Source organism: Musa acuminata, chromosome BXJ2-4 (assembly GCF_036884655.1).
Source record: "Musa acuminata AAA Group cultivar baxijiao chromosome BXJ2-4, Cavendish_Baxijiao_AAA, whole genome shotgun sequence".
Taxonomy (NCBI): Eukaryota; Viridiplantae; Streptophyta; class Magnoliopsida; order Zingiberales; family Musaceae; genus Musa; species Musa acuminata.
Genome location: NC_088341.1, coordinates 33806486 through 33945556, shown reverse-complemented (window position 1 = coordinate 33945556; position 139071 = coordinate 33806486). Strand labels below are relative to the sequence as shown.

Below are 139071 nucleotides of genomic sequence, written 5' to 3'. Positions count from 1 at the left end.
CCCTAAGAATGTTGAACTTCTAGTGGGTTGATAATTTCCTTTAAAGAAAGTTGTATATTTCTTTAAATAATCCTGGGTAATTAGATATATATATGTTAAAAGCTGCAGATTATGATATGCAGCTTGTCGTTAGATATATATTTTATGTTTCTTCTCCATTTGTCATTTTGTAAATAGAAGTCCTGTGAGTCTTTGCCTTACATTAGAGTTTTCTCTTGAGAGTCAGCGCAGGTGTACAACTCATACAATTGGATAGTGGTAATAGAACACGAATTTTCTTTAGGTTGTTGGCTCCTATTATTCTTTTTCTCCTTCATATTGGGTTCCTCCTGATCTTTTTTTTCCATCCACATTCTTCTCTCTGCAACGATTCGTCACTCTCTTTTTTATTGATGTGCTTCTCTTTATTTTTGAAACATAAAATATCATGGAATAAGATTGTGATACAGTGAGGTGATGCTGTGATAAAATCTTAGGATGATGACTCAACAGCTTGAGTTGGATCCTAGTCCCTATGGGGGTATGGAGTTGTTCACTTGCTTCATATTCTTGAAGATACTCAAATTTGTCAGGTAGTCTACATGAAATTTCATATGATCCAACTTTTCAGGGGACAAAAGTACTGGACGAGTACTGGACGAGTCTTCACATAGTTGGCTATGTTTAGGCCTTGGTTGGCTGTAGGGACTGGTGTAGATCCCAAGGTGTGGGCTTGGGCTGGCAGAAGGGGACCCATTTCACCACATCAGCTCCTAAAGTGAGTTAGATCCTGCCATAGACAAGTCTTCCAGCCTGTGTAAGAGTTTGACAAAGGTTGGGCATGGTTTGACTAGTGAACTGATTGTATTCCTACTTTTCTTAGGACTTAGGAGTAAATAAAGAATGGTCAACCCAGCAAGAGAATTCTGACTGTAATTATTTTGTTGAAGCAGCCTTAGATACAATAGGAGAAGGTTTGCATCTCTAAATAACTTAAAAGAACGAGAAGGCCATAGAGGAAGAGGGCTCACAATCTGCATGTCAAATTGGAAATCTTTTAGGAATATATCTTGTACTTGATAACCAAAACTATAATGTTTCGAAGTGACATATGAGGTGGTGGGATTAGCTTCTCTCCACAAATCCTCCAAATATATTGTACATCATTAAAGTGATGTGGACTTTCTTTTTCCTCCTCTTTATTTACACACACCTCCCTTCCCCCCTTCTCTTTCTGGCCTTCCAAGTTACCTTTTGCAGGTTACATCTTTCTTCAAAGTAAGAGTAAGATAGCACTTGATAAGATGTAACTCATGTTATCATTGACTTCTTGATTTGGTTATTATTTTATACAAGCTATACTTAATTCATTACCTAGGTAACTGAGATTAGTAAAATGGAGGTATCCTTAACTTAGCAGAAATTCTTTTAGTTTACGTCATTGTGCTGCAATTTATTGTGTGTATATTCTATACTTGTGAATTGCACAATGTGCCATTAGGAAAGATCTTCTCACTAATTATTAGTTTGAATGACTTTTTTGTTTCTTGTGCCAGTAAATCTAGAGCCATTATACTGTATATCATGTGAACTGCTAGAAGTTGTCCTTTATGAGCATAAAGTTTTTGTCAATGCATGTTCAAATTTGGTCTTTGTTGTAAAGTATTGGCTTTTATATATAGAAGCTTTGTTTTCTGAGGGATTGTTTCTGTTTTTGGATGGATTATGAAGAGGACGAGGAGGAAAAGAAAACTGTTCGCACATTGTCCATTTTGTTGGTTTGAATCTATATTATCTTTTGCAAGATACTTCAATTTTTATTTGGCTCATTATATATATGTTGAATATGTTTTAGGACGTGTCACACTTCTTGCTGAAGGATGTCGAGGGTCACTGTCAGAGGTTTGCTTAACTTATCTGGTGATCCTTTCACAGTTTCAGTTTTTTATTTTTTGGATTATGTAGTTCATTTTTTTGCATGTCAAAATTTTTTTCTTAGAAAATGATAAGGGCTCACAAACTACGCGAAAAAGTACAAGGACAGCATCAAACTTATGCCTTGGGCATCAAGGAGGTAATGGATTTTTTTTTATTTAATCATTATATACATTTATGTTTTAACTTTTAATCCTTACCATGTCTCTGTTATTCTCTTAACAGACAAAACATGTTGTTTGCATATCAGTTTTTCAGCCCCTCTGTAAATTTGGGCATGAGTGCCCAAGGTTCGCCGTACCGTACCATACCGGCGTTTCGACCCGGGCTCGGTACGGTACGGTACCGGTGTATTAAGCGGTATATCAGGACGTATCGAGCGGTACACCCTGGTGTACCGAACAATTATATATTTTTTTCATACTATAGCAGTGCTACAGTATAATACTGTAGCACTATAGCGGTATCGGGCGGTCCACATACCAGTAACCTATCGGACCGGTACGTACCGCCCATACCGGGCGGTATACTTCGGTATGGCAGACCTTGTGAGTGCCCAAACATGTAGGTTCCAACATGAAGTACTTGATAAAATAGTGCAAATATTGGCTAATGGATCCTCTAAATCTTTATTTGTTAGTTTCACAGTTACTAGGAAGTAGGAAAACATTTTCCCACTCAACTTTGCATTCTACTGGAAACCAGCTTAGGAAACTAAATTATTTTTCCTCAAAGCTTGTGAGAAACTTGACAATATTCCAAATCAACTCTGTTAGGAGAAAACAAATCGATACCAGATTCAAAGAAAAAAAAAAGCAAACATAGACAAAGACACATGAATTTACACGGTTCACTCAAACTGGCCTATGTCCACGGAGCCACTGCACTGCAGATCTTCACTACAAGGGGAAAATTACAAGTGTGTAAAAACATTTAGTCCTCACCAACCTCTCAAACTCTCAGCAACTTCTATCAATACTCCACACATCCACACCTAACAAGAGAACTCCTCTCTATTTATAGTGTGTACACACCAAGAAAAAAGAGATCACCTGTAACCCATTAATCTAAAGATTCTAAACAATCTCTAATTTGTAGCCACAAATTACTTATCCTTATTTCTGAACTCTCTTCTATATGTTTTGCATGAATAATGTCGAATTGTATGACACGAGAGTACATGTCATGTTCAGGTTTGGGAAATTGAGGAAGGAAAGCATAAACCAGGATCTGTGCTACATACAGTGGGATGGCCATTGGATATGAAGACATATGGAGGTTCTTTTTTGTACCACATGAGTAATAGGCAGGTGATTTAGTACTTTGCCTTTTCCTAGGTAGAATTACTTTTCAATATTTTTAAAAGCTAGATCTAAGTTGCATTTTTTATTTACAATTTCACTGTCTCGCTTTCTAGGATTAAAAGATCTACTTCCAGGGACTTCACAGTTGAAGCATTTCAATGCGAATTTTCTCTTCCTAAACTACCTCTTGATAAATAAATCAGAAAAATATTTTTTAGTGGGTTTTAAGATTCTATCAAGTTTTTTCCATAATAATGACAAACAGTTTTACAGTTTGTTGTTGTATTTATTGAATGATATATATATATATATATATATAAACATTTGCCAATTATTGACTGGTGCTAATATTACGATAAAATTCTGAAGTTCACGTGATTACAACATGTGACCCTGCAGTCAATTTCTTTAAAGAATAAATTAATGCTATAATTATTCATTATTAAGACAATTATATATTTGAATATACAAGAGATATGCAGTTATGCACATTATAACTTGTTGAAGTTAGTGTATTGGATATAATGCTTCCACTTGACATAAACATTAAAATTAATTATTATAGAAAACATGGCTAATATCTTGTTTAGCATACCTCCAGTGGGTAACATGTAATCTCCCAAAATGTTCATTACAAAAGTGCCCAGTTCCTTTAAGAGAGATACAACAATAATTTGTCTGATCCCCACCGAATATATATGATACAATACGTTGAGTTGAGAACAAAGTTTTGTCATCGAAGTCATACATAAAGACTTTTACCTGTGCCTGGCCTTTGAAGTCTATCTTTTTGCACTTCTATTTTTCTGAAAGGTTAAGTTTATGTTTTCAAGATGAAGCCACATAATCGAGTAAATGCCAATAAACTTAGTTCTCCCTTGTGTTTTAAGAAGCACAAAACAAGGATTGCATGCCAGTCAGCTCTGGGTTGGCAGGTTGGGATGTTCTGTGTGAAGTCGATATCAGAACACTACCATAACATAAAATGGCAATCCTTGGAACAAGTTTTGACTCATCTGGCTGCTATATGGTTGAGCTGTTTGTTAGCAGATCATCTTAATATCCAAATTTGGCATTATAAAGCTCAGTAAATTAGTAAATAACCAATCTGGATATTTTCCAGGCTTATCTTTTGTACTCACAATTTATCTAATTCGCAATTGCATATTATGTGTAGATCGCTATCGGACTTGTCATTGCCTTAAATTATCACAACCCTTATTTGAACCCTTATGACGAATTCCAGGTATCTCCTCTGTACTAAGGTTGATTTATGCATTTTATCCTTTTAACAGTTATTTAAATCTGTTGTTGGTTGTCATTGTTTGAGTAGAATCTGGCATTTCGTTTATGCATATTGGTAGTCATCTGGTCTCTCTAACTAACAGTTCATCCTGGGTAGTGGAGAAGACCATTGCAGAATGTTATCAGCATTCCCTTGTCGAGCCAGTTAGTGAAATGACTGTTTCCATAGATGCTGGGTGTTTATTTCTTTTCACATGTTTTGCCCTCATGATCTGACATATCTACTTTCATTCTACCTGTGGAACCAAGTTGGTCTATTATTATACCCATTTTTGATAATTCATCTTCAGCTACTATGTAGAATTAAATAGTCATTTTGACATTCAAACACCCAATCCTTTATTACTGTATGAACCAGCTTTGTTATCTTTAATCACCAGATGGTGATTCGACATCAACCGGTTTTAATTAAAATTATTAACCAATATGCACTTAGTGCTAGAGATGTTTTCTACCTTGTATGTTAAAATAAGATTATGCACCTAAAGAAGTGCTTTCTAGTGCTTGATTATCAGTTTGAACAACTTGACTAGTTGAAAATGTAGCTTTTATTATCCTTTGGGTGCCTTCTAATCACCAATTCATCTGACTCTTCTTCGATTCGGAGGCATATCTGATGGCTTCATTGTATAATTTTGAAACTTTATTTGGAAAGCTATACTTGTTATGGTTTGAGAGCAAAACCATACATGTAACGGCTGATTGTTTGCAAGTGAATGCATATTCAGAATATTTTATTAGTGCTCTGACAGTTATAATATTCATCTACTTCAACAAAGATTCCCTATTTTGAGACCCTCTGTTACAGAGTCAATCACTTATTATTTGTGGTAACACCATATCTTACCATGACTTTCACGTAGTGATAACTTTATTTAGTCCAGTTACCAACATTATCTTTGTGTTGACCCCATTGGATCAGCGAGACCATTTTTAACCCAGGCCCATATAAATTTTGTGACCAGATGGGTCTGGGTCCTGGTCAGTTCTATTGTCGAAGGTGCATTGGTTATGCAGGTCAGTTTCATGAATTTGACAGTTTGAGTCATTAAATATATAATTGAATATCACTTAATTATACAGAATCAAAAACAATAAATACCTATACTATGAGTACGTGAACATTAACATATTGATTTTCAGAAAATGGTTAACATTTCTGTTTCTATAAATTAACGGACATAAGGAAATCAAGATCAAAATAAGGGGCAAAAAGAATATAAGCTAACTTTTAAACCATGAAAGCCCCTTTTAGGAATTACTAGTAGATTTAGTATTTTTAATTTATTATAATATCAAAATGTTGAGCTCAGGAAATTGATTGTGATTGGTTACAGCCAGGTATTTTTCACTGAACCCAAACATGGTGAATAATTCTAGTTACTCTCATAATAAGATTGATGGGCTCTAGGTTCTTGATTAGGTCTCAGTTGTGACCAAGTCATGGCTGGATTGTCATATTCCATTCTCTAGCTTATTTCTCTACTTTTGCTTCCTAATTTCATGGTGGTCATGTTGATATTCTCGTTTTTCTTGGGAAGAAAACAATGCCTCATTTGTTGTTGTGTTGTCTTGCTTCTGTGACAACCCAATGAAGTGGGAGAATGAATATACTTGTATATAGGGCTAGACGATTTTACTACTATTAAATTAAAGATTTTTGGACCAAGTTAATGGATTAATTCTTTTGTCAGATGGGGTCATGGTAATTGGTACGACAGCAGACTAGTATTATACATGGTTGGGGACAATTTTGTTAGACATCTGCATATGTTTATCACTTTAGAAGTGGTTCACTGCAACTCTACTAACTGGTATGATTTGGGATTGCATAAATATTTATATCACTTTAGAAGTAGTTCACTACAACCCTACTAATGGATCTGTGATTTAGTGATTTCAATTTTGTAAAGCCACTCATTTTTAAAAAATCTCTCTTGCAATAGGTGCCCTAGTGCTTCCTAGGGATTGAAAACCAAGTAGTTACAGCTAATTGGACTGGTAATCCACATTCTTACTGGAGGAAAAAAAGTAAAATGAAAGAAATTCAATTTTAAAGTGCATCGGTACATGTTAGATATCCTTGCACATTGTAAAGAACGTTTATACAGTTAATTGAAACTGAAATTTATATCCATTTGGCGACTAAGCTTTTAGAACTCTGGTGTGTAGTTTGAGTTTCTCAGAGCGCAATTGCTTATACCTCCTTTAGATAGAAGGGGTAAGAAAGGTCAGGTTCATCTAGAATAGTAATGTGTGTATAAAATTAGGGAGCATATTGTAATTTAGAAGATTCTATCTTCTATTGAAAATTTCTATTGATCTTGTTACTGATCTAGTATGTTTAATTTAACTTGCACATAATATTGGTTCTGTTAATTTTTGTTCTATACAAAAAATCCATGATTTCAATCTGATAGAGATTGGGTTTTGATGTTATACGCATCTGAACATGTTATACTGAAAGTTAAAAGAATTTATATCCTTTTAGGCTTGTGTTGATCCTAAAAACCATCTTTTCATCTTATATTGTATCCATGACTCTAAATGCACAAACCTATAGTTTTCTTATCTGTCAGTGTTTGATGTTTAAATATATAGAAATTGTTAATTTTCTTTACAAGTAATATGTCCTGTGTTTTCTAAATGAAGTTGCATTCAGCTCTTAGTTTCTGTTCTTTTATTCTCCTTGTTTCCAGTGCCTTCCAGTTCCAGATTATATTATGCTAATTAGGTAGTCTGCCTGCTTTTATGGGATTCTCATATGTTACCTGCATCTGATATATGGAAGCTAATGACTACTCTCTGGCCACTTCTTATTCGTAATTATTTCTTTCTAAATCTTAGAAATTCAAGCACCACCCTGCCATCAAACCACTTTTGATGGGTGGAACAGTTCTCGAGTATGGTGCTCGCACATTGAATGAAGGTGGTTTCCAGGTGCATATGAGCAAACTAATCTTCTCTTTGACTCATTAAAGTGACTGATGATGTATATTTACCTACATTTGCAGTCCTATTTTAAAGTTATGTTACTCATAATCTGATACAACTATTATGTGTAATGTTTCAGTCAATACCTTATTCAGTAGTTCCTGGAGGAGCAATTATTGGATGTTCTGCTGGCTTTCTAGATGTGCCTAAGATAAAGGGCACACATACTGCCATGAAATCAGGTTTTGCTTTCAGTTGCAAAATGTTCTTTGGTGCACTGTTCCATTTTTCCTTGACTTTGTTAAGCTTTTTGTTTATATCCTTCTATGATGGTAATTATATAAACAACATATTTTACTGCTTTACTATGTATGCTAGAACATTGCATTACTTCACCTTCTGCATATGTTTATTAGTTGTTTTAAAGAGTTTCCCCTGGTAAAATTCTTCTGTGCCCTCTAGGTATGCTGGCAGGGGAAGCAGCTTTTAGAACACTAGTTGAAGGAGCAACAATGGAAACATACTGGGACAATTTGAAAAAGTCCTGGATTTGGGAAGATCTGAAAAGAGCTAGAAACTACCGACCAGTTAGTCATTAATTCCTTTTCCTGCCATCTTTGGCATCTTGCTAGATAAAATTTTGCAGTATTAACATTATGAGAAGCATATGGGTCAAACTTTGCAGTTGTGTCTGTTTTCTTATCTTCAATATGTGAAGACTTCATTTCTTTCAGGCCTTTAAATATGGGCTTATACCTGGATTGGCCTTCTCTGCACTGGAGCGGTAAGGTTGAACTGTGTGACAATCTTACCTTTTCTGCACTTAAGATGTCAAACTGCTTATATTATTTTGTTTTATGTATGTCAGCTATGTCTTCAGAGGAAGACTGCCTTTGACACTGAAGCATGGGAAACCTGATCATGAAGCTACAGATGTGAGGATATTTTGCTCCAATTTTTTATAAAATTATAGTATATATTAAGAATAGGGATATGCAACAGTTCTTTTTCAGTTACATATTTTCATTTGCTAGTAGTTCACCAACTAATTAAATTCTCCTGAATGCTTAGATCGCCAGTCTGCATGCTCCAATTCAATACCCAAAGCCGGATGGACAAATATCTTTCGACGTGCCAACTTCACTGTACAGGTTTGTAGTAGCAAAATTTACAACGAAATGGTTGCTGTTGTTCCGTGCTTCTATTATCTCTTGCATTAGCACAAGCTTTCTGATGAGAGGACCCATGATTGGTAGCCATGATGTCTATGGATTTTTCCAATGTTAAGGAGCTCTAGACCCTTGCTCTTGTGGCACATCAATTGTTGCCTCCATTTGTAGGTTTTTTATGTGTTAAATGCCTCCTTGATTGGCTTGGCAAGAAGAGATCAAGCATAGTTATCATTTATAAATGCATCCATGGAAGGGGACAAGAGACTTGCCATAACAGGGCTCGTATCCTGCGACGCCCTCAACATCCAACTAAAGGTTACTGTGGGACAAATGGCTCCCCTCCTCCGAATGCATGCATGGAGAGGCAGAAAGATATGATGTATAATCATCGATGCCTATGTGTAGGGCGCAATGTGAACATGGATTTGAGTTTCAATCTATATGCATTCATGCATCTATCACGAGCATCCCCTCATTGCATTACTGGTGTAGAGTCCATGCTACTATGTTACTGTCATCATGTATTGTGCTGACACATGATTGACATATGCCTATTGGTATTTTCCAAGCAGGGCAGGATTTCAAACACTGGTCGGGCCTGTATATACCTACTGTATATACAAGCCAACCAAACACTGATATCAGACCATATAGATTGTTACTGACGGGTACTTTTTTTTTTTTACCTTGAGACATCAAGCAGTATGGATCAGTACACCATCCAATATTTTCAAACTGAACTGGTCCAACCATTTGTCGAAACTGGTATTAGATAAAGTTCTTGATATAGGGCATGCTACTTCTGCTTAAACTTGTTGCAGCCTTCAACCCTATTCCATCTATTGGGCCCATCGATCTGCACAATCTTTACCTGTGGTCTATGTGCCATGGTTTAGGGGGGTGTGTGTGTGTGTTGGGGGGACTGGTCTATTTAATATTTAGAACCATGACCTTAATAACCACAAAGTTTCTGGAGTAGCTTATATCAGCAATTCAAATTATTAGCTTTTCATGTATTCTATCCTTTTCTCTACTTTTCCCTAATGATAAGTTTAAATGGATTGAATTTATACTGCAGGAGCAACACAAATCATGAACATGACCAACCAGCTCATCTTCATTTGAGGGATTCAACAGTACCTGAATTAGTAAATCTTCCACTATATGCTGGACCGGAGTCGAGATATTGCCCAGCTCGTGTTTATGAGTAAGGAATAGTGTTAGTACCCATTACTGTACCATTATTTTTACCGATTATTCTCCAATATACTAATTGTGATTGAAGTAATGACCAACAAACTAAATGATGAAATAGATATAAAAAGCTAAACAAAGTGCCTGTTTCTTATGTTTATGATTTTTTTCTTTTTGTACTTGACAAAGGTATACTCCAGATGAGAATCATCGTCTGAAGCTCCACATCAATGCCCAAAATTGTCTACACTGTAAGGTACTGATTGTTTATTCAGATTACTGTTCTTTGTGACTGTGACACAAAATGATTAGAAACAGCAATATAATTGTTTAACAAGGAAAGTTGTCTCCTAATAGTTTAAGAGGGTGTCTCATCCATTATGATCAGTGATTTCAATAGGCGCTCGGGCGCTCGCCTAGGTGCTTGGGTGAGGCGAGGCCCGAGCGCCTCGCTTCATTTCTAGGCGGCGCGCTTCAAAGAGGTGCCGCTTGCCTGAGCCTAGGTGACGGGCGCTTCGAGCGAGCGTCCGGGCTAAACCAGGTGACTGAACTAGCGTTTTAGGTCTGGTTCGGTCTCCGGTGCTTTAGTCGGTTCAATCGAACCAACTAAAGCACCGATATTAACCTTCCTCTCGCGACTTTTCAACCCTAACCCTGCTCATCGCTCCCGCTGCCGTTGCTCGCTGCTACCGCTGCCACTATCGCTGCTCTCTGCTTCCACTGCCACTGTTCGCTACTATCGATGCCGCTGCTCGCCACTACCGCTACCTCTGCCACCATCGTTGCTCGTCGCTCCCACTCCTACTGCTCGCTGCTGCCACTATCGTCGCTTGTCGCTCCCACTCCCGCTTCTCGCTGCTGCCGCTACCACTGTCGGTGCTCGCCTCTCCTGCTCCCGCTGCCGTTGCTCACTGCTACCGCTACCGTTGTCGCTGCTCTCAGTCAGCAGCCTCGGTCTTCCTCTTACTCTCACTCTTCTCAGTCTTACTCTTACACTGCGTCCCCGCTAGCATTGTCGTTGCTCGCTGCTATTGCTATTGCTGCCGCTGCCACTACCGCTGCTCGCCATTATCGTCGCTCCCGCTGTCGCTACTCGTCGTTACTGTTACTCTTATTCTCTCTTCTCACATCGACTCGATAGTATACTGTTAACAGTATATTAGCTATATACTGTTAACTGTATACTAGTAACAATATTTTTTAATCTATTAGATTAATAATATATTATTTTGATTTTAATACTGCTAATTTTTATTTATTTGGAATTATTGTTATTGTTTTGAATTTTGAGATTTTTTGTTAATGTGATATTGTGATTTTGTAAGATTTTTAAATTTAATATCATATTTTTTATTTAAATAATTATATTTATTAATTATATTATATATTTTTATATTTTAGTGTCTCGCTTCGCTCGGGTGTTTTTGGACCTTGGCGCCTTTTGGTGCCTAACGTTTTTTAAATCACTAATTATGATATTCAATTGAAAGAGTTAGTCCTGCTATATTTTCTGATCTTGATAGTGCAAAATTAGTTTTTTTTATGCAAAGGGGTCATGTTACTGTACATTTGTGAACCATTTTAGTCTTTTTGATGCTTATCAATCCAATATGTGAAATGCGATACCTGATACTCTTGATTGTCACTGCCAGTGGAGGTGAACTTTTTATCTTTACGTATTGATTTTGAAGTTCTTGATGAGCTTAAGTTAGCTTGATTCATTCTGGATGCTGCTTCATCATCATTATGGTAATTAATTCACAAGATTCTCCTTAGTTCATAGTTAAGCAGGCAGGGCAAATTCATGTACTAGAAACAGCACTTGGCTTTGGAGTTTGTTATGGTACAGTCCTAAACTGATAGATTAAGTTTTATAAATAATTCTTTTGAGGCAAAGGATAGACAAAAGCTTTCCAACTAATAGCATTAAGATAAATGAGTAAAAAATGAGAAAATGGAAAGAAATTTTGGGAGGCTTTGTGGAACAATAAGTCTCCAGGAATAAATTCACCATCAAGAGTCCTTGAGGCTCCATTTGGTATGAATACTAGAAAATCTTTTGATATCGTTAGAAGTTCCAAATAGGGACAAAGTTTCAAGTCACATTTTTGAAATCTCAACTTAAGATGTTCAAATAGCACCTAGGATTTCATTTTTCTGTGTTTGGTTCAAAGATATTATTATTGTTTTGTTTAGCCTAGGGTTTAATCCTTTGTTTTTCAAGTTTGAAGAGTATATTAGGATTCTAAAGTCCCATGCTTCAGATTAGGGTTTTTGAATAGTCCACTTCCACATGAGCATAAGGTGTTTGGTTTAAATTTTTGGATTTCAGAAGAAATTCCCATTGCATCTCCATAATAAACTAGGCCTACACAAGTTTTGGGATCTATATCAGGGTTCCTAGAATTATCAGAAGTAGTAGACTTGCACAACCTTCAATCAGACCAATATAGCAAATCCATCCCTGATTTTCCTCCATACCAAGATAAATGATTAAATTCCCTTATTACCCCACTAATCCTGCCAATTTGTGCAGCAAGGTTATGGAATCCTGGGAGAAGCAATGGGATGACTTGTTTGTGCCAATTCCTTATAAGATTATTCTACAGTGGATTTGATAACATGGTTAGAGCACTAATGTATCTTGAGCTTACACTAAATTCGGTTGTAAAAGATTAAAAAAGAAGAATCAGATTGTTCATGAATATGTAAGGAACTAGATTGATGTGGAAACCTAAGAATGGAAACTTGTTTATGCAAAATAGTAAATAGAACTAGTAGCATCAGAAATTTCTCTCTCTAGAATGTAACTAAGTAGTAGAGTAATCTCTACGAGAACCAATTGCATGAAGATTTTATCAGATTGGTTAATGCATAATGGACTTCCAAACACTCATCCAAATGCATCTTGCTTTGTTGATCTTTATGCATTGCTATAACCTTTGATGAAAGCATTGAAAAATATGAGGCTGAAGGTCCATATCACTTTTCTATATTGTGGTCTGCCTCAGGCTTTGCTCGTCAACAGAAACATCAAGTCATCATAAAGTTCGTGAATTTCAATTTGTTTGTTGAATGGTCTTAAATTTTTTGAGTGAAAAATAGGTCTTAAATTGGTATATTGTTATTAGTCTTCAATTGATTCATCATTAGAATCAAATGTTCTCCTGAATTGTCCTAACTCTGTTGTTATTAATGATGTCATAGGCTTGCGATATTAAAGATCCGAGGCAAAACATCAAGTGGACGGTACCGGAAGGTGGTGGTGGTCCTGGGTACACAATTATGTGATATCACATATAAAGGAGTCGCACTTTTGTTCATAATAATTAAGGCCGAAATGCTAGCTGGTCTTTCCCTCTTTGGTGATGTTTGCCAGATCTAATAGCTGGACACTCTGATCAGTAATATGATAGATTAAGAGAAGGGAGCAAATAGAGGAATGCATTTTTCCTAGTCTTTCCGTCTTAGTGTTTTTCTTATTAATAGAAGTGACCAGCCCACCATTTGGAAATGGCAAGCCATGCCATTTATAGCCTGCTGCGATGGGAATCATTTTTGAAGATCTTACAGATTATAGAACTAGGAGACACTTTTCCAAGTAGAGGAAGGATGGCTCCTGATATACCCCAGAAGTGTGACCTAGAAGAATGAGTTGAAATTTCTATGTTTGCAAATGATTATTTCTGTCGTATCTAGACTTGCAAATACTGATGATGCTGTGCCTCAGCAATTTACATGTGTCTGAGTAAAAGTCTGTCATTTTCTGACAACTATTAACATTTTAGACTGTAATCGTCTTAGTTCTTTGAATATGTGCAATTGCTTTATTAGAGCCAGTTGTAATATGAGAAATTTATTGTACTTTGAATTGTGTGATTTCTCAATTTACCAAAAATTTGAGTTTCTATCCATTCTGTCTGAGGTATTTTAATGATTTAATCCCTGACAGAATTTTCTATAATTTCGAATTAAACTTATCAACTGATATTGACTAAAGAGGGCATATAGAGAATAAATTATGGCCAAATTTCCAGGACTATAAATATGGTGATAATTGTTTTAAAATTCATAGTTCAAATGGAATCAGCTGCTAAGATTGTCTTTTTGTTTCTTCTTTTTTCTTTTTTGCTTCCTTGTTCTTTCCTTGTGATAATATTCATTGACAAGTAACCAGCTTCTAATATCCAGTATGTGCTTTTTAGAAGCTTAAGCGGCTGAATAGCTGTAATGTATCACCAGGTCACTCTAAGTGATTATATATCAAGTTTATTAGTGAATATTATTATTCCTTTTGCTCCAGCACAATATGGGTGACAATGTATCATGTTAAGTGTCTGATTAAGTATTTGGACATTTTGGTGTAAAACTCATTTTTTTGGAGAACTAACTGTATTCTTTCAAAAATATTAACTGTCAGAGTACTTTATTTTGGAAAGCATCTTATTCACAATCAATTCTTTCACATGCATCCTATCTTAATCTACCTTATGTTAATTGAACTAGATATGTCATACAAGTCTATGCTCTAGATTTGAATTACGCTTGAGAACTTGATGTATTTGAAATTAGGGATTCGACTACAAAGTTATTGTTGAAGATTTGGCAATCTTTGTGCAAACAAAACCTTGCTCATGGGAGGCAGATCAGTTTTTCATAATTAGGTCAAATATTTTCATAATTTCTTTGTAACTACATCTCATAGTCGAAATCTATGGATGATGTAGCTGTTTTTAAGGCCTTCCGTTATTTGGCTTTAATTGTTTTGATATGTAATCATATAATCATTGTAAAGAACATAGTGGAATCTTCATCTAGAGCAAATGCTGAAAGTAGCAGCTACAGGTGCAGTTGATTCTGATTCATGCATGTATAGTTGTTATTTGCAGCAACTAGAGGAGACCATGATCGATGCTTGGGAGGAGGTAGTGGTTGTATGGAATGAATTAGATGACTTACAACTTAACCTACAAGTACAACTTGTGGTATTTCTTGATGACTAATTACATAGGTATATCAACATGAGACCTTTCTTGGTATGCACAGTAGCAAAAATAACCTTTGACTGCACATTTATTGCTCACACTTACGATGGCATCTCCTGTGTTAATCTGCTATAAAATCTTGATGGAGTGTTGGTGAATATATATGAAAAAAGAGCCTTTAGTTGAATGTGTACATATTGCTGGTTTATGAGTGACATGTTCGTATGGTCATAGATGTTATTTTAATAATCCCTTTCTTGTCTTGCCATTATTCTAATCCCTTTCTTGTCTTGCCATTATTCTTATGATTGTTATGTATATATTGACATGAGCTTTTGTTGGTGTCCATCTATGTGCTTGACACAATTTTTTTGCTTCCCAGTTCCCAGTTTCTTAGTGAACCGGATTTTTCTTTTGTTTATTTTAGCTTTCACCATCTTGTCATTTTCTTTATGCTGCATTCATGTTTGACACCAAGTTACACATAGAATTAATCAATCGCATGTAACATCCTGGTTTTCTTGGTTTGATTTCTTTTCTTCTTTGCAGAACTTCTTTGATTCTTTGCAGAACTCCTCTGCCACTAAACCATAATTAAAACAGCCAGATAGCCGTAGAACCATAGGCAAGACCCTGATATGTATAGCTGAAAAATCTAAACACTTACGCTGTATTTCTGCAAGAATTTGATAGTAGTTGCCAGAACATGAAGCTTTATTTTACCTTAGAAACAAGGAGTGCCAATATAGTTTCTATTAGTTTGTTTGCTTGAAAGAAGCACTTCTGCGGTTGATTTTTCTGCATGGACAATTGTTCATCGCATCATGTTTTTTGCTTTTGTGTTTGTGGGAATGGCTTATTTAAAGGGATAAATCACTGGATCTGTAATTGATGTTCTAATGGTAAATCCTGGATACTGCACAGCAGATTTAGAATAATGAAAGCCCCTCTGTAGGCAAAATTTAAGAGATGACAATGAAGAAACCAACCAAATTAGGTGGAATATTGAGTGGTTAGACATGTTCTTGCCATCAGACTTTGTGACTGGATACCAGTCTTCATGTTGGTGAATATTAGGAGATTAAGGAAAAAAAATCAGTTCAGTGGATCTGCTTTCTTCTGCACATCACACATTGTAATTTAGATTGACTTCCTAATTGTAGATTATATGTGTACTGTCATTATATTTAACAGAAGAAATTAAAATCAAGGGAGAAGAAGTCAGCGAAAGTAGAATAGAAGATGAATGATAGATCTATGCATCAATGATGACAGATAAGGTTCTGAATGAGGTAGAAGACTAGGATAGAGATAGTAAACATATACTCCAGTGTCATGTGGTTTTAATATGCTTCAGATATAGATATAAACTAATTCAGTAAGCAACACAATGCACCGAGTTAATGGGATAAGATCATTATTTATCAAATATTACATTGTATATGTTAAGATCACCAGTGCAAGGTCACTCTCAATGTATCTGTGATGTTCTTTTCTTCAAGTGGAATAGATATGGACACTTGAACTTCTCATCAATAAAAAAAAATTGGCTTTGCAAGCATGATGATCAAATAAACTAGAGCACCCTTTTCTTCTTTACTGATTATTCTTATCACATGTGATTACTGCTACTATATTAAGTCTGAAAGATTCCCCTTGTTCAAAAGTTAGGATAATCACTGAGGCCTTTATCCATCCATCACTTTTGTACTAATAGATTAAGTCTTGAGTGGCAACTTTGTCATTAAATATCATAAAAGATGAAGATGAACTGGGGGGGTGTTACCTATGATAATGACCACATGAAGTGTCCCTCTCACTTTCAGAAAGTAAGGAATGCCATAAGGTGAAATGTTTTGTTGGGATAAGATTGTCTCCAAGGTCCCAACTCTTTTTACCATTACAACTCAGCTGTAAAAATGGGTGATGTCACAAGCTTTGAGTGGTACAGCCAACCTGAGTACCATCCTTTTCATGCATGCCACAAATATCATCATCTCTGCAAGCCAAGCTTTTAGGTCTTTGCAAAAGCTGAGATTTGTTTATTCTACTGATATTAAAGGAGGGAATGCATTGCATATCTGCATCTGGAAGGGAATATGTGAACAAGGAATAAGCAGTAAAATTCTCAAGTTAAGTTGGGTGTTGAGGGGTCCATGCTGGTGTCAATTGATGGGTGAATGAAGCCATGTGCAAGAGGTGCAACAAGTGGGGAACAAAGGATGAAGGGAGTAACATGGGGCATTATCCTCCTCTGGCACAGCAAGCTGGAAAAAACTCAACCCTCCCCCAGCTTTAGCTAGACCTTGCTTTTCCTTTAAGCCGACCACTCTTTCATTAACTGGCTCCTTTAATCTCAATAAATTGTCATCTAAATGCAGGGTTTATTCCCATAAGCTTTACAGTTGATTGCCTGCAGCACAGTTGTGTAGAGACTCACCACCCTTCATCAGCCATATCATCAGATCCACACACAAGGAACTTTGTAGGATTTCATATTGTGGTTGAAGATTCTGCTCGGTCTGTTATCAGTGGTGAGAAGAATATATTCAGGTAATCAAAGAAGGGCTTTTCTTCTCAAATAATAAGAATCATCTTTGCTCCGAAGCTGACATTGAAGACTGTGTTGTAAGAGGTGCTGATCACCAGAGGAAATAACATCCTGTGCTCATGTATGCTTATGATCTATTAGAGTCTGATTACTAGTAGCCTATTGTGGGATCCTGGTGAGATTCTGTCATCATGTAAACCTAACAGTGAAGTTGAAATGATCTGTGTGCTCCTCTGGAAACTGTGGAGACTGGAAATATACCTTCAATACTATATGCATAGTGAGTAATGGATGGAATCAGAATAATTTCTTCCTGATTTCCTCCTTGACAATTTGAAGTATAGTGAAAATTTTCAATTAGATCTTCAGATCAAGGCCAGCACCAAACTGGTGTTGATGGTGAGAGTCACAGCAAGTTTCTTCCAATATATATTCTCCTTGTACTCATCAAGGGAGACACACTCGTGCCACCTTCAGATCTACTCATGGAGTGGATGACAATGACCTACTAGTATAATAGAGATTGGTCGTTAATTTGCCTGTTGAGAGTTGAGTTTGGATCAGCATCCCTAAGTGGAAAAGGTGGACTGCTTCTCCTGCTTGTTCATATATTGATGATCACATCATGCTTTCTTATCAGGCAGCATGTTGCTCATTATACAAAGGCTTTATTCCCCTGTTTTGCTATCATCACTTGACTTTTCAATGCCTTTGTTGCCATCAATGCATGATTTGGATGTTGGCATTACAGCTAAACAATCTGCAGGTCCAGAAAGTGATGAGCTAACCCTAACCCTCTAATATATCAATTTGGTGCTGGTCTCTTGGCTGGCAAATATGCTTGCTGAATGTATTCATTAGATGCTCACAGGATTGCAAGATAATTGCCATCTTGTAGATCTTAGTTAACCACCAAAATTGTGGCGTGCACGAAAGCTGGAAACTCTTTATAGTAGAGATTCTCTTATGAACGATGTTATTCAAGGGAGATGAATCGGGGGATGATGTCACCTCTCATACACATTATATTGGTGAGAGGTGAGATTAGTTTTATGAGAGTTGATATCTCACTTGAAAATTGTTGGTCGATTCATCCTGTCATCCAAATGGCTTCTTTCTAATAAGAATAATTATTAGAAAGAAGAAGAATTATATTTTTCACATGCATTATTTTGTTTCTCAAATCAATGTTCATTTTATCTTCTTCTTCTTCTTCTATGTACCTAATGCGATAGAGAAAAATATACATAAGGCTTCATCTTGTGACAAAAATATTTTCAATGTGCTTTCCTTTCTGCTTGTACTGTTTTAATCTTATATAGAGTTCATTTTTTGTAATAAAATAAGCCAAAGCAAAGTCAAATAAGGTTAGTTTTGTTTGGAATTCAATGCTAAATGCGTGCAAATAAATGGTTTGGCTTTAGTTGATGTGCTCTTCTTCTCCACATACTAAATTAATGTTGTCATGCGAGTTGGCACTATCATCAGATAGTCACCACCGAAGCCTTTTGTTCGATCACGCATCTTTCGAGTGTGGCTTTTGATTTGATGTAGATTCCTTTGTTGAATGCTAAAACGACCGGCTGCAAGAAGCTTCAACTCATGTGATATGCCAAATATCTTTGGATTGAATATAAATATAAATAAATGCAGATTTCAAACTCATGACCTGAACTGATACCATCATAAGAATTTTGATTGGGTGATCAATAATCACACATGCTTAAATTTATAAGATTTAATGGGGAAATTTTGTATGATTGGCATTAGCTATTGTTACATCATATTCTTATCACCATTTGATTAATCTTTATCAATGTAAGTGTAGCTATGAACTTTGAATATTGATCTAATTTTAGGAACTCAATGAAAAATATAATTTACTTTTAGCTCATTCTTGGTTTTTATATTTTTCCATTAATTATCGGTGAGGGTTTCAAAACCGAAGATTCTGAAAACTGAATCATACAGATTAGTATCGGAATTGGACTCAAGAACTATTGATGGTTCTGTCAATTTTGGTTTCGATTTCAATCATTTATTATTATTATTATTATTATTATTATTATTATTATTATTATTATTATTATAGATTAAAAAATCAAAATAAAAAAGTCATAATAAAAAATAATAAAAAAATCATTAGCTTTAGCTTTGATTTTTAAAAATTGAGAATCTGATTCCAACCCAATTATGTTCTGATTTTATTTGATTCGATTATTATTTGAAGCCAAGTATAGTCAGGCTTACCTCATCCTATGGATATTATCCTCCTAGTTTAGTTTTTACTTGTTTAAGTAGGCGTGAATGATTCGTCCTGTTGGAAGATGATGTGCAATTATTTATTGTTAAAATCATGACTCAAAAGCTACACAGGACTTCACTTGCAATGGATTCATAATAGCAATAGCAATAGCAATAGCAATAGCATAGTGGGCAGAATATTATTGTACGTAGTGATGCTCGCATGATCATAATTAGAATTCGCCATCGTACAATGCCGAGAAAGAGGAGAGCTGCTGCTACTCCCCATGCGATGCATCATATGATCCAAACTGCACGAATAAACAAGGCAAAACCCCCCTTTTGGAGTCGGCGTACGTTTCAATGATGCCTCCCATCAGGTTTAAATACACACACTGCTTCCTCGTTCCAAGGTGGCGTTGGATCTGCGGAAATCGTAAAGAAAGACTTATTATAACACACTCACATAGAGAGAGAGAGAGAGAGAGAGTGTGTGTGTGTGTGTGTGTGCCTGTAACATGCTTCCTTCAAGTTTTCACCTTCCCTTACCTCTCTGTTCATCTCTCCCTCCGCAAACACTTGCCCTCACACCCACACTGTGGACCTCACGCAGGAGTTATCATTTGCCTGATGCCTGCAGCAGCTGCAATCCACAACCGGAGTCACATGCATGCACTGCTGCGAGCTTGATGATCCAAAAGGATCAGAAAGATAAGATATATTAAGTGTCGAGCATGTGGAGTTCAATGATCCCGCAACTGCATGTGAGAACGGCTGGGGACTGACTTCACTGTTTCCTCTTCTTTTAAGCTTCACAAGCAGCCATGTAGATACAGACAGCGAGAGTGAACGAGGAGGGCTCTCAGGGTTACGTGGCCGATGTTCTTTGCATGGATCGGTCATTTGAATGATGACACCCCTTCTCTCTGATCGACTGATCACTACACGATTCGATGGTAAGAGGTTGCTAACTTCAACTCGATAATTGCAATGATACATAGCATTTCTTAGTGACATTAAGATGTAGTCCGTTAGATGACACATCGTATTCATTTTTGAATGATGTGTTAATTCGGTCTCTGTCCCACGATGATGACGACGTAGATGATGACTCGCATACATGTATAACTCATTCAACTAGATACCAATCAGTGATCCTTCATGTCGAGACTAGCTGTTACCTTACAATCATAATGTTAACGGTTCGGTGTACAATCTCATGATCACAAGTCTAATCATAATTTTGGTTCGATGAACGTCGCAACAAAAAGCACTCTCGAAAAAGAAAAAATCCAACCCGTCAAAGTCCATTTCTAACTTAAGCATCGTAAGTAAACCTACTTTAATACAATTAGCGATATCTTTATTACTTTGATATGGTTTAATACGACTTGAAAATATGTAAATGATATATCATTTATGTCTATTAGAAATAAAAATAAAAAATCTTAGGAAAAGATACACTTTCTCATAAAAAATTATCTCAATAACTTCAAAATATAAAATATAGTAAATTATATTGAACTCGGTTGATTCACCCACATCTGATGATAAATTAAAATTCAACTGAAATTGTATCAAACTTTTTTTTCCTTTTGAGGACAAAAGATCAAATAAGATCTTACTTAATTCCAACAATCATTGAGAGAAGATATATTTGATAAGGTGAAGAGAATATAAAGCAAAAAAAGAAGGAAATAAAAAGATTGAGAAAATGAACTCAAACCTGTAGACTAAATTTAGGCAGCAAGGAAGCAAATAGTGAGTGAGGGGCTCATTTGGGCAATTCAGATCAACAACACATGTAACAAAAAGGAGGGCATTCTGGGAACACAAAGAACTGAGACTTCCTGCCAAGACTTGCTGTGTCTGCTACCATTTCTCCCTCTGCTGCTGCTGCTGCTGCCACAAAGCAGAGAGAGCTGAGGATAAAATAGATAATGTCATAAAGAAATGTTGACACAGATTGACTCCTTGCAATCTCCTCACAAAAGCCACCTCAACTCTCCTAATTTTCCCTCTCTCCATGCTCATCCATCTCCTCTTTTGTTGATACCTTACTGGATTCTCACTGTAGCTCACTCAAGTCCTTGGCAGATAAAAAGTACTCTTCAGCAACATCAAGAATCACTGTGACAGTGCACATCAAATCATCAACAGAGAGAGAAACAGTGTAGAAAAGCTGTTCTACTACTTTTTCTCTCACAGTACAGGAACTAAAATTGTAGTGTGAAGTAGATAAGAGAGATTTGAGATGTTGAGACAGTGAGATCTTTTGACAATTTTTGTTCTGATTTACCACATTTCCATGTATACTCCACAATACAGAATTCTCCTTATTTCTCTGTCTCTAAGACTCTCTTCTACCACTAGTAGTGAATGCTTGCTGTGTTATTACCTCCGCTGGTCAACGTCTGCCCTCGCCGTTGGCCCGGCGAGGATTCTTATTCCACAAACAAATCAATAAATTGCAAAGGACGGATTGATGAGATGACTATAAGACGCACAGAATTGGGATTATGTTGGTGGTGGTGGTAGTGGTGAGGATGCATGCACGGAGGAGAAAGCAGCATGTACGGTCATGGATGGTTGTCGGTAGAATCTATTGGACGATGGCCAAGAAGGAGCCTGCAGTCGCTGCGGCCGCCGATTCGTTCCCTCCGCCTCCGGCGCTCACGTTTTGCCTCTGGAACTGTATCTTGTACTGCATTTTTCTAGCCTCGTCATCGTCGTCGTCGTCTTCGTCGTCGTCTTGGTCGAGGTTGATGCTGTCAGCTTCGTCCAATTTTTCGTAGTCGTCCATCACAGATTGCTGTGGCGGTTCCCCCATCAACTCCTTCACAATGTCTTCTGGCTTCAATGCAATACCGGTCCATCACATTGTGATCCATCAGCGAAGAAGCATAAACCCTTAGGGAGCAATGGTTACCTTCTTCAATCCCACATCGAAGAAGCTCGGGGAGAGCTCTCCGTTGCTAGTCGGTACCTCTGAACCACCTGGACCCTCGCCACCCTCGGAGTTCCCACCGTTTTGATTGTTGTCGCTGCTGCTCTTCCCATTATTGCTTTCAACCTCTGTGGCAGGTTGCTGCTGCTGCGGTGACTGTGGCGGTGGTGGTGATGCCTTCTGTTGTGGCATGATCGTTAGCGCGTTACCTTGTTGCTGACTGGAAGGGGGATTGGTTTCGTGGCCCTGCTGCCCTTGAATTCCCGCAGTGCTGCCGCTGCCGCTGCCACTGCTGCTTCCAAGGAGCCTGTTGCGGTAGAGGGTATCCAGTTGGTGGAAGTAAGGGCAGGTCTTGGAGTCCTCGGGCCGAAGCTTGTTGCTCTCCTTCACCTTCTTGAAGTACTTGTTGATGTTCTCCCACTTCTCCTTGCACCGCTTGGCTCTCCGGTTGTAGCCGAGCTGCTGCATTCTGGCGGAGATCTCTTCCCATAGTGGCCCCTTCGGGCCAGCATCTTGGAATTTGGACTCCAGCGCGCTCCGGATCTTGATCAGTGCATGTACCTCCGCCTTTGGCCACCGGGAGGATGACGACATGGCCTCCTGCAGGTTCGCACGTCCGACCGCATCCTGAGGCTCCGAACCTGGGACAGACTCCGTTGCGGACGACGGCTGGTGGTGAGCGATCTCGCTGCTTTGGAGGTGTCGCTGAACCTCGTGCTTCTGAGGGAGTGGCTGTACCGGTTTCTGCTGCTGCAGCGGTGGGGGGTGTAGTTGTTGCTGGGGAGCCGCTGGTTGTGGCGGCGGAGCATGCGATGGCTGATGGGGGGGAAGCGGCACAATGGAGATGGGGGTGGCAGGCATGGCGGGCACCCGGAAGGTCTGGCCGCTTATTTTCTGCAGGTAGGAGATTATGGCGGTGTCCCGTGACGCCGCCATGGCGCGCTCCTGCGCTAAGACCTCCTGCTCGCGGTTCAGCCGCGCCATCTCCTGCCTCCGCCACGCCTCATCTCGTATCATCCTGTCCTGCTCTCTCTTCTCGATGGCCTCCAAGAACCGCCGCTGCATCACCTCCTGCCGCTCCATCACCTGCCTCATCAACCGATCGAAGAATGCCATCATCTTCCGGCTATTTCCCGACCCACGGCCGCTGTGCTTCCGCTTTCTCCCTTCCTGTCTCTCCGCGGCCTCTTCCGTCTCCTCGTCAGACTCGGACGACGACGAAGAGGACGAATTCGAGGAGAAGCTGATTCCCATGGCGGCGGCGGCGGCGGCGCCGCCTGTGGCCAGGCTCGAGATTCCTTGGAGGCCACCGAGGGGAGGGGTCATCTCGGGCATAACCGCCCTGGTTGGCATCGCCATGGTCGGTGGGGCCACGGAAGAGATAGGCTGAGCTCTCCCGGGTGGTGGGCCCGCCATGGCGGCACTGAAGGCGGACGAAGCAGCGACGGCAGGAGGAGGAAAGGCGGCAGCGCTGCCGCTGTGGAGGGCTTCTAGCTGACTAAAGAAGCGGTAGCTCTTGCCGTCCTGCCGTCCGGCCCTGCCGTCTTTGGTGCGCTTGTAGTACTTGTGCACGTTCTCAAATTTCTCCTTGCACTTCTTGGCGCTTCTCTTGTAGCCCAACTCCGCCAGCTTCCTGTCGACAAGGTAACCACAATTATACGCAACAGCCGCAGCAGACGAGGCTAATAGAGTAAGGACCCATAAAAGAGAAACAAGCAGCACAACAATGAAAAGGCAAATGGCCGCAGGAAAAACGAGATGATCATGATTACATTATACCTCGACAGACGCACAAAGCATCTTAATCCGATTATATTACAATTATGAACTCCCCCCCACCTCGAATACAGTTGTGACGGAAAAGGGAGAAAGCAAGAAGCAGTCGTCATAATGAGTAGTGGCCTCGAGGGGAGGAGCGAGGGAATGCATGCTATGCTGCTTCTGCATCTGGGAATCTTAGACGCTTGGAAACCAAGGACTGGATCGGGATTGGTGCAGCGGATCTGAAGCAGCAGTCATCGAATTCGGAGACCGCTATAACTTGGGAAGGAGAGAGAGAAAGGAGTGGGTGGGATGTGAGGAGGTTTAGAAGAAGAGAGGAGGAGCTCTGAAGTCGCAGTAATGGAGCGCTGAAGTCGGTTGCAAGGAAACCGTTAAAGGGAGGTCGGAAGCCCATGTCTGCGTCTCGATCGAAGCATCAGAGATCCGTGAATTCTGTGAAGGGGAAGGCTCCACATTCTGGTGGCGGTGTCAAAGGGGAGCATGCAGTGGGAATCGTGAAGGACTTTAATTACCTGGTGACCTCCTCCCAGAGAGGGCCCTTGAGGGTGGCGTCCCGGAAGGCCGCGTCCATCTCGGAACGGATCTTGAGCAGGGCGACGGTCTCCTGCCGCGGCCATCGGTTGGCGGTGGCGCCGGTACCCCTCTCGGCGTCGTCGCCCGCCGCAAGGACCACGTCGTCGGGGAAGTTGCCGGCCACCGCGGGGACTAGCTCGTCAAAATCGGCAGAGGGCGCGCTTCCAGCTGGAGGTGGTCGGCTGCTGATGGGCGACGCGGTCTCGGCCAGCGGCTGCTGCTGCTGGAGGGGATCGGGGCCGGGAATTCCGAGCAGGTGCGCCCCGGGGCCGACCGCAGAGGTCGAGAATGGGGCCATTTCGGAGGGCGGCAACCCGTACGTGGCCCCTCCTTGCTGCTGCTGCTGCTGCTGCTGTTGCTGCATGTCCTTGGATTTATTATTATTTGCTCTCCTCTTCTACGCTTTTGAGCAATCCGCTACTCTCTATTACCACAGTGCGTGGCTTGATCGGTACACCGACTCCCTCCTCCTCCTCCTCTCTCTCTCTCACACCTCAGCGGGGAGACAGAGGGGAGGAAGTGGGGATTGGCGCAGTCGGAGAATTGGAAAAGGAACCCAGTACATGAAGGGGTGAAAAAGATGGGAGCACGAACAACTGGAAAGAGAGAGAGAGATAGAGAGAGAGAGAGAGAGAGAGAGAGAGATCCAATTCCAAACCCAGCTTAGACAGAAAACTAATACCTCTTCTCCTAACAAAACGCTGAGTAATTCAGCTCACCATGCAACAGACCCCCCGCGCGGGGGGAGGGTTGGGGGGTGGGGGGTGAAGGTTGAAGAACACGAAGGGGAGTGGGAGAGAAAGAAAGATCCAACAACGTGAAAGAGAGAAGAGATAATGGAATGCCAGGGAGTAGAAAGAAGGCGAGGGAGGGGGGCAGATGATGATGCTGATGATGATGTGAGAAAGAGGAGAGAGAAGAGATGGCAAATGATAAAACAAACGAGATGCTGCGTTGTCAGGGAGGCTTACTTTGTGCCTAAGAATAGTTAACACCCAAAGGACAGAGCAGAGAGAGAGAAAGATAGATCAGATATAAGCTCAGGTTTGTACCTGAAGCAAGAGGGGAAGAGAGAGAGAGAGAGAGAGAGAGAGAGAGTACTGTGCAAGAAAGAGAAGTAATCTTGCACCGTCGGCATGGAATATCTCGAGTAAATTTATCCCTCCCCCCACATGCTCTCCCACCTCAAGCCTGGTTGGTAACATCATTCATGCATGCAAGTCTCCCACAAGTAAATAACACCACCCACAGAAGTTGCTTCACCTTCTTGCTCACCCCTGCAGCTCACAGCCTTGCGATCCCATGATGGTCGCCCTTCTGCCGTGTGGTGGCCCAGCCTTTAGACCCGGTTGATAGTAGCCGGAGGTGCAGGAAATATATCTATATATCTCTGAGACTGTGAACAGGGAAAGCGAGGGGGAGGGAGACAAGCATACGTTGCAACAGCTGTAGCATGGGCCTCCTCCTCCCTCCTCCCTCCTCCTCCACGGAAGGGTAACAACGTGCAAGGCGATTAAAGCGGATCCCACGCACAAATAAACCCACGGCATGGCATGTTAACGCCTCCGTAAGCCAGGTAATGACCCCATTCTTTTGTTGCCCTTAAAGCTCGATGGAAAGGTCGACAAAGACGATCCAGCAGGCCCTACTGCCGTTGTAGAGGAAAGCGAAGGAGGGAGAAGAGTACATGACGGTCAAATGGCTGATGATGATGGTGCCTCCTCAACCGTAGCTCCTCCATGTAATCACCCCAAAACATTACTTAGAGATGAGGGGTTGAGTTATTACCGTGGGCCCGCCTGATCTGGTCAAGTAATAATAGACCCCATCCTTCCCACTTGTCTCTCCTGTTGTTGTTGTTGTTGCTTTCCATTTCTTTTTCTTTTTCTATATAATTAATATTTTTAACCTCACAATATATTTTTTAAATATTTTTAGGTGAATTCTCGAAAAAAACATTTTCTATTTAATTTTTTTCGTTTTTCCCTAATACATTAAATACCCCCAATGATCCTTTTTTTTTTTCTTTTCTATGAACTAGTCTAGTTATAATATTTTTTATATTTAATATTAAAATAATATGTTATAGTATTTTTATACTATATTATATTTTATAATATTATTAAAAAATAAAAAAATATATTATATTATCATGGTATAATGTTTTCCTAATATTACTGAAAACGCTATAACATGTATAAAAATATTATACTAAATATTTTTATATTATGTTATAACGAGACCGATTTATCGTATAGACAGATCCATAAGAAAAGAGAAAAAAAAATATTGTAAATATTTTTTTTTTTGTAAAAAATGATGCTTCTCAAAAAAGCCACAAAGATCCAATAATTATTAATATGAATTAGAGTTTCAATTACCTGTACAATATAATATAAAATAGCCAATAATGAGGGATTGGTGGCTCCAATCAATCTCAGATCACCGAAAGCCATAATTGTAGCAATTGGCTACGGCAAGAATTCATGGCAAGTCGGCATCAACAACGAACCCGACCGGGTCCGATTTATTGGGTTCGGGTCAATCGGTAATAGAATTAACGGAAACGTGAAATGACTGAAACGCCCTCGAGTGCTGACGGACTCCGCTACCACGTGGTCGTTTTCGTCCCGACGCCGACAGCGTTGGCGTCGCTCCGCCTCCCCGAGGAGACTTCTTCCGGCGGCGGGGCCCCCGCGGTCCCCCTTCGATGATTTAATGAGCGGGCCGGGAGATGAGACGCTCGCCGTGGGATCTCGATCGGACGGCTGCGGTTGGGTCTTGGTGCCCCTCCCGGGTGGCTTTCTTGGGTCGTGCGCAGGTGATGGCTACATCGCGATCATGTGGCCACCGCTCTCTTCGGCTTCGCCATTAAGTCGTTTCTAATGCCAATATGACTCCGATTTGGATGGGTGGGTCCATATTGCTTTGGACCACTGTATTGCTTTGGATTTTGCTACCATAAAGAAGAAAATAAATCTAAATTAAAATTAAAATCAGTGTAAAGACCCTTATTTCGGATTTACACTAACTTAAAATATAATTTTGACCGAATAAATGATAATATCCCGATTATTTAGTACAAAAATTAATTCTGACTGTAGTGAAGGGTATATATTTTATGCATGCAAGAAATTGGATTTGAAACACATACAAAGATTAAGTCGGAGCCTAATGACATTTTGATAGGGGTTTTTAGATTAATATTTGTATTGTTAATGAATAGTGAGAGTATATAAATGGGGATGAGGAATCAAAGAAAAAGCCAATTGAAAGTGACATTTTCCCTACTAAACCACCTCAATAATACATTGAACCTAACTTGTTCTTGGTCGGGCCATAGAAAGAACACCAACAAAAAGTTCATTTTGGATTTACCTTTTCTATTACAAAATAAAAATATTTTTTTATGTGTCTAAAAAATTTAAGTTAAATTAGCTTTAGTATTTTTAGCATCATATTGAGTTTCTAAGGTGCGTCGAATAATGATCGAAAAACACAGACTTTACATTTAAAATTATAGAGATGGATATAAAAAATCATTAATTTTGGAGGAATATATATGCATGTGAAGTTTTCTCCAACAAGGCAAAAAAAGAAAAAAGTGGATGCTTATCAACCCTTTCATTCCATAAATTGGAGACTCATGGATCCTCCAAAGGCAATGGCCCTCATGCAATGGGGATACCACTTTTATTAAGGCATCAACACATCCATCACATGATACCTAGCTTACTTACTAGGTTGGGCATCCAACTATTTGTCCTCCTCTCTCTCTCTCTCTCTCTCTCTCTCTCTTCCATTTTTCATTGGCCTCACCATGTGAAAAGTTGTTTCACAATTATGGACACATAATTAAGCATCCAAAGATGACATTACTTGGGGATATATTCTTCATTGCAGTAAAGGAATCCAAAGCATGTGCTCAACAAGTGATCATGACACTCAAAATGTTATTCCATGCTAACATGAACAGTTTCATAAGAAATATCATATGAATCCTTAAAATGTATCTTTTCTTAACTTAGTGGTGTGATGTGGTTATAACTATACGATGAAGACGATTAAGTTAGACTAAACCGAATCGAGTCGAAGCAAGTAAAACATAAACTTAAAAATAGTGAACACAAGATTTATATAGAGCAAAATTTTCACTAAGTGTTAATAATACAAGAAAGAAAAATCTCTCTTGAATTAAATCAAACATGAGCCTAAGGTTTTTTTTTGAATATTTTCTCATATAAATTGAGAAATATTTTCATATAAATTCTATATATCCATTGGAGAAAATTTTAGGTCTTATTTTTTTTTTCTTCTGCAACACATTCTAAAAAACTTATACATGAGATATTTATTATATACCTAATATTTAATTTCTAAGGATTTTTTCATTAAATGAGAAATATTTTAAATTTAATTTTTTTTATCAATCAAGTAGATTTATTTTCCAAGTCTTTAAATATTAGACATATTTATAATTAAGATTTTTTTTAAAAAATACTTGTCATCTTTAGCATGCACAAAGCTATATTATATTGGCTAATTAAGACAAGGAGCTTCACAATATTGGAGAATTTTAAGAGAGAGAGAGAGAGAGTTTGAAAAGCTTTGAAAAGAAGAAATCTTGAGAGAGAGAGAGAGAGAGAGAGAGAGAGAGAGAGAGAGAGAGAGAGACAAAGATCCAAAAAACCGTTGGCAAGAGGAATCTCACTCTTTTGCTTCAATCGTTTCATGGACATCAGTGGGGGAAATGGTCACATGAATTCACAGGAGGAGAAATGTTTGCTTTGGATGCAAATGGATGCCAAATATCAGGTCAAAAAACATTTCATATAATTTCTCTCTACTGCTACATTATTTTCTTATCATAATAAGAAACTTTTATTCAGCCAAAAAACTGATTTTTTTGAAAGATGAAGGCATTGTTTGAGTGGATAAGAAGATGAAGGCATCCATCCAATCGCAGTCCAATCACAGAGAAACTTATCTTAAAAGTCCAGAAACAAGTCCCACACTGACTGACTCTCCCTCCCACCTGACCTCACCATTGGTGGTGGATGTGGGCTTACAACATCATCTCTGCAACTGGCAAGGTAGGAGGAGAAAGTTATTGAGTGTAAATCCTTGGGGCACAGTTCACCATCCTTATCTTGAGGCCCTACCTCCATGGCTGGACCATTGCATGAATTATCCACATTCTTATCTTCAATTATGAAAGGGAATAATGGCTCAGCTACTAGCGAGAATGGTACCAGCAAGAGTTGGATCCAGTCATGTATGTTTGTTCACTGTCTCAGGCCTTTTCTTGGTTGTAGTTTCATGTGTCCTTCACATATCTGCTGTCTTGCCATGGAAGCTTGCAAGAGAAAGTGATGATCAGCTGTGCATTTTATCTCCTCTGATTCTATGGAACTTTATATAATATACAGTAAAAAATTGTCAATAACAATCTTGAGATGTGAAATTGCTCAAAATCTTGATTCCATGCAAAGGTTTTTGTTTTTGTTTTTCTTCTATGTTTCCCTCATCTGCAAATTCCACTTCAGTCAATTTAATTATTAGGTAAAACAAAAAATGATTGGTTTCATGATTTCAGATCACAGCATTTTCTTGACAAATCCTAGCAAAAGTCTTGCTCTTTATTATTCCTTTAGGATATAATTTGTTTCTGTCATCCAACTTAGTGACATTAATGAGTGCATGAATCATGTAAATAGTGGTGCATGAATCTTAGTGACATTAATGAGAAAGAATTATGAGGTTTAGAAAGTAAAGGAATCATTCATAAGAAGTGTGAATTCTGAACATGTAAGTCTGATACATTAGCCGGAAGGCACAACTCACTGTCCTCTTGTGGAGAGAGAGACTGGATTGCATGGATGCAAGCATCTCATTTTCAGATTGGAGCTACTGATGATGAAGAATACTTCACTATATTTGACATGCATCAGAAATTACCATGTTCTGAAATCTTGTTTTCTCACTGAAGAGCCAATCACTGGCAGCTCCTTTGCAGATCATTGCATGGTGAACCCTAAGGAATGTATGAGGAGCATGTCGATTTGTGGACGCACAAGGCACACCCCACAGGTTGGTTGAGACCGTCAACCACCCTCCGCATAAAGCTTGATGTTATCTGCCGCTGGCTGCTGCTCACCTCTGCGCCATTAATGTCGACCACAACCACTGGCTGTGATGAAACAGTGCGGAAGCCGAGGAGGAGAAGTTGGTGCAGAATTGATGCACCACCACATCAATCTGCTTCAACGAGATCGACTAAGAACACAACCGTGACATGCATGAAACATGGACATGGATCAATGGCCGCACAGGAGTTGGGCTGCATTAATGAAAGCAGCAACTTACAGGTCAAGCAGCGAAGGACATGGGTGGCCTACTCCATTCTGTGAGATGAATGAGTCGGTGATGCAGCACATGAAGTAGAATGAATGCATCATGGACAAGGAGAATTGTGATCCATGACAATTTGGTTGAAGCCTTCCGAAACCTTCAAGTGGGACTGCCTTGGTGGTTGGTACTTTGCCCCTGGCAGGCACCAGTCTCCTGCTCTCCTACTTCATCAACCGAAACAATCACCATCTCAGCTCATTAGGCCTTCGCAGATTCAAGAACAGGAGGAGATGGGTGACCAACCGAGCTGACATATAACTGCACTGGGCACCATCTGAAAGTGAAGCACAAAGGCAAGTTGGAGAACACAGAGTCCTTTGATTCAGAAGCTAAGCAACCAAAGACAAAACAATCCATCTCACAGGAGAGTTCACCACCAGATCAGGCAAGTCACAGTCTCCTAAATCAAAATCCAAGAACATGAAAGACACATGATGTACAACAATCATCACAAACAAAGACTTGTAGATAAGATGTGATGAAAGGAATCGAAGATTATTTAAGGAAAGAAAGGCATTGAAGAGTAGTGTCACTGTGGTGTTCTCCAAATAACTTTGACAAGCATCTAATTGTCCCTATCAAACTTGGAGTATCTAAATATCATGGCATATGAATCTTCTGAACTGACAAGGGGAAAGAAATATGCCAACCCCACTTATCAAAGCTATCAAAATTGTTGCAAATGATGTGGCCAAACACTAAGCAAAAGTGATAAAGAACAGACTTACCTACTGATATCAATGGATTGAATTTGATGACCTGATCATCCAAGCATTCAACTTGATGGGCCTTTAGATTTGGGTTTAATTTGCAATTTAACTTGCAACAGGTTTTATGGGCCAACACTAATATGATCATTTTATGAAATAACTTGTCAAATTCTACAGTTAAGCATGCAATTCAAATCCTATTACTCTTCACCAACTTTTCACTGTTCATCCAAGTTACACATAAGTTTCCATTGAAAAGAAATAAGCCATCTGGTAGATAACTCTCACAAAAAATTTAGGGAGTATTATTTCATATTAAATGACTGCCCAAAAAATGGCTTTATTTAATGTTTGTATAATCATGCAAGAAAACTATTAGCTTCTATATGGAAGTTGAAAGGATTAATCTAACCTCATCAACACATACATGGAGCATGATTTTGGATCAACTCTTATGTTGATTATGTTGATGAAGATGACAATTAGATGATTAAGAGCTGTAAGATTTATTTAAGGGTTCGAAATCTTATTTAATATTCTTAATACCTTAAATATTAATTTGATAGTGGTAATATCAAATTTATGAAATATTAAGGGTTTAAAATTTTATCTAATATATTTTACATATTTAAACATTGATATAACAATGGTGTGTCGTTCTCACTTCCATATAATTTTACATCATAAATATTTATCTGATGATAATATATCAGATCGAGAGTTTAACATCTCATCTGATATATTTTATATCTTAAAAATTAATTAATAATATAATTTAATGTCTTAAATATTGATTTAATAGTGATGTATGACTTACTTTTCGAAAATTGAAAGTTCGAAATCTCATTAAAAGTATTTTACTCATTAGTATGGTAGCTGTATAACATACACATATACCAAATGTTAGGATTCAATATATTTTATACCTTAAATATTGCTTGATGGTAATATATTAAACTCACATATTTGAAACCTTATTTCACATGTTTTTATTATTTTTACTAGATTTACTTATCATATTTAGAAAGGTATTAATTAGTTTAGTTGATAAATTTTTTTAATAAATTATCATAATATTTTTAACTTAAATCTTATTTTATCCACTTATCCTTTATAAAAAGAATATTTAGTTACTAACAATAGATCACCAAAGGTAAGTATTAAAACAAAAAACTCAAAAATTGCTCTTCAGAGGTGAGAGAGAGAAATTATGTGCCAACTATACCACTATTTCATTTAATTCAAGGAAAAAAAGAAGAAAAATAAATAAATATTAATTTAATTGTCCGAATCACCCAATACATGTCTCCGTGTCTTGGTTCGGTCAACCTGGGTGTCATTGGATGACAGAGTGGCTCCCACTGAAGTGCCCTCGGCCGTCGAGCAGTCGACGTCACATATGACCCGACCGTTCCATCGCCATCACCAAATTTATCCCACATTCCCAGGTTCTACCGTCCGTTCAGAACCTTTTAATCTATCCCGTACCCGCGGACCCCGACGGCCCATCCAAGCCGAGGCCCCACCCTTCTCTCCGAAACACATTTGCACTGCTGCGACTCCGCCGGATCATTGTACCATTAGTTTTAATCACTGACAGCTGGCGGAACAGTAAATGGCGTGCGCTCCAACAGCGGGCGCAGAGAGGCACTTTTCTTTTACTATTTCTGTCTCGCTGACCGATCCACCCGTGTGATGATTGGTGAGGTAAATCTTGCGGGCCCACGTGGGGCCGCCGGAGCAATCCGCTGACTACGAGGGTGGGGAAGCGGGCTCAGTCTCAGGCGGGATTAGGTGACCGTACCCCTGGGATATAATCCTCTGCCCGGTAAGCTTCTCCCCCGTCACCAGCCACCCAACATAACATAGTATAATCCGAGGAGAGAGAAAAGGAAAGCGAGACCTGTTCGGATCCTCTCCAAGTAATAGTTTTTGCCAACGGAGCTCAAACTAAAATCTGCACCTCTCTGACGGATATGAGCGGTTGAAAGAAGAAGAGGAAGATATTATTTAAAATATATTTTAGAGTGGATCCTCCTGCAGGAAACAAAAAGGCGGGCGAGCGGTGACGCCACCGATACCTTCGCCACCTTCCAAGATAGAGAAAAAAAAAAGAATTAAATAAATAAATTAAGAACACTAAGAGGCTGATAAATAGAGAAAATGAAAGATATCGGCATCCGCAACGCCGCTTCGTGTCGGAAACGCGACTTATTAGACGGCTTCTCGCAAGACGCTTTCTCCCCATTATTATTCTCTCCTTCAGTCTCATCGCCTTCCTGGTTCCGGCCGCTTGTTCTTAGGGTTCTTCTTCGGGCTCCGACCAGAGTAGACGCCGCGGGATCTGGGATCTTCGTTGTTTGTGTTCTACCTCGTTCTGATTCGGCATCGGCGGCGGTGGAGGCTTTCTTGAATTCAGTGTCGAGTATCGGGCGATCTACTCCGCGGATCGGAGCTTCGTGACGGGTGCGACTCGTTCTATTAGCGTTCCCTCCTGCGTTTGATGAGAATTGCATGTTATCGCGTCAATGCTTCGTTTATTCGGATTTGATTTGGTTCCGTCTCGTTGATCTTTTAGTTATGTGGACTCGCGGCGATCCGAGCTTTCGGACGCCCAGGTTTCGTTAAGAGGAGGATGGATTAAGCAAAAAGAAAAAATAAGGTTATTTTAGAAAACTTTGTGTTATTATCTTGATTCTTGAAATTAATTTGGATGAAAAGACCGAAATTTGAATCTATAAATTGAAGCTGACAAGGGTATTGGTGCTGCTTTCTTGGGTGCGATTTAGCCACTAATTGATATGGTGATTTTTCAGATGATTATGGATAATTTAGTTTAAAAGTATGCTGTTAGGACATCATAAAGAAAGTAATTTTTCTGATAGATGAAGGTTTTTGAGGCAGAGAGAACTGTTTCTGTTGGAGGTCTGGAACTTCTGGATTTGGGAATCTTAGAAACACCAGAGCAATAACAAAATTGATCAAATAAATTTGTTTACAGGTTCGTGTTTCGGTTTGTCTTTGAAGTTATACGTCAAGATGAAATTCATTGGGTTAGGTATATGTTTCTGTACCTTGGTAGAATCAACATTGGTAAATCACCCGGAATCATCTGATGTTTGCACAAGTAAAATAGTTGGAGAAGCCCATCTTTGGCAGACAGTTGATTCCATGTATGAAATTAATGGTCTTTCAAAGCACTATGTGATGTTCGAAAATTCTTGGTTTTCTTGTTTGCTTCAGATTAGAGTAGTTGTCCTTTTTTATGCAACTAATGTGCTGAATTCCTCTTATCTGTAAGACCACATTGATGGCTTAGAATAAAGGCATTTTGCAATTTAAGAACATAATCTATAGGACACCGTTTATACCAAGATGCACTAAAGGTACATATTTTAAAAGGGAACTTTGATATGCCTACATTTCAGAAATTTCAATACATGGTAGATAAAATTTCCACTTCTGTTCCATGCTTTTTATAATGCCTAATAGATATTTGTAATATGCAGAATTCGTTATTATGCTGACAACATCTGATGGGCCCTGTTGAGTGATGTTCCTTGTCACTTGTAAGATATTGCTCTCTTTGTTCAGTATTTGTGATCTGTACTCATGTCCTGAGGCACCAGTCGAAGAAGAGCTATGCAGAATTCTGCCAACAACCCTCAAGATATTACCTCACCAAGAGGATCACTGCAGCAATATGTTCGCCGTTTGAGCAGCAAAAAGTCTCAAACAACAAAAGGTCAGCATTCATCTCCGATTGTTTTCCCAGACAAAAGAGGCAAAGCAAAATCATTGAAGAAGAGTGATGCTGATGTTGCAAATGAAGACCTTGAGAAAGTAAAGCCCAATGAGCACAGGATTGATATCGGGGATGAAAAATCTGATTTGCTAGGGTATGAAGTTTTCTCTGGGAAGCTTGCTTTGGATAAAAAAGCTAAAAGTGTTAGTGTCAATGAGCAAACAGGATCAGGAACTGGAAACCCTGATAAACTTGAAGCAAAACTGACAAGCAAGGCCCTGATCTGGGGTTCTAGTATTCTAAATCTTGATGATATCATTTCTGTAAGTATCTTAATTGCTTTATTCTATTAAAGCTATTCCTACATTTTACATTGCTTAAGACCCATTTTGTTCTGTTTTAACTTTGGCAGGTGTCTTACTGTGCTGGTTTAAGGCATTTTACTGTCCATGCATATCCTACTAAAAGGAGGTCATGTGGACTTTCTTGTGTTCTGAAGCCACAAAGAGTTCAGAGGGACTTCCGTTTCTTAGCTTCGAATTCAGAAGAAGCCGTTCAGTGGATACAGGGCTTTGCAGATCAGCAATGTTTTGTAAATTGTTTACCTCATCCCATGATGTCCAATAAGAAGCAGGAATCTGATATTCTGTCCCATGAACCTCTGTATGATATACCATATATCAAATGCAGAAGTCCCCCAAGCCTACTTGTGATACTGAATCCTCGCTCTGGACATGGTCGATCGAGTAAAGTATTCCATGGAAAAGTTGAACCAATTTTTAAGGTGTGCAATATATAGTAAAATTGATTGTTATAAAGGATTTAAAGGAAATTGTTCTTTTCTGTGTGATTTCTGTATCTTTATCCTTGATAAATTCCACTTGTTTATGGCTATTATGGATTTTGTTATATTTCTATTGAACTAGTCTATTTTAAGCATGAAATAATGATTCTTTCTAGTTTTAGGAGGTCTGGATTTGGTTGGATTATAGGATTTATCTATGCTGAAGTAGAATTTTAGCATGTTGAGACATTAGGTTCCTTGAGGTTATTAATGCTCATAGCTGAGGAGAATTATTGAGCTCACTTTAATATTATATGTAATACTTTAATATTATATGAAGGTCTCATTTGATCATGAAGAAGTTCCTTTGAGGTTCATTACCCAAGAAGAACTGCAGCAATGGATACCCTATGGAGGACGTGTGATTAGTTAGCTAAAAAATATATGAATTCCCTCGTCATTCAGCCTCACATTCTCACATTGGAGTCCATAAGGTGTATGGTAGAAGTATAAAATGTAGTTATATTTACAATAATATATGTAAAATTCCCTGCAATTCTTTATGTAATTAATTAATTTTTGAATTTAGTCAATCTTTATTCTTCCCTAATATGGCCTAATTATGTACCACTAAGATACACCTTAAATATTGGATTTTTTTTTTACCAACTCACCTACATGGCTTTGTGGCTTCACTTGCCACCATGTAATTTAGAAATATGCCAGCTATTCAACTATTATTTCTGAAGAATAATAAGGATTCTTGAGTATACATGAAAATTTTCATATGTGACTAAACCAATTAATGCTTAATTGGACATCATGACAATTGCCTACAAGAAGTGAATAGCTTAGTTTTAATTTGATCGAATATATTTATAACTAGTTGCATCATAAACTTTTATGTAAATTTAACACAACTTGGTCTAAAGTAATTGTAGGATGCATCAAATTAAATGAACAAGATACAAAACTTTGGTGAAAGATATGAATTTCATTAACTTAGCTTTTTTATGCTGAATTATGAAGCAATATTCCTGATGCCAAAGCAACGTTCTCCTGGGCTGGGTACATGCAAAATTTAATGCAGCAACTTTAGTTGGAATATATATGACTATTTTATTGTCTTTACTGTCTTTATCTGGACAAGTAGCTTGTTTATTTGGCAGTGATTTCAATAGGCGCTCGGGCGCTCGCCTAGGCGCTCGGGCGAGGCGAGGCGAGGCCCGAGCGCCTCGCTTCATGTCCAGGCGCCTCACTTCAAAGAGGCGCCGCCTAGGCGCTCGCCCGAGCCCAGGCGTCGGGCGCTTCGGGCGAGCGCCTGGGTTAAACCAGGCGACCGAACCTGATTTTTAGGTCTGGTTCGGTCCTGGTTCGGTTGTTAGTTGGTTCAATCGAACCAACTAAACCGATATAACCCCAACCCTAACCTGCTGCCGCTGCCGCTGCCGCTGCCGATCCCGATCGCGATCGCGATCTCGCTGCTCGTCGCTCCTGCTCCCGCTGCCGCTGCTCGCGCCTCCCGCGAGCCTTCCCGTTGCTCGCGCCTCCCTCGAGCCCTCCCGCTGCTCGCACCTCCCGCGAGCCCTCCCGCTGCTCGCGCCTCCTACGAGCCCTCCCGCGAGCCTTCCCGCTGCTCGCGCCTCCCTCGAGCCCTCCCACTGCTCGCGCCTCCCGCGAGCCCTCCCGCTGCTCGTGCCTTCCGCTCCCTTTCCCTTTCCCGCTGCCGTCGCCGCCGCTGCTGCTGCCGTCGCTCGCCGCTGCTGTTGCCGCCGCTCACCGCTCGCCGCTGCTGTTGCCGCCGCTCGCCGCTGCTTCCTCGTTTCTCCATCAGGCTCAGTATACTCTTAATATTAAGTTTATTTGAATTTTGAAATGATTAATTTTCTGTTAATAGATTAATAATATATTATTTTGATTTTAATATTGTTAATTTTTATTTATTTGAAATTATTAATTATATTATATATTTTTATATTTTAGCGCCTCGCTTCGCTCGGGCGAGCGCCTAGCGCCTCGGGCGTTTGTGGACCTTGGCGCCTTTTGGCGCCTAGCGCTTTTTAAATCACTGTTATTTGGTGACAACTGCATTTGGCAACTGGTCTATTGTATCCATAATACTTTCAGATGTATTTGCATCTTTGGTTTGGGTTGTGATTCATGATAATTTATTAATATTACTTGTACCTGCTCGGAAGATCCATCTTATTTAGCATATTTTCTGTGGCTATCGAAATTGCCCTTTCTTACTTCCTGGTTTTGATGAATAACGATCATTATAATTCTTAGGTATGTTTTCTTAATGATAGAAAGCTGGTAACAGCTTGCAGGTTTTAAAATGGAAGTAGTTAAGACGACATATGCTGGTCATGCAAAAAACCTTGCTTCTACAGTTGATTTCAGCATGTGTCCTGATGGTATGTAGCTCAAGTTCACTTTTTTTAACGTTTCTCTTAACCATTTTGGTCCTCATTGTTGTGTCTAAAATGTTCTTTCAGGAATTGTATGTGTTGGCGGTGATGGAATTGTTAATGAGGTTAGTTATTTTTACCATGTTTTTGTTTATGCCCATATGCTTTGAGTTCCCTTTGCGCAAATTATCTGAGATAATGTGGTTAACCTTTTGAGAAATCAAGAATGTTAAAGAGAAAGCTTATTCAATGAATCTGCAAGGTTTAAGAGCAACTTGTGCCTTAATTTTCCTGGGAGAAATGCAAGCAAGTGCTCTCCTCTTTCTGAAAGAGGTCAATTGCTAGTTGAAGTACTAACAAACTAATCGACAAATAATAATACTTTGTTAAAAATATAATTTTATGATAACCTATTAATATAGTTATGCATAAAATACCTCTATATGTGAAGTGTGAATGATATCAACTTGTCTATGTACAAAAAACATTTAATTATCCACTTGGTTAAATTTATTTCATATAAAGAGAATGATATCTAACCATATGGATTCAAGACTTACATACTTACATATATATATATATATATATATATATATATATATGTATATATGTATATGTATGTATGTATACATATGTATACATATATACATATATATATACATACATATATACATACATATATACAAAAACATTTCACAGTCTGGTCTACTCCTATGGTAAGTGGCTCCATTCTGAGTTCGCCATTGATGTGGTACCTTGGACTCTTGTTTTCCATTATAGTTTGTTGCTCCCTGCTTCAACCTTAATGTAGTCCACCAGTCTAAACATTCATATTGCTGATCGGATTGCAATTTCCTTGTCTCTGAATTTTTCACTAGTTAAAGCAAAATCTTGACGGCGCTTCCTTGGTTTTATGATATTGAATATAACCATGGAAGTTGATCTTACACTACAGCGCTTCCTTGGTTTGATGATATTGAATATATGACCATGGTGGTTGATCTTACACTACGACTGATTTTTAAGTTCTTGGAAGGTCCTCAGTTGCGTTGGTTGCCTTTGCAAAGAATTATCATTCATTTTTACTAGTGAGACTTCAAGTTGAATCTGGTCACAAAAAATTTTCCTATTCTTCCAAGAAGCCTTCATATCTTGGAGTTTGCAGACCTAGTCGAAGGATAAAATGTGGAAGATGGTCAGTTATGTTAACATAATTGACATAGTCAATTTTCATAATCTAGTTAAGATTTTAATTCTTTGATCATAGTTAAAAACCTTTCCTTTTTGTTATTTTTTCGTTGACTTAATTGTCTCCATCTCCCTCTCCTCACCCCCTCACCCCTCTCTCTCATGTCTTTATGTTTTTATAGATTTCATCCTTCACTAGGTTATGATTTCCTCCTTTTTGTTCATCTGATTGCAGGGCATAGTATGTTCTCTTACATGTTTGCTGGCTTATATTTATTGTCCTTCTAGTGAATAATAAATCTCCCATCTTTCTAATTTTCCATGCATGTGGAGTACTCTTAGGATACAGTCAAATGAAAACGAAAAGAGAATAATTCCTTTTTCCTTTCTGATTCTTATTATTCTGGTATTGGCATTACATTTTTCCTTCATCTTGGTTGTGTACTCGACACGTAGCTCTCCTCATGATTCATGTAATAGATGATTTTCTACTAGACTTCTCCATGATCTGCGTAAAATGTTGTCTGCGTAAAATGTTGATCATATGTGTTTCAGCATCTTAACATAGATGGTCTTGTTGTTTCTTTGTTCTTGCCCCAACAATGTATATGCCTTTCAAGTATGCCAAGATGGGAGGCTATCTAGGAATAGATACGCATAGAAGTTCTTCATGCATTCAGCATTTTGTTTTGCTTCAAGTTTTAGTGTTTGTTATTGCTGTCAGCATTGATAATTCTAATTTCTAAGTATCAGATATCTAAACATTTTTAAACCTGAAAAATCCTTTAGCAGTTCACTCATGCTTTTTTAAGTCACATCAGAAGTCATTTGCTTAACATTTCTTTGAAATTATCATCTACCCCTCTATGATTATTTTATCTACAATGCATATGTAGAAATATAGTTGTGATGTTTATTTAAAAAACTTATTTAAATATGTAGTTTAAATGATGATGCAGGTGCTTAATGGTCTTCTAAGTAGAGAGAACCAAAAGGAATCGATTTCTATTCCGATTGGTGTCATTCCTGCTGGTTCTGATAATTCACTCATTTGGACTGTTTTGGGAATTAGAGATCCTATTTCTGCTGCAATGGCCATTGTAAAGGTACTGTATTGTTAGTACAGAAATACAACACATAAAAGCTTTATGTTGCCTTTTCGTTCTCCTCTTTTTACTAATATGCAATTCTCAAGTTTTTGAACCAATTATAATCACGTGTCAGACTAGAAAAAATTTTCTGATGTTGTTCTGTTGATATAATGATGTCTAAAACAAGATATGACCTAGTATGATCCTGATTATCTGTGTGTGTGTGTGTGTGTGTGTAAAGACATAGAAAGAGATATAGTTATGTGCTTTGGCCTAGGCAACCATTGCCATTAAAGGTGATGCCTTAACTGGGTCTGACATGTTAATATATTAGGAACATTCCATAATGCATATCTGAATTGCGTATATGTTTGAGAGAATTCTTTGTTATGTCTTGCATAAGGACAAGTCATGTTTTCCAACTTTCTCTTGGATTAATGATATTCCTTTTTGTTGGTGAACTAAAAGCAAACTTGTGTTTTGCTGCTTGCTTAACAAGGGCATCTATAAGGGGTTCTGTCAGGGACACCTGCAAAAATGATAAAAGGGGATGAATGGATCCTAGCTTTTGCACTATACATTCAGACATCTCCACGATATTGACACATGTTTTCTCCTCCAATTATTCAAATACATGTAAATGACCTGAACTATCTCAATGGAATTCAAAGCCAACATATCGTATGTGAAACCTTCATGGTTATTCAGTATTATCATCTTAAGGTGTTTGGATCACAAGAGGAACAAGACATTTATTTATTTTATTATATACTTTGATAAGGTAAATGTGCCATTTCAAGTTTATAGCCAGGTGTCTCACTAAAATCAGCAACAAATATGTGCCTTTCTTTGTCCAGATATTTTGTGTAGTATTATATTGTGTGCACTATACAATGCTTTTAATGTCTATTGCTGTAAAATTTTAAGTGAGTAGTTTATCTATCTAGGAAGGAAAGCTCTCTTTCAAGCCCAGTTCATCTTGAGTGCTTTACACAAGTTACATTTTTGTATCTTTGTTCAACAGAGTAGCACGTAGGATCCCATATCTTGGCACTTCTTTATTTGACTATATGATTAGGATATTAAGAAACTTGTATGGTACCTGTGTTGACAAGACACGGCAAGAACACTGGGTGTGGTAGATGCGCTAGACTTGGTTGGAATCTGTAACTGGGCAAGAGTAAACGAAAAATAGACCTGCCTGTTGGGACTGATTCTGGCCAATTAGCAGAAGATTATTGGGAGGAGAAAAAAAGAGAGGATATACCTTTATTGATCTGCTGTAGCGACTGTTGCAGTGCCACTATCCCGTGCTACTGCTAAGATGGTGTGCCACACCACTGTTAGCTGAAGACAAACAATTCTAGAAGATATAGAACGTTCTGTAACAGTAAGCGTTGCATGGTAGTATTGTGGAGATACAGAGACGGGGTCCCTGTGGTGACAGAAAAACAGAGGACTACCAAATTTATCTTTTAAGATCTTAATTTCCTTTAATTCTCGGAGACTGCTTGCAGCCATAGGCATGCTCTTCGTTTTAGGATTTATTCCCATTATTATTTTGGCACTGACTGCAACCACAAGCAGGCTTAATTCTGACTGACAGTCAGACCCACAGGCATGCTATTGGTCTTGGATCTTTGTTTAAATCAATTCCCTAGTATTGATCAGAGCCACCAGTGTGTTCTTAGTTATAAGAGTTTTGCTTCCATTAATTCCTTAAACTGATTGTGACCACAGGTAACCTCTCAGATCCCAGGTTTCCGTCATAGCTATGTTTAAAGCAACAAACAATTTTCATGTAAATGTGCATGGGTAAGGTGTGAATGCTGAGTCAATGGTTTAAATTAGAGAGGAAGAAGTTGAAGATGACTATAATTTTTGTAAGTTTCAGCTTTATATTGAAATAAAATAAGGTTGAGAGCATGACTATGTGAAACAAAATTAATTGAAGGATCCAGGTTTATGGTTGGAATTAGATGAGCAATTAGTGAAAGGCCAAGGGTTCGACTAGTGATATCGCTTTGCAAAATGATGCTGTGGAAACGTTCTCTGAATGGATCTGGCATGTTGATCAAGATCATGATTTGATGGTGTTGGATTGTTCAGTTCAGAGTTTAGTATACCATTGTTGAACATTTGTTTATGTCTCCTATAAATTTATGCCGTTATTTCTCATATTTGATGGTTTATTTTTTTCTGTAATACAGGGGGGACTCACTGCTACTGATGTTCTTACTGTTAAATGGATCCAGAATGGGATAACTCATTATGGGACAACAGTTTCATATTTTGGTTTTCTCAGTGATGGTAATTTCATTAATTTATCATGCTGGATATTTGTTGGCAATATAGTAGTTATCGTCAATTTTGCTGCATTACCCCTTATCTATTATGCTACCTATACCTATATTTTTTGCACAATAAACAAATTGCTATATGTTATGCGAACTTTGATTACAAAGTTGGTAATCACATTCTTAAAACCTCTACTCTTTCACTATGGTACCATATTGTTGATGAGTGATTCTGGCAAGCCAATCTGTGTTCCCCAGATTGGAACTAGTTAATTTTGTATTTTGTGAGTTAGATTTACCAAATCTTTATCTTTCTTTTATTGAGTGGCTATTCCTAGTACCTTGTTGAAGATACACACATTGCTTCTTCAGTCATGCCATTATAATATTCAGAAAAAATCAGTTATCTATGTTTATCACATTCTTATGTTTAATTAGGAGGAAAAAAGTATGAAGACATCATTTTAAATGGGAATATTTCGTGTTTAAATAATGACTACTTTAAATCTTTCTAGATAAGATAATTTGAATATGGTGATCATCTAGGGGTGAGTTTTCAAGTCATAATAAGGTTGCTTGTCTGCAACATAGGTAATCGAGGTTCAAGTCGCAGGAATAGTTTCTGTAATTACAAGAGTAAGGCTAGATACATTCACCTTCCCAAACCCCATTTGGCAGGAGCCTTGAGCACTGGGTTTGTTATTCTATCTAATTTTTGGATGTTGCAACTCCTTCGTTATGGGTTCAATATAGGTTAGGGAACATTCATATATAAACTGGGCAAGATGGTTATGAGCACAGTTAATCTGTTATACTTATTCTTTAGGTTGTGTCAGATTAGACCCAATGGTTGTGTCAATTAGCATGTGTCAGCACATATCTGGGATGTACTGGGCTAGAAAGGTTTCAACCTGTGCGATGTTTGTTCATGTCAATTGTGCCTACATATGGTTAAGGTCAGATTTGGATTTATATTGGACGGTAAAAGCACATGCTGATAAACATAAGGGCATATGTCAACTGTCATAACATAGAGCTACACCATGCCTGAATGGTATCTACTTGTTCTCATGCCAAAAACCAAGAATATTTGTTTAGATCTACTAGGAAAGCCACCCTGCAATGCTAGTGAGGATGTTCGTGGCAGCTATAGAAAACACTAAATTTATTTACTAAAGTACAAGGGATAACCAATTAGATGGCTTCTGTGATCTCTCTGAGATAGGATATGACCCTCCCTATCAGTTCCAGTTCAAGGAGAATTGGCCTCCCAAGGATTAAAGAGAGAGAGAAGACACAACACACTACTAAAAGACTTTTTTTCTATCACAGTAAAGAAATAAACAATACTAAACAATAATCTCTCAGACTTATACGTCATATTTGGCAAACTTAAATAAGTTTCAGGGAAAGAGTTTCTTTTTCTCGAGGTCTCAGGTTTCCACAATATCCTCTCTAAAGACACATCTAGAATTTGCTAAGCATAAATCTTAATAGCTTAAGCACTCCCCAACCTACCTGTCTATAACTAAAATAAGGCTCGAACACAACTTAAATTATGACCAAACTCGACCTAAATAGCAACTAAAAAACGTGTGTGTGTGTGTTTATATATACATATATATATATATATATATGTATATATGTATATATATATATGTGTGTGTGTATATATATATATATATATATATATATATATATATATATATATATATATATATATATAATGTCCGAAGATAACATGAATAGAAAATCAGACCAAAACCAGTGATTTAAAAAGCGCTAGGTGCCAAAAGGCGCCAAGGTCCAAAAACGCCCGAGGCGTTAGGCGCTCGCCCGAGCGAAATGAGACGCTAACATATAAAAATATATAATATAATTAATAAATATAATTATTTAAAATTTTAAATAAAAATATGCTATTAAATTAAGAAAATCTAAGATACAAAATCACAATGTCACATTAACAAAAAGTTTCAAAATTCAAAACAATAAAATTTTACATCAAAATAAAAATTAGCAACATTAAAATCAAAATAATATATTATTAATCTATTAACAGTATTGAAAATTAATCATTTCAAAATTCAAATAAACTTAATATTAAGAGTATACTGAATACTGAGCCTGACGGAGAAACGAGGAAGCAGCGGCGAACGGCAGCGGGAAAGGGAAAGGGAGCGGGAGGCGCGAGCAGTGGGAGGGCTCGCGGGAGTCGCGAGCAACGGGAGGGCTCGCGGGAGTCGCGAGCAGCGGGAAGGCTCGCGGGAGTCGCGAGCAGCGGGAGGGCTCGTGGGAGGCGTGAGCAGCTGGAGGGCTCGCGGGAGGCGCGAGCAGCAACAGCGACGAGCAGCAGCAGCGGGAGCAGGAGCGACGAGCAGCGAGATCGGGAGCGGCAACGGCAGCGGGTTAGGGTTGGGTAAGGGTTATATCGGTTTAGTTGGTTCGATTGAACCAACTAACGACCGAACCAGACCTAAAATCCTGGTTCGGTCACTTGGTTTACCCAGGCGCTCGCCCGAAGCGCCCAACGCCTGGGCTCGGGCGAGCGCCCAGGCGGCGCCTGTTTGAAGCGCGCCGCCTGGGACATTAGCGAGGCGCTCGGGCCTTGCCTCGCCTCGCCTCGCCCGAGCGCCTCTTTCAATCACTGACCAAAACAACATTGTTTAGGATCAGCCAAGTTGGGGTCCTTGCATGGGTGGTTTGAGGTTCAACTGTTGTCTAGTAGTTCATTCCCCTTGCTGTTTTGTCACTGAGTTAACTAATTTCATTAAACTATCCTATTCGTAGTTTTGTGCAGTATTTGGAGCATTTGCCTAAGATAATCAGCATAATCTTTGTATACAGAATTGTTGTGTATATGTTTTCTATCCAACACTTTGGGTTACTGTTAAAGTCTAAAGTACTTTATATTAGCTTAGGAAACCATGAGAACAAAATACCAGGCCACATGCTAATGCCCTTTTTATGTGAACCATGATGGAATAGTTATAATGTATACGACTGATAAAGCGGAGACTTCTTGCACTTTGAAGTCATTGGAACTGACATCCCTGGGTCGATAAGCAATGGTGATGGGCAGAATAATGTTTCTTCGGCAACAATGGAGTACTAATTTGAAAATAAAACAAAAAGGCAAAATCTTGTATTGCCTTTGTTTTCCATGCTATGGATAAGTCCCTTCTGGCCTAGTTTTCATGGCTGGCAAATTGTTAACTTTATGAGTAGTAAATGTTACTTTTTTCTGTTCTGCTTCTTTTTCTTGTCAGATAGGCAATGTCAATGAAGTTTATTTTAAACACAGCTCTCGATTGATGTATACTTCTTTTTTTTCCTTTTCCAGAAAAAGGTGAGCTAGTGTCAATAGTTTGAATACTACATATTTTCTGTTCAAAATTTTATGTGTATGTCACCAAGTGATGCTAGTTCTTGTAGAAGTACAATGTCCTACCATCTAGCATGCCAAGAAACCACAAACAGAGTTGTCCAAGATATCCTGCCTCTATGTAAATTAAATTGCAATTATTTATGCATGAACATGCAGATTTTTTTGTTAATAAATCGTAGTCAATATGCAATTCTAATTAGTGATTGTTGTATCTTGATTTATTTTGCTATAAACCATGCAGTTCTGGAGCTCTCTGAGAAGTATCAGAAACGCTTTGGTCCTTTGCGCTATTTCGTGGCTGGGTTTCTTAAGTTTCTTTGCTTGCCAAAGTACAACTTTGACTTGGAGTATCTCCCGAAGGCTCAGGTGATAAATGCAGAAGGAAAAAGCTCAGAAGATCAACAAAAAATTGACATGTCAGACTTTTATACAGACATAATGCGGAGGTCAAGAAAAGAAGGCCTTACCAGAGCATCTAGTTTGTCTAGTATTGACTCCATTATGAGTCCAAGTAGAATGTCTGGAGGGGATGTGGATGCTACTGGTAGCACAATCGCAAGCAGTGAGCCATCAGAGTATGTCCGTGGACTTAATCCAAAAGTAAAACGGTTATCTTTAGGGAGAAGTAATTTAGTGGCTGAGCCAGATGAAGTGCTTCACCCCCAACCTCACTTGTCTGTCAATTCTAACTGGCCAAGGACCAGATCAAAATCTAGAACTGATAGAAGTTGGACTGGAATGACTGCTACAACTGACGCCAGGTGTTCTTGGGCACCCACCGCTTTGTATGACAAAGAAGACATATCATCAACAATATCTGATCCAGGACCTATCTGGGATACTGAGCCAAAGTGGGATACTGAGCCTAACTGGGAAACTGAGAATCCCATTGAGTTGTCAGGGCCACCTGATGACATAGAGTTAGGGTTGAAGAAGGAACCTGTTCCAAGCTTAGATGAAAAGTGGGTTGTTAAAAAAGGCCAATTTCTTGCTGTTTTGGTATGCAATCATTCATGCAAAACTGTTCAGAGTCTAAGTTCCCAGGTCGTTGCACCAAAAGCAGAGCATGATGATAACAGTTTGGATTTGCTATTGATCAATGGGAGTGGAAGAATGAGGTTGTTGAGATTCTTTATGTACTTGCAGTTTGGTCGGCATCTTTCTCTGCCATATGTTGACTACGTTAAGGTATAGCAATACTACTCTTTATTTCCTCTCAAGCATAGAATCTTTCTTTATGTTTAGTACTTTAGTACAGTTTTTAAACTTATGTTTGTTTCTTGTAGAAAATTGTCTTGTGGGGTAACCCAGCCTCTTCTGATCTTCCTTTTAGTTTCTCGTGCTTGCCAAAAGTAGATTTTGATGTTCTTCATGAGTTTCTTGAGATGTATTTGTCGAATGCTGATTTAATTTGCTTTTGCCAGATATGGTAAAGCATGTAAAACAATTAGAAATGGAGTTGCTTTGCATGCGGAAAGTAGTTTTAACAATTCAAACTTAATAATTCTTTTTTGCTTTATTCAATGCTGCTCTTATGTCCTTTTTATATCTTATATTACAAACAACTTAATCTGCTTATGATATGGATGTTCTGATTTTAAATTTTTTGTTCGGAAAATGTAGTATCCTTCTGCTCATAATAGCATCTGTTTCCATAGTTCTTTATTTTATGGTGACTGGACCACCATCATGAACTCAGCTCTTTGTGCTATCAAATTTCAACAGACATGAGACCTTATTCTTGACATTGCAGGTGAGGTCTGTAAAGCTTAGGCCTGCTGCAAACACGAACGGTGGGTGTGGTATTGACGGGGAACTTATTCATGTTGATGGACAAGCCTTTTGTTCCTTGCTACCGGATCAGTTTAGACTGATTGGCCGCCCTGCCAAGGATCGTGCATAGTAGTTGCTGTGTTTATACGAGTCCTTGGCTTTTTGGCTTCGACGACTCATAAGAGATGTGGTAACTAACTACTCGGAGCAGTCAACTCTACTATAACTTGGATCTGCCGCTTGTTTGTAGGTCTCTGTATATTTAAGTGCCTTTGAAGCACGGCGAGCAATCAATTTTTTTCTTTTCCCCGTCACTTAAATCGGTAATCACCTTTTGCTTCTCTTCACCACCTGCTGTCCATCCCTTCTGTTACAGGTTTTTTCTCTCTGCCCCTAATAGTCTATTAGATGAAACCCGAGTTCATTTTTTTGTATGTACTTGTATATTTTAGCACTTCTCTGGATGCTACTTGCATGAACAGCTATGTATTTGTATGCTAATTCAACACCATGTTCTATGACATTCTGGTTATATATTTATATACATTGGAAACAACCAAATGTAGACAGACAGATTATGTACATCATCTGCACTCTGAAACCTCTTATTAATTTCTTTTAATAAAACCTTGAACCATGAATACAATCTTACATGTCCATATGTTATGAACATTTAAACATTTAGATGATGCTACTGTTCTCCAACACATGCACCTATTAAAGCTATGGAATCATCAAACATGGCACTCCAATCTTAAATTGACTGATGGTTCTCAGACCACCAATGGACGGGCCCTATTTCACAACATATATACTTACATACAGCTAGTCCAACCAAACCTATGGATAAGAGAATCTCTCTCTCTCTCTCTCTCTCTCTTGTATGGCAAATGAATCTTACTTTGCTGTACTTGCTTCATCTTCCACAATGCTGTAGCTTCTGTATCACTGTCAGATGAGAGCGGGACTGTGATTTAACGATGGTGGCGAAGTTACATGTTGGCTTTGGACAAGTAGGCCACCTGGAAAGGTCAGTGGATACTATTGGCATACATGATGACACCTGCAGATATTGCAATGCATTCCTAGACCATCTTTTACTATTTGATGTAGAAATCCGCTCCATTCTTATTCTGTATGAAGAACACATTTGAACCTTTTTGACTCTGTCGCAAACTGAGTCGATGCTGAGAATATCTGCCAGAATTGACATAAAAATAATCGGGGAATAGTCAAAAGATAGATGGCTGCATGTCGGCGATGGATATATTTGTTCTTTGACTTTGTGAACGAAAAATGGGCTTTCAATCAATTTTATCCGTATGATTTAAAGAGAACCCCTTCTTTAGGTGGATGAATACGCTGAAGTATCTGTTGCCTGCAGCAGTATACTCCCTGCGGAGGAATAAAAAGTGTTTATTTTGGAGCACTTCTCATCTCTTTCATCAACGAAAGCATATGCTGTGAGGCATTCATATTGATTTATAATATCTGATGACTCTTTTAGAGGAATACATTTTTCCAAAACAGTAAATTCCATGATGACGGCCACATTGATCAAAGCAACCTCTGCCGCTCTCTCTCTCTCTCTCTCTCCTCACTTCAACCCCTCCATGTTGTCTGTATATATACGTTAACTCTCAGTTGTTGATGATCCCTGCACACCGTCCAGATGCAGCTAAAGGATGGCTGGGAAGAGGCCTGTACTGTCTTGTAGACCGAGAGACGACTTCCATCTATAAAAGGAGAGAGAAGATGGGCTTTCATGAGGTCGAGATGGTCTTATCCCAAACGTCAGTCGTAGGGTTTGGACCACTGCTACTCCATTTCTTTTGTCTCACCTTCTTCACCTCTCTTCTTTACTCTTGTTGTTTCTCTTGTTCTTTTCCTCTCTGTCTCTCTCTCTCTTACACTTATAATTTCACGTATAATTGCGATCCAGACTCTGTTTGCTTCTTCCAAATCTATAGGGTTGAGAGAGATGACAAATCAGGAAGTTTTTCTTTGAGGGGAATGTTGTCTGGCTCGAGGACACTTTCGACTCACCTCTCTGTGGAAGAGACCTCGGACCAGGCTTCATTCCCCCCAATCACAGCTTCCGTCTCCACCAACTCACTGCATATGTTTGAATCGCAGATCTGCAGGTTGGATGGCTTACGACTTCGCTTCTCCTTTTGCTTGTTTGAGTGGTGATATGATCTTTGTTCTCTCTCTCTTGATAGCTCGCTCGTTCGGTTGTCTTGTGATTAGGTTCTAAGGGTACATGTGGAGCAGCAGATTGGTGTAATGATATTAAGTTTGACCAGCTTTCATTCTCTTGCTTTCTTTTTGTTTCCTTTCACTTCTTTATTCCCTCCGGGCAGTATGGGTTGAAAAGTCTGCCATCATTTCTTTATGATCACCTTCTGAAATATTATTGCACCCTTTTCCATTTTCTCTGTTCATTTTATGGAAATGAAGATCTTTTTGCATAAAATTCAGATTTTTTAATGGTTAATCAAACTCTTGTTTTCTTTCTTTCCTTTTTTTTTCTTTGTTCATGCTAATTTCCACTTGATGAAAAGAACATGACATGAACTAAGGAAAGCATCTCTCGGTTCTAAAATTTGCTTGGATTGCTTTGTTATCATATTAAATTGTCTATATGTCATGATGAATATTGAGGCTGTTTTATTCCCATAGCACAACATTTCACCTCTTCTCCATCCCCAAGACAGAAGAAGAACATCGAGCAAAAGACACCATAGGAAAATGAGCCATAAAGCTAATGCCGACAGTACTTGCAGATAGCTGTTTAATCACAGTACATGAGTAGGTCCTGCGGTCAAACATGTTAGGGTTAGAGAGAAACAAGCTTAGTGGTGTCGTTCACCGGCAACCTTGTCCTATTGGTGTATACACCATGGGAATATGGTGATGGCAACCTCTCTCTCTCTTTGGCAGGAAGCTCTCGACTCTTGCTCGCTCCTTCTCTTACCATCAGGCATGTTCTTGGGATGGGGAGTGATGCCTTTTGTGCGTTGGGGAATATGAGCTTTATCTTGGATTTTGATATGCTTTATTATGGGAGTCTCACGTCCACAACTTTCCATGGCTGATTGCAACTCTTCACACTTGGATGGGAATAGGAATGTTAGATCGTGCACACACACAAGAAAAGGAAAACAAGTGGCACTGTGATGCTTGGCTTGCTTTTTCCTTCTTCTTCTTCTTCTTCTTCTTCATCTTCTTCATCTTCTCTACAGACACTGAAGGATGTGGAAAAGAATGAAGGTTCTGCCTGTTTTGACTTCACAGTGACTTGCTTTAACACTATCATGTGTTCCTGAGATTTCTTGTACTTGCTATGTTAGCTAATTCATGTTCTAAGCCTTGACAATTTGGATCTCTTTATAATTCTCGATGACTCAGCTATCATGATCTATTATTCTCTTCTCGCACTTTTTGTCTGCCTAACCACATTGAATTTGCTGCAGCAAGAGTTGATGTTTGATTGCTAGTTAAAGTGGAACTCCATGCTTTCAAGTCTCCTCTATCTATATGTCTTAAGCTCAAAGAGAGCTAGCTATCTGCTATAAGGAAAACCCTGAAGAAACTACCTACATAGAATTGTAAGTCTTTAAGAACCTCTTGCAAATGAGACCATCAATGATTAACTAAACTTTATAAGCAAGTCTCTTTTATCGAGCTTAATCTTATAGTAAAATCTTAGGATAGTCTTCACTATCTACCCTTTGAAAAAAAGTAAAAAACAAAAATTCTTAGGATACTTTTGGTGTTTGAGTGGAGAGATTATATGATTCTAATATGATAAGTTACGATGAATGATTACTATTGATAATCCCTTGTTTTTTATAACTCTTTTAATAAATAATAAAATTTTATTTTATTATTTATATTATAATATTATCAATTTTTTTTTCTTCTTTACAACCTCACTCTTTTTGCTAACGTCGTCGCTGTCCTGTGTTCTCTATCGATACTCTCGATTGGTGGCAATACTCTTTCTCTTCCTATCGATGTCGTTCGACCTTGTTGCTTACTGTCCGTCCTCTGAAAATTAATCTTATAGAGTATATGAATTTTAGGAGACACTTTAGAGCAAAAAATGAAGTTGCAAATATATGTTAAAATGTCATTGCACTTTCTTTGGTGATAATTGCAAGTTTAATTTCTTTATTAACTTTACATACTTTGATCCGAAACAAAATTTATAAAATCCATACAAAGACAAGAAGATCTTATATCAGAAAGGCCTCTCTAAAATAGGATTCTTTTTAATGGTGAATTCTTGAAAAAAATAATAATAATTTTTTAAAATTGACTCTTTTTTGTAAAATTTTCTAACAACACTTTTTCTTAAACTAATATATGAAAGACTCTCAACACCTATCATTTTGTCATCTCTTTTTTCTTTCTTTATCTTTTCCTATAGATCGGGTCATAGGTTGAATCAATCCGTAATATTTTCACATTTTGTTATAGTATTTAAAAAAAAAGAAGGAAAACACTATAATTACTATGTTACAGTATTTTTAATAATATCAAAAAAATAAATATACACTAAGTGTAAAAATATTATAATTAGATCGATTCATGCACCTATTCATAAGAAAGAGAAGAAAAAATTATTCTAGATTTAAGACAAAAGAAAAATAGAACACTCTTAAGGAATTCAAGAAATGAGAGGCACTTCATGAAAAAAATTTAAAAAATATTTTTCAAAGATTTCGCTCATAATATTTCAGACTTCAATTTTTTTTAAATTTTAATTAGGTGAGATTAATTACTACATTTCAGAATTAGGAAGTAGAAAAATTAATGATCATAAAACGAAAAGGAATCGGACAAAAAAGTATTGAGCATAATGATTGATTTGCTCTGAGTTTGTATCTATCATTAGAGAAATATTTTTTCACTAATTAAAGAAAGTAGTACCTGATGTTTATATGCTGATAATATTTTTTTCTATTAGATTACAAATAATACAGAAAAATAAATATCACTTTATATTTTCGGATATAAATTAGAAGAAATTATGATATTTCAAGTCTCATGTCACCATTGATGAATTGTCTTTGACATACATCATTCGTTTACGTAAGTCTCGATTATTTGAGATGGATTAAAAAAATATTAAAAAAAATAAAAATAATTACATTCCATCATATTGAATTACATATAAAATATTTGTGGAAAGACTCAGACAATATGATGCTAACCACCAGATATTAATGTTGTAGGAAGCACAAGTCTTTGTGTAACTAAGTCAATAATATTGACCTAAAGATCCATTTCTAATTCACTAAGACTCAGTCAAGCAGACTTATTTTGACATATATCCCTATCTTTGTCAAGTTGATATGACAATATCATCATCAATCATGTCTTATGAAATTGATTGGAGGAACCCAAAGACTCTTTCAAGTTGAAATAAGCCCAACAACAAACTATTTGACATACTCTTCAATTCCTTTGTGTGCTTCAAGTCATTTGGGTTGGGCCAAAATCTCAACATTAAGCAGGCCAGCCCACTCCTCTCTCTCTCTCTCTCTCTTTCTTGATTCCAATAGGGTTGGTGGAAGGAACAAAGCAAAACCACACAAAGAGACAAGGAGTGCATTCATTGATGTAGAGAGAGAGAGAGAGAGAGAGAGAGAGAGAGTTCCTTCTGTCCCACTCTTTCTCTTTTGTAGATTGGCTTTCACAGGCCATCAACACATGTTCCCCTTGCCCCTCTCTTTGAACATACAAAAGTTAAAGCCTCCCCCCTTCTCTGCTCCCCATACCATCACACCAAGCTCTTCTTTTTGCTTCCTCTCTGGCTCTGTTCTGCCGCAATTGCCCCTGATCTCTGTTTGATTTCGCCCGGTCTCCATAAAGGGTGATACAGATACACACACAAGAGAGCAGTGCGGTTGGGACTGGTGGTTGGAAGAGGCTGCGGGGCGGTGGCGGCGGGCGATCGATGTGGGCTTGGAGCTGGGTGGAGCGTGGGATCGGGAACTTGGTTGGGAGTGCGGCGGGTGACGGCGGGGCGTGGATCTGGGGCGGCCCCGGTGGAGGCGAGCGGTGGCATGAGGGAGTAGTGGTCGTCGGCGTGACGGCCATGGCCGGACTCGCCCTGGCCGCTACCCTTGTCATATCCTCTCGTAGGTAAACAGCCAAAGGCGCTTCATTTCCTGTTCTTTCCCCCACCTCTCAGGAAGTAGGAGGTTAAAAATCGAGTCTTTAGAAGAGAGAGAGATATAGATAGAGAGAGAGAGAGAGAGAGAGAGAGAGAGAGAGAGAGAATGAGCGCCCTTCGACGATCCCATACTTCTTCGTCTTCACAATCTTCGTCGTCGCCTAAGTCGTCATGGATCCATTTGAGATCGCTCTTCATTGTTGCCTCCTCACCTGTTCCTGATCGGTGAGTTCCCTTTCCTTTCCCCTCTTCTCATGCGGGTTTCTTGTTCCATGCCTTTGATTACCTTCTTGTTTTTCACTAGAAGATCAGTTTCCCTATAACATCCCGGCTTTGTTCCCAATTAATCAACTGAAAAAACAAGGGAATAACAGCTAAAATGCCTGCCGGTCACTCGGTTCCTTTCTATTGTGTTCTCCCTTATGAAATTGCTCGAAGAGTTTCACTACGTTGTTGCCCGTAGTCTCAAATTATCCATTCCGCTTATATCAAAGCTACCATCGTTGTCTCTTTTCCCTTCTTTTTGGTGGGCAGTGATCATTGATAAATCTCCACAGTGTAGTGTGATCACTGATTGATGCCCTCTTATCTTTCTAATAAGAGTTTAGAAGAGTAATTTTGGTCTCATCGGTTGGAACACTAACGCTCTACAAACTTTATTAGCAGTTGAAGAGATTTGGAAAAAGGGCAGCTTCGTTTTCTTGTATCATTAGATCTGCTAAGCATGAATCATATCATTAGTTCTGTTTAATACTGTATTAGCCTAAATGATATGCTATCAAATTGTTATGATGTCATTCTTTTCTTTTCTAGGTTGTTTGTACTTTGTAGGATACAAATCAATCATTTTGACAGTAAATACTAAAGACTCACCTGCATCTATTATAGAGACATTAGGATGCATTTCAGTACCTTCAGTAACTATTGAAGTTTTTCCAATTTTTCTGTGTTAATCTTGCTCAGCTGCCAACACCTTATTTGAACAAGTGATTATTCTTGTATTTTATGTTCAGTGGGGATGGTCTCTTTTGGAGTTGCATTTTAGCATTGTGGTCTGCAATTTTGGTTTCAGTTTTGGTTAAATTGTCAAATCTCATTAATGTTTTAGAAAATTTCAATAATAAGGAAACTTTAAGCACCATGTGTGTAGAAAATAATAGTATTATAACAGTATGATTTTGTTTATAGAAATATAAATGTGAAGTTATGAAGCAACCAAAATTGTAAATTCTGTAGGTTTGGACAAGTGAAAAAAAATTGTGAACCTAATAAAAAAGCCTTATCATGTGTTATATCAAGTGTCAACATTACCCATTTAGCTTAGAGCGGTGAAGAATGTGATCTTTTGCCCCACCTTACTGCAAAGTCAATGAAACAGGGGTTAGAGGATATAGCTGCCGACCATAATTAGTCATCTGCTCATCTACACTCTACACAGAATGTATGAATGAAGAACATTGTACAAGTGGACTTTTATTTTAGTGTGAAATTTACTAAATACATGAACGGATGGGTCATAAGATAAAATTGGCATGGACAAGATAGGAAATGTATGAGTCAGAGGACTCATAGGCAAAGACAAAAAGGTTGAAGGATGTATGGAAAAGCCAGCCTGCCAGCTTATTGTCATTCCAGGGACTAGTCTGATTTCGACTAAAGTATTTAGACTTAAAGAACCTTATACTTCCTGTTGAATCAACTGAAAGTGGCCTATGATCGATGCAATCTTTGGTATCCCAACCGAAAATGACTATTGACTCCAGCTTAGAGTCTGTTTCAGGCACTTATATAGATAGTATTGCAGCTTGCTGAGGAATTTGATTCATCATGTCATATTGCCCATACATGCTAGCCTACTGCCAGATTAGGTCAATGACTGGTCTAGGATCTCTGATTGAACTAATATTTGAAAGGTTTTGGGTTTGTTTAGTTCATTGATATACTGCTTGAAATTCTTAGCATAATACAAGAGGCTGATTCAGCCCGACCATGATGTTAGCTTTTGAGAGTCACAAACTTCATGCCATGATATCCTTCAAAAAATGAATAGGGATCATCATAGCACGCAATGGGACATAGACGTGTTTCTATAGAATTCTTTCTTCTTTTCTTTGGTTTTCCTCCCGTTCTTTCTTACTTGGTTGTTTTTCTTTTGTTGGCTTGCGTTTACATGGTGGCATGCCGGACAATGAAGAAGGCACTTAGCTATCTGTCTGTCCTTTGATTTACATTGGTTGTGCTGCCTTTTCCTAATTTAGACTTCTGTAAACAGGCAGATCTGTTTTGATTAACAATATTCTATTCTTGATCATGGATAATTATCTTTAGTATCTATCTTTTTCGTCCATTGAAAAGAAGTTATGGCCTAATATTCTTCAGCTTCACCTTTTTAGGTCCTAGTCTCTCTTGACTATGAAGTTGCTGCCATGAAAATTGCAGATTAAATTATAACATGTTTAATTAATGGCTTTGACTTCACAATTCTATACTTGGCTATCTTAGAAAAGTACCCAGCCACTTCAGTTGTAAGTGAGTGGTAGTGACATGGCCATCTGTCTTTAATTTGTTTGCCTTTCTTCATTCTTTAATGTTTTTCATGTGTGACGTCACTGCAAATTTTCAGAGGAAGCCTTAGGTCACCATGGTCTCGAAGGAAAAGGAAACATGCACTTACAAAGCAGCAGTGGAACAATTTTTTCACATCGGATGGAAAGCTCCGTGATGGAGGGGTGAAATTTCTAAAGAAAGTTCGCAGTGGAGTAAGCTCCTACTATAATTTATCTTTTTTTTTATCACTTTATCTTAGTTGTCTTGACCCATTTTGACAAGGGTCGATTAAAGCAGTTGTTTTACACATGCTTCAGGGAATTGATCCTAGCATCAGGGCTGAAGTCTGGCCATTCCTTCTTGGAGTGTGAGATTCTAAACCATCTTTTTGAAATTTTTCTATGCAATGCTTCTGAAATTGTTATAAGATAAGGTTCAAATTGCATCTATTTTGGTATTTCCTAATTTTCATCTTCAAATTCTATGATTATATTATTGTCTAAACCATCTTTTCAAAATGTTTCTATGTGAAATTGTTGGTTTATTGATCTTCTGAGTGTTGTTAGTTGTCCATTAGGTTAATGGATAAAATATTCAGAGGATTTAATATGTAATCTCCCCCTTTAAGTGAAAACGAGTCACCGATCTATCTGAGTGATAGATATGTTCTTCTTGATGCGAAACTGGGTAAACACATCATTTTAACTGTCATCTGATACTATGTTTTCTCTTCGTTCTTCAAGCAAAACATTGAGTATACCTCTTGGTAGCATTTGCACCATTCTTGATGCTTCTGCTGCATTTAGTTTCTTTTATTTTATCTGTTTAAAATTAAATCAATCTATTTCAGCTAGTAGACATTTGTAAACCCTATAGTTTCTCTTAGCTTAATCTCTTAAATAATTATTAAACTTCTAGAAAAATAATCTTCTTTTGTTTGGTATGTGTGACTAGTTGTGCATCTTGTCAAAACCACATTACATTTCCAGCAAGCCGAGGCTTGCAACACGGTTTATATTTGCATAGTAAATTCCTAATTATTTTACGACTCTCAATAGCTTATTTATAGCTCATTCTTATTGGTATCATTATCATTCTTGTGTGATGTGTTATTATGTGGATCATGTAAAAATGGTCATAGCACTCTTAAGAAAGGTACTATAGTCCTTGTGCTAAGAAATGTTATATCTTTTTGAATGCTAATGCATTAGTATGCAAGAAGCTGCTTATTTCTGTCACTTCGATGCAATAAGCAGAATTATGTGTAGCAAATGGAAGTCATAATATTGGTCTCTGGGTGCTAAACATGATATTTTTGTTTGGACTCGAGGCATTTGACGAATTATTAATTATTATGTCTATCTAAGCACTAGAACTGATATAATCTTTGTGTGGAGCTGCTTGAAGCATGTTATTAAATTTGAACTTTTTATTTTGTTGTGCAGATATGACCTAAAGAGCTCAAAGGTTGATAGAAAGGCCATTCAAGCACAAAAGAGGTACTTGGCCTTTTTGCTAAGTGAATTCAGTTCTTAATTCTCTTCCCTTGTTTTAATTTATGCATAACAAGATGGTCCCAAATTCCATTTCTTGAACTGTCAGTTTACCTTTCATCATTGTTCGACTTGGATACAGATATAAATCGATTAATACCTGCCAGCCTTGGAGGTGGCTCATTTTGTTTCTTTTCTGGTTTCATAACAGGAAAGAATACGAGAAACTAAGAAGAAGATGTCGGCAAATGGTAAATCGCAGCAATGATGGTGACGAGTTAAATGAAATAATCAAAACAAGTTATGCTGACAGTCCCAGCTTTATACAGGGACGTGATTCTGTTTGCTCCGAAGAGGTTTTTAGTGCCAGAGAATCCCTTTCCACTGAACGAGGTAGCCCGCGTAATGACACTTTGGAGCAGAGAGTGAGCGAGGAAACACCTGCCTCCGGGTTAGTTATACCGGATGAAGATGACAAAAGTGGAATAACCCATGCTGATGCATCTGCTGAGGATACAGAATCTTCTGAGAGCGAGTACTCCACTGATGAAGAACCTGGAAGCATTCTGATGTCCTCCAGGGCAGAAGGATGCATTGGAACTTATCCTAAGCATACCAAGATTGATTCAGTCATGGGCGAAGACATTAAATCTGATCGAAAAGCTGAGGATTTTGCAACATGGCAGCGTATCATGCGATTAGATGCCATCCGAGCTAATGCTGACTGGATAACGTATTCTCCAGCTCAAGCTGCAGTCTCCAAAGACAAGGCTTTCAAGTCTGCTATTGCTGTTGGTCTGAAAGACTATGACCACTTGGAGCCATGCCGAGTGTACCATGCGGCACGACTGGTTGCTGTACTAGAGGCATATGCACTCTACGATCCTGAAATAGGCTACTGCCAAGGAATGAGCGACCTTCTATCTCCCATACTTGCCATCGTGGAGGAGGATCATATGGCGTTTTGGTGCTTTGTAGGGTTTATGAGGAAAGCTAGACATAATTTCAGGCTTGATGAGGTGGGCATCAAGAGACAACTGAACATCGTCTCCAAGATCATCAAATCCAAGGATTCTCATCTCTATAGGCATCTGGAGAAGCTTCAAGCCGAGGACTGCTTCTTTGTGTACAGAATGGTTGTGGTTATGTTCCGAAGAGAGCTAACCTTTGAGCAGACTCTGTGCTTATGGGAGGTGATGTGGGCAGACCAGGCAGCAATTCGAGCAGGGATCGGGAAATCAGTATGGGGGAGGATAAGGCTACGTGTGCCTCCCACCGATGATCTGTTGCTCTACGCCATCGCAGCGTCGGTGCTGCAGAAGAGGAAGTTGATCATTGAGAGGTATAGCAGCATGGATGAAATCATAAGAGAGTGCAACAGCATGACAGGGCAACTGGATATCTGGAAGCTTTTGGATGATGCCCATGACTTGGTGGTGACCCTGCATGACAAAATTGAATGACCTCTGTTTCTCCATTTCTTCTCTGGTACCATTTGTACCCATCAGTCATAGTCTTTAGTTATTTGCAGTTTCTAATTGAATTAATTCCTCCACAATGTCTTCTTCTGAGAGACATGAATAGTTGCTTCAGCCAGGCATATACTGATAGCCATGATTAGCAAAAACTGCTCAATTGCAACATTGGACTCACTCAAGTGGATTTACATATTGTACCAATGATTCAAAGAAACATTTCCCATTTTATAACCACCATTGTCCGGTACTGGTCTTTTCTTTTTTACCTTTAAAGTTTGCATAATTGATGAATAGAACATGTAGCAATCTTGTTCAAGATGGATAACATAGCTGGAAAGTTTGTGATTAGATGTGTTAATTCAGAGCAAGATCAAAAAGAAGAAATCCAGATGCATGGGTTTCCATAAATTCTACTTTTTTGGGATTCAACATTAGAAAGCTGAAGAATATCCAGTACAAGAAAAACACACACAATCCAATTATGACAGATCTAGACAAGCACAACTTAACAAGGCAATGCATGCCATGACAGCAGAAACAATGCCAAAGTCTTGGACTGGTAAATGCTTTCATCCGCCATTAGACCAAAGCTTCAGAGGGAAAGGATGATGATGGCAACACAGCTAATCCACCTTAGTGAAGTATCGGACGGCAAATGCTAACCCCAAGATCATTACGGGCAGAAGGAACTGTAATATTTTGATCACGAACTCCGGGGAGTTATCAGGCTTATGGATTACCTGCTGCTTCTGTACGTAAGTATCCTTTGTGGGAAGAGTTGAAGCATCTATCTTTCCAATGTAGTATTTATCCATCATCTCCCGGGCAGCATTACTGTGACCGATATCTTCGAAATCATTGGTTGCATCTTTCCCTGCAAAGACATGCTTATTTATTGGAGTATTTACAACAAGGAAATCCATGGGATTTGATCCGTTTAGTCACACCTTTTTTTTTTCTTTTGATGAAGTAGAGAATAATGAGCAAAGCAATAGAAGAGGATATTGCGATTACCAGATGCTGTTAGCAGAACGTCATCACCACCAGGATGCTCGTCCATAAATTGAGTGACATCATAAACCTGGAGAAGACATCAAGGGGAAAGAAAGGGTGATCATCTTGATATAGGACCATATTGTAACATTTCACATCACAAGAACATATCATTGTGCTTAAAGAGCATTGGTGAGCATGCCATACAGATTCTCGAATTGTATTTGCTTCTGAGATACACTACCTGATTTAACAGTAAGCCATGAATGAGTTTGCAGATGACAACACTTCATTGCGGAAACACTGACCAAGCTAGTTATGAAACCATTGAAATATTGGCAAACATGGGAATATCAAAATTGATAATGTCTCACCGGTTGTCTCCAAAGAGACATTCTAGTGGTCCAGACAGTGTACACAATTAACAAATCAGGAGTTTGAGTTTTACTGTAAGCATTTGATAGGCATGCTATATGATACCTGAATGAAAAAAGTAAATTAGAATAAAACAAATACATTACATGTGAGCTTTCTCCATATAATCCTGATGAAACAAATACCCAGGGTCCATAACATGGGAAAAGATTCTTTAGATGAATTAGAACTTGCCAAAATTGGCTGTTCTGTTAGTAAGAGATGCTTGTCAGAATATAGAGGTGCTTGGTCCACGTGTAGAGGAAGAAAAAAGCTGAAAAAAGTAAATTAGAATGAAACAAATACATTACATGTGAGCTTTCTCCATATAATCCTAATGAAACAAATACCCAGGGTCCATAACATGGGAAAAGATTCTTTAGATGAATTAGAACTTGCCAAAATTGGCTGTTCTGTTCATAAGAGATGCTTGTCAGAATATAGAGGTGCTTGGTCCACATGTTGAGGAAGAGAAAAGCTGAAAAATGTAGATTAGAATGAAACAAATACATTACATGTGAGCTTTCTCCATATAATCCTAATGAAACAAATACCCAGGGCCCATAACATGGTTAAGATTCTTTAGATGAATTAGAACTTGCCAAAAATGGCTGTCCTGTTCATAAGAGATGCTGGTCAGAATATAGAGGTGCTTGGTCCAAACGTAGAGGTCGGTAAGTTAGATACTAAATTATGAGAACACCATCCTATAATGTCAAAATGAAGCCATAAAGAATGACGTGCTACTGATATATTAAAAATCATGAAACATGAGTTTGAATATACCACTTATTTGCATTGTTTTTAATAGAAGTCACAAGCTCTAAACTATGAACTTAACACTACGACTTGATAAATGATTGTAACCGTAGCCAACCAGCCTCAGTAAGTGTGTTTTACCATAGATTATTAGACTGTTGTTAACAAGTAAATTATGCATATATTTCCAAAGCCCACAAAAAAAAAGGAAATCTAACTGAACTAGCTCTATATGACATTCAACTGAAGAAATTACACCAGGGATCAATAAATTATTTTCGGAGTATATTTCTTTAAACTTTTAATGAACCTAAGACTTATTATCTATGTCATTTATGTCATCATCTTGATTACTTTTTGACATCTTGTTTTGCCCAATGCTGGTAATCATATATTGCACTTTGCTAAGGAGAAAATCTTGTCTCACTTGCAGAAAAAAGGGTTTCTGCTTGTTACCATTAGCATATGCATCAAATATTTATCTATTTTACTAACTAGGAGGCTAAACCACGACTTGGAACAAAAAGTAACATACCTACGTAAGCAAAACAAATAATGTAACATCTGAAAAAAAAAAAAAACTTTAGAACATCCAAAAAGGACAAACTACACTTTGCCCGTTTTGATCAAGAATGGCCAAAACAGCAACGACTTATGCTAGCAAGTGGATCAAGAATTGGAGGATTCTGAACTAAATGTTCATGAATCTTCATTGTGCCGTAAATGAGTTCTTTGCCGCTGAACTGAGACAAGAAGCACATCAGAAGGAAACACTAGAAGGTGCAAAATGATTTTAATTCAAGTTATAAGATTCAGTTGAGATTAATTTATTATCAGCACCATCGTGTTATGTTATTTGAGTCAAAATAGTAACTTGGGTTTATATTAGAAGCCTAGTATGCTCAAGTCTGAATTGATGTTTCATTCAAGATCATTAGTGGAATCAAACAGCTAAATGAAATGTTCTGTTACTGTCCATTGCACTGTAGCATGAAAAGCATCTGCTACAGTTACAAGAGGTAGAGTTCAGTAGATTTTTTTTGTCCCTCTAATTCTGGAGTCCTAGCAGGTTTGAGAAGTTTTGGTGGTCTGTGTACAAGAGGAGCAGTCACCCATTTATTGGAGAAGAAAATCAACAGATTGCCAGCCCTTCACTTTATTTATATATTCATTTATTTCTTCTCTTTTTTAATTCCACGAACCACTTAATCATTATACTGAATCAATCTTGGTGTGACTTTGCCAAATGCAAGGTCGATAAACCTATGTTGTTGCTAACAATTCCACTGGTACAAATTCTTTATCCTCAAAATGGAGACATTTTTGGTTGTGTATAGAACATTTTACAGAGAATTTTTTGCTTCTGAACTTTCAGGAACAGAACAGATTACGTGGAATCAATTCACCTTCTTCAGCTAATGATACTAATAAAGCTTGTTTTGAGAAACCTTTGAGAAGTAATTTGGTCTTAAAACAAGTACATTCAACTCATATTCTTCAAATTTAAACATAAAAGGTTTAATCTTGACTATTATATTAAATGAAACAAGAAAAGCGATGCAATGCCTTTGTTACCTGTTCTTAGAAACAACATGAGAAACAGTGTCAAACGGCCATAAAGGCATAAACAAAGATCAAGAAACTGATTTTGAAGTGAAAAAGAAACTTTCTAAAACTTGTCAGATCGTTCTACAGAAGCGAGACCAACGGAAAGCAGCCGACGACTCCTATAAATCCGTCTCAAAAACATAGATAAAAAAACTTATATTTTCGAAGTCCAAAATTTATTTAAAGCTTTCAGATCGTTCCACAGATACAAAACCAAAACCCTCCCAATACTCCCTATTTCGAATCAAAATATCCGCTTTCACACAGGATCACCCGCGAGCGGCTTTCTACCTACAACCATGCATGGTAAGTCGATCTATAAACTACCAATCTCTTCACACAAAGAAAAGATAAAAGACCTTCCAATGAAAAGAAGATATGCGGTGAGCTTTACCTTTCCGGAGATGATCAGCCAGCAATCTTTCGCACCCTTGTGCTTGGCAACCTCATCGAAATGGTAGATTTTGGAATCGGCCATTTTCCCTGCTCCAGAAGCTAATTGAGATCTCCAAACACAAAAGAAAAAGATATAACAAGAGAAAGAATCTTACTTGAGAGGGGGAAGCTGAATCAGATTTAAGTCTACTCTCTCTCTCTCTATATCTTTCCTCCCAAACTCTAATGAGGGCCTCACTCCGCAGCCTTCCAAGCTCGACGTTCCCAACCATTTAGCGCATCCATTGATACAGAAAATTACCAATCTGTCCTTGATTTCTCGGTACAATAACGGAGTTGAGATACCTAAATTACACATACATCCCTTCAAAGTTTGTTCTTTATTAAATATTATAAATTAAGTAATAATAATAATAATAATAATAATAATAATAATAATAATAATAATAATAATAATAATGAGATACATGGATCTTTTATGAACATAATATTAAAAGATAATATAATATTCTTGTACTAATTATAAGTTTTTTGAAGGGTAATATAATATTAAAAGAATACAATTAGGATCAACCCCAACATAATATTCATTAGGAAACAAAGGGCAAAAGAGACATTTGGGCACACAGGGGATAGGTAGGTGAGGTGGAGTCAAATAGGTATCTGCCAAAACATTGGGCTCGATTCCCTACGTGCATTTTAAAGTACCAAGAGACTCGATCTTGGCCACACATTAAGGCCACCTACTTACCTCTCTCTGTCACTGGCAGGCGAGTCGCGTCACCACCCGTCAGGCACCGGTAATCGCTGCAATTTTCCAATTCGTTTCTCTTTTTCCGTTTTCTAATGGGCGATTTCTCCACCCCTGCCCACCTCTGCCGCCGCCCGTTGTCGCCCGCCGTCCACGAGGCACGAGGGGATGAGAAGGGAGGAGGGAAAGGAATGGGAGGAACGGCAGGAGGGGGGAGGGAAGGGAAGGGAAGGGTGCCAACCTCCGCAGCCGTCGCTCGCCGTCCATCCATCGCCGTCGCCCGCCGGGAAGGACGGGAGGAGGGAAGGGAAGGGGAGGAGGAGGAGGAGATGGCGGGCTAAGCGGAAGGAGGGGAGAGGAGGAGGAGGAGAAGAGGGCGGGCGGCGGCGCGGCAGAGGCGACCGCGGTGGAAGAGGGGTGGAGGAGGGGGTAATTTGGGTAGTTTTAGAATTAGGGATATGATTTGAGAAAAAGTAAGGATATGTTTTAGAAAAATAATCTTTTTTTATTCTTTGCTTCGAGAATTCGATGCCGTGATGGAATTAGTGCAATTAAGTCAAAATGTTTGACTTTCGTCAAATATTTTTTGGAGTTATATAAGAAAATAATAATAAAAGTCCAGGTCTTGATATTAGAGTCAACATCGGAGACGTTTGAGAGTCCAATATTTGATCCTCGCTGCCGCTTTTTTTTTTTTTTTTCCTTTGTTCAGTTTGAGTTTGTGCTCTAAAGTTCAACGAGTTGATGCAGGAAGATGTTATTTATGAGAAAATTTTGTAGTAAGTCAACCGTTTTAAAAGATATTTCATAATGCATAGTAAAGAAACGAGTGGTTTGTGAAATTAATATACGAAAATAACTTTTTGTAAACTCACAAAATTGTTTCGATTACGGTAATTGATTGAAATCTAAAAGATTAACGTTGGGAGATGTTTACTTGTGTTTTATAATAAAAAAACGAGGCTAAATTTTTTAAAAAAATTGTGTTTCAAGTTTAAAAAATTTATAATAAATTTATAAAATTATTTATAAATTTATAAAATTATTTTTTTCTTGAATTTGTCTTTATTGCTCACAACCTTTACTATCGTCCTTTACCTTATGATTGATTGATTATCCTCTTTGCTTATAGCTCTTACACAGAGTTTGTCGTTGCACTTTTGTTATTGGTCGTGGAGGGACTATGTAACCTCTTTGCATCCCTTCCTTGCTAACGTGATTTTCTCATACTCTTTTTTCGTTATCGATCGTAGATGAGAAAGGAGGGGGTCTATGACCTCCATTGTTGGTTGTAGAGGAGCTATAAAGGCTTCGCATTTATCACGAGTCTAATGAGTTTGACGAGGGCCATTATACCTTTATTGTTAGATGAGTCCAACAAAAGGGGACGGGGCGATCGACATGTCGAAAAAGGGCAATTAACGAGGTATAGTGCGACGATTGATGAGGATAAAATGATTATTCTCAAAAGAAAAAAGAATGTCCAATGAGATTTTTCAAATCTGGGCTCTATATAATTTTTTTAAACTTAGGGGTTTTTCTTAAAAAATTACCCAAAAATAATCAAATGTGTTTTTGATTTTTTTTCCATCTTTAATGCATGCATATTTAACGAATTTGAAATAATTTCAATAAACCTCGAATAAAGGCATTTGGTTACTTTATCTTTTTGTTTTGTTTCATTTGATCCTAACTCAAACAATGGTTCATATCAAGATACAACCATTTATTAATCTTGCTGAATTTAAACCACTAATATTCATGGTAAATCGAATTTGTTGCGTCTGAACCGCTAGGGTTTAGACTTCACTGTGGTTTTGGAACTGACGATTCCATGGAAAATGGAATCACAACCGGAGTAGTTCCAAAAACCGTTAGTTATGGAGATGGATCACATTATGCTCCTTACGCGCGGCTCTTCTCCCTCAGTCAAGTCTTTATCCGCCGTTAACACCAACACCCATGGACACAATAGTTCCTCCAGGCTCGGCGCCTGCTCCATTTGCAGGATCACCGATGGGTTGCTTAGGTTCGTCATCCCCAAGCACAGTAACATCCGAAAGCTGTCAAACCTCTCCCCCAACAAGAGATCTTATGAACCCAACGGCTCCATCCTTAGAAGAATGGGTGGAGCAACACTAGCCCCTAGATGGCCCAACAACGGCTCCGGTGGAGGCCACACCGCTACCCTGGAGTTTCATGGGTGGTTCGGTCTCGCTAATAGTCTGTTTTCCGTTCTGGTGCCGATCCGGCGGCTATTTCTACGTTAGCCCATGAAATGCCGAGCGTGCCCGCGTCCTCCTCGTGTCTACGGATCTCGTCTCCGTACTCCGAGACCGCGAACCCTAATCCTTTTCCTCCCTCAATTTGTGGAGCCGGAGTGAAAGAACGGCAGGTCTCGCCATTCCCGGACGAACGGGCTCCCGAATCAATGGAGTCCCTGGCGCCACGCAAGGAAACGTGGATCAGGGCGGAGCGAGAAGGCAACGACGCCCTGCCCGTTGCCGAGGCTGGTGACTTGGGCGACCGCTCCTTCGCGACGAGTGAGCCTGCGAGCGATTTGAAGGAAGAGGTGAAAGGGTTTGTTTACGGAGATCCGGTGGGGTGGACGGTTCTGGACTCGATGGCAGCAGGTTGTTTTTTCCCTCCGTTATTTCTTTCTGGAGAATCTTGATTTGGAAGGAACTTATCGTGGCTAGTTTTCCTTTCTTTGTTTGGTCGAGCTTTTCATCAATGCTTCATTTGCTACGATCGTCCAGATTAATTACATAAATTGGTATCCCCATTTGTTGTTCTTTCCGATCAACTTCACTGGATAACCTATTTCTTGAATTCTTTAATCTATGTTGTCAAAATTAAATTCTTGGCTGTCCAATATCCTAATACCTACGGGTTGCTCAGTTAAGATGATAACAGGCTAGCTTTGCTTCAGAACAATTGATACTCATCGTATTTATATATTTGTTGGCTTATCCTCTTAACCATTTTCACTTTGTTTAATAAATAATTGCAGTGGCAAGATCATGTGATTATGTACTCTCTAGAAATGCATCTCTTCAAATTCATTTAAGAAAACAAACAAGAAACTTTCATATCTTTATTAGGTCTTTCTCCATGTATACTTTGGCTCTATCCTTTTAATCATTTAAAGTTCCATACACTCTGTTTTCTAGCTAATGATTTGTAAGTTTTGAATATGTTCTTATATGCTTAGATGGAAAAGGTATGTTAATATGCTTTATATGTACATATGTATATGTACATATACATATGAATATGTATATGTATATACATATAAATACACACGCGCATATATGAATATGTAGATGTATATATATATGCATGTACGTATATTAACATTTTATCTTATCTTCATCAACTGGACATTTTTTTGTCATCTTATCTTGATTCAGCTGGAATGATGCTTCTACACACACACACACACACACACATCCCTTCAATTCAAGACGATCGACTAAACAATTTTTTTGTCATCTTATATTGTTTCAGCTGGAATGATGCTTCTACACATCTAGTCAACAATGTGCCTGAAACAGACAAGGGAGTTCATTTCTCCCAGCCATTTCTTGTTTTTGGTGCAAACAAGTATGCCTCTGTCTACTTATATACTTTCCCTTAGCAGAGTTAAAATCACATTTTCAGAGATTTTTTGTTCTTGCATATTGGATTGATATTATCGAACCTGTATATATACATATATTTTGTATATAACATATTTTATTCCCACTATCATCCCAAAAGAAATAGTAAAAGAAGTAAAAGAACAATATTTGGGCAGCCCATATGGTCCAACCAGAAAGAGGCACCAAAGTGAATGATGAGGTGGCAGCAATGATCCAATAAGCTAATGAAATCTGTATTGGACAGGTACTATAACAATTTAGTAGTATTGTATGTGGCACTTCTGTTTGTTCCTCAATTATATTGGAAGTTGTTAATCCTTCTTATTTGTATAACTCTCTTTGATTATCAATTGGGCTAGTTTCCTGCAAATGATATTAACTTCTAAAGAGATTACTTCTAAATATGACTATTACAAATAGTTGTTATAAACAAAATGTCTTGATCATTTCTATTATTTGAGCAAGTTTTTTTATCTGCAAGCGCCACATGAATCTGAATCTGTGTGACAAAATCAGGCTTAGATCACTATATTCTTTTTATGATAGCTGTAATTTATTGTTATCTCACTATTTCCAGGTGATGAAGGCTGACAAGCAGTCAACGGAAAGTCCTGACAGGCTACGAGGATCTGCACGAATATATAGATCATCAATTAAAATTGATGTGCCTAATATTGTCTCCATGTCAGCATGTGTGGACCTAACTCTACCAGGAAGTGCTGGCCTCTGTGTACACACAATTCATCATCCTATTTACTTGGTAAAAATCCTTCGGCCCAAACATGAAGATCAAAAATAGGATCTTTTATTATTTTTCATGTTCTAGTTTATCTGTCCTTGTGACCGTCAGAGTTAGTATATCATTCCAGAAATAGAAATTTAGTTATTTTCATAAAATGTTTGAGATGATTTACAATTTCACATCACACTTCCACTTTAGGATTCATCTATGACAAGAATTATCGTTTTGTTCTGGGCACCACACAATTTCATGCCATTCCGATTTGCTTGCTGATTGTCTGGCATAAGTCGAAATTTGGAGTTGCACATATGTTGGCACCTATGAGATAGATTGACATAGCATGTGCAGATGCTACATGGGTACAGCATCGAACAACTTGGTAATGGTTGATCTCTACTTATTAGGACTATGAATGAGCCTCGGTTGTTGTTCCTTAAGTAAACCCTACTGGATAATCTAACCTTTGGAACCCAAGCTTGACACCGAACTTGTGATTACAAGATTCATATTTAAAATTTATATCATGTTGTGTTGTTACAGTATTAGTTCGGTGCCAGCCTTATGCATTTATCTTGTATCGCTGAGATGCAGCATGAGTTGAAGAAAAGCCCTGCCATTCAAGACTCCGCAGATAAAAAAAAAAATCCAGTTATCTCATTAGCATACAACTGGGAGGCAACCATTTGAAGGAAAATTTTCAGAACCTTGAGATGATGCCATATTGTATTGATCTTTTGATATGATCTCCATTTACATTCTCTATCAAGCTCAGCAATGCAAGCTTGTGTGATTTTTGGTTCATCAAGCAAACCATTGTTTTCTGTTGACAATCTAAATTCTCATGTTGTGCTCCTCCAGGTTGCTGACTCATGGTAGTCTCTGGAGGGATGGGTGGATGCTATTCGCCTTGTCTGCACCATTTTTACCCAAGGAAAGAGTGATATTCTTGCCAGCATCCTAACTGGTTGACCACCCGTATTTGAGAATTTGTTCTCAAGACATCATGTTATATAACCTGATGAATTCCAAGTATCCGAATACGTATATAGCATCTCCTCATGTCATTTGGTTGTTAGTTACCCATATGAACAAGAGCAGTAGTTTATTTCTCCGAAAGTTCAAGCCAAGTTTACCACAGATATCAGTTTATCCCCATGTCATTTCTGTAGTTGCTGATGCAAACACTGTGAACTTGTCGACTAGTGGCTTCGTTGTCTCTGTGAAAATACTATCTTATCTTACCATTCATGTTTGGCTGGACATTATCCAAAACTGGGCCACCAAAATGATAGAATATTTATGTTTTTTTTTTAACATCCCAGGTCTCAATCTTTAATCATGTTGAAAGGGAGAGCGTTGCAGGTATGTTCCCTCAGTCACACCCACTGTTCCATTCACCCGCAAAATAAATGTTCGTGAACAGGATGTGCTATTTTTTTGCAGCCCGGCTACACCAATGGAACCAAATTATGTACAGCATGTATTGGCGTCGGCAGGTCAAATCATTGCAGCAATAAATAATTGGCAGAATGCATGGGAGCCGCAGAGCGCGCCCGCAATGGCGTTATGGAATCATCAGGTGAAAGAAAGAAAGAACAGGTGATTGGATTTGTCATGTTATGGGCATCTTTGTATGAAAAGATTGAAGCTGGGGAAAAGAAGGGGAGCACGTTGGACCGCCAAAAGTTTCAAGGTCTTTTCTAATCATTGCCGCTGATACTGGTAAGGGAACTCTTCTTTGTCTTTATCGTCATTTTTTATATCGTTCAGATTAATTGATCTTTAATCAGACTGTTAAGTATGATTAAGAATAGTTTTGTGAGAGGTTGTTCGATTTTTTTTTTTTTGTGGATTTGATTGTTTAGGGTGAAAGCCAAAAGCTTTTGGATGAAGTTGATCCATACACACTTTTCCTTTTATCTCCTCGTCAAATTAGCTGGCTCGGGGCTCGACCGGGACAGGTGATCCTCAGATTAATAGTGTGCAGGATTCCCCTGACATTTCGCGTCCGCTGCTCCTCCGGACCATCCTAACTTCACGCTGTGCCGGCACCCCTCTATATAGTCCGGAGGCGCGCGCAGTCGGGGGAGATGAGCGGGGCCGCCGGAGGATGGAAGATGCCGCCTCTGCGTCTGTTGCGCAGCCGTCCTCAGCGACCTCCTTCCTCCGCCTCCTGGGCCTCCTCAAGCTGCCCGACGCCGACCCCGATCCCGACCCCTTCCCGACTCGCCACCTCGAGCTCGACGAGAGTGACGTGGTTTGGTCATCCTCCTCCGAAGAGCTCTCCTCCTCGCCCTCCCCGTCCTCCTACGACGACCGTGATTCCGTCGATTGCTTCTCCTCCCCGTCGCCTGGTCTCGTCCGGAGCTCTGTCCCGGGTTCCTCCTTCTCGCCCTTTGGCCGATTCCGCCGCCGGCCAGCGCCGGAAAGGTGCGGCCTTTCCGCCGCCCTGGCGGAGGACCGGCGTCCCCTGGTTCTTCAGCGATGCACAACCGAGAGCACCACGCGGCCGGTAGAGATGCCGGAAGGGAGGGCAGTGGAGGCTTTGGTGGCCGGGAGGGTGGCCCACCATCAGTCAGCGCCGGTTAACGTCCCTGTGTGGCCGAGGTGGAGGAGCGAGCGGAAAGATGATGTCTTGGATGGATTGGAGGAAGAGGAAGGACGGGAGGGCGAGGAGGAGGAGATGGTGCCGCCTCATGTGATCGTGGCGAGATCGCACGTGATGACGTTCTCGGTGTTCGAGGGCGTGGGGAGGACCCTCAAAGGGAGGGATCTCCGGCGGGTGAGGAATGCCGTGCTGCAGAAGACCGGCTTCCTCGACGTGTAAAAGGCCAAAAGCCACCGCCTTCCCTCCCTCTGCTTCATTTCTTTTAAGTTCCTTGTTTGTGTGTGCACGTTCTTCCTGTTCATATAAGGAATAACCAGTTGAAATGTGGCTCTTTTTTGTGGTCCATGACTGTTCAAGTGTAGTTACAGGTTTATGGATCCCAAGAATTCTCATGATGTCAATTTGCTTTGCCTTTATTTGTTTCCCTCAACTTGTACACATACTTATTGTTGGTGGGTTGAAAGATTTAGTATAGTTTTCTCTGTCTTCCTATTAGCAGATAATTTTGTTACTTGTTTGCTAGATGTTTAATCTTTTCTATATGGTTCATATATTCCTTCCCTCTTTCCGTTCATTTGGTCAAGAAAATGAAACTTTTGAGCAGCCAATTCCAGATATTGGTTGGAGAGTTGAAACATAGGTGGTAGAATCACAAATAAGATTGCAGGCTTCATGTTCTTCAAATAGTTCTATTGATTTGATCAGTTTGGCTGTCAGTGTAGAAAAGCTGAACCCTTTAGTGTGGATCATTCTTTATCTTTTGAGGTTGTGGCCTTTTCTGCTCCACCACTTCTTCTCTCAGCTCAACTTGTGATCCATATAGCCTTCTCATGCTGACATCCAAATCAGAAAGAAACATATCATGTTTCAAGTTGTCTCCAATAATTCTGCCTCGAATGAATCTTTCTATTAAGAAGCAGAAAAGGTTGATTTTTTTGGTTTTAGCTTATCACCTACGATTTCCATGCTGCATCTAACACGATCTCTTTTGCAGATGTAAACACATGCCACCACCTTTTATTCATTTCTCTCAGCCACAATTCTGTCATCAATGGCTTTATCTGAAAGAAAGTGAGCTGGTACTGTATTTGCTTGCATAGAAGAAATTTTGGTAGATGATGATGGCTTTGGAATAACTCGAAGAAAGTTAAAAGAAGTTATGGGGTGATGATGCCATGAAAATGCTACTGCAGAAAGTCTAGGAGTTTTCTCCTCTCTCTCAATGTGAGAGTTGGTCAAAGGACCAAAAAGAGAACATAACCTGATGAATGAAACAGGTATGCTGTTGCATCAATTTATTGCCAAATGTTCATCTAATTCGATTCTTACATTTTTGTCTCTCAGGATACTTGTTGTTGAATTGGTGGAACTGTTATGAAAATAATTGAGGAAAAAGAAAAAGAAAAATAGGTAGAGGAAGATGTTGTCAAGGATTACCTACCTACCTACCTATGATTAGAAGATCAATTGTGCACTAATGTTAAAGCATGTAGCCATGCATGCATCCTGTATGTAGCCTCTTATCAAATACGGGATTTGAAGAAAAAGATTATTTTTATGACTCGAATTTTAATTCTTCATATTACAGACGAGCAATGTTTCTAATAAGATTTGATTTCTTAGATCGTAATATTGTTCGAACATGTAAAATCTAAAATTACTGCTGATTGCTTTCTCTGCCTCTTTTTCTGACCTTTTGCCGATGATATATTAGCGTCGATCCAACGTGAATCGATCGTGTCGGGTTCGACCAAACCCTAAAGCAAAGAACTCCACAGTGTAGACCAAGTGACGTGGAATTGGGACCGTAACAGCGGTCGGCTTAATATCTATCAGTCTAAGATCAACGGCTAACGTCATCTTTTCGCCCCACCATTACCGTATCTTTTAAGATGGCATTAAATGGCAACGGTCGGCTGCACCCAACGGTCACATTTTCCTTCAAATTTTGAGCTGTTTTGGGACCGAAATGGCGGAAAGAAGACAAAACGGGCAAACACAGAACACAAAAGCAAAGAAACTCTATAGTCTCTCCTCCCCTCCCTTCTCCCCGGTCCACGATTCTTGGAGGTATGCGCGACCGAAGCCCTAGCCACGAAGCCTAACTCCCAGATCCTTCTCCCCTCTCCTTTGTTTGCGGGTCCAAGATTCGGAGGTGGAGAGGACCCCGTCACCTTTGCTCGAACCGGTGATGGACGACTCCTTCGATTCGATGGTGTTGGTCTCGGGGCCCAAGTTCGTTCTTTGGGGGCTCGGCCAAATGGCGTTCAAAGGTCATCTTTTTCTTTCCCTTGATCTTTTTTTACTTCGATTTGGTATGGGGGTCGTTGCTGTTTTTCGGTTCTTGATGGGGGAAACTAGGGTTTTGTCATATTTCTTCGAGGAATTAGGGTGATTTTGTTTGATCGCTCGACTTGGATCTCCTGTTACTATGGTTGACTAAGAAACGTCCGTTTCTTGTGCTGTGATCCCTATTATGAAGGCTCAGTAATTCCCTTTTTATATAGCTTTAGGATTTTGGGTTGTTTGAAGTGGATATCACTATCATGCGTGCTTTAATTTATCTCAATGTTGAATTTCTTTGTATATTCTTTCATGGTTGGACTGCATTTCGAGTTCTTTATTTCTTTTTCTTGGATTGTCTTTACAGTACACTTGAATTAGAGCTAATATTTGATACCCTGATGTTCTGCTGTAATAGACGAATTGTTACGTGTGATTTATCTGAGCTATAATTCACTTTTTTTTTTGCTGAAAAAAATGAGATTTTTTTTGCTGCTTCTGATTCTTTTCATGCTTATGCTACACCAGATGATGTTGTAATGTTTGTTAATGCGGGAGGCCACGAGATACATGGCCAAGATTCCCGTGTGAGGATTGATGGCGATTCTTGCTTTCAAGGTGGAGATGTAATAGAGACCAACGAGATGATAATAGAAGGTGGCGACTGCCCATCTCTTTATCAGTCTGCGCGGTATGGAGACTTCTGCTACAAGTTTGATAGTCTTGCTCCTGGGGACTATTTCATGGACTTGCATTTCGCGGAGATCGTCAATACAAATGGTCCTAAAGGAATTAGGGTGTTCAATGTATATGTGCAAGAAGAGAAGGCAAGATATAAATCGTTATCCTTTAATATTATTCTGCATAGATGTGTGGTTTCTGAGAGATTCTTGTCTGTGTTAGAATTGCAGATATTGTCTGGGCTTGATATATTCTCTGTTGTTGGAGCTAATAAGCCACTGCAGCTAGTTGATCTCATAGTTTCTGTGGTGGATGATGGGAATATTTTGGTAAGATTTGAGGGACTTAGTGGGACTCCAACAGTTTGTGGGATTTGCATCAGAAAAGCACCAGCCTTATCAGGTACAGTAGATATATGTTCGTGAATCGGTTCCTTCCCTTTTTTTTTTTTGGGTCTCTTTTAACTTCTGTGGACTCTTTGTAGCAGACTTGGCGAAACCTGAACATCTTACATGTATCAAATGTGCCACTGAGATAGAGGTTTCTCCACTTAAGGTCAGGGAACAAAGGTTTTATTAGAATTTTTCATCTTCATAATAGGGAGTTGATGTTTGTCACTGAGATCAATTCATTTTACTATTGCAGAATAAATTTCAAAATAGAAACATTGCTCAGTACGAGAAGAAAATACAGGAGCTAACCAGTGAATGTAAAATGAAATCTGATGAGTGTTATGAAGCTTGGATGTCACTGACAGATGCAAATGAGCAGCTACGAAGGCTGAACATTGAGCTTGACAATAAGCTCTTCCAAAATGAAACACTTGGTAAGAAGCTAACTTGCCTTTGGAATTATATCCTTAAACAAATTTGCTAATTTTTCTTGCTCCCAGAACAAAATCTTGAAAGAGAGATGGAGAAATTTAGAGATACCTCTGAAAGGTACAAGAATGATAAGAAGGTTTGGTCTGCTGCAATCGCTAATCTGGAAAAAAAGATTAAGGTACAGATGCATCAGATCTGATAGTACATCAATGAACTTTTGACAAGTAAATATAGAGCTCATTGTAAAGCGAATTTGCTCATGGTACAACCCTCCTTCCTACATCAGGCCATAAAAGAAGAGTACACTCAACTTTCTCAAGATGCACATGATTGTGCCAACTCAATTCCAAATCTGAATAAGATGACCATTGCGGTTCAGGCCCTAGGTATGTTTCCACAATTATATCTGACTTGACATACCCAGCAATCACCACACAGAAAGTTTCTTACAAAGATTTATATACATAGTTGCACAAACTGAAGATCTTAAATTGAAGTACAGCGAGGAGATAGCCAAGAGAAAAAAGCTATATAACCAAATCCAGGAGGCAAAAGGTACACACATCTCTTTCTCATTTATTGACTTATCTGTCTCACTCTATTGTTTGCATAATAAAAGCTTTTTTAATTATCTCAGGGAATATCAGGGTGTTCTGTAGGTGTCGCCCTTTGAGTAAGCAGGAGGTTTCAACTGGTCACAATGCTGTTGTAGATTTTGATGCAGCAAAGGATGGTGAAATTGGAATTATGAATGGTGGAGCGACAAAAAAATGCTTCAAGTTTGATCGGGTCTATACTCCAAAGGATAATCAAGGTATTCATAGAAAAAAAAATCTATTTTTTTACTGATAAAAGAATCGACAACCTCTGCAAAAATAACTTGAACTCAGATTTATAATTAGAGTGAACTTGATGAAATAAAGATGAATTGTATTCATAGAAAAAAAAACTATTTTTTTACTGATAAAAGAATCGACAACCTCTGCAAAAATAACTTGAACTCAGATTTATAATTAGAGCGAACTTGATGAAATAAAGATGAATTGCATTAAGATGATAACAGGTGTACTTCATTGTACTTAACTCTAGCACATAAGATAATGCACCGAAATCTAAAGTATGTATTTGTAAACAAACGTTATACAAGTTAGTCACAGAAGGAAATTAAATAAAGGAAAGTGTTACAGGATCCTGATTACATGGTGTACACTGTTCTTAGGGTGGTCTTGTCCTGATTTGACTCTGCCATGTGAGGAGACAAAATGATACAAATAGATAGATTATGATCAATGTGTAATTGTATTGGCACAACCAGATTGTTTCCTGATGCTGCTGGAATAATCTTCTCATGATGAGCAGCTGACGTTTACGCGGATGCTTCACCCTTGGTCACATCAGTCCTCGATGGCTACAACGTGTGCATATTTGCATATGGGCAGACTGGAACGGGGAAGACTTTCACAATGGAAGGAACTGAGCAAAATAGAGGAGTTAATTACAGAACTCTGGAGGAGTTGTTTAAAATAGCTGAGGAAAGGAATGAGACATATTCCTATAACCTTTCTGTGAGTGTTCTGGAGGTGTACAATGAGCAAATCAGAGACCTGTTGGCAACATCTCCATCAACAAAAAAGTACAACTCATTTCTGAGAGTCTAAATAACTGGTTTGTGCATGGGTTCCTCAAATGCTTACTTACTTTTGCATCGTTTATTCTCTTTTCCAATTTAGGTTGGAGGTAAGGCAGGCAGCTGAAGGGTTTCATCATGTGCCAGGGATAGTAGAAGCTAAGGTTGAAAACATAAAGGAGGCTTGGGATGTCCTGCAAGCTGGGAGTAACGCCAGATCTGTTGGATCTAACAATGTGAATGAGCATAGCAGCCGATCTCACTGGTCAGTAGCAGCTGGATGTGCATTATTTGTTTTAGTTTTCTTAATCATGGTGTTTGCTTGTTTATATGCTTAAAAAATGATCGGCTTTGATACCTCAGCATGCTTTGTATAATGGTGAGAGCAAAAAACTTAATGGATGGAGTCTGCACAAAAAGCAAGCTTTGGCTTGTGGACTTGGCTGGAAGTGAGAGGCTGACAAAGACAGATGTACAGGGGGAGAGGCTTAAGGAAGCCCAGAACATTAATAGGTCACTCTCTGCCCTCGGCGATGTCATTTCTGCTCTTGCTACCAAAAACAACCACATTCCTTACAGGTTTGAACATATTATATCGACCCCTTGGAAATATTGTTGTGTTATTGCCTTCATAACCTAACAAAATTTAAAATTTTTTTTTCAGGAATTCCAAGCTGACACATTTACTGCAAGATTCACTAGGTAGTCTAACAAAGTATATCTGAATGTTTAGCATATCCCTCCATGTGATTCACCAAACATATGAATTCAGCAGGTCTTCTTCAAATTTCTTTTCACCTGTATATAACTATTTAGTTTCTTTTCATGTAATGCAGGAGGTGATTCGAAAGCTTTGATGCTTGTACAAATTAGCCCCTCAGAGAACGACCTAGGAGAAACTGTCAGTTCTCTGAATTTTGCAAGTCGAGTACGGGGAGTAGAATTGGGTCTTGCAAAGAAGCAGGTTGACACAGTTGAGTTGCAAAAGATGAAACAGATGGTAAGTGTTCCATTGCATCGTAAGTGCATGATGCTAACTAGCAAATGCATGCTTTCATAAATTTCTTTCCGTTTAAGTACACTAGGTACTTTCAGATACATCACTTGCTGCGTATATTTACCCTGCTTGTAATTTCTGTTGAAGATTGATAAAGTAAGGCAGGAATCTAGAACTAAGGATGAGTCATTGAGGAAGCTTGAAGAGAACTTTCAAAATCTAGAGAACAAATTGAAAGAAAAAGAACAGCTTTGCAGGACTCTCCAGGAGAAGGTACTGAACATTTATATCAAATACTATGCCCAGCTCTTGTTCTCTTCAAAGCTACTGACTTTTATTTCCTTGTTACTCTTGTAGAACAAAGAGCTCACAAACCAACTGGAGTCAAACACTGAATCACAAAGTTTGTCAGAGAGAAAACAGTGGCAACTCATTGAGAAATTGAATGGGAAGGAAGAAGCTTATGCTGTGCTTCAGCAAAAAGTATGATTTAGATAAACCATAAGCACATTTCATTGTCTTTACTGCTAACTGATGGCATTACCAATCAGAGAATTGTATTTCATTTGTTTCAGGTAAAAGAGATGGAGTGTAAATTGAAGGATCAACAACACTCTGAATCTGTTATTCTTCAGCTAAAGGTTAGTACAACCAACAACTTTTTTATAGTTCCAACAATGAAATGGCTGTATTATTTGACTTCTTTGCTTTCAACTATAATGTTGTCAAACAGGTTAAAGAGCTTGAATGCAAACTTAAAGAACAAGCACACTCTGAAAATGTAGCTGCACAGAAGGTAGTTTTGTCAACCAATACTCGGTTCTTCTCTCCAGCATTTAATTCACTCATTAACAACACTTTTCAAATGTTTACAGGTTAAGGAATTAGAGTACAAACTAAAAGAAAGACTACAATTTCAGTTGAATCTTGAACAAAAAGTAAGGGATGTGGCAGGAAGATGTTTTTATTTTCCTTTTACTAAAATTTAAAAGGTGTAGCAACTAACAAGCATTAATTCACAGGTCAAAGAGCTGGAAAACAAGCTAAGAGAACAGAAAGAAGAACAAGACTCCATGTTACTATTACAGTCAGCAGATAGATCAAGAATTGCAACACCAATAGAAGGAAGATCATTTTCGAGTAATGAATCAACAAGTCATACAGACCCTCAGATACTGAGAAATTCAAACTCCTTAAACAAGCCAATGACAAGTCAGTTTTCCTTCTTACTTAAAGGAGTAGAATCTCTTCATGAGATCAAAAGGAAAAGAGACAATAGAAGTGCGTCTGTCGAAAATGAGAATGTTATTTCATCAAGCTTAGTAGAGAAGAAGATGGCACCGACTGAACTCAGCAGAACTAGAAAAGTTGATCCAGCAAAAGCATATGGAAGGCTAACTAGGACAACAAAGGTCATTACAACACAAAAACTCTTTCTTCATGGCAGAAATAAGAAGGAACAGCAAGATGGTGCAGCCAGGGAGAAAGATAAGACGAGAGCCTGGGTCTAGGTAGTCCATCATATGAGAACATGATAACCAGTATGGAGTCATTATATTAAGTTGAAATTTAAGTTGTTCTCAACTGTATCTTGTTGTTGAAGCCAAAATGCACATTTGCATTGTAACTTAGAAGCATTATGAATTTTATGTTGATTTTTATCTGCCAAAATACTTTTTGAGCAGAATACAAAATTCTTCTGCTGTTTTCTATATCAACTACAATTTGGAGTAACGTCCAACATGCTTTCATAATTTTATCAAGATCCACATCCACCTGGAAGTTCATAGTGTGTTCCTTTTGGAATTTTAGCATGTTTATTTACTACCTAGTTTCTTGATTCCTATTCCTCAATTTTCTTGCAACCCTAATCTTATTACTATTTCTTTACTATTTTCTTTTTCTTTTCTCCAGAGGAAAACCATTTCTTTGACCCAAATGACAATGTAAAATTGTGGAATTGACATGTTGTTGTATTGCAGATTTGCTTGGTGACATTAATTTTTGTGCTGCAAGATTGTGGTGTCCTTTAAATTACATGAACATTAGTTTCAACTCTTCAATTGCTACATCTCTAATAATACATTCCATACATTTATTTATAATGAGTGGTGAGGGGAGAAATGTAAACGTGACTCCAATACTACACAAAACATCAACATCAAATGAAACGTGAAACTTGATATTAGGCTTAGTCGCAACTCCACACGCTCTCCGTCGACCGGTCAAATGAACCGGCGGTCAATCCGGTTCAGCCCTTCGATCGCCGGTCTGCTTCGAAAACCTAAAACCCCTTTTAGAAAACCGACCGCTTTGGTAAGAACTCGGCTTTCTCCTCGGGACTCCGTACGTGACGGGATGATCGTCTACGTCGCTTCTCCCTCGTCTCCGCCCACTCCCCTCTCCTCCTCGTCCCTCTTCCTTGCTTCGCCGATCCCTTCTCTTGTGGCTTTGTACCCGAAAACAAAGAACAAGATCTGGAGGCAATCGCAGAAGACTCGGAACAAGGTAGTCTACCACCTAATCCCTCCATCTGTCCTCTTTCGTCGCTGTTGTCAATATATAAAACCTTAGCTTGATGAAACAGGGATGTAGGAGAAGAAGCGGCGTTTGTAGGGCAGAGTTTGTGCACGACGCGCCTTTTGCCGCTGCTATCGGCGCCTGCGTCCTCAATTCGCTCGTCTTCCCGATCTCGGCCGGTGAGACCGAGGATGAGGACGGTGGTGGGACGATCGATGCCACGGATGCGAGGTTCGCGGTGATGGGGATCATTAGCTTCATCCCTTACTTTAATTGGCTGGTGAGGCTACTGAAATTAGAGGGCTAACTACAGTTTGCACTTAGCTGCCTTTAGAGTTTCGCTCCTTATACTTTAAAAAGTTACATTGATATCCCTATAGTTAAGAAAGCGAAACGATCAAGTCCATTTACCCTAATGATTTCAGTTTTTTTCGTCGGAGACATAAAAATAAAAGGTAAAAAAGTAATTTTAAGTTTGGTGATAGACAATGTCGATGGAAGACGACAGTGCCGCTGGCATCGGTGGTGGTGAACGACGGTGCCACTAACGTCGATGGTGGCAAACCCCTCCCTGCCCCCTCTCCTCTTTTAAGCGAATATGAGCTCTGGAGCAGTCCAATTCTCTAGCTGCTTCGATCATACCTCTACATGATCAAGTCCCTCTCATGAGACTCATTGGTACTTGCATTCGAACTTTTCCCTCGGTGGTACACAGCCCCCATATGCTGATGACCAAGCCTTTCATCCGATGTAAAATTCGATGCACGCACGGAAGATCCGCCTCTGCGGTACTATAGTCTTCACTCCTTGAATCCATAACCCTTCTTGTCGTCGTGTTGTTCACCGAAGTGGAGCTCCCAGTAGCTCCCGATCATACCTCTGTATGATCTAGTCCCTCACGGTACTATACCGTGTGTATCGCATTGTCACGAACTGTTCCACCACGATCCGCTGCACCATGTCGCCTCCTGGTGACATCTCAATTGCATTCTGATCCTTGTGGGATGAACTCGAATTGTGATCCCTCCATGTGTGGCCTCTGCCAATACATCGCAGGGTCTCTTCCACCTTCGATTTTGTTTGCTCCTTTGACAATTGACCTTCATCCATCCGCTCTTGGGTCACACTTAGATGAAGCACCGCTCTAGGACAGTCCGTCGCCTAGTAGCTCCCGAAGTCCACCGACTTCGCTGAAATTAGTGCACCATTGTTTGGATCCTGGGCCTCTGCCCCTACCAGCACAATTTTCGCTGTGCACCGCTTCCTTCGTGACAACTTGAATGGCAACACTGTGGCATATTCTTCAAGAGTATCCGCCTTCGTGTCCTCTTGCATCGTGCCAAGGCCTTCTAAACCCAACTTCACCTCCGCAAGTTGAGTTGCCTTATTCCTTCATCAAATGCTTCTCCGAGATAAGGTGCATGTGCCCAGAAGCTCCCTTCGTCTTTGGCACCATGCAAGATGAGTCCGCTCCATTAGAATGAAGGACCCATAGAACAACATGATCTTGCTCTTGCCTTTGTAAGAGTTCATATCCTTGACCTCTGTCCAAGGAAAGCTCTGTGCCTCCGTTCCATGTTTCATCTTCTATGCCGGCTCACTTCATGCGGCTTGGGTACTTCGCCAAGTTACACCCAATTTGTTCCGCTCCTCGTTTTGCATTGAGTTGATGGTGGCCCTCGCGCCCACCATTCCACGGGCCAGCCCTCCCTTGAGTCTGATCTCCATATCGACTCCAAGTATGCCTTTATTTGTGTTGCTTTGGGTTGCTCCCCACTTGATCTCGCAATGCATCCACCAATGCATTCTCTCAAGTGAGATCATGCGACGACTCTTCGCTGCTCGCTCGGTCCATTGAGCTTCGTGGAGTTGTTATTTTTGAGGTACTCCTCAACATGTGTGGTCTGTTGCACATGATTCTCCCTTTAGAGAGCCAGGAATTATCCCTCCTGGATATCTATCCCATTGGAGCAACATCTCTCTTCGTTTTGGAGACCACCATCCCCTTGGACTACTCTGATTTGCTGAACAAACTGTGCATTGTTCTGCCTCCTGTAAACGCACTTGCTAGATTGCGACTCCACGTCAATACAGCCCCCGCTGCACCACTTAAGGCCTAGCAACATGCTGAACTCGCTGCACACTTCAACCTCCTACGGACGTATCCTTCACATGCCGAAGAGAAAGTTTCAATGCTCCATGGCATCGAGTTTCGATCGCCTTGGGATGGCTGCGAACATTCCATCGTCCGCATACAAGCCCATCCATGAGTACCGAATTCTTCAAGTTAGCAATTCCCCTCACCTCTGTGAGCTTTGCACAACTCTTTCGGTCGCTGAGCAACTCATTCTACCTTGCATGGTCTCATCCTTTACCAAGTCCCTCGCTTGCCTTGAGAACCATCAAGTATAGTTGTCAACGTCGAGCCGTAGCTCGAACTTAGCCATCCCAACCTTTGTGCGCTTCGCATTCTTCCAAGCTTGCTTGTTCTCGTGTGCCTCTTACACGAAGGGTTGGTCATTCCTCTAAATGTCAATCTCAGATGCCCGCTCCTTCGAGCGATTCCTTTTCCCTACATCTCCATGCCCGTTTTCTCCCAAACGGTCGTGCGTGCTGACTGCCCTCAACGCAGCCCCGCTAGGTCCCCCACATTTGCATGCCAAGTGTTTCTATGAGTGCTTGTCCCGCTATAATACCATCTGTCACGGACTTAGCTGGTTTTGCCGAAGTCATGCGGCACCCTTGCGTGTTCGTCCGCAAAGGTAAGCCTCCCCGAAACCTACCATGGTCCCTTAAGACCTACAAAAGAGAAAACGGGTTAGAGAAAGCATCTCACTCGGGGTCCACAAGCAAACATTTCAGGAAACACTTCATAGACAATGCAAATTACAAACAGACTTTACAAGTTCTGAACGGTTGAACAACAAAGGGGCAAAATGGTTCACTACAGACCGAATATCTCTCACAAGTGTCCACATGACACAACCTTTATTTACAAGCCTAAGAAGGCCACCAAACCCAACTAAAATGGGGTTGTTAAGCTTTCGACCATCCCTCTACATGCTGTGCAAAGCATGAACAAACCAAAAGACACGGACATACATAAGTATTACATTAAACATCTTGTTTAGAACTTTGTCCGTGACAAACCGTCCACCACCATCGATCCCAATGACGTCATTGTCCGCCATCAACGTCATCCTCCACTGGACATAAAATTACGTTTTTATCCTTTATTTTTATGTTTTCATCGATAAAAACTAATGTCATTAAGGTAAATGGACTTAATCATTTCACTTTCGTAATTACATGGATGCCAATGTAACTTTTTAAAGTATAGGGATCGAGACGCTAAAAGTAGCTAACTACAGGGGACAATCTGTAGTTAACCCGAAATTAGAACTGTTTGATTTCCTATGTCAGATGGGCATGTGATGGCTTTCTTGTTTTTGGAGTAGAGTTGGGTTTTTGCTTGGATGGACAGCAGTAGACAGCGTTACCTCGTTTATTCGATCGTCTACTTGGCTCCTTACTTGAGGTTTGAGCTCGTAAATCATCAAAATGGGAACTTTTCTCCTCAGATTTTGACTTCATTTGTCTTAATTATTGAACATCTGCTAGGTCTTAGGGCAGAGTACACTGATCTCATGTCATACAATATTGTAAGAAACAGTCATTATGAAGAAAAAAATAGTAAACCTTTCTAGAACGAGCTTCGTGATGGTGCTTATTTGCTTTATCATGTTATCTTTTCAACCCTCTCATGCTCCGTTATAATTTCTTCATAGTTTTGAATTTTCTCGTTTGTATTAAGCTGTCACTATAGCTTCCTAAGTTTATCTTTGTGATGGAGAGATCAATTATGTATAACTAATTGATAGTAGACCAGTTGTGGTTGTTCTTGATGGTTAAATTCTTAATTGCACACGTAAGGAAGAAAGCTATATTATTAATTAACTTTTTTTTCTCTCATCGATTGTTAAGCAATAATTAATTTTTGAGAAAATGGTTATGCCTGGGTAATCATCACAATGATTCATACACCATGTAGAGATTAAGATCTCTAAATATATATACTTGGTATATAGTGTAGGTTTCAATTAAGAAGCAAAACAAAATAAGTGCTAACCATTGGCAGCATAAGATTAGCACTATGTATGCATTTGCATTACTTATTGGTGAACTTCAATTCCAAACAATCTCTTGGCATGTTTTTTTGAATTGCTTTTGCCCAGATAGAATTCGAAATGATGCCAATTTCTCCTCTATAAAGGAAGCGACTTTCTTGATACTATCTAATTGAATTTTTTAGTAAGTGGCTCATCTTTTCGTAATATTAGTGTATCATTTGCATGATACTAATAGTCAATTAAAGGGGCAAACTAAGTACACAAGGTTCTTACCAATGTGGGATTTGGAAGGATCAATGCTTGTAGCCTTACATATAAATTTAGAATGGCTATTTCCTATACTCAAACCTTGAGCTCTCTTGTATTAGAAATGAGCAATGTTATTGGCCCACACAACCGTTGAGATTAATACATAGCCCATAAACTTCCTATACAAAATCTTCCAAAAATTGAAAATAATAGTGTAAAATTGTCAAAGTAAAACGTTTGTAAACAGCATATAGTATAGAACATAGTGCGTATTGGTAAATCATAATTTGAACACCTTGTTTGTTGCAAAATATGTTTTTTTTGCACTGGATATATCCAAAAGCAGTATGTGTTTGTTTAATGAATCTATTATGTGGATGAAGTTTAAAATCTATACTGTGCAATTTCCATTAACATTTGACATTTTAATTTGACGACTAGCATGGCTGCATCAATATCTGTATAAATAAATCTGTATAAATAAATTAAGGAGCAAGTTTATAATTCTCTGTCTCATGTTCTTAAATATAGTCACAGCCCCATGTTCAAGGTGCCAAAGTGTCTTTTCATGTGCAGCATTTTAGTCACAAAGTATATCTCCTCATCAATTGTCTGATGTAATTTTACAGGACTAATTTGTCACTTTCACCTGAAGAAAGCTGGTTGCCTATTGCTAGTATACTTGTTTGCATTCTTCACATTCAGGTCAGTTTGAGAGCTTATGTGATTATAGCTTACAAGATTTTCCTTGATCTCCAAACCTTTTTCTAATTGTCAGCTGGAGGTGAGCATTAGAAATGGAGATATCAAAGGCATCCATTTTTTTGATGAAGCACAAAAACTACATTCCTTGATAAGAAAAAGAGAGACTGAATCTAAGAGTCACCAGCAATCTGCCAAGAAGGTAATTTATGTGTTTCAAGCTACATTTCTTTTTTTGCATAGGAAAGAAAAGCTGCATATTTTAGTGTTTCTATAGTGTTGAATTCTTGGTTTTAATTTACAACTGGTTCAGGAAAGAAGCAAGAGACATATGGGATTACCATCTTCACATGGACTGAGAGATGAGGTGAAGGAGTGGGGAATCCCTAGAAAACAAAATGAAGAACTAGATGTGGATGAAACGAAAAATAATTCACAATAAGATGAGCAGGCAAACTTGGTGTTGTATCATGTACTTGTGTAGTTTCAGCCTCGGCATACTATTAGCTGAGGCTGACTTAATTTCTTATGGAGCCTTCACATAATAGATCTACATATGTGTTATTATCATGTAAATCTAGGACATTTGCTTGCCTAATTCTACCTCATTTCAAGGTCTAGACCAGAGCTAAACTTGATGTCGTTTCATAACATTGATGTTGATGAGTATTGGTCAAACTGAGCAATCCCCAATCATCTGACTATTGGATTGACACAGGTTTCCCAATCTTTGGACAGAAACCAAGCTTATCTCTTGGTCGGATTTAAACATAGTTCTTTTTCTTTCTTTTATCTTGGTGGTTATTGACAGGAGTGAGACTGACACAATGGTGTTGTTAGTACTTGTACTCTCATTATCCAATTCTTATGGAAGGTTGATCAGATAAGGGATCTAAAACCTTGACTAATAGATTCAAGCCTAATGTATTATGGTAGATTTAAAGAAGTAGATAGATAATTCTTGAGGTTTGCGTGACAATGTGTATAAGGAAATTTGAACTTGGGGTTTAAGTTAACTAAAAGGTGTTTTTCTTTTTATACTATATTTATTCACAATAGTTAAAGATTTAATTATTAATCTGTGGGTATATGCAAGGGGTGTTGAATCATATAAATTTTGTGTATTATCTTTCTTCAGGTTGATGTTCACATAGCTGCTTGATTCTCTTGTTAGGTATCTTAAGGTTAGAGTTTTTATACAAAACACATGATATCATTTAGAATTATACCAATATATCTGTATTCAAAAATATTAGGCTGCAAAAATAAGGATGTTTCATTTTACATTGGATCTTAAATAGGTTCCAAGAGAAGATTTGGTCAAAATTTTTATCATCTTTCATAAGTTCTACAGCAATAGAAATCCCATCATCCTTGCCATCTTGATGCTGATATCTTCCAATTGAGTCTTCTTTAACCATATTATATTAGAAATACCTAATGAGAAGAAACAGATTATTCCACAAGTCACTCAAACCTGTTGAGAGAACCACAAAAGCTTCCAAGATGATACAAACAACCTCAAACACTCCAACTAAATGAGACACAGATAGGATAATGCATAAACTACTGAGAACAATACTTCATAAAGGTGGAGCTTTCACCACCCAACTCTGGGAGAAAAGAAGACACTATCATTACTTGCAGCAGTCACGCCTCTGCATGTGATTAGCATCCTGCAAAAGAAAGGAGAAGAGTGCGACTGATGAGGGAAGAAAGCAAGAGTGGTGGTGATGGGCAACAACAACACAGAGTTTGCCACAGTGCCACAGAACAGTGTGTCCTTAGAAATCCCACGCTTTCAGTGATGAGATTCCTAGGTAAAGTGCCAGCCTCTGTTCTCCTTGTCAGTTCACTCTCCTTCATGTCTAAACCCTCAGCATCTTTTGCATGCATGCTTGTCTCATTTGCTTCCTGCAGTGCTCACACATGACTTCAGAATCCTCTAGTGTACGTGAACAGTGGTGGTTGTACTCTTTGATCACCATTAAGCTGTCTTCATATGCACCTTGCAGCTAAACAACAACCTAAAAACCAATCTGTGTCTTCACTGTTATATTGAATGTTATCCCACCAAACCTTCAATCAACTATGTTAGGTTCTTATTCAAGGTGTATATTTATTTCATAGATTCATGTAGGCCCTCAGTTTTTTTCAGTGCTCCCAGTTGATGATTTGGATGATGATTGATGCATGAAAGAGAATGCTTGCCACCATAATTAATTGAGAAGGAAAAGAAAATAACAGGGTCATCAGTTTGTAAAACCAGGGTTTAACAGGTTTTGGCAACCCTTCTTCTTGTCCTGATGAGGAGTCATTTAGGTAAGAAATCAGAGGTTTACTTATTAATGCTTAGACTCTAGAGAGAGAGAGAGAGAGAGAGAGAGAGATGTTTATGGGGTGTTCCACTTTGAACCAAAACATGCATTAGACTAACCATTAATGAATGGTTTAACAACTACTGCATGGTTCAAAGTGGAACACCCCATGACCATGAACATTTCTCTCTCTAAAGCCTAACCATTAATAAGTAAACCTCTGATGTCATACCTCAATGACTTCTTCTGCAGGAGGAGAAGCTGAAGAGTTGATGGCTTCAGTCAAAACAGAGAGTAAAAGTAGCTTCAATGGGTTTTCTAGGATTTGACCTACTTTTTGCTAGCCACTAGAACTGAATTTGTTCTTCAATAGGTTTGGAAGATTGTAACCTCAAAAAATCATAGTAATTTAAGATAACAAAAGAGAAATCATAAGAGGTATTAACTAAAAATTTCTATTAATTATTTAAAAAATTGAGGATAAGTTGGTTTTGAGAATCATATAACCCAGATTTCTAATAAATTAGGATGAGACATGCTGTTTATCTATAGTATGATTTATGATTTTGTAACATGCCAATGAGAGAGGTTGAGAGAAGAATTATGATTAACAGTCTATCAATTTTTTTCATCTTTGTCATTTATCCTTTACCAAAAACAAAAAAATCCAATCTATTTTCCAGCTTTCATCATCACAAGTCATTCATATGTAAACTTAATTTTGTTAGAACTCATAATCCTACTTTAACTTCCAAATGACTCCTTATTAAAGTTTAATTTGCCTTGTAGAATGCTTAATCATGTCATAAAACCTAGGATTTGATTCCAAGTTCCTCTGACTCTCACCAGTAGCAGCACATGCCCTTTTGCATGGAATGGAACATATGATGATGATGTTACCTGTGAATGGAACATATGATCACAGATGCACCACAACATATTCTAGTCATAACATATCAACAATCATAATAAAACAAAACATTCTCCCTCTCCTTCCCACAACATACATGACAAATTACAGGTTAATCACAGCTATGTACAACAGCTCTGAATTAAAATTATATATGATTATTTTAAACATAGTAATATCATTTGGAATTTTAGTTCATAGTCTAATGATAATTAACTATGGATGTTCATTGTATCCAAGTTTTTTGTTCTGAAAGTAAACATATGTTAGGCTTAAATCACAGGATTGAGTTTAAAATCTGATAAATAAATACATAAAATATTCTCCTTGTAGCAACACCCTGAGATCAAATCATTTGTCATCTATAGTTCCTGAGAGAAAAAAAAAATCAATCAATTATTATTGGATGAATATATAGTAAGAACAAACGGTCGAGTGTTCTGATCTGAGCTAAACGACCCAAAGATCGGTAAGTCTTCGACGGGATCCAACTTATCCGACGTCCAATCTGAGGCGGCCGCCAGCTTCACTGGCGTCAACGAAGCCCCCTACTCCTTGTCCTGATTACCCCACACCATCCTCCGATCTCCCTCACGGTCGGTGGATCGTCCTCTGCCACCGGCCCATCGCCGCCGCGGTCCTTCCGCTCAAGCAGTTGTTGTCCCAAGTTCGGCGCCGACGACAAATGTTGCAGCTCCGTGATCACCAACTTCAGCGCCCGCTTCGGTGACCCCCTGTTCGCGATCATGATCTCGCCGACCTTCGCCGGGCTCATCTTTGCGCCGCTCTGGAACACCTCCTCCACCATCGGATACAGCTTGTGGTCGTTCAGCCGCAGGTAGATTCTCGCCAGCGTCTTGAATGCTTGGAAGTCGCACATCGGGAAGTGGATGTGGACGTCGAGCCGACCCTCCCGCAGCACCGCCGTGGCCACCGCTTCTATGCTGGTCATTGTGTACACCATCACCTTCTCGTCGCCGCAGCACGATAAGATGCCGTCCATGAAGTTCAGCATCCTGGCGTGCCTCGAGTTGCCTTCGTGGCCTCCCTTTGCGCTGAGGTAGAGGTCGAGGTCCTCGACGAGGATCACCGACCGGGTGCCCGTGGCGACGAGGAGGGCCTTCAGGTCTATGCCGTCGGAGACGAGGGCGAGGTCGAGGTCGTAGACGTCGTAGCAGAGGAAGTTGGCAATGGCGGCGGCGAAGGAGGTCTTCCCCGTCCCCGGGGGGCCGTGGAGGAGGTAGCTCCGCCGCCAGTTGCGGCCGACGCGGTGGTAGTAGGCCCGCCCGTTGAGGAACGCCTCGAGGTCGGCACGCACCCAGGCCTTGACCTCCGGGTCCATCGCCACCGTATCGAGCCTCGCCGGATGTGTGAAAGGCGCCACCGGCCTCCACCTCGGCTCTCCACTTTCCCCGCCCCCGCTGGAGATGACGAAGAGATTGGTCTCGCGCCGACGGAGCTCGAGGTTCTTGGCCACGGACTCGACGTGCTGGAGGTAGGGGCGTAGGACGCGTGAGCAGTCCTGGCGACGGAGGCGAAGGACGAGGCGGTCCCCTCCACCAGTGGCAGACCAGGAGAGGCGGCAGCCGAGAAAGGAGTCGGGCACAGGGTGACCGGGGGCGGGGTGGACAGAGAACTCATTGGGCTCGTAGCCAGATGAGACGATAGCGACAGCGCACTCATGGGAGGAAAGGGAAGCGACATAGGCGGTGGCGTGGCGAATGAGGGGGTTCTCCAGCCCACTCTCGGTGTATCGCGGGATCTCGAAGTGCTGATAAGCATGCGTGTGCTCGTCCAACCACGACCACCACCGCCCGAGGAGGTAGAGCAGGCACTTGAAGGATAGCCCGGCACGGAGGAGGAACAGGCCGCCGAGGACGGCGACAACTACGGATACAGGATCACTCGGGAACATTTGCTGAATCTAATCCACGGAAGCTTAGATTGTCGAGGGCTTTGGATCGACGAGATATTGTAGTGGGAGAATCATTCTTTGTTTCCTGCACAACGATCCAAAGATACGCGGCCGAGCTGATGATAATAATAATAATAATAATAATAATAATAATAATAATAATAATAATAATAATAATAATAATAATAATAATAATAATAATAATAATAATATATGTGTGAAAGAAATATTTCTTTTTAAGTGTTTTCCGGAGATTATTTTCTTATAACATTCATCTTCTTTTTTTTCCCTAATAACTATAATATTCATGACTTGACAATTAGCTATTTATCCTTTTTTTTCTTCCTTTCTTTTTCTTTTCTTATAGATTGATCAATCCGATTAAATATTATTACACTATTATGTTATAGTATTTTCAGCAATACAAAAACATAGTATATTTTTGTAAATTTTGTAAAAACATTGTGTTTATAGTGGTCTTATATTATCTTATGGTATTTTCAGTAATAGCAAAATAATATTATAATATAATAACAAAATAATTTTTTACCATGTTGCAGTATTTTTTTTGTATTACTAAAAGTATTATAATATAATATAATAATACTGGACCAGTTTACTATATGGAATGGGTCATAGGAAAAGGAAAAAAAAATGGTGACCGGGCTAATATAAATAATAGGCAAAAAAAATAAAATGGATTTGTTTTAAATTTTATCCTTTATTTATATTTATTTATTTATTTATTTATTTATGGCATTGCACAAAAAGGAAGGGCAAAGATCGATGTTTGTCCATCATGGTGGGCCCAACCACAGTAAGCTTACCTGATTTAGACTAATGCCATTGGTGGAATCTACCCTGCTTTGAAAAGACATAAAAAAATCACTTAGAATCTTCCATTTTAGTTTTATTTTTTCAATTCAATCATCTGTCTATTTTGAATAAAAAACCTGACTCATAAATGTGATTTGACTGAAATATGTAATAAATAAAAATAAAAATAAATAAATAATACTTTATTTATTTATTTTTAGGGTGAAACCAATTCCTAATCAAGCTAAATGGAACAACATCATCCATTTTTGTAACATGTAGTTACTCATATTCTAAGTTCATAATTAAAGTATGTATAACTAAAATAGGAAGTCACATTTCTATCTTCGTTACTATTATCAAAGGAGAAAGCTACAGCGATGCTGTAGTGATGCTACAACATAGGAGGAAGCTGCTGTAGAGGAGGTAGCTACAGTAGAGGTGCAGTAGATGAGGTAACTGCAGCGATGCTATAGCAGAGGAGGAAGCTACAACGATTCTATAGTAGATGAGAAAGCTGCAGTATATGAGGTAGCTACAGCGATGCTACAACAGAGGAGGTAGCTATAGTAGAGGAGAAAGCTGCAATAGAGGAGAAACCTGTAGCATATGAGGTAGCTATAGCGATGCTACAATAGAGGAGAAAGCTGCAGTAGAGGATGAAGCTACAGTAGAGGAGAAAGTTACACCGATACTATAGCTGCTACAATAGGAGGAATCTGTAGCGATTTGGTGGAGAAATCTACAGCAATTTGGTAGAGAAATCTACAACAATTAGCTCTTAGCAAGAGTTGAGGATCGATAGTTGACAGCGAGGCAGCGAGCTACGATTGATGCAGATCACAGCCTGATGAAGACGATGCTACGGTGGCAGACAACCCAAGCCTAGGGTCAGTGCAGGCAGCGTCGGTGAAGAAGAAGGCCGCATGGAGGAGAAGAGGGAAGCAGCGGGCAAGGGTTGGAGAGGGATCCACTGCCGAGGGCGAGATCATACCAAAACAGACCCTCGTTGTTGTGGCCGCACCTGATGGCGACGTTGGGTGTGGTCACGACAGCGACTGGGGTAGTAGCGAAGGCGTCATGCACCATACAACAGATGACCATACTACAGACAGAGAGGGGAGTCCGATAGGGAAGCGAGTCCGACGGGGAAAGAGTTCCCCCCTTCTCTACTCTACAAAGGCAAGGAATGTAGTGAATAGCAGGCTTCGATGGCCGTGGAACCTCGCTAGTCTCACTTGTTCCGATACCATGTTGAAAAGAATAGAAGACAATAAGAATTATTAAAGAAGATGTTTTATATTGAAGCTATTATCCCCCTATTTATACAGATTAAGAGGAAGGATTTCCCTCAACAGAGTAAAGAGATTTCCTCATACAGTTAGAGAAATCTTATCAGAGTAGAGAGATTTACTCATATAGTTAGGGAAACTATCAATAATATATATATGTACTCCTACACTATACGTCATAGCATATACGTGCATTACATATTATAACATATCTATACACTCCCACACCGCACGTCATAAAAAACACATACACTCTCACATTGTACATCATCATATATGCATGTATGAAAGATATTTTTATCATAGTTCATATATTTTGATATGTACAAAGCATATATATTTTCATTTAGCTCATGATAATTATATCATTCGAAATATATTTTCTAAAATATATTATGCATATGATAATTCATATGATCACTATTTTATAGTGAATTAAATTTATATTTACTTGCTTAAACTTAAAAATAAAAATATTAAGGAAAGATCATGTTCCTTAACAATCAAGGATACTAGGGAGCGATATACCTTTAAAATTAAGAGCATGTAGTCATGAAATATATTGATTAAGAACCCTACCTCTTGATTATCGATTTATAATAATTCATAAAAAAAAGTTTGATAAAATTCTTCATAAAATAAACAATACTTAACCTAGATTCCATCACCAAATTTTCTAACAATTTATTATATAATCAATCAAATGAACTAGTATTAATCAAACCATCACATAATTCAGTAAAGAATTTTTTTTCACTATACTAGTTAACCAAACGATCTTGAATTATCATAAAATTTTATAAAATACTACAAAACGTATAGAACTAAATACACACCAAAATTTACCTTTAAATAAAATCATTTGGAGGCTATATACCCTCATATTTCAATTATCAATACTTATTTTATTCTACTGAAATTGGGTTAAGATTATTTAAACTTATAAATATCGTATCCTGGTGTATAGACATGGTTTTTACTCAATTTCAAATCTCACAAAATCATGGAAACTTTTAAAATATATGAAAAGGTTAGAGTTTAATCATATCCTTAAATGGATTAATTTAGCTCTAACAAAACTCATTCTAAAAAAAATAGAAGATTATGAGTATCTCAGATTAAAGTAGTAATAACTCTATACACCAATATCAAATTAAGATCATACTAGAGGCCTTAAAACCATAAGAAAATAATCCAAAACATATCTAAAAAATATAGATAAATTCGAAGTTTAGGTTACTCAAGTAAATAAAAAAAAGATCAACCTATAATTCGTAAGATTGAAACCCTAAGTATAGTAAGGGAAGAATTGAATTTTTTTACCTTAGTCTTCTTTAGAGTTGGGGTTTATGACCTTCTTGAGAGAAACTAAGAGAATGGCTTAAGAAGGAGATAAAGGGTCATAGATTATTAGCTTATTAGTTGGGTAAAAAGGATAAGACCAAAATTAAGATAGAAGCGCTGAAAAGATTACCTTGAGATATAGGGTTCAATCCCATTAGGCCTTATTTTAAGTTTTTTATTAATATAATTTTAATGTCATAGTAATTTTAATTAATTTTGATTTAGTTTGGATAAAGATGATATTTTTAATCTAAACTCATCTTTCAATCTCACTTATATATTTCAACATTTAGTTTAATACTTCTCTTTCATTTGTATTCTCATTTAATTTTTTATTACTCGTAAGTGTCTTATTATTCTCTAGATACATAAGATTTAAACATAATCTTTCTTATTTTAATTATATTCAAGCTTCAATATTCACTTAAAATCGATTATAATTCAATCATCATTTTAGTCTATGTTTATTATCATAACTTAATCTCATTTTCAAGTCCGCTAACACACTTATTTGTACTATGTTTAATATAAACACTTATGTAAACTTAGTCAATAATTTATATAACACTAATAATGATATTTTTGAAATACATATAATTCAATCTTAAAAGTCAAAAATATGAACATATTATTATTTATCATATTTATTAAGCATAGATATCACAAATCATATCATAAAGTGAAGGTAATATATATATATATATATTATTGGTGCTTCAATTGATATGCTAATTATAACATGTGATCTAAGTACTATAATATTTTCTTTGATGAGCGGTGAAAGACCATATTTTTCTTTCGGAGGGAATGTATCTTTAAGTTGATACATAGTTATCTACGTATTTTTCTATTATCTTTTTATTATTACTCCTTTTTAGTATTCATTCTCCTATGATACCACTAATATTACTACAACCCAATCAAAATTCATGTATGATGCCAATTCAATCAACCAAACGTGTGTGTTTATGAATCGGCGGGAAGAATATTTCTAGAAATATTAAATCTATTTTTATGTTAAAATACGACTATCAAGTTTTTTTATTTATTTTAATGAAAGAAATATCACAATTCACATGTTGTGTGTGCATTAAAAAGCTCAATCCAATTATTCTCATCAAACGTAGACTTATTAATGAATCGTTCAAATCGAGCTCCAAAATTAAATTCCTCATTGTAATTAATTCCACATCAATTATAACTTAATGCAACCTAAGTTTTGACCACAAAGAAATATACCAACAAAACGAAATAATATCTCGTACATCTCTTTGGTCAGTCTCACGTGTCACCTGCAATCCGTTGGTGTTGACGACGTTGGACCCCACGTGACCGCCACGTGGTGGCCGACGGTTCCCCTGCGAAACCATATAAGCCGAGTGCGTCGACACCAACCGACCGCATCGCTGATCTCTCTCCTTCTTGCCCGATCGAGCTCTGAAGCAGAGGGGGGGGAGCGATGGAGGTGTTCTACTACCTGGTGTTCGGCGGGCTGGCGGCGGCGGTCGCGGCGATGGAGCTCAGGAAGACGAGGAAGGACCGCGTCGCCATCTCCTCTGCTTTCGACACGTTCAAGAACAACTACCTGTTCGTCTACTCCCTCATGATGGGTTCGTCCTTCCCTTCCGCTTTGGATCTCGCCTTTATCCAAATCGATTCGCGCGTTCGTAGGCACATCGGAGCCGTCTTTTGCCCGACCCGATGGATTCTAGAGTTATTCCCGTTTTCTAGTAGCTCGGTCACTTGGTTTCTTGGGATCTTGATTTTTCTGTTTCTTGATGTTTGATGTGAATGCCGGGTTTGAACCGATGAATTCTAAGGGTTGTTCCCGTTTTCTGGTAGCTCGGCCACTTGGTTTCTTTGGATCTTCATTTTTCTGTTTCTTGCTGTTTGATTTTTTGATTTTTCTGTTTCTTGATGTTTGATTTGAATGCCGGGTTTGAACCGATGAATTCTAGGGTTGTTCCCGTTTTCTAGTAGCTCGGCGACGTGGTTTCTTGGAATCTTAATTTTTCCGTTTCTTGATGTTTGATTTGAATGCCGGATTTGAACCGATGAATTATAGGGTTATTCCCGTTTTCTGGTACCTCGGCGACTTGGTTTCTTGGAATCTTGATTTTTCCGTTTCTTGATGTTTGTTTTGAATGCCGGAGTTGAAGTAGGTTCGTATGATCGAGAAACGGACGCTATTCTGAATAGATCCGAGTCTCGAAAAGTGACCAGACATCATTTTTGTCATCGTGGATCTTGTCACTGAAGGATCTGATTGAATTGCGTGTTTGGGTTGGTTTCCAGCCGGTGATTGGTTGCAGGGTCCGTACGTCTACTACCTCTACAGCCAGTATGGTTTGAACAAGGGAGAGATCGGCCGGCTCTTCATTGCGGGGTTTGGATCTTCCATGTTGTTTGGGACGATTGTGGGATCTTTGGCCGATAAACAGTGAGTCTTTCCTCGTCGATCGATTAAATTGCTCGAGTTCTTTCTGAGAGGCGTCTGCGGTTTTTGAAACTGAGTGCAGGGGTCGTAAGAGAGCTTGTGTCACCTACTGCATCACGTACATTGTCAGCTGTCTGACTAAGCATTGTCCAGAATACACGTCTTTATTGATAGGCCGGATACTGGGAGGAATCTCTACGTCTCTGCTTTTCTCAGCATTTGAATCATGGCTTGTTGCAGAACATAATAAGGTGAGGATGACCAACCACTACTAGAACTTTGAGGCTGTGACCACTTCGGTTATATAGAACAATGAGATTTTGTTCATGGCTTAAAGGGTTAAGCTGCTGGACTGAGATGAGATGTTGATCTTGTAGGAATTAATATGAAATAACTGTGACACTCTTTGTCTCTGCTATAAAACATCCCAACTCTAGCAGCTCTTTGACTTGTTCGATATTTCCTAGGTTCTTTTATATGTAGGTTTTGCTTCTTCAATTTGCTAGCTCGTCATTCACCCCCTTTATCTGCACCTTCTTTCTTAATCAAGATTTAATATACATTGTGTATCAAGACCATCTTGAATCATGGTTTATGATCAACAAATGATGACTTTTGGCCTGAAAGCTCTGTAAAAGGTGCTGTGCTGATGAGAGCCACGAGGGCCACGGCTTCATTTAACAGCCGGCAAGGCCTCCATGGAATGATAGTACTTGTACTTTCTTGGAGCCTCAAGATAAGCCGAGTCCATTCCTTAGAGTTCAACTGTTGGGGAATGCATAAATACTCATTTCTTTGGGTATGTGGCTCAGCTATGTCTAAGCCCTATATGGAATGATTATATGATTATGTTTGTTTATGTTTCGGTGGGTGTGCACTTGTGACAGAGTCACAGATATGAATATTCATCGACAAGAGTAATGATAGAAGCAATTCTATAAATTCATTTATTGTGCAGTTTCATCTGTCTACTAATCCCCAGAAGTTTTCACTTTATGTTTTATGTATCAGATCTCCTGCAGTTTTTGTTCCATGTATTAAAACATTGCCTATTGTATTTTGTATAATTGGTAGCTTAAAACTAGGATAAAATACTCTTTTCTGTAGCCAAGTTACTGATCTGACTAAATTTATTATCATAGGGTGTAATTAATTTTTTTTTTTTTTTTGCGTAAAAGAATAAATTGTCATTACATAATGAGAATTAGAACTGCTAAACCATTGGGTCTGCTTGATCAGTAGGCTACAAGCTCATATGACATTAGTTTCCTATTCCTTGTTCTGATGAATTGGTTGTTGCCCCTTCCACAGAGAGGGTTTGACCCACAGTGGTTGTCAGTAATTTTCTCAAAGGCTATCTTTCTTGGCAATGGTCTTATTGCCATTGTTTCTGGACTTTTAGCTAGTTTATTGGTTGATAACCTGGAATATCATCCTGTGGCTCCATTCGATGCTGCTGCATGCTTCCTTACCTTTGGCATGGCTGTTATCTTGTCATCATGGAGTGAAAATTATGGAGATCCTTCTGAAAGCAAAGACTTGATCACACAGTTCAATGGTGCTGCCGCAGCCATTGCTTCCGGTAAGTGTGATTTAACTTCTGTTGACAACACCAGAATACCTTTTTTAATTTAGGGCCATCAGTTGCTCTAATTGTTGTGTTGATAACAGATGAGAAAATTGCTTTGCTGGGTGGAATACAATCACTCTTTGAAGGTTCCATGTACACTTTTGTCTTTTTGTGGACCCCTGCTTTGAGCCCAAACGATGAGGATATACCTCATGGCTTTATTTTTGCAACGTTCATGCTGTCTTCGATGTTGGGGAGCTCTATAGCATCCAGGCTGATGACCCATGCAACTCTTAAAGTTGAAAGTTATATGCAGATAGTGTTTGCGATCTCTGCTGTCACTCTGCTGCTTCCAATTGTCTGTAATGTAAGCCTGTTATTAAGATGTAGTACTTTTGAAAGTTTTCTTTTGGCTAATGAGTGTTACTTCAACGCTAATGTGAAACAGTTCTTGGTAGCACCTTCTGAGCAAGGTGACGGCATATCTTTTGGAGGCTGCATCCAGCTCCTTGGTTTTTGTGTCTTCGAAGCCTGTGTTGGCATATTTTGGCCATCCATTATGAAGATGAGATCCCAGTACATACCCGAGGAGGCCAGGAGCACGATTATGAACTTCTTTCGCATTCCCCTCAACATCTTTGTCTGTGTGGTACTCTACAACGTAAGCATCGAAACTTTCTACCTCATGATTATTATGTAATGAAGTTGAAATGGCTATGTGATAGCTCTATTATAAGAAGGAAGTCGCTGATTGACGATGCTGTATTTATAAGCATCATCGATACATATGCAAAAAAGAATACAAAACAAACTGCATTTTTCACAAGTGATTTACTTTGGGTTTTATGCAGGTAAATGCTTTCCCAATCACAATCATGTTTGGAATGTGTTCTATTTTCCTGTTCATAGCCTCGGTCTTGCAAAAGCGGCTCCTGGAGATTTCTGACAGCCACAAATCAAGTAAGTAATACATGTTTTATCAATTAGTAAAAATGTGATAATGAATTATCATTGCAGCTTTTTTTATATATTATTATTATTTTCTTTGGCTAAATTTTGCCAAGCAAATCTGACCCTTTCATATCACACTACACTGGGGGTGCTTTCTTCTGCAGTGATACAAGTTTGGACTGATATGACGGAGGGGGATGATGAGGCAGAGACTCTGAACATTTGAGCCCCTAAAGGGGGGGCAGTAGAGCACTCACAGTATGTGATTAAATGGTGAAGAAAGAATTTGGGGTCTTCATTTTTCATTTAGAAGCAGCAAAAATTTTCCAAATGGAGTGGTTTGTATCTGATTCTCTGTTCGATTTACACAATATAGAAATACATAGAGGCGTCTCCGTTTAGAGAGCTGGCCAAATAAATAAATGGTCAAGCATTCTTATAATCCATTGGCTGTTCCATCTGCTATTCCAAATGTGGTCAAAACGTTTTGGTGGTTCCATGCTTCACTCGTCTGTTTGTGTTGTTGGTGCCCAAACACTTGTGTTGCCAACGTTGTTGGCTCGTATCGCTACAACTTTCTCATCAATTAGTTTTTTTTGAACTTTTATTACTACGTAGAAAAATAAGACCTCACTCTCTCTCTCCGCCGCAGCTTAAATGGAAGTCTTGCTGAGAGCCCCCGACCATCGAGGAAATCTGAGCTGGTCGTGCATTATGGGGGTTGCTGTTCCAGTAAATCACCTGTTCGAAACGGATGATATATACCACTCCAAACTTGAACCGATTCAGTGAGTGATCACATGACCTCACCGCATAATACCATACTGAGTGCGCGTCTTATTTTTCCTCTTCCTCCACCATTTTTCTTCTTCCTTCCTTCCTCTTCTTTTTTTTTTTCTTCTCTTCCTTCTTCCTCTTTTCCTTCTTCTTCCTCCCCGATGTACCGTGGACACATAGCACACCGCTCCTTCCTCTTTTACTTTTCCTCTGATGGAATTGACTGACTGGTCGACACATCGCACACCGATATTGACTGATACGTCCGATCAGATCACCATAATGATGATCCTTGCTACAATCACATTAAGAAAAACAAAAAACAAAACAAAAGAAACCCCAAATAATTCGAACTGTCAACCATGTCCTAACACAAAAGGATCGACCTCCGTGACTACAAGCTCGTTTAAAAATAAAAATAAAAAAACCATAAAAACTAGTTGATGCAACCCACCCCATGAACGTCAAAACCGCCCTTAACAATTAGTTCAAACTTACTTTCACTTTCACAATCTTTGAAACTCTACAAAAATAATTAGAGAGAAAAAAAAAAAAGGAGTGGTCACACTATTCTCTCCTCTAATGCTGCCATGGACGTGTAACTAAAGAAAATATCATGTCCAGACAACAGACAGCGCTTGTGTTACACACTTGCTAGCTTTGAGGAAAAATACACAGTCGTTCGATGCCATCCTTCTAAAGAACCCAGTAACATAACTCGAAGAACAACCTTCAACAATGCTATTCTGAAGCAGCAACAAAGTTACTGCCCAACACAGTGATGATCAAACAGAATGTGCAGCAATTAAATTAAAAGGTAAGGAAGCCGAACTAATGTGAATGACTACCAACCAATGTTTCCCAATGGGTATTGATGCCCACAAAAACAAGTTGCCACCATTATTACAAGGTTCAAGTGGTAGGACGGTCTATGCACCATCTTTGCAACTTGATTCTTGCAACGGTTGAACTCTTAAAAACGATCCCAGGTGATTCACTTTCCAGGACAAACAACCAAAAATACGATTCAGATGGATGCCGACAAAGTTACTAAAAAGAAACACAGGCTGCATGAACGGGAACTACAAACAGATGAGTGGAAAACGAAAACTAAAATCAAAAGGAAATATAACATCCATAACAAGAAGCTATGGAGAGAAAATACGTAGGCTTTTGTTCCTTGTGGTGTAGCTTTCATTGGAAGCAAAAGATGACACAACAAATGTCTCAAATGTCACCTATAATCAATAATTAAAAAAAAGAGCAATCAATTATTTCTACAGAAATAAAGTTTATCAAGTACGAGATGCCTTCAGTACCAAATTCCGATAATGCATATCTCTATCAACAGAAACTTTCACCTATTCGATACAATTTCCTATCGAGGAATTTTAAGTTGGACTCTTTTCCTTCTAAGCAACTTGGTAAGCTATGTGAAGCAGTAACCTGTTGTCGACACAAACCAACATTTATATCAGATAGCAACTCGTTCACCACACATATTTGCTAGATCAAACGACCACAAGATGACCAGAGACAATCCGACAAGTAGAGCACCCAAACTATCCTGACACAAGACTACATCTTGTCACCCATAAAGTTCATTCAAAGTATGTCTTGAGTAGCCGTAAAGCTAATTCAATTTGGTTCAGCATGATTAAAAGATGTCCTTCCAGACTGATATGCATCAGATAATCCATTGATACCTAAAAAGGGTTTATTTATAATTTTCTAAAGTGCAACAACATAATGCAACATAATTTTCTACAGTTGAGCAAGACAACATACAACATGAACACTATTCCATTGCAAGATAAGAATCTAACTAGTTTCACAAAAGGTATGGAGTACCAGAAGCAAAAGGAGAACCTACTAATCAAAATCAAATTGTTCCCCACTTCCCCTCTCTCTTCCATGAACAGCAATAAGTGCCAATGGGATCTCCATTCTTATATTCAAAATCCAACAAGCAGATGTATGCTACTCGTCAATCCAAATGCGAGCAGCTATTTTCACAAGATATAATATGTCGATCAATTTGGTGCTAAGAAACTTATTGCCACAAATTTCTAATACCCTCCCGCTGTTCCACTGTTACGTGCAAGGTCAAAATTTGGCATGAGAAAGATTGAAGGAAGAAAGAAAAAGAAGGGGGAAGAGACAGAGATCCAAACCAAATGCTATATCGGCACGTATCTCTTCAAGACCTGTTTCCCAGCTACAGCAGCGCCGACCATCAAGCCGCCAATGGCACCGGCGATGGCCGCCGATCGAGGCCCATTGGCGGCCCTAAAGAGGGCTCCGGTGCCGAGCCCGGCCAGGACGCTGTTGACCCAGTCGTCCGTATCCCTCGCGGCAACCATCCCGCTCTCGAGACCGGCGTACATGAGGCCGATGACGCCGACCCGGTTACCGATGCGGCGGCCATCCTGGCCACAGGAGTTCAGGATCCGGTTGATCCGGATCTTGAGCGTGTCGCCGGGCTCGGCGGAGCGAAGGGCGCGGCGGAGGCCGAGGGAGGCTCCCGCGACGGAGCCGGAGAGGTAGCCAATTCCTGTGTAGTAGGTGAGATTCTCGCCCCAGGAACGGCGCTGGGCGAGGGACTCCTCCTGGAAGAGAAACTCCGGCGAGGTCGGGAGGTCGTAGAGGGTTCGGTAAGGGATCTGGAGGTCCTGGTAGGGGTTGTAGAGTCGCCTGTTACCGGAATCCTGGCGGTGGTCAACGTCATCTCCACCGTGTATTCCTGGATCCGCCATCGGAACTCTTCCTTTCGCCTCTAATCCCTCGGGTTCCAACTGGAAGGAGCACGACGAGAGAGAGGGGCGGCGAAGAAGGCGAAGGCGAAGGCGAAGGCGGTGGGGTGAGGAGAGTTCCAATTGACGAGGGTTTGTCTCACTCTAATTACAGAAAGGTCCCTCGTGAGTCTTCCGGAAACAGCAATGCTTCGTCGACCCAGTTGGCCGCCACCCGATTCTCCTCACGTGCCTGTTTGGCTATTACATGTATACCTTGATATTTCGATCGCTATACTTATAAATTATAATTACTTTTAATATTTTGATCTCTCTCTTTTTTAAAATTATATTAAGATCATTATATTTATAAAAATAAAATATTAAATCATAATTCACTTTTGTAAGTATACGAATCTCAATATAATTTTAAAATTTTAAAGATAAAAAATATTAAAGATAACTAATTATAATGGATAATATGTAATTAATCCTATATAATAAAAGCATCAAAATTTTTGATAAAATATTTTTTTTATTTGTTAAAATATATTATAAATTAAAAATAAGATAAATTTAATGATTAATATTTAAAAGTATTAGATTTAATTCTCATATATATATATATATTATTAAATATAATATAATATAATAATATAGATAAGAGTGGGGCAAGGATAAGAATGAGAATGGGTGAGGAGTATTATACCCATCACTGCCTGATACGATAATAGAAAATACCTTCATCTTTGTTTATTCTCTCATTTTCATTTTATTGAGAGCGGATCCTATGGAACTTACACTCATAACCATAATTAATACATCCGAATGTGACCCTAAGTGTTAGATCTTCTTCTACCAATATGTCACAGACTTAATTGGTTTTGTCTAAATTGTATTGTACTCTTGTGTGTCTATCCGTAAAAGGTCAATCTCCTCGAAACCTCTTATGGGATATTAGGAATTTGCAAAAGAGAAAGCAAGTAACTATTTCAGCAAACACTTGATAGACAATATAAATTACAAATATAAACTTTACAAGCTCTGAATAATTACACAATAAAAGATTTAATGATCAATAAGAAAAATTATATGAACTTAGCGAAAACATGGTCCATGATCATAATGAAAGAGTATTGGTAGATATATGCTTAGAAATGGTTGGTGCATTTTCTGCAATTAGCTGAAGATTTCTTTTATTTTATCTACTAATTTCTTCCACCAGCAGAGATGAAGTGAGAAACTAAGTTTTCTATCTGGTAGAAAAACTTCATAGCCTGAAACAAGTAGTTCCTACATTAGTCACCTGTATGAGTACATACCACTTGGTCTCACCACAACAACTTGCCAGTAGCTTAACACCAATATAGACCATAAAAGTTCAATTGAGGAATACAACACATTGATCATCATACAAACTTTCAGCTATAGATGTATCCGTATGTGATACAAGGCAATACAAAGACATTGAGAAATGAAAAAATTTCTTCTGATGGTTTCCAAAGGACTAATACTAGTCGATTTCCAATAAAAATCCTACTATACAATTTTATCGATATCTATAAGACCAGCAACAATCTCTCAAACCTTGGACCTTCAAGTTCAAAGCAACAATCTACGCCATCTTCTGCTTATGATCATCAATCCAGCACTGCTTCCTGCTGATGTACTTCAGAACTTCATCAATTAGCACCACAGGCGCAGAAACTAAGATAACCAGAAGCCACTCGTTCAGGCTCAACGGAACAATGCCAAAAATACTTGCCAAAAAGGGGACATAAAGAATGACAAAATGCAGGCCAAATGAAACCAGCATCGCAAGAAGGAGCCAAGGATTCCTCCATGGCGGCATCTGAATTAAGCTATTGTCTTCTGAAAGGGCATTGAGAGAATTGAACATCTCAATTGCTACTAAAACAGATAGTGATAAGGTCATTGCCTTAACTTTCCCAACAGTGAAGTAGTCACAGGGATCTGCCAAAGATATTTCACGATCACCAGCCAAGAACGGATTAGGCAAGAAATCGGTCCAAGAGGAGCATTGTCCCCATGAGCGGAGTTCAGCCAAGGAGATGATTGTGTGGCCGTCACTTGCAAGATCTATACCCATGAAGGATGGCTGTGTGTACCACATGACAAAGACACCAACAGTTGCTAAGCCAACATATGAACCGATCACCTGATTAAGGAAAAACAGACATTAATCCATGACCAATTTATACACCACAAGTAATTGATTGATGCAAATGGAAGTGACAGCTAATGACTTATTTCCAAGCTTTCTACCTCAGTGCTTAAATGTCTATGATAAGAAACTATCATGATTTATCTTGAAAAGCAATAGTACTTAGAAAATCATAAGAACAAACTAACAGCAACACATGTTAAGACGAGAATAATATACAGTAATTTCCTCTACTTTTAAACATCTATGTTTCAAGAGATTGTCCAAAACTCAGTAAAACTTAAATGGCACTGTCTCATGTTAAACCTAGTATTTCATTGTTTTGAACACACATTATTTAGGGAACTTCCTCGGTTAAATTTTAAATCTGTGGATGTGGTTCTTCAATCAAGAGTGCAGATTTCATCATTTAAAGGAAACTACAGAAAAACTTAAACATGAAGCATTGTACTTACCATATAACGGAAAAGAACCCAAGAATTGATAAGAGCATCATTGCTCTTGCGGGGTGGTTTCTGCATAATATCAACATCAGCAGGGTTAAAACCCAGAGCTGTTGCAGGAGGCCCATCTGTGACCAGATTGACCCAAAGAAGCTGAACCGGTATTAGGCATTCAGGTATGCCAAGTGCAGCAGTCAGAAAAATGGATATCACTTCTCCCACATTAGATGAAATCATATACCTAAACAAAAAATTTGTATAAAATGAGCAGAGCCCATAGAAAGTTAGCAAACTGAAAGATGCTCAGAAAGATACCTGATAAAAGATTTCATGTTGTTGTATATAGCACGACCTTCTGCAACAGCTGAGACAATTGTACTGAAATTATCATCTGCCAAAACCATATCAGCAGCTTGCTTTGCTACCTGAAGCAGATACAAACTAGAAACTGTCATTTTAGATCAATTGTATTTCAGTAAATAGTGGTGGAACTCCTAATCCTAGTCCAAACATAAGCTTGAGAGTATAATCAGTAAAAAGACCTTTTTAAGGTACAGAAGAATATTTCAAAATTTCTAAACAGTACTTCATGATTACCAAGATAGAGAAGTTGGTACTAGTTAGGAATATGCCTAAGAGCAGAAAAAGCTTAAGAACTGATACATTACAAGTTCATCTCCAAAGTAATCTCTAAAGAACAATATTACAATATTTATTTTCAGATGGATGATTTGATAATGTTTTCTTTAATATTACTCCTTCCATGTAAACATTACATAACAAGAAGGCTTGACACCAACAGAATTGGAACACCTAACTTCTAGATTGTGCACATTGCACCTTAAACACTAGCTTGTCATCTCAAATAAATTTGAAATATTATTTACAAGGCTCATAATGTTCCACTACTTTCATAAGGAGAAGTTTCTTAAATTTAAGGCATCAAAGAATAACATGCTTCATTTACCTCGGTTCCTGTTATACCCATAGAGATACCAATATCAGCTAGCTTTAGTGCAGGTGCATCATTGACACCATCTCCAGTCATTGCAACTATCTCACCCATGTCCTTCAGTAGCCGCACAATATCTTGCTTATGCCTAGGCTCGGCACGTGAGAAAACTATACCTCCAGGCTTTGACAAAATTTCTATTTGTTTGCTAACTGGAAGAGCCGTGAACTCTTTGCCAGTAAAACTTTTTCCTTTGAGGCTTGTTTTGTCCAGAAACAACCCAATTTCCTGGCATACTGCCTCTGCTGTGGACTTGTTATCACCAGTAATGACCATAACTTTAATACCTGCACAGTTACAATCTTCAATGGCCTTATGAACTTCATCACGAGGAGGGTCCTACTCAAATTTGAAAGATCACAATTATCAGTCCACAGAAAAATATTTGCAATTCAGAGTAGTTAAAAAAGCAACAGTGAAGACTACAACAAATGATAAGGAATAAATCAAGAACTTTACCCTCAGACCAACAACTCCAACAAAAATTAGATTACTTTCAATTTCAGAGTAGTTAACAGGATCAAGCAACCACTTGTGAGCAGGATGAGTTTCTGAATTGTAGTCAGAGAACTCTCCCAAGTCATCTTTAAATGCAAATCCCAAACATCTTAATCCCTTCGAACTCATCTCATGTACATTCGACATTATTAATTGTTTACATGCCTCATCCAGTAGAGCAAATGATCCATCTGGAAGCTGAACATGAGAACTCCTCTCTAAAACACTTTCGAAAGCACCCTGACAATGACAACCAAATGAATGCAAAGAGGACAATATCAGATGCTGTTAAATATTACCATCAAGATAAATACCTCTACATAAATGTCAAATACAATAAACTAGATCAAGCAGTTTCAGCAACACTGTATGCTTCAATAAAAATTATCTCATGCTGTTGTTGATCTAGTGAAACTGACAAACTTCTTGTGAAAAAACTACTGAGTCATTTGATGGGAACACTAATTCAGGTGATGGCGATGGCACAATCGATAATTAAATACAACTGCAATCTCAGACCTAATTGTTTGTGTTGGTTGTGTATTGGCTGTGTATTTGTAGTGTATAATTTTTTCTATGCATTAGATACATATGAGGGCTCCACCTTTACCTGAACTTTGCATTTCTATGTACTCAACAATTCACTTCTCAATGAGTGGAGGATTACATCCTTTTAACACAAAAAGAGATGCTTCATTAATTAATGGGCACAAAAAGTTAAAACTATGCCTTAATTTTGGAATATAGAATGTTACAATAATCAAATTGCAATGTAAGTAAATCAGAAATATTAAGCACCTTCACAAGAAGACGGTTACTTCCAGTTGATTCACGGACAATAACACTCATAGACTTACGCACTCGGTCAAACTCCAATGCTGCAATCCTTTTTGATCTCTTTATCCACCATTCACAACAGCCTGTCTTAAAAAAAAGTGATAAAGAAGACAAAATTTATTGGGGGACCATTACAATGTCAAACAACTTAGATGAAACATGTTTCTTCTCACCTAATTTTACAGTAGTATGGTTGATGGAAAAGTCAGAAGCAAACTCTGCATCATGAATTCTGCTCCTTGCCTTTGCATCTGGAAGTCCCATCTTCTCTACCAGTACCTTAAAGAGGGGACATCGGAAACATTTTATTGAGCATCAGAAGAATAAATATATAAGGAACCATAAGAGACACAAACACTAACATGAAAATTGAGCAGAATCGTAAAAAGTAAGAAAAGAGTCATTTGTGGCAACTTTTTGCCTCTTTGAAATGCATAACAATTTTTTTATTATCTAAAGGTGAGAACACTGAGGAAATCTGCAAAAGATGGTCAAGAATAACATCAAAATCGGGTACCTAACTTACTGTGCAGCATAAGCGATAAATAAGGACCCCCATTCAATTCTTTATCATCGAGCTGCCACAAGCAGTAAGCTGTGCACTCGACCAATATGCAACTATTATGTACTTTGCACTAGTTATCCCTTCTATGCACATAGAAATTTATCGACTACATGCTTTATTCACTAATCATTAATCATTCGGTTCCATTATGGTTCTTTGACAACTCTCCATTCAAATATCTGAAAACAGGATGTGAAAATTCATCGCGTCATGAGTTCAGGAGCAATGTTGAATTAGTAGTCATCAACATATAATTTATGCATATGGGTACCTGCTTCTATGATAAAAGCGAAGCCACTATTAGGTAAGGCACAAACCTTGAGAGCTGCCTCAGTAGGCAAACCGATAGCTCGGAAAAGATAACCTTCACGATAAAGTCCAGCATCATTGCAAACAGCACATATCTCTGCCAAAGTCTGCAAGCTATCATCCATGTTGCACTTGCTCCAGCCAATGATTCCTCCATCCTTGGGGTTGTATGTTGTACCATCTACACGAAACACTCGAGTAGTGTAGAGCTTCTTACCTAGGGTAAGAAATTCATTCACAGACATCTGGTTGGTTGTAAGAGTTCCAGTCTTATCTGAGCATATTACAGTTGTACATCCTAGTGTCTCCACGCTTGGAAGCTTCCTAACTATTGCATGCTTTTGAGCCATCTTCCTTGTACCCAAAGCTAAACAGGTTGTGATTACAGCTGGAAGACCTTCAGGAATAGCTGCCACTGCAAGTGCCACTGCTATCTTGAAATGATAGGTACATTTCTCAAAAGAAAAGTGAAAATTCCACACTGATGTATTTGAGTTGTCCCAAGTGATAAAATTTTGATAGTTGATGACCCAAACTATCAAGCAAACTGTTCCAATTGCAGTAGTTAGCCTTTCACCAAACTCATTGAGCTTCTCTGTCAGGGGTGTGTCTTGTTCCTCCTGTGAAGCTTCACTGATTTGAGTCTGAATCTTTCCTATTTCAGTGTCCATTCCGATGCTAGTGACTATACAAATACAGCTACCATTGACAATAGTTGTTCCTGCAAACAGCATGCAATCTTTTGCTTGCAATTCACAATCATCTACAAAACCAGGGCTTGTTCCTTTGAGCACAGGCATGCTCTCCCCAGTCAATGAACTCTGCTCAACCCTCAAAGTCGACATAGTCAGAGTTGCTATTCTCATGTCGGAAGGGACCTTATCTCCAACCCTCAACTCCACGATATCCCCTGGAACTAGCTCTCGAGCAGGCAAGTCGGGAACACAGCGTCCATCTCTGCGAACCTTGGCATATTCACACTGCATGTTCTTCAGGGCTTCAAGAGCCTTTCCAGCACTAGTCTCCTGCCAGACACCCACAATTGCATTGAGCATAAGAATCAAAAGGATAACAACAGGTTCCACATACACCTCAAGCCCAGTGTGGCCAGATTCATTTCCCTCCAGGTAGGCTAGTGTAAAAGATATAAAGGCCGCAATCAGTAGGATCTTGACAAGCACATCATCGAACTGTTCTAAGATGAGAAACCACAAAGGCTTTCCCTTCTCTTTCTTGAGTTCATTCCACCCATACCTCTCCCGCCGTGTCTCAGCTTCAAAGGAGCTTAAACCCTTGCTCAATTTGACATTGTACTCCTTTAGGCACCGCTCCACGGACCAAGACCAAGCTGGGAATAGCTTTTCCTCCATATATCAAATGTTTTTAATGACTATACTTGGCTGTTACCAGAGAAGCATTTAATCAAACAGTAAGTGATCGATCGACGAAGAATACATAAAAGTATCATCTGGAAATTCAAATGAGAAAAAAAACCCAAAACGTGGTGAAATTACACAGTAGGGTCAATAAAAAACAAATGGAACATTGTAAAATCTATACAGGCCATCTCAGAGAAGCATTCAATCAAACAACAAGAGCTCTTCAAGTACGTAGCAAACACAGAAGTCTCGTCTGGAAGCTAAAAGTTGATAAAAACGATCAAACCTTGATTGAATTACACTGTAGGATCAATCAAGAATAAGCTAACTGAGAGTTGTCAAAATGCCTTTTCTCCCTCCCAAATTGATCCAAAATGTCTTTTGGATCAAGCATTAGGAAGCAAAAAAAAAAAAAAAACAAAGAAGCATACAGAGAGATGGATTCCAAAGAGGAACCATTAATGTACTCTGTGATCGCGAAATAGTCTGTATACATCCATCAAAGTCTCACGACGCAAAACGAACAACACAGAAGAAGCAACAACGACCCTCAGATTAAAACAGATGGTAACGATCATTCTCCTTTCAATACTCTACCTTGCCAAGCCAATCCAAGTAATCCGATGAAAGCATGAGCAATAAGAGAATCAAACAGCCAAAAGAAACGATCTTTTCATAAGAACATACGAAAAAGTAAATCATTTATCCCGTGGGCAAGGGTTCGATCATACTCTACCCACGCAAACTGGAACAGCTTCCCGGAACTGCAGGGGTTACAGCAGTACAAAACAGAGAGCAGAATAGTCACTATACCTCCCAAAAGAACCCCTTTTCCTCCCAAACTCTCAGAAAATGAACCGCTTTAACGCAAAATAGCAACTAGCGAGAGTATGGAACGAAGTTGCAATAGCAGTGAGAGTACAAAATAGGCCCCAAGGAAAAGGAACGGAAGGAAGAAAGGTACGAAGAGAAAGAGAGGATCCCGCACCTTCGTGGGATGGGACGCGGCGCATTCATTCGCATGGGCCGAAAGCAAGGCATCGGTGTCGACCAGAGTAGAGAGGGGCGCGGTGACTTCCTTCTCTCTGCCCGTAAAGATATTACTCGAGCATCATCAAACAAAATTCCCAAACGATGTGATGATGATAAGCATTTCCTGAATTCGAGTACGAGAACAGAGTGTTGATGAAAGGTTCGATCTTCCTGAGGAAGCACAGGCTAGTTTAGCTGGAGCCAGGTATCAATTTGTCGGACTTACGTAGATTGTCCTACATATTTAGAACAACATTTTATGAAAGATCTACTCCAACAACCTCCAGATGTAGAATTCAGATTGCAACTTCCGTCGCTCATTGCATTGGCTCAGACTTCAGAATTGAGCAGTAGATGAACTAAAACAGCATAGAAGGCATTTATCACAGACCGATTCGATTCTCTTGCTCCTCTTTCTTTCGAGCGCTCGCTCACAACCCGAGGGCTTGAAAGAAAGGTAACACTGGGAGGAAACCTACAGTTTGACTTCATGTCATTGGTTCCGTTATATTCGAAAGAGTTTAAAAGATCCATTTTAATTCTTATAATTTTGATTATTTAAATTTTTATGATTTATTCGTGCTAAAATAATACTTATATTTTTAAAAACATAACATTTTCAAAATGACATACTAACTCACAATAAATCATTAATAAAATGATATATATATATTTTAAGTTTAAAAAAAATTAAGATTTATTTCATTCATATAGTTTTTGTCATGGACCATTAAAGTTTTTATGGTTTATTTGTATCTAAAATAACTCTTATATTTTAAAAAACATAGAATATAAACTCTCATCGTTAGGTCTGAGTTAATAGGCGTTAGAATCTGTTGACATACTAACTCACAATAAATAATTAATATAATAATATATATAATTGAAGTTAAAAAAATTAAGACCACCATCAATTACGGGAGGAGGCATCATCGTAAAAGCGACAACTAGTAGTAGCACCGAGCCGCTACTGTCTAGCAGGGTGTTATATGTATGCAGCCTCTCCCACGCTAACAACGAGCTCAGGAGCTTCCGATCCTATATCAGGTAGATGTGCATCGACCAGTACGACGCTAGACATATAGTGGTTTCCTTGTCCCTCATTCTCCTCTTGGGCATCTTTGTCTCCATCGCCTCTCACTTTGTCCTCTCTTGTGCCCTCATCCGTTGCGCCTACAACATGGTGGTCCAACTTTCCCTCACCTCCACCTTCAGTCTCTCCTACCTTTGCTTCTTCGCCTTTGTCCATCGTTACAACCTCCAACATTTTCTCTTCCTTGATAAAATGAACCTTAATCTTTTTTAAATTTAAATTATATGTACCATTATATTAATGATTTATTTTGAGTCAACATGTCACGTAAGTAAACTTTAACATCTGTTAACTCAATCTTGACGAAAGGGGCTTATATGCTATATTTTTGAAAATGTATAAGTTATTTTAGACATGAGTAAACTATAAGGGTTTAAGTAATCCATAATTAAAACCACAAGGGCTAAAATGAACCTTAATCTTTTTTTAAACTTAAATTATATATATATATATCATTATATTAATATTTTATTATGAGTTAGCATGCTACGTAAACATCTATTAACTCAGACTTGATAAGAGGGACTTATATGCTACGTTTTTTAAAATGTAAACTATAAGGGCTTAAGTACTCTGATCAAAACTACAAGGGTTAAAATGAATCTTAAACTATATTTTAAATGTATGATTGTACTAAAGAGCTTTAGAAACCTTTACATCTACTGTGCAACTCAAAATCTAATATAGAATGCCAAAGCAATGGATGCTATTAAACAATTGGTGTTTCTTGAATTATTTTAGCTTGGGATTAGTCTCTAATATGCTTTTGCAAGTGAGAAAATAAGCTTATTATATTTAGTATTAGATTATGTGTATATGATTAGATTTTAATTATAGTTATCAATCAAATGAAAGAAATTTTAATTACGGTAAGATTTTTTAGGAGATGAACTTGATGAAAAGAACTCTCTTGATTATCTATTCTAGACCCTCTACTATAGTCTATAAATAGATATGACCTCTTAGAGACTATATATAAATACATGGATATGGAGATAAGAGATGACGAAAATATATAATATTATTGAGATATTATAAATATTTTCTTATTTTACCTTAGTTACGTAAACCACTAAGAAATTATAGATATTCTTTGTTTTGTTCCTAAATCTATCACTCATAATAATTTTGTGAATGATAAGAATAGATGAGAAGACAAGTCTAGTTCTATTGACATTATTATAACTTTCGGATCCGATAACGATATCAATTAAATTTTTTTGAATAACATTAAAAGGTATGTATGCTAAGTTTGATATATTATTGTTTGATTTTAAATTTTAATATTAAAAATTTTCACCTAACAAAAATATAAGGATGGTTTTTATGGTATCATTTAAATCTTTTACAAATTTCATATATTTATGTTTTGACCACCTTCTTCTGTTGAATGAAAAACTAAGAAAAGAAAACAGTGAGGAACTTGAATTATGTTTTACTGATCAAGCTGAAACTACATGAACACCAGTGAAGAGTACAAACCAAGATAATAGATGTTGCATATACGTAGAATGAGTTTCTGCAAATAGCTGTTCATGATTGGTGTTAGGGAATAGATTCCCATGAAAACACTTGTAAATCAGCACATAAATATTTATGATCGACAGTACCACCAAAATGGAATTGGAAGTGAGATTTAGATTATCAACACCCAAAACCACTGTCACATCAGGCAATATCAAATTAATATATGACTCCAATGAAGTTGCTCTGTGCTTTCCTTTCTCTCAAATAGTTCATCTTTTATATCCACTTAATGGTCTGGAATCAACTAAAGAAAATTTTGGACTGTTCATCGAGGTTCAATGCGGAAGAAAGAGAAATGGTTTCTTATTTTTCTTATGAATCGGTCCACACTATGAATTAGTCAAGTTACAATATTTCTACACTATGTTATAATATGTTCAGCAATACCTAAAAAATATACAAAAATATTATATCATATTTCTACTATGTTATTGATAGGGTAAAACGCTGACGTGACGTAATACCTCGGATTAGACACGAAACGCCCCCCCCCTACGTCGGACGCCCAACGCAGCACGCCACCCTAGAACGAGCATTAACAACGACGCGACACTCGCCCACACCCATCGTACCCGAACAACCCCCTCGGTTGACCCCTCGGGGCCGGCCGAGCCAGGCGAAGGCACCGATTGACACCCCCTATACCCTGCGGCAGCTCGGCCCTCCACGCAACGCCCACGACGACAGACGCCATCAGAGGTACGACCCTGCCCCGGCGAGATGGCACATCAGGTAACATCCAACCCACTTATAAATACCCCCCGGTTCCCAACGGACAGGGGGGGCGAAAAAAACAGACTCCTCTCCGCCATCACTAACTTGATCATCGGAGGGGTCGGGCCGAGCAACCGCCCCGACCTTCGTGCAGGTACCCGACCCGTTCCCGGACCCACTCGGCTCCACGGGGATTCCCAGTCAGATTCCTTCCATCAGTCACCACAACATCCCAAGGGGATCCTCACCCGATCCAGTCATTTGGAGCCCCGAACCAGCCGCGTTGGCCCCCAGGTCACGGCTAAAAGGTTACTTACCGTAACAGATTGGCGCTAGAAGGAGGGGCCTCCAAATGTCAGGCGATCAGCGATCCTACCTCGCCGGATCTTCGACCGCTGAGCTCCCCGCTTTGGGGGAGCATCCCCTGCACAACGAAACTCACGACGACCGCCCCGCAGCAGTATCAGAACGCTACTGGTGGCTGTTCAACGACCCAGGCTTGCCACCTGCCGACGGCGCGCCCGCCGACCCGTTGCCGGTAACACCCGAGGCTTTCCACGACCTCGCCCACCAGGTCCGGACCCTGACAAGCATGGTCCAGACCATCATCCCGATCGTCTCCCAGCGGACCCCGCCGCACGCGCCACAGCAAGAGGCCCCCGCTCAGACTCACGCACAACTTCCCGAGCGCCCCGTCTCACCCCAGAACCCCGCAGCGGAAGACACGGCGAGCCGACCTGAGCCTGAGGCTCCGACCGCCGACTCGACTAATGCCCTACGGGCTCAGCTGCGCCTTGTCAGCCAAAGGCTCGACGAGGTATAACAGGAAGTCCGCAAGTCAAAATGAGAGCTCGGGGCGGACGGACGCCTGGGATCCCCGTTTACCCCCGAGATACAAGATCAGGCGATCCCGCCCCACTTCCGCCTCCCGTCTCTCGATGCGTATGACGGTGCCACCGACCCGGCAGACCACGTGGCCGCTTTCCGCGCCCAGATGGCGCTGTTCGGGACTTCCGACGCCCTGATGTGCAGGGCATTCCCAACGACACTGCGGGGACCGGCCCGCACATGGTACAGTGGTCTGAAGCCCGGAACCGTCACCTCCTTTGACCAGCTCGCCAAGGATTTCGAGCTCAACTTCCTGGCGAACGCCCGACCTAAGCCGTCCATGGCGTTGCTTCTCGGACTCAACCAAAAAGAGGACGAGCCCCTCTCCCATTTTGTGAGCCGATTCGCAACCCAGATCCGCGGATTGTCGGATGCTCACCCTTCTTTCTTGATGCAGGCGTTCATGACAGGCCTGCGACCGTCCAGGTTCTTCTGGTCGCTCGTGGAGCGACCCCCTGTCACAGTCCCCAAGATGCTCCAGCGAGCCAGCCAGTTCGTCGCCGCGGAGACCTGGATGGCTGGAAGGCGGGAAGAACACAAAAAGGTCAAGTCAGAACCGCCCCGGTAGCAACAACCCGCCGTCTCCCGGCGAAAATTGGACCGACCCAACCCGAGGGCCCCCCTTCCCGCCTTGAATGCATCCCGGACCGAAATATTCCTACATGAGAAGGGAAAGGGGCTGCTCAAGGACCCTCGCCCGATGAGGAACCCCCGGGAACTCGCAGACCGCTCAAGATATTGCCGGTTCCATCGATAGCACGGGCACGACACCGAGCAATGCTATGAGCTGAAGAAGCAAATCGAGGAACTTATTCTCAGAGGGCACTTTGGCCGATACCTCCGGCCAAACAAGGAACAGTCGCCTCACCCCGAGGGTCCTGTCGAGCGGCACATCGATGTGATAGCTGGGGGTCCCGCGTCAGGAGGAGGCTCCATTTCAGGTAGGAAGGCGTACGCCCGAGCTGCTCCCGACAAAGCCTCGGGGCACGAGCCGGAACCCGAGATCACCTTCCCAATCGGAGCTTCCGAGCGGCCGGACCACGACGACGCCCTGGTAATATCAGCCAGGGTAGCCAACGCACAGATGAGGAGAATAATGGTCGACACGGGAAGCTCGGCGGACATACTCTACCTCGACGCTTTTCAGAAGCTGGGCTTGGTCAAGGAGAATCTAAGCCCGATGTGCTCAGCGCTCACCGGTTTCACGGGAGACTCGATATCACCCCTAGGGGCCGTTACTTTGCCCCTGACTCTAGGGACCCAGCCGAAATCAAAGACAGTGATGACCACCTTCCTGGTGGTCGACCTTCCTACCGCCTATAACGCCATACTCGGCCGGCCCACCCTCAACAAGGTCAGAGCGGTCGTCTCGACCTATTACCAGATCATTAAATTCCCAACTCACGCGGGAGTCGGGGAAGCCACGGGGAGCCCCCGAGAGTCCAGGCGGTGCTACTTTACCGCCGTATCATTAGGCAGGAGGGCCAGGACCGAGTCACCTCTGGAGGATCCGCGAGAAGCAAATAAATTGACTTCTCATCCCGAGCCGAAAGGGACCACCATTGACATTCCTTTACGGGAAGCCCGACCGGACCAAACCATAAGGATCGGATCGGAACTGCCAAAGCGGGGACGGGGGCAGCTCGTCGGTCTCCTGCGGGAGAATACCGACGTCTTCGTCTGGACCCCATCGGACATGACGGGCGTCGACCCAAAGGTCGCCGAGCACCACCTCAATATCCCACCTGACGCCCGCCCAGTAAAGCAATGGCCCGGCGCCAGGCCCCTGACCGACAACGTGCGATACGAGAGGAGGTAGACCGACTCCTAGCCGCGGGCTTCATAGAAGAAGCCAAGTATCCCCAGTGGCTGTCCAATGTAGTCCTCGTAAAGAAACACAATGGAAGCTGGAGGATGTGTGTTGACTACACCAGTCTCAACGATGCATGCCCCAAAGACTACTACCCCCTCCCAAAGATCGACCAGCTAGTCGACGCAACAGTCGGTCACTCACGACTCTCTTTCATGGATGCCTACTCAGGGTATAACCAGATCAGGATGGGGCCCGGCGACAGAGAACATACGGCCTTCCTCACCGATCAAGGTGTGTACTTTTACAAAGTTATGTCGTTCGGACTAAAGAACGCTGGAGCCACCTACCATAGAACGGTAAATAAGATGTTCGCACATCAAATCGGGAGGAACATGGAGGTTTACATGGATGACATGATCGTGAAGAGCCGAGAAGCCGGAACACACCTTGCCGACCTGGCCGAAGCCTTCACCATGCTGCCCAAGTTTGGCATGCGGCTCAACCCCGCAAAATGCGCTTTCGGCGTCACCTCCGGGAAGTTCCTGGGATTCATTGTGCACTAGAGAGGGATCGACGCCAACCCAGAGAAGGTTCAAGCAATAATCAATATGAAGTCTCCCCGGACGGTCAAAGACCTACAGCAACTCAACGGAAGACTTGTCGCCCTGTCTCACTTCCTCTCCCGATCGGGCGATCGTTGTCTCCCATTCTTCAAGGCGCTCAAAAACCTGAAGAACTTCCAGTGGACGTCAGAGTGCGAGGAGGCTTTCAAACAAATAAAGCAGCACCTGGCCGGCCTCCCCCGGCTTGCCTCCGTCTCCACGGGCGAGAGGCTGGGCCTCTACTTGGTGGCCTCCCAGCACGCAGTCAGCTCGGTCCTGGTCAAGGAGAGCTCCGGCCAACAACTCCCGATCTACTACGTCAGCCACGTCCTAAGTGGACCCGAGGAGCGTTACCCGCCGATGGAGAAACTCGCGCTCGCCCTAGTGCTCTCGGCCCGGAAGTTGCGCCCCTACTTCCAGGCACACCCGGTGGAGATCATCACCGACCAACCTCTTCGGCAGGTCTTAACGAAATTTGATGTTGTAGGACGGCTCCTCAAATGGGCGGTAGAGCTCGGCGAGCATGACATAAGGTACGCGCCCCGGACCGCCATCAAGGCACAGGCGGTAGCCGACTTCATCGCGCAGCTGACGCAGCCAGAGGACACGGATCTGGAGAGGGTTCCCGAAGCCTGGACCCTACACGTCGACGGCTCAGCCAACTTGAAGGGCGCCGGGGCAGGACTAGTCCTCCTCGCCCCCGATGGACGCTCGTTCGAACGATCCCTTCGCTTCGGGTTCAGAGCCACCAACAACGAGGCCGAGTACGAGGCGCTCTTAGCGGGGCTAAGGCTGGCCCTCGAAATGCAGGTGACCGCGATACATGTCCTCACCGACTCGCAACTAGTGGCCGAGCAGCTCAACGGCGGATACGAGGCTCGGGACGCAACCATGGTGAAATACCTGGCGCGGGTAAGGGACCTGACCACCAAGTTCCGCTATTTTACATTATCTAACGTTCCGAGGGAAGAGAACGGACGAGCCGACGCGCTAGCTAAGCTGGCGTCGAAGCCAACCCCCGAAGCGTGGCCGGAAGTGGAGGAGCTCTCTGCCCGGGCAATCGAAATGGCAACCACAGCCCCCGGCGGCACTCCAACTACATGGGTACAAGAGCTGCTGAGCTTCAAGCAGGACGGAACCCTCCCCCCTGATGAGGGTGCAGCTCGGCGCCTGCGTCGTACGCACGCGTGGTACACCGTGGAGTGCGGCCGCCTTTACAAGCGATCCTTTACCTATCCCCTCCTGCGGTGTTTAGAGCCTGACGAAGCCCAGATGGTTCTAACCGAAACCCACGAGGGGGTATGCGGCGAGCATATCGGCGGACGAACCCTGGCGCACATGATACTCCGTCAGGGCTATTACTGGCCAACCATGCGCCGAGATGCCAAAGCCTACGTTCAGCGGTGCGGGTCGTGCCAGCAGCATGCCCGCGCGCCCCGACAGCCCGCAGTCCCGCTCAGTCCCATCGACTGCGAGTGGCCGTTTGCTCAGTGGGGCTTGGACCTGCTTGGACCCTTCCCGCCAGCCTCCGGACAAAGGAAGTACATAATTGTAGGGGTGGACTATTTCACAAAGTGGGTCGAGGCCGAACCGCTGGCGTCAATCACGGAACACCAAGTGGAGAAGTTCGTGTGGAAGAACCTGATAACCCGGTTCGGGGTACCCAAGGCCGTTATCACGGACAACGAGCCGCAGTTCGCCGGCAGAAGATTCCGGAAGTTCTGTGCCGATCAGGGCATCCAGCTGAGGTTCAGCTCGGTTGCCCACCCTAAGACCAACGGGCTAGCCGAGGTAACCAACCGATCCCTCTTGGAGGGACTCAATCGGCCTGGACAGACGAGCTCCCCAGCGTCCTGTGGTCGCTGCGCACCACCCCCAAGGCGGCAACCGGGGAGTCCCCGTATAGCTTGACGTTCGGGACCGAAGCCGTCTTGCCACCCGAGATAGCTATCTCCACCCTTCGGACAATGGGCTACGACGAGGAAGTCTCCAACGAGGGACTTCGCGCAAACCTCGACGCGCTCGAGGAGCGACGCGCTGATGCGCACTTGAAGGTCCTCTCTTATCAGAGAGCAATCGCCAGGGTCTACAACAGGAAAGTGCGCCCTCGACCGATAAAGTTAGGCGACCTGGTCCTCCGAAAGACCGAAGTCAGCGACCCGACCCGAGCCAGGGGAAAGCTAGCCCCCAAATGGGAAGGACCTTATCGGGTCGTCGAGGTAGTCCGACCAAGCACTTACCGACTCACGTCGGCAAACGGTCGCCCTTTACCAAGAACCTGGAACGCCGAGAACCTTAAGAAGTTCTTCGTATGAAACAAGGAAGCTTTTCCAGAGAAGAAAACGATAAAGACCAAGGGAGAAAAAAAAGTTTTTTTCTATTGAAGATAGCAAAAAACGTCATACAAGACCCGACTTACAAAAGACCGACCAACTAGCAAAAACAAAAGCATAAGACCCCTGTCTTTATCGCTGAGGCTCCTCCAGGCGATCGTCGAAAGGGACCTCCTCGGGCATGTCCACCCCCTGATCCTCGGGATGACGAGCGAAAGGGTTCTCCTCCACCTCGAGACCAGGGTGGCGAACGCGGAAGCGGGACGTGGCAACCCGGTACCCATATTCAAAAGATACGCGCCCCGTCCGCGTCAGCCCGAGCTCAAACCCCCTCGACTTCTTGTACGTCTCGAGGGCCTCCTTGTCCTTCACAGGGCGAAGCCGGACCTCCTCCGCCAGTGCGTCCGAGGCCGCATTCGCCTCGGCCTTCGCCTCGGCTAGCGCGTCCGAGGTGACCCTCGCTTCGGCCTTCGCCTCCTCCAGCTGCTTATTGAGGGAGCTTGCCTCCGACTTCACAAGGCGGAGCTCAGTCCGCTCCACCCTTATTGTCTTTTGAAGGCCTTCGTTGGCCTTCTTAGAGGCCCCGAGCTCCAACCGGAGGCGCGCCGCCTCCGCCTCCAGGTCCGATGCCCGCTGCTCGGCAGCCGCAACAGCCTCCGGGCCAGCCCCGGCCCGAACCTCCTCGATCTGCCGATGCAACTCGGCATTGCGGTTGACGAGGCCACCAATAACCCGGCCGGCGTCGCGCACCCTGTCAATCAGGGCCACAGCGTGGTGGAGACCCTGCATTAAGAGGAACAGTTCAGGAAGATCGGCGTCGGACGGGTGAACATAAAAACAGAAACGTACGTACCCAGGTCAGCGACTGGGCGGACTTATTAAGCAATACGTCCGACGGAAGAATGTACAAGTCCCGAGCCATGTCGGGATGGAGCGCCCCTCGGAGGAACGTGGCGGAGGGATCCCCTCCGGCCCACACCCTATCCCCCCGGGTCAAGCCTTCCCAGCGCGCCACCAGAGGCTCGCTGGACTCCCCGGGCAGGACCTCGCTCGCCAGCCGTGTCTGGAACGGCTCCCCATCGCCGGCTGGGAGTCGACACAGGTCACACACGGAGACCGGGCGGGGACGTTACCCGGTTGCCCGTTGGCTAGGTCCGACCCCGCCACGATGCGGGCCCGCCTCAGGGACCCTCGACGGGGTCGTCTTCGCCTTCTTCGGAGGGCGCTCAGCCCCGACCTCCAGCGGAGCCGCCTCCGAGCGAGGCTGCGGGCCAGCCGGCGGGGCGGGGAGAGAGGGTTCCGGGTCGGCCGACGGAGCAGGAAGAGGGGGCTCAGGCGTCTCGGCCCCCAGAAGCGAGTGGAGGTTCACCATTTCTGCAGGAAACAAAACGGGTTAGTCCCGAAAAGCCAGCCACGCCAAAACCCAAACCAAATGCCGTCAAAACATACCCTGAGGCATCGGGCTAAGGCCCGCCTCGACCAACCACTGCTCGGTCATAGTCCGAATGGCCTGTGACCTAGGGAGGATCTCTCGGAGCCTCCCCAGGGCTTGCCGCTCTGCGTCGCCCAAACAGGGGGTGGTGTTGTCGACCGCCCTCGCGGACCATCGAACCCCGAAACCCCAGTCTTGAGAGCGGCTGATGTAGAAAAACCTCCCCTTCCACCCCTTGTTGCTGGAAGGGCCCCCCCCGACACGAAAACCCGTCCGGGCCGACAGGAAATAGCCCCCCGAACCCTTGCAAAGACGATAACAAGAGAGGAAAAGGTCGAGGCTAGGGGTAATGTCGGCGTAGTGACATTCCCCCAGGAATGCCACTAGGTAACGCCAGGAGTTAGGTGCCATCTAGGATGGCGATATCCGCCAAAGGGACAGGCAAGAAACGATGAGAGGGTGAAGAGGAAAGCGCAAGCCCGCCTCCAGGGCATCAAGGGACAGGGCAAAGCCCTTAGGGACCGGGTCATACGCCCGCTGCCCCGGCTCTGGGGCGCTGAAAAGGTGGTCCTCCGGGATACTGTAACGCTCCCGTAGTCCCACCAGCGCAGACCCGCTCACAACGGAGTCCAGGTCGTGCGGCCACATTAAGGCTTCGAGAGCCCGTGCCGCTTCCGCATCGGAAGATTCAGTGGGGGACGAGGGAGGGTCCCCCTCCCCGGCTCCGACGATGGAAGAAGAAGAGGAGGACGGAGTGGGAGAGGAAGAGAAAGAAGAGGAAGAAGGCGACATCTCCACTGACCTTAGGAAGAGGAAAGGATGATGCAGGGGGCCGAGAAAGGGACTGAGGGAGCGACAACGGTACCCGAAGGGAGGAACGCTGCAGCAGAAGACAGAGGTAAACTCTAACGACTGCTACTTAAAGGCAATGCCTCACCAGGATCAAGGCCCTTCCGCCTCCCGAGGGCGGGCAATAGCTCACCAGCACACGCGCATGGCCGTCGCGTCGCATCGGAAGACACCCAACGACGCTCTGCCTTAATGAGGCCTCGACGTGGCAACCCCGCGGAAGCGGCAGCAGCCGGACTCCTCGACTCCAATGCCCGAAGATGTGCGGCCAGCTCCCCCTTTCGGAGGATAAAGTCAAAGTGCGGTAACTTTTCGACCCCCGCTGCCGCCAAAATCAAAATCAGAGCCCTCGGCCCCCGGCTCTACGCCTTCCCGAGATCGCTCTTGCACGGTCACCCCGTCTGCATGGCGCTCCTCGGCCCCCGGCTCTACGCCTTCCCGAGATCGCTCTTGCACGGTCACCCCGCCTGCATGGCTCCTCGGCCCCCGGTTCTACACCTTCCCGAGATCGCTCTTGCACGGTCACCCCGCCTGCATGGCGCTCCTCGGCCCCCGGCTCTACGCCTTCCCGAGATCGCTCTTGCACGGTCACCCCGCCTGCATGGCGCTCCTCGGCCCCCGGCTCTACGCCTTCCCGAGATCGCTCTTGCACGGTCACCCCGCCTGCATGGCGCTCCTCGGCCCCCGGCTCTACGCCTTCCCGAGATCGCTCTTGCACGGTCACCCCGCCTGCATGGCGCTCCTCGGCCCCCGGCTCTACGCCTTCCCGAGATCGCTCTTGCACGGTCACCCCGCCTGCATGACGCTCCTCGGCCCCCGGCTCTACGCCTTCCCGAGATCGCTCTTGCACGGTCACCCCGCCTGCATGGCGCTCCTCGGCCCCCGGCTCTACGCCTTCCCGAGATCGCCTCTGCGCGGTCACCCCGCCTGCATGGTGCTCCTCGGCTCTCGCTTCCATCACCTCCCGAGACCGCACCCGAGCATTCATCCCGCCTACACCACGCCCCTCGGTCCTCATCGGCCCCATTGCCCTCAACTCCAGCCCTGCTCGGCCTCCCGTTCAAACGGCGTGTCTCGACCTGGCGCCGCTCGGGGAGCGTTCACGCGACCGACCCGTCCACGGCACGCCGCTCGGACCTGCCTAAGGGACGCACTTGAAGCAGTAAGCCATGCGCCAAACTTCCCACATGCCGAACTGACGCATGGCTCCTCTCGGGGGGGGGGGGCAAATGATAGGGTAAAACGCTGGCGTGACGTAATACCCCGGATTAGACACGAAACGCCCCCCCCACGTCGGACGCCCAGCGCAACACGCCGCCCTAGAACGAGCATTAACAACAACGCGACACTCGCCCACACCCACCGTACCCGAACAACCCCCTCGGCTGACCCCTCAGGGCCGGCCGAGGCAGGCGAAGGCACCGATTGACACCCCCCATACCCTGCGGCAACTCAGCCCTCCACGCAACGCCCACGACGACAGACGCCATCAGAGGTACGACCCTGCCCCGGCGAGATGACACATCAGGTAACATCCAACCCACTTATAAATACCCCCCGGTTCCCAACGGACAGGGGGGGCGAAAAAAACAGACTCCTCTCCGCCATCACTAACTTAATCATCGGAGGGGTCGGGGCGAGCAACCGCCCCGACCTTCGTGCAGGTACCCGACCCGTTCCCGGACCCACTCGGCTCCACGGGGATTCCCAGTCAGATTCCTTCCATCAGTCACCACAACATCCCAAGGGGATCCTCACCCGATCCAGTCATTTGGAGCCCCGAACCAGCCGCGTTGCCCCCAGGTCAAGGCTAAAAGGTTACTTACCGTAACAGTTATAGTATTTTTGTAGTATTGTTGAAAACAAAAACACTATGTTTTTTTTACTGTGTTATAGTTTTTTCTTGTATTGCTAAAAACAAAAACACTATGAATATCAACATAATGTTTTTACAAAAAATATTTCTTAGATTTGTCTAATATTCTTAGATTAGTAATTGTTGAATTGATTCTTTTTTTATATTCTTAGATTGGTCATTAAACACTATGCTTTTTTATTATGGGCGAATTAGCAGAAAAAGCTTTTTTGGGGGGGGGTTTAATTACAGTTTATACACCTGCAATTAAATTTACACAAATTATTAGCATTATGTCGTCGTCATTATCAATCTAATATTCACTAGATGTTGACGTTGTGACGAATTATAACTGCGCTGTGACTGGAAGCCGCTAGTGGTCCCCACGAGTGGCCCCATTTGTTCTCCAATGACCGTCCAGGTTCGATGTGATGCGTAACGTCTTGCTTGACCAACTAGTGGTCCCCGCTGTAGTTCCCAATTGGGTTTGGGCTGTGTCCAATAAGCGTCAAAGTCGGTCCACTACCCGATTTAAGACGGCTTAGCGCCCCTCGTCGGAAGGGTGTTCTTTTATCCTTGGCTGGTCGCCTCGCATCTCTTGGTACGATTAGGGTTTGCTACGGTCGTCTGTTCTGGTCTTCTTTTCCTTCAGTTAGGGTTCTTCTTTACAGCGTTCGATGTCGAATCTGATGTTCGAGTACCTTTGTTGATCGGTTTGGTTCTTGCTTCTTATAAATATACCTCGCACGCAGATTTGCTTCCTTCGTGATCGGTTCGGAACGATGAGGCCTGTTTTCGTTGGAAATCTGGAGAGCGATACTCGCCATTCCGATCTCGATCGGCTTTTCTCCAAGTATGGAAGGGTAGATCGCATCGACATGAAGTCTGGTAGATTCCTCCCCTTCTCTTTTTCCTTTCTTCTTGTTTGGTTTTGCTCACGTTCAATAGCCGGAAGGGCTTAAGTGGCTGCCTCCCTCTTTTGTGGAGTTTTGTCTCAAGTAACCTTCTTGGAGAAAAACGGTGTTAACCATGGTTGGTTTTTATTTTATGGTGTTGGTCTGTGCTTTTAGGAGATTTGGTGAATCTTTTTGGGTGCTCCTATAGAACCTTTTTAGCAGAGGAGCATTGTGGTTTATGAGGTTCCTGGAAAGATTAAAAGAAAGCCTATCTTAGGGTATAAATTTTGTAGACGTGACTAACCATTTTCTTTCTTTGGGAGAAGCTGCTGGTTTTCTTAAAAGTATACATGCCATTCTTGTTGCTCCACATGGAAATTAGATGACAGTTTAAAACACGGTTGCTGCAACATATTTTGTTCTTTTATTATTAATCTGCTTGGAGTCGGAGCTCGTAGTTGTCGAATAAATTAAACAATCCCAAGAGATTATTGCTTTTTTTTTTTCTTGTCTAATCGGGTATCAGGTGAAAAGCTCGAGTGTCACCATCTAAGTTTAAGTTAATGCACATGTTTTCATAAAATAACCATTTTAACATAATCTTATGGTAGAAGAATGCGCATTTAACTGACAAATATATGATAATACAGGTGTTGCTGTCGTTCAGCAGTGTTTCTTAGATATCATTATATAATCTAACCGAAGCAATATATGCACATATAAATTACAAGATCATATAATTCTTATCTGTTGATTACCTTTAGTTTAGATAATAAGCTTTTAAGGTTATAGGTGAGTCACTGTTTTTTAACAATGTAGATAATTGACAGGGCACAAGCAAAATTAAGTATATCGTAAAAAGGGATCCCTGTGTAGTTTTGATGAGTTTTGGTTCTGGAGGACAATTGCAATGTTAATAACCTTACATTATCAATTTTAACAAAATATTCTAAACACGGTATTCTTCATTACTTTGTTAAACATACCAAATATATTGCTGGAGGTTGCTTTGATATCTTTCCAGAATGCACAAAGATAAGATGTTTCAAAAGTTTAACAAAAATGCTATTAAATTGCATCCACTCACAGCATGGGTTGCTTTACATGTCACATCACAGAGTGTTTTGTCTTGAGAAGACCAGAACTGTAATACCTCTGTGAAGAATGCCTATATTTAAAAGTTTGCTTTGATGCAGGAACTACTAAGGACGCTGAGCTCTTTCTAGGCTCTCCAAGTTCCATGCAAAAACCATCCATGTCAAAGGAAACCTTTCTTTCAGAACATCAACTCCTCCATTATGCAACCGCCACTCTTCATTTGCATCAAACAAACACATGTTAGGATCTGCTTTGCTTAAAGTTGTTGCCCAAGCTTGATTGTTGAAGAATCGTACCATCATGCCATGCCTTCAGATCATATCATCATGCCATGCCTTCAGATTGTATCATCATGCCATGCCCTCAGATATCATCATTACATGCCAATTGAACGCTTGCTCTATTCGGGGGAAGCATATTCAGCAATGACTTCTTACCTTGGTTTTACATATACGAAATCATGTTTTAGTTGCCATCATATCAGATCTCCATTTTTCACATTCTTAAGGTTCATCAGACCTACAGATAAATGCAGGTGTAGTATTTCTGATATTTCTTGCTTTCCTCAAGCTTAAGAAATCAGTTTTGCATGTGATACTGTTAAGAGAAAAATGAAAATGTACCAACGAAATTTTATTGCTCTCAATATAATTATATTTGTCTTTGGCAGGATATGCTTTTGTTTATTTTGAGGATGAGCGTGACGCTGAAGATGCCATTCATAGGCTTGATGGTATACCTTTTGGTTATAGTAGACGCAGGCTGTCAGTCGAGTGGTCAAAGGTAATATGCTTTCTGACTAAAATTTTCTGTATACAACCATAATATATTTATAATGCAGTTGAATAGATGTATTATCTGCTGATGTTTCAGGATCATGATTTGATCATGAATCTCTTAAGGGACTTCATAGGATCATAAACAAAGGTTGCATCATAAATCAAAGATTTATAGATTTGATGTGTGTGTGTGTGTGTGTGTGTGTATATATATATATATATATATATATATATATATATATATATATATATACATGCGCATATGACGATTGATGGATACCTGAAAAGCATCAACCAGCATATTATTTTATTTTTCAAGGTCTTGTGGCACTATTATGAAGCTGACTGGGTTGTTTGTCATGTCTCACTAAATGAAAAAGATGGTCAAATTCTGGTTGAGTCAAAAATTCACCGAAGGATTGTCCCAGGCACAAGGCTCCCATTAATACCCTGCTTTGGCAAGGGTTTCGATGTACCTAAATTTTTTGTTCCCGTGTTATGAGTCAGACAGATATTGGTTTTGATCCAGAAAGTACAATTTACGCTATGAGCTGACTGACCCTGACAACTTTGGTGTCTTCAAAATTTTCATATTATCTCACCCTAACCTGTGCTGATCTGTTGTTGTACTGGTCTAATTTTTCAGCAGGGAGGACGTGGACCAAGGGATCGTGATGGTTCCAGGCCAGCAGCAAACACGAGGCCTACTCGAACTCTTTTTGTTATCAATTTTGACCCAATTCATACAAGGGTCAGGGACATTGAAAGGCATTTCGAATCTTATGGGAAGATTTTAAATGTTCGGATCAGAAGGAACTTTGCATTTGTTCAGTTTGAAACCCAGGAGGAAGCCACAAAAGCCCTTGAATGCACCAACCTTAGGTTCGTTCTTTCTGCTCTGATCTTTTATGCCCTAAATTTTTTTTCCACCAGTTTCGTGTGAATTGATATCTATGACTATGGTTTCCCTCATCATCCTCAGTAGTAAAATTAGCATGATGTGTATGGTATTCATGGATGTTTGCCCAGTTTTTATCTGCATATGTAAATGATATTGCAGGGACTGCTAATTCATATTGCAGTGACTGCTGCAAATATGTCTTCACTTGATCATGATACTTTACATGCAATTTCAATAATTACTTTTGAAGCAACTGTTGATGCTTTGATTATTTGTCTTCATGTTAGCGACATTTTGGCTTGAAGTGTGAAATTCTGACAATCTCTTTTTCATTCTCAAACAGCACTACGTTAGAACATATTTTCAACATTGTAAATATGTTTTCCTCAGTGTTGATGTTTTCTAGTGTTCTCATAATCATTAGTTGGAGAATCTTAGCCTTTTATTTTAGAAGTGCATTAAGAACATATTGTTATGAATGATTTTTTAATCAAACGTTGTTCTCTCTTTCCTTAATTTATTAAACATATCTCCTATAATTCTGAATTTTGTGTTAATGCTTCATTCATGTACCATGTACTAGCAAACAATCAACTTTGCAATGCATCAGAATTCAGGATGAAGTTAACAGAGTGCAGTTAAATGAAATTAAAAAATAACTCAGCCACCCATTTAAGAACTTTAGTTTTCCCTGTTAAAATCACAATAAGTTGTTGTCATTTGCGGCTGGGAGGTGCTGCAAAAAAAGGACGGGCCGAGTTGCTAATTTCTTGCAGCTTCTTTAACTGAAATATGCATTTTTGCAGGATTGTGCTGACTATATCCTTTTTTTTTAACCTTTCGGTTTGGCAGCAAGATATTGGATAGGATGGTAACAGTTGAGTACGCCTTTAGGGATGATGATGATGGTGATCATGGTGACGTGCGTGATAGCCGAGGTGGTTATGGGAAGCAGGACGATAGGGCATATGGACGCTCTGACAGCCCAGGATACCGAAGGGATCGACCTAGTCCTGATTATGGACGTGCAAGGAGTCCTGTCTATGACCGATACAATGGTCCTTCGCATGATAGGAGTCCGGAGTATGGTCGTTATCGAAGGTGAGGACCACAAATCGTTGAGATATGAAGTGTTTGTAGTCGGAGGCATTTGAGATTGACATTTATGGCATATTGATAAGAGTATCTCAAGCTTTTTATTCTGTAGGTTGTTTTTAAAATTCCACTGTGACATTTCCATTGCTCGACTTGTTGATCTCATCTGCTTTTCTGGATCACAGCCGCTCTCCTCCTGGTCGAAGATCGAGGACTTGAAGATCATGCAGGGGATGTGAATGAAGAAATTTTGTGCTGGTTCTGTTGTTGATTGCACTTGTCGTTTTTAGACATCCTGAATATTATGCATATGATACTGCATAGAATGTCATGGCTAGATATTAGTTTCTTTACTTAAAATCTGATGATTGTTATGTTGGGTGACTCTTTGCTGGCAACTTGTTCAGTGTATTAGCTGTTTTAACCTCTTGGAATGCTGGTAGCATTTATATTTGCCCGTTTAATTCCTGTTATGAAGAGCTGCTAGGGACACTCGAATACAAGCCTAGTGTTGTTGTGGTTGGATAACCACGATGTGGTTGTGATGGAATGTGCTGGAGAACCACGATGTAACTAACGATGAGGATTGTAACCATGGAACCAAAGCAATTGGACGGAGGCCATTGTCCAGTTTTTTCCTCTGCCCATTATGGATGTTCTAGTGAGCATGATTTGCTCATACATCTGGGTTCAGTTTCCCTGGTGTTTGATTCAATTCAAAACGTTGGAGTTGCCTTTGAGTGTGGACGGTGTTTGTGGTGTGTGTTTTTTAAAATCACGAGTGCCTACTACCTCGGTATTTAAATTTTATATTGTATAATGAATAATTATGCTTAAGATTTAGTAGTAAATAAATGTGATACTTAAAGATTTCTATATGGATTTGAATCCGACCCTTTATTGTATTGCTTTTATGGTTCATCTTTGTATTTTATAGTGGTGTCTTGTCATATGAGTCTTGGCGCTTGAGGTGTCTTTTTGGCTCTGGTGGCTTTTTTTCCTGCACAGCTAAAGTGTTAATTTAGCTGTGCAGGAAAAAAGAGTTAATAACAAAACTAGAAAATTTCAAGTTGCATCTTATTGTTGCTTCAGGGGAAAAAAAGAAAAAGAAGAAAGAAAAAAAAAATCGACTGTTCTTTCTGAAAGAAAGGAGGTAATCAAACAGCAAAATCATTGCACAGTATTGTCATCAGTGATACGAAATTATAGACCATTTTATTGCGTCGCATGTTTTCCATCAAATAGGAGAAATCTACATTGATTGTCGAAGAGGTGCTGCAGCCTTTTACAGCATCCGATCGATGATCAGCATCTAACCACGTTTATTAACGCAGATTTATGATCTCCAACATCTTCCAACAATCACGCCGTGGGTCTCAACACCTCCCTCTCGATCGCCTTCTCCAGCCACGCCTCGGCGTCCGCCATCATCTCCGGGCTCAGCCTCACCATCAGCACGCAGAACTCCTTCTCGTCGAGCGCCCCGTCCCCGTCCATGTCCCCTTCCCTCACCATCGCCGCCGCATCCTCCGCCGTCATCCCCGCCATCCCCAGCGCCGCCGCGTTCCTCCTCAGGCTCTCCGGCGTTATGACCCCCCTCCCGGGCTCCGCCAGCAACCGGAAGCCCCCGCACAGCTCCGACACGAACTGCTCCGCTTCCAGCCTCTCGGCCATCACCGGCACCAAGTCCTCGTACTCCTCCGACTCCGTCGCAGCTGCGTGCTTCTCTTCCTCCATCGCCAGACCTTCCAAGTCTCTGTTGATGCTGCAGAGATGGTTTAGGCGTCGATCGAGGGTACAACTTGTCTTCTATCGGCTTCTTCGGCCAGGCTGCAAAGGTGTGGGGCCGAAGCCGGACGTGCCGACCGCGTCACGCGCCATTCGCGTTTGCTGTCCTTGTCGTCGTGGAGGTTTCAAATGGGCGCTTTCTCCGAAGCTTCGTCGTCGCTTCGGAGGATTCGGCATCGCCTGTGCTGTGAGCTGCGAGCGACTTCTTCTGGGGCAGGTTTCATGCGGTCGCCACGCGTGAAGGATGCGATCGTTCGATCCCGTGAAGACGGGACGGGGCCAATTTTAGCAGAGAATTTGACTCTCGACCTAATTGTCGGCCAATCAACACGGTGTTGAAAAGTCAAAACGTGCAACCGTCAGCCTCAAGCGGCCGCTCCACTTCCACGTTCAGTGCACTGTTGTTCATTCTGCTCTCAGTTTGGTCTCCAATATCTTTGTTGGATGGAAAGAATCAAAAAAAAAAAAAGTGATTTCACGAGAAGATATCTCAGTTTTCAATTTTTTATTTAGCTTTTCTTTAATACCTTAAATATCAATGATCGCCGATGCTCTTTTTTTTTTTAATCTCTTTTTCAAGTAGATGGTGAGGTCAAATCAAGTCTGAACATTCAAAATAATTTATATTATTTATCAAGTATTTGCTAAAATAATTATTCGTAAGATATCGAGTTAAATATATTCTTTAATTTATCTTTTTTTTTTAAGTCTTTGAAAGACTATAAAAGATTTCGGAGAGACCAATCCTTTATGAATTAAGATTCTGCATGACTTAAACAAAATTAGTTAAGTCTATAATGGATGTCTTGATCCGTAGCAATATTATATGAATACTTGTGAGGTCTTATGTTCATAACGGATCACCTTTGATCATTTGTCATATAGTCATTTAGAGTTTATAAAATTTATGTTTGTAATTTGTATTATCTATTTAACGAAATGATTATTTATAGTAACGTAAGTTAAACATTTTCGTTAACTCATATTTTCTTTTCTTTCGTATGTTCTTAAGGGATCATAAGAAAATGGTTTGGGGAAACTAATCCTTTGCTAATGAACTTATAAAGGGCTAACTAAGTTTATGATAAGGAGGTGATGATGCCTATTGGAAGGAGATGACGGAGATATTTAGAGAGAAAAAAAAAAGACACAAAATGAGAAATTTTGTTTTCAATGCCTTAAAATCACCTAATGAAAAAAATAAATATCATAGAGTTCATATATTAATTAAATTTTATTTTCTATTCTTTTCGTCTCTTTAATTCAACTGCTTAAGCTTTTTAGGATTTATGATCATCTAACCATAATCTTATCACAAACATCTATTTCTTCTATCTAAATTATTAGATTTAGCGGGGATTTGGCCATTACAACTTGTTGGATAGAGAGAAGTGCGTGGATGGCACTATCGAGGAAGTTGAATGGTTTGGTGAGATTTGAATCGAAAAGAAAAGATAGAATAAGATTAAAATTTTCAAGAAATTGCTATAGAATCTCTCTTTTCCTGCCTTCGTTTATCAGCTCAAGAGAAGAGAAGGTGTTTCACTTTATTGGGTTGATTCCACCAGAATGCAGATAATTCTCGTATGCACTGTTGGTCAATAAGACACCATGATGGATCGGCTGATAAGGTTGTCTTACACTTGCATAGCAAACATACCACCACTAAATCTACTGAATTAGAAAATAAGTTTTACAAGATCATTAGATAACCTTCAAAATAAAATTTTTTGAATTCTAATTCACAAAGTAACTAATGAAAGAACAGCAAAAGTGTACTCGAAGGAAACTTCATAGCAAACATCTGAAATAGATGTAGCAATTCATTGGAGGGTTCAATAGTAAGTAAGTTGGACACAAACCTGCAGGCAAAGCTGTAATTTGGTACCTTATGTTCAAAGACCAGAATGGTATAGTCTCTTTGATCTAATGAACAAACTGGAATACAAATTTACAACACCCATATAAATTTTAATTAAAAAAAGGGATGAGAAAAAAGCCCTCTTGTCTTGACAATGTCATAATCAGGATGAAGACAGATATAACTACAGCTCAGCTCAGTAATAATTTTCTTTTGGCTTAGCAGCCACACCCAATCTTAGATGTTTATGAACCCTCAAGAAGATATGGAATGAAATATATTCTCTTGTTCCACATGATCTATCTAAATAGTTCTTTTTCTGACATAAAAAGGCATCACAAAATTATGCATGTCACTGATGATGGCAGAAGCAGTTCTAACAGTGTCAGTAGGCGCAAATGAAAATTAAATGTGTGATGCTAGTTTGGTTACTTCCACAGGGATGGCAAAAGCAGGAAGGACAACATAAGGTCTATACAAGTCTTTGCTTCAGGTTCAGGTCAACCCCTCGATTAATAGATGTCATGATAGTCATAGAAAGACTAGTTTGCAATAATTCATGGAAGATGATATCTCAACATAGTCGTAGGTTGAAAGATGAATTGTGCAAATAAGAAACAAATGTGTATGGATTCTATATTGTCCAAAAAAAAAATCAGATTTGAAGCAAAAGAATAACAAAACACATGGCAAATTGTAAGTCCATGGAGTCCAACCATATGCAACCACATCATAAAAAATCACAGACTAACACTAAATGTTGCCATAAGTTCCTTGGACAAGGTATCCATCATATTCCATAGGAAAACCCCTACCAAAATAGAAAAAGATTAAGTTTGAGATAAATAGGAAGAGTAGGATACAATTAACCACCACTCTTCCTTGCAAACCATCTCTTCCTAGCATTCTCCATTGCCTCCTCTCGCATCCTTGATAGCTCATAAAAACAACGTTGGTATTGAGCTTCAATCAAATCAAGCTCCGCCCTCAATTCACATTGATCTTTATCCGTCAGGGACAGTGAAGAAGAGGCCTTCAATAGATACGAACTACTATGATGTTCACCTACATGATATATAGAAGGTTCCAAATTATTCACATTGCCACTCAAAGGAAGTTCCTCAGCAATTTCCCCAACACCTCTATCTCCTTTAGAATCAACATCAGTAGTATATTCACTTAAGCTTTTTGTAATTCCAGAAACAACTGAATTAGCTGACATATGAGAACCTTTATCCGCTCCATCAACCCCACTCCATAATAAATTACAACCAGCAGTTGTCATTGCCTCATACATCTTCTTGTATGATATTCCATCATCAACTTCTGCAAGTTGTCCTGAGATTCCCAAGTTTAACTGAGATAACTCAGCATGGTCATAGTTTCTCCCAGAGTCAGCACTCGACTTTAGTGTATTTGAAGGACACTCAGAGTGAAGTTCATTATTGTCATAAGCATCATACCGCTTGCATGGGCTGATGTTCTCACTAGAAGAATGATTGGTAGAAGGTATCCAACCAGGTACGAATTTCATGATCAAAAAATCAATAAAATCAGCTATGAAGACAACATCATAATCAGACAGATCTAGCTGCTCCACCATTTCTGCAGCCACTGCAAGTGCTGTGTCCGAATCCAAGTAAAAGAGGAAATGTATGTTCTTCACCCTACCTACAAGAATGAAGGATAACAGATGGATTAACAATTTTACAAAAACTCAAAAAAAATCACCAATACCTTTGTTTACGTACCATATGTGTCTGCAATACGCAAGATTAATGAGACAGAATTGTCATCAATTTTCTCTCCTTTCAATTTAAATTCGTTATTTCGATTTGTTCTTTGGAATTCCAGCGCCGGGGTAAGTGCTGTTAGATTAAAGTTCTCAGTGCAAGTACTAGTTGGAATTGACTTGTAATCAGAATCAATTTCCATAGATAGAGGCCTTGAAATTGGATTATCCATATTCTGTATATTGTTGGGCACATGAATAGGATCTGTAGGAGGTTCCTTTGTGCTATTTATTTGAAGAAATGGATCTTTCAAGAGCTCCTTGGCAGGCAATCTCTTAGCAGCAGAAACCAAGCACTTCTCAATAAACTGCTGTGCTTGAGGATCTTTTACTTTAGCAAGTGCAGCAGGTTTTATTCCCTACAATATTACATATGCAATGATTCTTGATCAAACAAAAAGTGCTTGTAAATTTTTTAATAACTCGTTGGGCATACATGCCTAATATAGTTAGCAACTTACAGATGTGACTTTCTTATAAATCTGAGCTGGATTTTTGCATTCACTGTATGGGTATTCAAGTGTAATCATCTCCAACATGCACATTCCAAAAGAATAAATGTCAACTAATTCATCATACTCCTCCTCATAAAGCTCTGGGGCCATAAACTCAGGGGTACCTACAGGTATTAACACACAGTAATTACTTACCCTAAGAAAACAAATATATGGAAAAAAAATCAAATACATTTCCTGAAACAAGTTATAAATTCAAAGAAAAAACTAGTACATGGCACTTAACACATTGGGCTGGTGGTCATAATACCAGATGTACTTACCAAAGATTGAGGGTTCGAAACTGATCCTTTGTAATAAAAACTAGAGCATGGGTAATAGAAAGATAAATACAAAGGCATTAGTTGCTTAGTTACTATGAAAGTGCCAATAGGCAACGCTAATATAGATCATCATCAAGATAAATTCTCCATTAAACCCTAATGATAAATATGTCGATAATGCGACCAAAAGTCTACAAATTGTTTATCGACGCGCTTTCAGATAGTCTAAGATTTTTATAGGTATTAACACGCATTATTTAATTACCCTAAGAAGACAAATATATGCAGAAAACCAAATGCAGTTGCTGAAACAAGTTATAAATGGAAAGTAAAATACTAAATCATGGGCAAAAAGAAAAAAACAACAAAGCCATAAGTTGCTTAGCTACTATGAAAATGCTAATCGGCAATACTTATATAGGTCATCATCAAGAGAAATTCTCCATTAAATCCTAATGACGAATATGTCAATAATGAGACCAAAAATCTATGAATTGTTTCCCAACACGCTTTCGAGTAGTTTAAGATTTTTCTAATTGTTGTGCACAGAATACGAACAGGTGCAGTTTCATTCTTTAGCACAAAAGGATAAAAAAATCAAACCATTTTTCTTACCAATAACACTTCGAGCTCTAGGTTGTTGCATGACAATTGCCAACCCAAGATCGCCGATTTTAACTTCTCCATGATTGCCATTCACGAAGATGTTATCACATTTCAGATCTCGATGAAGAATAGGAGGCTTGTGATTGTGAAGATACTCCAAACCTCGAAGAATTTGCCTTGCCCAGCTTTTGATTGCCTTCATGTCAACATGCTTATGCTTCTTACGATATCTACAAGTTTAAAACAAAAAATGACTTACAAAAGTTTCTTATCCGAAGAATCCAAGCATCTGATAGAATGACCAGAAAACCTACTGCCTTAGACTTCCGGAAGTGAAAAGCTCGGTAATGATGTTTATGGTCTTATTTTGATGATCAACCCATGAATCATAAAATTTGATGATATTCTCATGCATTAAGGACTTGAGCAGATAAACTTCAGAATACAACCGTTCCAGGTTGTCTGGAGATTGCAACACTTCATCGAGGCACACCTGGTTCCATGCAACTTCTATCCCATCAATCTCATCAAATGCTTTATAACTACACAGCACCAGGAGAACATAAATGTGCAAAATTCAGAGACATTTATCATGCTTATACTTTTCCAAGTGCAAAAAACCAAGCAAATTATAAATGGAAACAGGTTTAGTATTTTGAGACATACACAGTCTTGAATGCTCCTCTCCCCAAAATCTCTTTATACTGCAGTGCCAGACAAAGAGGAAACCAATAAATTAATAAAAATTATAAGTCGGAAGAGATCAATCGAAATAGTAATCAGTTTACAATAACAAGGAAAAACGAAGGTCTCAAGTATCTACAGTCAGCTCGTATGGTGAAAAAAGACATCTTTCTTGAGGTAAATAATTGTACAACCAATATAACACATGGCATCAAACACAATGAACTCACACGAATATAGCGTCCGTTGGGATTAACCTCCACGCACTCGGCATCCAACGTGCCGCCACCAACGCCTCGGACCCCAAGTTCTAACGGGAATCCATTGATGGATGCCGGTCCCATTTGTAACGACGACGACGACGAGAACAAAAACAGCAAAGGAAAAAAGAAGGAAGGGAAGGAAAGAGAAAAGGAACTATCTTAGGCGCCTTGAGGAGATCCGACAGAGACAGTAGCAGCCTTCTCAGAAAACGCCTCGGACGCGACGGAGAAGGAGTCAGAAGCAGATCGCAGGCGGCACCTGCAAGCCACGGCGGGGGTCTCCGCGAAGCCCAGATCCATCACCCCGCTCCCGCTAGAAGATCGGCGCCGGCCCCTCATTCTCCAGCGACAGCTCCCGGTGCCCGCCGATTGCTCGTGGTCTCCATCCCCCGATCGCGAAGGGGTCAAGCCCCTACGAGGCGGGTCGGAGCAGGAGGGCGGCCCAAACCACCATCACAGGGATCGGATCGACAAGGCGCGGGGCAGGAGCCGGATTCAAGGGAAGGGGGCGAGGGGAGAAGAGAACAAAAACCCTAACTCGATCAGGGGCAGGAGAAGGCGGGCGGAAAGGATAGAAACGGCGAAGCGGGAGGCGGACCGAAAGAGAAGGGAAGATCTAACAGGTGTTGGGTAGAATTGCCGAACCTTTTCTCCCTTCCTATTTCTTAGTTTCGGATAATTAAAGAGATCCCTCTCCGGTGGCCGTTTAATTGCTGGAAACGACCTCTCCCTCCCTCCCTCCCTCTTTTAGCTACCGGCGAGACAATAGGAAGGCCGTCTTCCGAATAATATTATATATATTTTTATGATTTATTTAAGTCGATCAAACTCGATCAACCATCAAATAAGAATTATTTGACGACCCAAAAAAATCTAAATAAATATGGTTTTCTATGCACTCGCTGTATGCGGTGCATGTGAAAGAAGAAAGAGAATTAATGATGGCAAAGTGAGAAAGAAGAATGAATACATGGCAAGAGATCGTTTCCAAACCATTTCCCCATCGCTTCTTAATTGTGCTCCAAATCCGAACAATTTAGACTCCATCAATAATTTATTACTCGATCATTAACAATATTTTGAAATCATTCCAAATTATTTGTGTGTAGTTTTTTCCTCCTCCGTATGTACTTTTCAACATAAGAATGTATGTATGTTCGAATGTTGTGCATAAAGTTAATTAATATAGTTAAAATTAGGATATGAATAAGAAATCATTTTATCGAAAGTTGTTGAATCCACTACGATCTTATATTAAGGTTGCTATTTGTTAGATCTATTATTAGATCAACTCAACTTGACACTGGTTGATTCGAGCTTAATTGTGATGATTGTTGGAATCATCTTGAGGATGGAGCTCTGATTTGGTTATCAGAGAGGATCTGATGATTTTGTGTATTTTGATTGATTATAGATATTTCAAAAATAGAAATATGCTATGTTGTGAAGCCATTGCAAGTTTGGAAGGGCTTAAAGCTGTCGAGCACAAGAAAATTCAACACATTGGTTTGGAAACAAACACGCAAATCTTTCTTGGTCATCTACTTGGGAAAGAAAGAATCTTCTCTACTATGGAGCATATCTTAAACATGCAATATGAGATATTGCATGTTTAACGTGAAGACAATAAGATTGTTAATTGACTAACAACCCATTGTTCGTTGGAATAATATTTATTTTCGTTAGAGTTCTTCTGTCATTTAAGCTCTATAATTAATTCTCGAATCGCTTCTTCTGAAGAAAGGTGATACTATTGTGGGATTGTG

At 40.2% G+C, this 139071-nt stretch overlaps 17 protein-coding genes and 1 long non-coding RNA gene across 29 annotated transcripts in view; 11 read left to right on the top strand and 7 right to left on the bottom strand.

The window, feature by feature from the left end:
• LOC135610445 (electron transfer flavoprotein-ubiquinone oxidoreductase, mitochondrial-like) overlaps positions 1–13737 on the top strand; it is a 22730-nt gene extending 8993 nt beyond the window's left edge. The window contains exons 6-18 of the mRNA XM_065104957.1: positions 1835–1881; positions 1979–2053; positions 3108–3224; positions 4396–4464; positions 7371–7463; positions 7597–7699; positions 7920–8044; positions 8192–8241; positions 8326–8392; positions 8529–8608; positions 9708–9836; positions 10013–10079; positions 13031–13737. Of these exons, the coding sequence (XP_064961029.1) occupies positions 1835–1881; positions 1979–2053; positions 3108–3224; positions 4396–4464; positions 7371–7463; positions 7597–7699; positions 7920–8044; positions 8192–8241; positions 8326–8392; positions 8529–8608; positions 9708–9836; positions 10013–10079; positions 13031–13114 (1106 nt within the window). The 3' untranslated portion in view covers positions 13115–13737. The remainder of the gene's footprint in view (positions 1–1834; positions 1882–1978; positions 2054–3107; positions 3225–4395; positions 4465–7370; positions 7464–7596; positions 7700–7919; positions 8045–8191; positions 8242–8325; positions 8393–8528; positions 8609–9707; positions 9837–10012; positions 10080–13030) is intronic.
• Positions 13738–21723: 7986 nt separating this feature from the next.
• LOC103975829 (trihelix transcription factor GTL1) lies at positions 21724–26325 on the bottom strand. Of its 2 annotated transcripts, none has more exons than XM_009390921.3 (3): positions 24845–26319; positions 22533–24183; positions 21724–22457 (listed from the first exon to the last, which is right to left on the bottom strand). In XM_009390921.3, the coding sequence occupies exons 1-3, from the start codon at positions 25267–25269 to the stop codon at positions 22206–22208; spliced, it is 2328 nt and encodes a 775-aa protein (XP_009389196.2). In that variant the 5' UTR covers positions 25270–26319; the 3' UTR covers positions 21724–22205. The 2 variants fall into 2 exon arrangements, with proteins under 2 accessions (XP_009389196.2, XP_064961028.1); XM_065104956.1 differs by having other exon boundaries at positions 22297–22453; positions 24845–26325.
• Positions 26326–34215: 7890 nt separating this feature from the next.
• On the top strand, positions 34216–49247 carry LOC135610444 (sphingoid long-chain bases kinase 1-like). Its single transcript, XM_065104955.1, has 9 exons — positions 34216–34492; positions 35536–36094; positions 36184–36555; positions 38879–38972; positions 39054–39091; positions 41114–41260; positions 43456–43555; positions 47172–48118; positions 48684–49247. The coding sequence occupies exons 2-9, from the start codon at positions 35669–35671 to the stop codon at positions 48831–48833; spliced, it is 2274 nt and encodes a 757-aa protein (XP_064961027.1). The 5' UTR covers positions 34216–34492; positions 35536–35668; the 3' UTR covers positions 48834–49247.
• Positions 49248–50407: 1160 nt separating this feature from the next.
• On the top strand, positions 50408–52143 carry LOC135609145 (uncharacterized). The gene is made up of 2 exons (XR_010485689.1): positions 50408–50847; positions 51386–52143. It is a non-coding gene; the product is annotated as an uncharacterized LOC135609145 (long non-coding RNA).
• Positions 52144–54357: 2214 nt separating this feature from the next.
• LOC103975854 (rab GTPase-activating protein 22) lies at positions 54358–60639 on the top strand. Of its 3 annotated transcripts, XM_009390981.3 has the most exons (6): positions 54358–54859; positions 57514–57649; positions 57755–57804; positions 58883–58936; positions 59142–59181; positions 59260–60639. In XM_009390981.3, exons 1-6 carry the CDS (start codon positions 54672–54674, stop codon positions 60391–60393), a joined length of 1602 nt encoding a protein of 533 aa, XP_009389256.1. In that variant the 5' UTR covers positions 54358–54671; the 3' UTR covers positions 60394–60639. The 3 variants fall into 3 exon arrangements, with proteins under 3 accessions (XP_009389256.1, XP_009389239.1, XP_009389247.1); XM_009390964.3 differs by having other exon boundaries at positions 54359–54859; positions 59142–60639; XM_009390972.3 differs by lacking the exon at positions 54358–54859 and adding an exon at positions 54870–55115 and having other exon boundaries at positions 59142–60639.
• A 139-nt stretch (positions 60640–60778) lies between these two features.
• Positions 60779–65745, bottom strand: LOC135610443 (cytochrome b5-like). Its single transcript, XM_065104954.1, has 5 exons — positions 65330–65745; positions 64734–64923; positions 64577–64665; positions 61423–61489; positions 60779–61282 (listed from the first exon to the last, which is right to left on the bottom strand). The coding sequence occupies exons 3-5, from the start codon at positions 64658–64660 to the stop codon at positions 61032–61034; spliced, it is 402 nt and encodes a 133-aa protein (XP_064961026.1). The 5' UTR covers positions 64661–64665; positions 64734–64923; positions 65330–65745; the 3' UTR covers positions 60779–61031.
• On the top strand, positions 65363–80362 carry LOC103975880 (kinesin-like protein KIN-14E). Of its 6 annotated transcripts, none has more exons than XM_065104948.1 (26): positions 65363–65378; positions 68840–68935; positions 69551–69733; positions 70574–71077; positions 71159–71437; positions 71581–73600; positions 74038–74596; positions 75135–75433; positions 75518–75689; positions 75775–75842; positions 75933–76113; positions 76180–76289; positions 76398–76497; positions 76580–76666; positions 76749–76925; positions 77471–77744; positions 77842–78003; positions 78102–78317; positions 78403–78440; positions 78575–78738; positions 78883–79008; positions 79093–79218; positions 79311–79376; positions 79469–79531; positions 79611–79673; positions 79758–80362. In XM_065104948.1, exons 7-26 carry the CDS (start codon positions 74515–74517, stop codon positions 80244–80246), a joined length of 3063 nt encoding a protein of 1020 aa, XP_064961020.1. In that variant the 5' UTR covers positions 65363–65378; positions 68840–68935; positions 69551–69733; positions 70574–71077; positions 71159–71437; positions 71581–73600; positions 74038–74514; the 3' UTR covers positions 80247–80362. The 6 variants fall into 6 exon arrangements, with proteins under 6 accessions (XP_064961020.1, XP_064961019.1, XP_064961023.1 ...); XM_065104947.1 differs by lacking the exon at positions 65363–65378 and adding an exon at positions 67238–67962; XM_065104951.1 differs by lacking the exon at positions 65363–65378 and adding an exon at positions 67238–67962 and having other exon boundaries at positions 68840–69733; positions 71581–71676; positions 71780–73600.
• Positions 71826–72542, top strand: LOC135608755 (protein S40-7-like). Its single transcript, XM_065101793.1, has one exon. It carries the CDS (start codon positions 71826–71828, stop codon positions 72540–72542), a length of 717 nt encoding a protein of 238 aa, XP_064957865.1.
• A 689-nt stretch (positions 80363–81051) lies between the features above and the next one.
• LOC103975913 (uncharacterized) lies at positions 81052–86956 on the top strand. Its single transcript, XM_009391046.3, has 6 exons — positions 81052–81243; positions 81323–81535; positions 84714–84793; positions 86264–86339; positions 86413–86538; positions 86650–86956. Exons 1-6 carry the CDS (start codon positions 81094–81096, stop codon positions 86776–86778), a joined length of 774 nt encoding a protein of 257 aa, XP_009389321.2. The 5' UTR covers positions 81052–81093; the 3' UTR covers positions 86779–86956.
• A 3143-nt stretch (positions 86957–90099) lies between these two features.
• On the bottom strand, positions 90100–91788 carry LOC103977705 (AAA-ATPase At2g46620-like). Its single transcript, XM_009393295.3, has one exon. It carries the CDS (start codon positions 91477–91479, stop codon positions 90100–90102), a length of 1380 nt encoding a protein of 459 aa, XP_009391570.2. The 5' UTR covers positions 91480–91788.
• Positions 91789–96350: 4562 nt separating this feature from the next.
• On the top strand, positions 96351–100294 carry LOC135610440 (uncharacterized). The gene is made up of 8 exons (XM_065104945.1): positions 96351–96541; positions 97227–97371; positions 97451–97619; positions 98680–98950; positions 99040–99305; positions 99387–99599; positions 99790–99898; positions 100054–100294. Exons 1-8 carry the CDS (start codon positions 96391–96393, stop codon positions 100113–100115), a joined length of 1386 nt encoding a protein of 461 aa, XP_064961017.1. The 5' UTR covers positions 96351–96390; the 3' UTR covers positions 100116–100294.
• Positions 100295–102591: 2297 nt separating this feature from the next.
• LOC135610441 (mitochondrial import inner membrane translocase subunit TIM23-1-like) lies at positions 102592–103567 on the bottom strand. Its single transcript, XM_065104946.1, has 2 exons — positions 102841–103567; positions 102592–102757 (listed from the first exon to the last, which is right to left on the bottom strand). The coding sequence occupies exon 1, from the start codon at positions 103420–103422 to the stop codon at positions 102847–102849; it is 576 nt and encodes a 191-aa protein (XP_064961018.1). The 5' UTR covers positions 103423–103567; the 3' UTR covers positions 102592–102757; positions 102841–102846.
• A 1198-nt stretch (positions 103568–104765) lies between these two features.
• Positions 104766–112109, bottom strand: LOC103975935 (calcium-transporting ATPase, endoplasmic reticulum-type). Of its 2 annotated transcripts, XM_009391083.3 has the most exons (10): positions 111940–112109; positions 111615–111829; positions 109256–110647; positions 108547–108652; positions 108335–108456; positions 107498–107776; positions 106994–107377; positions 106342–106451; positions 106039–106267; positions 104766–105577 (listed from the first exon to the last, which is right to left on the bottom strand). In XM_009391083.3, exons 3-10 carry the CDS (start codon positions 110615–110617, stop codon positions 105014–105016), a joined length of 3156 nt encoding a protein of 1051 aa, XP_009389358.2. In that variant the 5' UTR covers positions 110618–110647; positions 111615–111829; positions 111940–112109; the 3' UTR covers positions 104766–105013. The 2 variants fall into 2 exon arrangements, with proteins under 2 accessions (XP_009389358.2, XP_018678776.2); XM_018823231.2 differs by lacking the exons at positions 111615–111829; positions 111940–112109 and adding an exon at positions 111440–111577.
• Positions 112110–115986: 3877 nt separating this feature from the next.
• LOC135608754 (uncharacterized) lies at positions 115987–117699 on the top strand. Its single transcript, XM_065101792.1, has 2 exons — positions 115987–116424; positions 116638–117699. The coding sequence occupies exons 1-2, from the start codon at positions 115987–115989 to the stop codon at positions 117697–117699; spliced, it is 1500 nt and encodes a 499-aa protein (XP_064957864.1).
• Positions 117700–118301: 602 nt separating this feature from the next.
• Positions 118302–120206, top strand: LOC135608753 (uncharacterized). Its single transcript, XM_065101790.1, has one exon. It carries the CDS (start codon positions 118302–118304, stop codon positions 120204–120206), a length of 1905 nt encoding a protein of 634 aa, XP_064957862.1.
• Positions 120207–125271: 5065 nt separating this feature from the next.
• LOC103975942 (serine/arginine-rich splicing factor RS31) lies at positions 125272–129907 on the top strand. 3 transcript variants are annotated; one of them, XM_065104943.1, is made up of 6 exons: positions 125272–125365; positions 125517–125652; positions 127429–127541; positions 128187–128419; positions 129291–129539; positions 129719–129907. In XM_065104943.1, exons 2-6 carry the CDS (start codon positions 125547–125549, stop codon positions 129750–129752), a joined length of 735 nt encoding a protein of 244 aa, XP_064961015.1. In that variant the 5' UTR covers positions 125272–125365; positions 125517–125546; the 3' UTR covers positions 129753–129907. The 3 variants fall into 3 exon arrangements, with proteins under 3 accessions (XP_064961015.1, XP_009389366.1, XP_009389375.1); XM_009391091.3 differs by having other exon boundaries at positions 128184–128419; XM_009391100.3 differs by having other exon boundaries at positions 125316–125415; positions 128184–128419.
• An 819-nt stretch (positions 129908–130726) lies between these two features.
• On the bottom strand, positions 130727–131726 carry LOC135610439 (calcium-binding protein KIC-like). The gene has a single exon (XM_065104944.1). The coding sequence runs from the start codon at positions 131268–131270 to the stop codon at positions 130896–130898; it is 375 nt and encodes a 124-aa protein (XP_064961016.1). The 5' UTR covers positions 131271–131726; the 3' UTR covers positions 130727–130895.
• Positions 131727–133915: 2189 nt separating this feature from the next.
• LOC135610438 (probable serine/threonine-protein kinase WNK4) lies at positions 133916–138055 on the bottom strand. Its single transcript, XM_065104942.1, has 7 exons — positions 137273–138055; positions 137025–137062; positions 136673–136900; positions 136368–136588; positions 135436–135593; positions 134934–135333; positions 133916–134853 (listed from the first exon to the last, which is right to left on the bottom strand). The coding sequence occupies exons 1-7, from the start codon at positions 137384–137386 to the stop codon at positions 134048–134050; spliced, it is 1965 nt and encodes a 654-aa protein (XP_064961014.1). The 5' UTR covers positions 137387–138055; the 3' UTR covers positions 133916–134047.
• Between the last annotated feature and the right edge of the window lie 1016 nt (positions 138056–139071).

Bases quoted from the DNA above. Each gene is read 5' to 3' on its own strand.
- LOC135608753 (XM_065101790.1), top strand. From the start codon at position 118,302: ATGAAGTCTCCCCGGACGGTCAAAGACCTACAGCAACTCAACGGAAGA.
- LOC135610439 (XM_065104944.1), bottom strand. From the start codon at position 131,270: ATGGAGGAAGAGAAGCACGCAGCTGCGACGGAGTCGGAGGAGTACGAG.
- LOC135608754 (XM_065101792.1), top strand. From the start codon at position 115,987: ATGGCGCTGTTCGGGACTTCCGACGCCCTGATGTGCAGGGCATTCCCA. The intron at 116,425-116,637 runs GTCAAGTCAGAA...TTCCATCGATAG, and splicing joins GGCGGGAAGAACACAAAAAG to CACGGGCACGACACCGAGCA.
- LOC135610443 (XM_065104954.1), bottom strand. From the start codon at position 64,660: ATGGCCGATTCCAAAATCTACCATTTCGATGAGGTTGCCAAGCACAAG. The intron at 61,490-64,576 runs GTAAAGCTCACC...TGTCTTCTCCAG, and splicing joins GGCTGATCATCTCCGGAAAG to GTTTATGATGTCACTCAATT. The intron at 61,283-61,422 runs GTAATCGCAATA...ATGTCTTTGCAG, and splicing joins CGTTCTGCTAACAGCATCTG to GGAAAGATGCAACCAATGAT.
- LOC135608755 (XM_065101793.1), top strand. From the start codon at position 71,826: ATGGAAGATGCCGCCTCTGCGTCTGTTGCGCAGCCGTCCTCAGCGACC.
- LOC135610438 (XM_065104942.1), bottom strand. From the start codon at position 137,386: ATGGGACCGGCATCCATCAATGGATTCCCGTTAGAACTTGGGGTCCGA. The intron at 137,063-137,272 runs GTGAGTTCATTG...CTGGCACTGCAG, and splicing joins CCAACGGACGCTATATTCGT to TATAAAGAGATTTTGGGGAG. The intron at 136,589-136,672 runs GTAGGTTTTCTG...TTAAACTTGTAG, and splicing joins ACTTCCGGAAGTCTAAGGCA to ATATCGTAAGAAGCATAAGC.
- LOC135610444 (XM_065104955.1), top strand. From the start codon at position 35,669: ATGCAGAATTCTGCCAACAACCCTCAAGATATTACCTCACCAAGAGGA. The intron at 36,556-38,878 runs GTGTGCAATATA...AGCTGGTAACAG, and splicing joins AAGTTGAACCAATTTTTAAG to CTTGCAGGTTTTAAAATGGA. The intron at 41,261-43,455 runs GTACTGTATTGT...TCTGTAATACAG, and splicing joins CTGCAATGGCCATTGTAAAG to GGGGGACTCACTGCTACTGA.
- LOC103975942 (XM_009391091.3), top strand. From the start codon at position 125,547: ATGAGGCCTGTTTTCGTTGGAAATCTGGAGAGCGATACTCGCCATTCC. The intron at 127,542-128,183 runs GTAATATGCTTT...CTAATTTTTCAG, and splicing joins TGTCAGTCGAGTGGTCAAAG to CAGGGAGGACGTGGACCAAG. The intron at 129,540-129,718 runs GTGAGGACCACA...TCTGGATCACAG, and splicing joins GAGTATGGTCGTTATCGAAG to CCGCTCTCCTCCTGGTCGAA.
- LOC103975913 (XM_009391046.3), top strand. From the start codon at position 81,094: ATGATCGTCTACGTCGCTTCTCCCTCGTCTCCGCCCACTCCCCTCTCC. The intron at 81,244-81,322 runs GTAGTCTACCAC...TTGATGAAACAG, and splicing joins CGCAGAAGACTCGGAACAAG to GGATGTAGGAGAAGAAGCGG. The intron at 81,536-84,713 runs GTGAGGCTACTG...TTTTTGGAGTAG, and splicing joins TCCCTTACTTTAATTGGCTG to AGTTGGGTTTTTGCTTGGAT.
- LOC135610441 (XM_065104946.1), bottom strand. From the start codon at position 103,422: ATGGCGGATCCAGGAATACACGGTGGAGATGACGTTGACCACCGCCAG.
- LOC103975935 (XM_009391083.3), bottom strand. From the start codon at position 110,617: ATGGAGGAAAAGCTATTCCCAGCTTGGTCTTGGTCCGTGGAGCGGTGC. The intron at 108,457-108,546 runs GTGAGAAGAAAC...TTTTTAAGACAG, and splicing joins CCATACTACTGTAAAATTAG to GCTGTTGTGAATGGTGGATA. The intron at 107,777-108,334 runs GTGCTTAATATT...TGTCATTGTCAG, and splicing joins GTAACCGTCTTCTTGTGAAG to GGTGCTTTCGAAAGTGTTTT.
- LOC103977705 (XM_009393295.3), bottom strand. From the start codon at position 91,479: ATGTTCCCGAGTGATCCTGTATCCGTAGTTGTCGCCGTCCTCGGCGGC.
- LOC103975880 (XM_065104948.1), top strand. From the start codon at position 74,515: ATGGACGACTCCTTCGATTCGATGGTGTTGGTCTCGGGGCCCAAGTTC. The intron at 76,290-76,397 runs GTACAGATGCAT...TTCCTACATCAG, and splicing joins ATCTGGAAAAAAAGATTAAG to GCCATAAAAGAAGAGTACAC. The intron at 76,667-76,748 runs GTACACACATCT...TAATTATCTCAG, and splicing joins CCAAATCCAGGAGGCAAAAG to GGAATATCAGGGTGTTCTGT.
- LOC103975854 (XM_009390964.3), top strand. From the start codon at position 54,672: ATGTGGGCTTGGAGCTGGGTGGAGCGTGGGATCGGGAACTTGGTTGGG. The intron at 54,860-57,513 runs GTAAACAGCCAA...GCAAATTTTCAG, and splicing joins CTTGTCATATCCTCTCGTAG to AGGAAGCCTTAGGTCACCAT. The intron at 58,937-59,141 runs GTACTTGGCCTT...GTTTCATAACAG, and splicing joins GCCATTCAAGCACAAAAGAG to GAAAGAATACGAGAAACTAA.
- LOC103975829 (XM_009390921.3), bottom strand. From the start codon at position 25,269: ATGCAGCAACAGCAGCAGCAGCAGCAGCAGCAAGGAGGGGCCACGTAC. The intron at 24,184-24,844 runs GTAATTAAAGTC...CCTTGTCGACAG, and splicing joins CTCTGGGAGGAGGTCACCAG to GAAGCTGGCGGAGTTGGGCT. The intron at 22,458-22,532 runs GTAACCATTGCT...ATTGCATTGAAG, and splicing joins TCGATGTGGGATTGAAGAAG to CCAGAAGACATTGTGAAGGA.
- LOC135610440 (XM_065104945.1), top strand. From the start codon at position 96,391: ATGGAGGTGTTCTACTACCTGGTGTTCGGCGGGCTGGCGGCGGCGGTC. The intron at 99,306-99,386 runs GTAAGCCTGTTA...AATGTGAAACAG, and splicing joins TGCTTCCAATTGTCTGTAAT to TTCTTGGTAGCACCTTCTGA. The intron at 99,600-99,789 runs GTAAGCATCGAA...GGTTTTATGCAG, and splicing joins TCTGTGTGGTACTCTACAAC to GTAAATGCTTTCCCAATCAC.